This window comes from Uranotaenia lowii, chromosome 3 (assembly GCF_029784155.1).
Source record: "Uranotaenia lowii strain MFRU-FL chromosome 3, ASM2978415v1, whole genome shotgun sequence".
In the NCBI taxonomy this organism is placed as follows: Eukaryota; Metazoa; Arthropoda; class Insecta; order Diptera; family Culicidae; genus Uranotaenia; species Uranotaenia lowii.
Window position 1 is genome coordinate 142,818,914 of NC_073693.1, and position 122,595 is coordinate 142,941,508.

A 122,595-nucleotide genomic window follows, 5' to 3' on the forward strand; every position below is an offset into this window, starting at 1 on the left:
TCTTTTCTATGCTTCTTTTTTTATCTTAACGGTTTTATTTTCTGTCAACCCTTAAATTTGATCAACCTGTTGTCAGCTCAATATAGATAATGCTGACATGAGGGGTTTTAATATGTTATTGAAGTTTTTAACTGTGCCATTTTTCCGTTGAATAATCGCATGCTTTAGATTTGAGACTATCATCACCTATCATCCGTAATGATTTTTCAACTCGACCGCACCATATAAATTAGATATCAACAATTTTGAAAACATTATCTATCGAGCGGTTTTTTCATATTTTAGAACAGTTTATTTTTATATTATTGTTTTATGCTACTAGGTACTTGATTGCAATACCTACTGTTCAGGTTGGAAGCGGCTCAAATGACAGTGCGACTGTATGCGCCGATGCCAATTCTACTTACACGGAAAATAAAAAAAAAGGTAAAATTTACCTTAGGGTAAAATTTACCTCATTTACCTAGCAAAAAGGTAAATTTTACCTTTTTCGCATTCACTTAGCAAAATAGTAAATAATACCGTTTTCCCATTTACTGATTTAAAAGGTAAATGCTGGTTGGTTTGATTGTTTTCTTCAATAAGAATTAAAAAAAAAATACAAAATTCTTTCAAAAATGATATTTATTGGAGATAAATAGGGACTGGTAATTCGGCTTCGCGTTCTTCTGAGCCGCTATGGTCGGCTGAATCCACCTGCGTTGCGTACATTCATGGCCTCCTCCGTTCGACTAATAGTGTTTTCGTTTATTGCCAGTGGCAACCTAGTTATCCACGAGTTTTGCCCTAACTGCTGTTATTGTGTTCGTTTATTAATTCAGATGTCCACTAGTTTTGCCCGAGGTTTGAACCTCAAGCAGGCGGTTGCAACCCGTAAAAGTTGTCAGTGTTGGGGGTCAGCATAAGGTGGACTATAGCAACCATATATTTGCATCGTCTCGGGTGACGATTCTGTTTGTTTATTCTGAGACAGTTTTGCCCTACGCCAGTGGAGAAAAACGAAAACGGCATAATCCGGTCAGGTTCGGCTTTTTCGGCTGGAGGATGACGTGGAATACACCTCAAAGCTCTATGGGCCGATCTGAAACAAAATCAATAGTATTATGACGAGAACCAGCACAACTAAATGATATTTAAGAACACTTACCATTCTATTCCGATTTTCACATATTAGGCACAAAGCAAAACTTGTTCCTAGAATGACAAAACAGCTTAACCTCAATGTACGTGTTCGGCGAATAGTTACTTTTTTTTTAGAAGAATTGTACCGTTTTGTTTAGCTCAATCCAGGTCAATAACACCTCGCTACGAAGTAAGTTTTACCTTATTTGGATTTACCTTTTTTTCTAGGTGAATTATACTTTTTTATCGAGCTCAATTCCGGTGAACTTCACCTCGCTACGAGGTAAGATTTACCTTTTTTGGATTCAAATTTTTTCTCGGTGAATTGTACCTTTTTTCCAACCTCGATTCAGGTAAATTTTACCTCACTGTGAGGTGAGTTTCACCTCGAAAAGGTAGAAGTTACCTTTTTGGCTTTCACGAGCGTTCACCTTTGCTAACTCGGTAAATTTTACCTTTTTATTATTTTCCGTGTAGGTGACTCCAACCAACGCTGAGATCGAAGCCAAAACATCGAACGCGTCTTGGGACGCCACAATTTAAAAAGGGTATCGCCATCGAAAAAAAAACTCGTACAAATGATAGGACAAAAGAACCAAACCTTATTTCTTTCAAGCCTAATTCTAAGCTTCAGAACACCAAATGATTCGTACATTTTGCGTCGTCCAAGTCTCGCAAGTACTTTTTTTTATTATTAAAAATAGTTTTATTAAGGTATTCAACTCACAAAGTTTTTTTGTGCCCTGTATTCATTCTATGGTCAATGTCGGAAAGACCAAGTCGATGGAGATCAACACAGAAAATCCCTCCAGTTTCACACGAAAAATAAAAAAAAGGTAGAAATTTAACTTTTAGCGAGGTGATTTTTTTCCACCCAGCGTTCTCGGTAAATTTTACTTTTTTTTACTCACCTAGCAAAAAGGTAAATTTTACCTTTTTTCAATTCACCTAGCAAAAAGGTAAATTTAAAAATAAGACAAAATCAAAACACGTTCAAAATGTTTTATTTGTTCAAGATAAATAGAGACTTTTAACTTATAATTATTGTTGGAATGCATCATCGTGTTTAAAAAAAATCCAAGTCCAGGCTAACTTTCTTTGCTAGGCTCGTGACAATTCGCCTCAGTGATCTTAGTTTTACCTGAAATTTATTGTTTTTTGAAAGTTCACACTTATGATTCCGAATTTTTTTTGATTATCACTTTAAAATATAATTTTTGAATGAATTTATGAAAAAACAACAATTCCTAAGCTTCCGGATGAACCCTTCAGATCTGCAATACTATGTTAGATGAAGAAGATATGAATGAAATAAATTTGCATGTTTTTAAAATAATGATCCCAAACTTTTGGCCGATACACTATACTAAGGAATGATCCCAAACTTTTTGACGATATCTTAAGTGTCTATTTTATTAATTAAAAGTACATTCTTAAATTTTTGCACACAATTTTTTATTGTGTTTTGAGAAGTAAGGAAGTAGGATTCTAATGCTACTCAAATTTTGAAATTTGGTCCAACCTATTCCGAGATGATCGGCTTTGAATATTGAGTGCGATTTTTTGAAAATGTTCCAACTTTAGGTTAAGTTAGGGTTGCCATCCGTCCCGCAAAAGCGGGACATGTCCCGCTTTTTTGGTAAATGTCCCGCCGTCCCGCTTTTTACTCGAAATGTCCCGCTTTTTTTAAACTAAGTTTTCAATTAAAAATAAGATTTCCCTACGTTTGATTTATTTTGCTTTATCAAAACTGCACATCACACAAATAAGATGTGATCCCTTATTTCTTTGGGAAATATCTTCAAATTTATCTATGCAATTCGTAGAAATTTCAAGCTCTATTGAGTAGGTATACGCCTTATGAGTCATATTTTTTGTCTATTTTTAAAACTGGTGGAAATCATATGTCAATCAATGTTAAAAAGCATTTTCTTTATTCAAAGTACCGTTTATGTAATTCAGTGTTGAAAACTGAACATTTGGACACTGAAAACAGTATCGAAAAGTTCTACATTACAGCACTGAATTCAGTTTCGAAATCTAAAATCCACGGCCTACTTGATCATAAATTTGTAGTTGTTGGCATGGTCAGCCATATATTGTTATTTGTTGAGATACCCTTCTTGTTGGTTAATAAATGAATTTTACGAACTTGCATAAATATGTGTATGAAAATCGTTGCAAAACTCGATTTTTTTTAACAATCGAAGTAATTATTCGACTCGTCAAATCTCGTTGGATAAATTGATTGAAAAATATCAAAAGAAATCTCATTTTGGTTCATGCTAGTGATAGGTTACTAAAAATGACACTCTGATTTCGCACTAAAATGGATTCTGGAGGATGGTTCATTTGATTTTTATAATTCTGAAATCTTCCCAATCTTGAAACAAAGCTTATTTGAATTTTACAGTGAAAAAAATTATGCTGTAAATATAATGAAACTCTTTTCACAAACCAGAAATTCCAAGCTTAGGAATATTCCATAAAAAAATCAGTGAATATCTACATTGTACATATGAATTAAATATGTATAAAAACCAATTTGGTTTCCTTGTTTCAAATGTAAGCTGAGTTGCCTAATGAGAGCCTTATCCAAGCATTTATTTCATCATGACATTCAAGTATTGTAAGAAATCAATAAAAATCTTGACATTTTAAAAACAAAAAAAACCGCTTGTAAGCTGATATTTTTTTAAAATTGATTGAAACAACAATGAAGATTTATCGTTTTTGTGTCATTCGCATTTTTCCCAACGGAAGAAAATTTAAAAGCTTCAAATTTGTTCGATGTTTACGCCTGGATTTGAAAGCATATACGATGACTCGGAAAGCAGATGTTATATCAACTGAACTTTGCCTCCATTATCGATTAATAGAACTTTATACTCAAGTAAAAAAGTGCCGCACTTTGAGAGTAGAAAAAAAAATATATTTACGTATGTGTACATACATTTCATGACTTTCTCGAATAAATTTTTAAAATGTCCCGCTTTTTTGGCTGTGTCCCGCAAAATGTCCCGTTTTTTTTGAAAAACATCTGGCAAGCCTAGGTTAAGTTTAAGTTACAAAACCAAAACATTATTTCTGAACAAAATACCTCCGAAATAGCTATTGCTCATTATCTTTCAAATGAGGTCAGAAGATTTGCAATATGTCCTAAGACGGCTGAGATATGAATGATCAAAATTTGCATGTTTTTTAGCGGATGATCCCAAACCTTTGGCCGGCAGTGTATGTATATAGTTACCTTTTTTCGAGATAAATTGTACCGTTTTGGTTAGCTCAATCCAGGTCAACTCTACCTCGCTACGAGGTAAGTTTTACCTTTTTTGGAGTTACATTTTTTCTATTTGAATTGTACCTTTTCATTCAGCACAATACAGGTGAACTTTACCTCGCTACGAGATAAGATTTACCTCTTTTGAATTAACCTCGGTGAATTAATTCTCGGTGAATTGTACCTTTTTTCCAGCTCGATTTTGGTAAACGGTACCTCGCTGTGAGGTGAGTTTCACCTCGAAGAGGTAGAAGTTACCTTTTTGGCTTACACCTTTGCTATCTCGGTAAATTTTACCTTTTTATTATTTTCCGTGCATGGTAGCTGGGCAACAAGTTGAGAAAGTGGAGTTTCCAGCATGTTGGTAGCCAGATAACGCCTGATGGTGGTATCAAGAAAGATAACGAAACCCGGATCAGAAAATCCCGATTTGCATTTGCGAGTCTCCGTAATATCTGGCGCTCACGCCTGATCTCTCTACGAACTAAAATTCGAATCTTCAACTCAAACGTCAAATCCGTATTGCTGTACGAAAAAACTGGAGTGCCTATAAGAAGAGTGACGCCAACTGTCAAAGTTGGAATAGCGATGAACTGTCAGTGTCATTTCAAACGAACAAAAGACCTGTCAAATTCGGTCGAATTCAGCCTGAGAAGGCTGAATTTGACAGGTCATTTGTTCGTTTGGAATGACACTGACAGTTCATCGCTATTCCAATTTGGCAGTTGGCGTCACTCTTCTTATAGGCACTCTAGAAAAAACTACAATACAAGCAGCCTTGCCAGATCTACGGATTTCTCCGTAGTTCTACAGATTTTCAGCATTTCTACGGATCTACGGATCGATGCTCGGAATCTACGGATTTTTAGCATTTCCTACGGATTTTCTACGGATTATCGAAAAAAATCAATGGATTCTGCGGATAACTGAAAATTCTACCTGACGACCAAAAAAAAAGGTCATCAAGTTTTATTTTGCCGAAATCAGTACATTTTTCAATTCTCCTAAAATCTACGGACTTGAGCGGTTTTCAATCTGGCAACGCTGACTACAAGTAGTATTTTTGAATCGCTGCCTGCAATTGAGTCTCAAACGTGGAACTAACTACACCGCCGCGCCGGTGTCATCACGCCAGAAATCGAGATTCGGGAACGTAAGTGAGGATGAATTGGGCACACGCTGCGAAGAGATGACAACGAGATTTGCAGAGAGGCGCTTGAATGGAGTCCAGCTGGAAATCGAAGGAGAGACAGACCCAGAAGCTCGTGGCGGCGAAGCCTAGATGAGAGGTTGTTCTAATAAAAATACACAACGAGCATTAGATAGAGTAGAAACAGGAGGAAAGAGGACTAAACGACCAAGTCTCGCGCGAAGTTGAAGAGTGCACTAAGGCTATGATCATTTAGTATCCGGGCACTTTATTTTTATGATAGCTGCGTCAATAGAGCTCGGATATGCAAAAATTTAGTAACGTTGTGTTGGTTATGAAAAGGACTATCTTGCCTATTTTTGATAGATTTTTAAGTTTACGTGTGTATGAGATATTTACTATGCAAATAAAACATGATAAAAAAAATTTTGCACAAATTTGCTCCTTTTGCGCATTTTGTGCCTCGAAAATTCTTCATTGTTGACTCGAAAGCTCATGAACTGTTGATTTTTTCTGATTTTTTTCGTACCAAATGGTTATTAAGTATAAGGAGCCACTCTAGGATCCACACGAAGTTCAAATCAACTATCGGAGTGCAACTCTTGATCTTAAATATGGTGAAAAGTTTATGGTTATTTGGGATAACTGATTGAAGACTCCCTACATAATGCAAAAAATCCATTTCCGGCAGAGGCAAAAAGTTTTGCCTGACTAGTAGACACCAAGTAAATAACTAATAATGATCAGATCCAAAGATCGCAATCTGTGCATCCGGTTTTTACGCAATATGACAGATGTGTTCTGATGGACAAAAAAATTTATGTTAAAAACGGATTTAAGAGATCAATTTCTTCGAGATACCAACTCATGAAAAGGTTCCAACCAGATTCCAATTGCTTTTTCCAGGTGAGTTTGTGTAAAATATCATGATTTTGCAAAGGTTTTGGTTCTGTGGTAAAAAAATAAATCAAAACATGACTGAAAAAAGTGTGCAAAGATAAAAAAGAGATTTTATGAAAAAGTTGGAGTATTTCTTGAAATCATTGAAAAATATTTTTTTTTTATATTTTTAGTTCAAATGTCATATTAACACCTTCATTTCCTCCATAGAATGTTTATCGATCAAATGAATAGTTTTTAAAATACACACGTTTGTAACTGCCCGGATACTAAATGATCATAGCCTTATTCAGCGCTTCCTTAAAGCTACGTAAGTTACTTGACTCTTTCAAGAAAATAGGCACACTGTTTCGGTAGGAGGCACCGTACAGAAGAATACTTTTTTTACATCTGGTTGCATGGTGTGGCAGGATAATACATTTAGTTCTGCTGTTTCTAGTAAGCTGAAGATGTTCAGTGAAATAGTCGGGAAGTTGGTTGCAGAATCCTTGTCGCATAAAGCATTCAATGCGCAGCATCCAATTTTTTCTTTTTTTCGTCACCTTTTTTTTGGCATTACCAAACGTATAAATTTGCGTGGCTTTTGAATTCAGGTGTCATACTAGGCCCAAGACCTGGCTACAGCTGGTCAAGTTATGTTGACAATCTCTTCCTCTCCGTTCATCTTCTCTCCTAATCCGTATAAGATCACACATGATCTGCGAAATTTAGGCTACTAAATATAGCGAGCGACGAATAGATGTCTCCACACATCTCATTTACAACATTTTCAACGTTCAAAGTTAGAAGTTGTTGACGCCTTGAGACGGAACCATCTTTGGCGGCGTGCAGGAAAACAGAGGGCAAAGGATGAACCACGAGCTCGCGCTACTCTACGGCGAACCCAGTATCCAAAAGGTGGCGAAGGCTGGACGGATATACTGGGCAGGACATGTTGCAAGAATGCCGAACGACTGCCCTGCAAAACAGGTGATCGTTGCAAATCCGGTAGGCACTCGACGAGCAGAGGCGCTACGAGCGAGGTGGTTAGACCAAGTGGAGCGTGATGGGAGCGCGTGGGATGCCCCAGAATTGAAGAACGGTTACCATGGACCGAGTGAATTGGAGAAATGTTGTTCATTAAGTTATGTCGTAGGACGGTATACTATGAAAATTAAAAACAAATCCCAATGACTGCGTCAGGTAGAAGTTGACCTCTCCGTACTGGCGGAGCTCCAGGTCGCTTCTCCGTATTGTAGTTTCAAAAGTGGTACGCTCGCAAGGCGACGTCTCTTGCTACTCTTGGGACTATGACAGTTCGGCATAATCCAGGCCAATGAATCGATGACTCGCGATGCACTTTCACAACAGTATTTGACTATAGCACCAAAACTTATGCGGTTGTCAACCATTACTCCGAGGTCATTCAGCTGCTCTTTCGAAGATGTCGTGTGTCCTCCCTCCGATAGTAATCTGCATGTGCGGCTCAACTCTTTTGTTAGTCACGAGGAGCAGAACTTCGAGTGTGTGGTGGGCTATCTGTAGCTTATCTCCTTCCATCAAGATGCCAACACTTTCTACAGACATCGTTGCAAGGTCTTCTACACGATATTACATGCAAACCGACTATCTACGCGCCTGCTGGAACTTTCAGCGTTAACACATCATTAAAGTCTGTTTCACATAGAATCTGTCGCATCGCGAATCTATTGACAGTGTTTCGATCCGGATGGTTTGTTTACTTAGTGGTGAAAATTTCATCAAGATTGAAGCAGTCAGTCAAAAGTTATCGACGATGGAACGCGAAAGGCGAGAGAAAATTCTGCACACTCACGTAGAGAAACCGACGTGGTCAGGGGTAAAGATCGCGAAATTCCTGAAATATCCAAAATTGACTGTAAATTCGGTGCTACAACGTTACCGGGAGACCCTTACGGTGGATCAAGCAAAACAAACCAGGCGTAAAAGTGGAACATATGACCGGAAGCTGCGAGCAAAGGTAATTCGATCAGTTCACAATAATCCTGGAATCTCCTAGCGTGATTTGGCGAAAAAGTTCAAGACGAACCACAGTACAGCTAGACGAATTTGTTTACGAGAAGGTTTGCGGTCGTTTCATGTAAGAAAACACCCCAACAGGACGCTGAAACAAAACCTGGTTGCCAAAACCAGGGCAAGGAAGTTGTACGAGAAAGTGTTGACCAAATACAACGGATGTATTTTGATGGACGACGAAACTTACGTCAAAATGGATTTTGGACAAATACCCGGTAACAAATTTTACCTTGCGAAACGTAAAGGAAATGTTGCGGGTAGATTCAAGTTTGTTTTCGCAGATAAATTTGCTCGTAAGTTAATGATTTGGCAAGGGATCTGTAGTTGTGGGAAGAAGACTAAGATTTTCATCACTGGGGACACAATGAATGGAAATGATTTCAAAAAAGAATGTCTCCAGAAGAGGGTTTTGCCATTCATTGGGTCCCACAAAGGTCCGGTGAAGTTCTGGCCGGACCTGGCAAGCTACAACTACAGCCGGGATGTCGTAAAGTGGTATAAGGTGAACAAGATCGGTTTTGTTGAAAAAAGTATCAATCCACCAAACTGTCCGGATTTTCGTCCCATCGAGAAATATTGAGCAAAAGTTAAGGGCAAACTGAAGAAATGTGACAGAACCATGAAAAATCCGTTCAAATGGAAAAGTGGTGGAACAAGATGGCGAATGAGGTTACCAGCAGTACTTTGCAGAAAATGATGGGTGGTATCACAAAAAAAAGTTCGAAAATTCATCCGAAAAGCTGACGAATGATTTTTATGTATTTTTTTCCTTAAAGTGCAAGAAAAACCCTACAAAATGACATTTGTTGTACGTTATTTCTTTGCGGAGAAATGATCTATTTTATCCGACCAGATTCTATGTGAAACAGACTTTATACATGGCATTCCAAAGCACAGGTCCGAGTATAGAATCCTGTGGAACACCCGCTGTTAGGGCAGTAGGTCGTAACCCGGTTTCGGTTTCGTAAGTCGAGACTCGATTTTCGAAGAAGCTTCCTATTATCATGCACAGAGTATTGGGAACACGTAAGGGGCCGTTCACATACCACGTGGACGACTTAGGGGGGCAGGGGGTATGGAAATGTCCACGTGGACATACTTACTTTCAAAATATTTTCTAAAGGTGAATAAATATTAAGATGTTTAAATCAAAATCTAAAAATAGCATTCCTTTCCAGTTTAAGTTTAAACAATAAGTAGCGACTTGAAAGCAAGTGATAAATATGATAATCAAGAAATTTACAGGGTTGCTAGCGAACCGGGAAAACCGGGAAAAACTTTGGAATTTCATCTCATCACCGGGAAACCCGAAAAAAATCGGGAATTTCAGCACATCACCGGGAAAATTGTCATGTTAGGAATTTTTTCACAGAGTTTCAAAATTATTTTTAAATTGATTTCTAAATTTAAGAGCAGTTTTCGGCAATCTCAATATATATTTACATGAGGTTACACTTATTTTCGTTCATTAGTAACAAACATAGTTTAAATAGTTTTCCTAACTCATTGCGGACCAAATTCGAGATATCTTTTTTTCTCTCAGCAAGTGTGCTACACTAACAAGCATATTTCAAATGTTCTAAATTTAATAACTAAACACTTAACAAAACTATACACAAAACTTTTGTAACTTAATGATACTTAATGATTGGTCCAGTGGTTTCTGCTAGATATATGAGTGTCGAATTCCGGTGTTTCTTGGCGTAGATTTTTTCGCGGTCCTTAATATGTTACCCAAAATTTTTAACGTTTTCTAGTTTACGACAACCAGTTTTCGTTTTGGCGTCAAATGGTTCAGTATTCGATGAACACGTTTCATTTTATTATTATTCATGCAGAAACCAAATATTTTAGTAGCGTTAGATTTTTAAGCAGAGTTACATTTTTCTGACGAAAGAAATATCTTTTATGTCAGAAAAAGACTTTTTTTTCAATGTTGTGGTTTTTTATGCTCTACTTTTCGTTTAAATTGGCCTGATGAGCGAAGCCTATGAATGTTGCAAATAATTTGATTTTTTTATTCTTCCAACGTTAAAATTTTGCTTAAAGTTTCCCGAGCTGGAATATATATTTTAATGTAAATATCCTCTCGAAATCTGAGGTCTCTATATTCAGCCCTGTCTTTTTCATAATTTTAAATATTTTCACGAATCTTAAGTTCAAATGACTAGGGCACTTCTGAATTTATTTATTGTTTTGAATGAAGAAAATTATTTTTTTCTATAACCTGTCTTTGGATTTTTATAAAAAAAATATAACTGCAGAAGAAAATAACTAAACATTTCCCTGCAATCTGATAATTTTAAGTTTTGTAAGACAAATTCCCATTCAAGTTGACAAGATGATTTAATATTATATTTGGATGTATTTTCCACATATTTTAATGTACTAATTCTACATTTAATTGTTCAAATTGTAGAGCAAAACGATAAGTATTCCAATTTCGTTGGATTCGTCTGAACATTTATAAAAACCAGTCAATTTGATACGAAAAGACAATGTGTTGAAAGACGTTGAAGTATTTGTCATGAATTCATACCGGTTAACAAGTTTTAATAAACATTGTTAGAAATTTTAGGGCTTTATATTGATTTTATATTATACAAAAACAAATATAATAAATACCGAGAAAATCATCATTTTTAACCGGGAAAAAACCGGGGGAAAACCGGGAAAAACTTTGGAATTTCGAAACGAAAAATCGTTAGCAACCCTGAATTTAAAAATTTTAATTTTTTTTTATATCAGGAAATTCTTGTTCTGTTCTACAAAATCAGCCATTTCTTTAACAAAAAGGCAAAAAGTGGTGTTTTCTAACTGTCAAATTGGACCCGAATGCCGAAAAAGGTCCTAAATAAACGCAAAAAAAAACTGTCAAATTATAGGTATTTAAAATAAAAACTTTTTCAAATCTGTCCACGGGTGTTATATTTGGCTTTTTACGCAACGCACGCGTTTTTTCATCCGTCCGCTAAATTTCTGAATTTTATCAATAAATAAAAGTAAAACCGGTGAAAAAATGTTATTACCGAATAACCGGGATCCAGTGATAATGTGGCCACCAGTTTTCAGACAAAATCAGAAGTTTCGTGTTCTAAAAAAAGGATGAAATTTGAGGAAAATAGAAAAAATTGGTTGTTGGAAAAAACACGTGCAGGGGTTGAGACTTTCGTTAATTTAAATCTCGTCGTAAACTTCCAATTGGTAAACCAGTAAAGATTCTGTCTATTTATGTGTAATTTGTGTTGAAGGATGCTGTTAAAGAGAGAGGGTTGGAAAGGGATCATTGCGAAATGGGGGAATTGAGGATGATGAGAATATAACTATTTGACAGCCATTGGGAAATTGATAAATTTTGATTGGCATAGATGCGCGATGTTTTAAAAAAACTAGCACTAGGCAATCTAAGGTGGTGTAGAAGTGAGAGGGGAAGGAAAATGGTTTTTGGTGAGTAGGGAGTGAAACGTAACAGGTTTGTTTCAACTGGAGACGGAACAAGTGGAAATGGAAATAGAAAAAGGAAGAAAATATTGTCTAGAAAAGTTTAAAAGTGCGGTAACTGAGAGGGAGTGAAAAAGAAAAGTGTTCCTTTGCTGTCTCGGCTGTGCTGATTGCTGGCCGAAAACCCTGGCTGTTGGTTTCGCTCGGATTGCTTCGATTGAATTTCCTGAGATTTCGTGAGCTAAGTATATTCTTTCTGTTTCTAATTCAATTCAATTCATGTTTGAAGTATGACCCTTACCATGGAGGGGCCAGGGCAGTGGTTTTTTTTCTCATTCTGTACCATAGAGACAGATTGGTGTCCTAGCTAAACACATTGAGGCACATTTTTCTTCTGTGGCACGTTCTAAAATGCTTCGTTTTGTTGCATCTTTGTCCCGCGATATGGTGCTGCATATGAATGCTCGCTTTTTCACTATTTCGAAGTAATAACGACTTTTATGCCTAAATTTTCACAGAATCTTCTGAAAGAGTGAGGAAGGGGCAATTATAGTTCAAAGAGTTGTACTATTTGTACTTTGCAGATAGCGAAGTTCAATGCAGGATCACCTAGTGGAATTTCTGCACGTTGTAAGGAAAATTAACACGTTGTAAGGAAAATTTTTAACAAGATCAAACTATGAATAATCAACGTCAACATCTTAACCTTGCACTCATATAAATGAAGTGCTCATATAAAAATTTATCCTCTGAATATACTTATACTATAGAAATTTTCTCAACAGAATTCCCCTAAATATTATATTCGTAGTTTGAACCGCATTTGACGTTGTATAATGTGCTATTTGTTTTTATCATTAAATTATTGTGAAAGAAGTTTTTCTGGGAGAAGGGGGTTGGGAACACTAATCATGATTTTTTTGTTCTTCTAATGTTTCTTTTCAAGAGCGAGCAAAGGCGCTATATCCTAGGTCAATGACCAGAAATGACAGTGCATCGAAATCTTAAACTCCGAATTTTTACTATTATATGCTATTCACGATAATATTTAAATTGCAGTTTAAAAATAATTATAGTTAAACGAAAAAAATAAGGAAATTGAAAGAAAATGTTACCTTTACAACGGAGTTTTCGATTTCTGTGCAGAAAAACATCATTTCCATCCATAGAAGGACGAATCCACACGGGCCATCATCAAGGAGCACATAAAATTTAGCATATGTGCTTCCAACGTTATAATCTTAGTTGTTGCCATGGAAACGTATGGTACTGTTGTCCACGTTTCTTCCTCCCTGTGTTCCAGTTGTCTCTGCGTTCAATACTGCACAGTGGGCCCGGCCATGTTAAGATGAGTAGTAAATGTACTTTTACTACTCACCGGGATGCTGACAAGATCTGGCTGTGTATGTATCATAAGCATAAGCATAAGCATAAGCATAAAAACTTTTTCAAATCTGTCCACGTGGACATCCGGGGAGGGGGGTAGGGGTTTGCCAAATGTCCACGCTTGTCCACGGAGGGGGAGGAGGGAGTCAAAAATCTCATTTTTCTGTCCACGTGGTATCTGAACGGCCCCTAATCCTGTGAAGCGCTTTGTTGATAGCTTCCCAGATGGTATTGTTGAAGGCATTCTAAACGTTGATCGTCACAATAGTGCAATAACGAGCACCTGTCCGCTTCTTTTGAAGTGCGCGATTCGCGTAATCTGTCACCACTCGGATGGCGCCTACTGTAGATCTCCCTTTCCGAAAACGGAGCTGTCTTTTCGACTTTCTGTGTAGATAGCTTTTCAAGCACCTGGCGTTTCTAGGGTTGCAGAACATTTTGCGCTTATTCTATTTATATTTTTTAGCATGTTTTCGTTAGGATGGACATATGAATTATTTTACAAAAAAAACTGTAAAATATCGATACAATTTTGACAAGCACGTTGAAAAGCTTGTTGGTCCAACGTGATAAACCTGTCAGAATTCTAATAAGAAGCACCCAGCAGTCGAAATATGTTCCTGCATACATGCATACAAATGTATATCCTACACAACATAAAGAAGGTGTGCTACGTTTCGTTTATGCAACATAAAAATAGCTTCTCTCCCTTGTCGGGAGAAGGAGCGAGACAAACAAAACGCAGACAACTCTATGGCGTCAGTACCCGATCAGTGGTGGATAACATGATGATGTTGACTTAGTTACAATGATTAATTGAAATTAATTTCCTTTTTTTAGGTTAATCCTCGATTAAAACGAATAGAAAATAAGAAAATAATCTTATTTATTTTTTTCATTTCTCTTCTACAACTAAGCAATAAATCAGAAACTATTGACCTTTTTTTTCAAACGTGAACATAGCTAAACATAGAACATATCGCTCCACGCTTTCTGCGAGACTGCGAGTCTTGAAACATCAACCAACACATTTAAACTCGAATCGAAGCTGAGCGAGCGGTCAGAAACGAAAACAAGAATAGGTAGGTACATGCTTACCAAACCAATCCCATCCAAATGTATGCTCCGCTCCGTGTGCAGAAGCAGCAGACAGAACACGGCGACGGACGAACGAAACGACGGACGGCACGGCGTGGTTGCTTGCTGGCTCAGTCCTCATTCAAATCGCTCACGGTGTGGTGGAAGATTTTGCGTGTGGGGTGCTTACGTCGTGCGAGTTCAACGCGAGAACCACCGATGCATGCGTTTCGATTGTTGGTCGAACGGATCGAAAGCCTTGGGGTGAAGATTTCACCCAGTTAAAGTGTGACCAGAAAAATTCTCGTTCGATCGTTCGGATACCAACTTCTCGATGCACCGTCGTGTTGTATATCAATCCTTGGGAAAGTTTTTGGGGTTTAAGTGATCAAGTAGCCTTTCTGGCAGCGAATTGAAAAGTCTTGAACGAGTGTTTGCGTATGGTGTAACAATATCCTATCCTGTGTTGCTATGTGCTGCAGAGTTGTTATGTTTTCCTCTAGAGGAGAGTTGCTGATGTTGATCCGCCATCTTGAATCCGCAACACTAAATTCAATGGTTGCAACCATCAACTGAGCGTAAAGGTAGTAATTTTGGGTATGGAATGCGTGCAATCGAAAATAAGGATTAAAAGTATAGAATAAATTTAATCTTTTTCGGAGCTTTTCGTTTCGATTGCAACTAAGCGAATAATAGTTAAAAGGAATCATAGTGGGACACCGTTCAAATGTTATCGATTTTTCTGTATGCTTTTGGATGGAGGTGCATTACTGTTGGCTGATGGTCAACAACGACGTAGGGAAAGAAAGTGGTTGATGTTTTCGTGTTGTGGTGTCGGTCTCTGCAAAAGAGAACAAATTCAAGAGTTTCTTACCCAAGAAAAGAATAATTCCCATCGCGTATCGATTAGTTCCTATACGGTAGGATGTGCTAAACAGGAGTTATATAAAAAGAAAATGCCATACGAGGCAATAAAAAGTGTTTTTTCTCTGACCCTCATCTAAGAAAAGAAAGGGGAGAAAAAAGTTCCATGTTTTGCAAAACATCTGCACATATAGAAATAATATCGCCAACAAAATAACAAGTGCGAGTAGTGCGGGTAAAAATAAACGAACAAAGGGAATTAAAGCCAGGAGCAAAAGTGTTCTACACGGCGAAGGAAGGAAGAAGGTGTGTTCTACCTGCAGTATTGCTGTTCTGTTGCTGGCATGCCTTTCCGGATCGCGTGCAATCCCAACTTCAAGCTGCAGATACTTGGAGAAGGACGAGGAATTTAAGGTAAATATTTTACTCCGGATCCAATTACAGAAAAATAACACTTTTGTGAATTTTTGTGGCAATTTAACCTAATAAATTTAAAAAATATTATGGGAAAACTACTCTTACGATTTTTTTTCTTTTTTATTAGGAACCTTTTCCACATTTGGGTCCAATTACGATTTTAGTTCCATAAGAAAAATCGAAGATGATTGCAAAAAAACCGAGGACGTAAAATCCTCCGAACTTCTCTATAAAACACTCACAAGTGTAGAGATAGGGATGAAACCGTTGATGTTTTCCTTACCGAATACCGGTTTTACGTTTGATAAAATAAATATACATATGTCTTCTAAATACATTCGAAACATTATTTCAAAGAAAAACACTTGTTCAAAATAATTAAACTAGCTATCTATTTAAATGATCAATTATGATGATGTTTAAAATTGTTGATTTAATGAATTAATTTTCCTTCAAAAGGCATGTTTGAAAAGGTTTAGGCTTTTCCAGAATCTATTTTTCATGAGTTGTTAAATTTTATTCAAATTCTTATTGTAATTCAAGAATTTATTTTTCAAAAAAAATAATAACTAATTATGGATAATTAACTTAACAAGGCTTAAAATATTAAAAATAAAACAAATAAAAAAAGGGACGTTTAACAGTTGATTGGGTAGGATACAGTTTATGAAGAAAAAACTCAAGGGTATGCTAAACCATCACCAATATACACGTTCAATTCGGAAGCCAATGAAATTTGGACCACCTTAGGCCGGAACAAATTTCAAATCCTTCTTTTGTCACTCGGAGTTGGAACATCGCGAGGGGAGTCAATGAAAAAAAATACGAAAAACAAATAAATTGGAATAAATTGCACGAAAACTGGTATGCAATAATATTACATACTATATCATTGCACAAAACCTACAAATCGAGTATTTTTTTATCGAAACATTCAATAAAATCAAGAATACAAAAGGTTAAATAACTCATATCTTCCAAAAAATTTTTTTTTGGTCTTGTAATCTTTCGGATACTTAATTTTTTTTCGAAATTTACAAAAAATACATCAAACATTATTTATTTCCCCCTTCGGGTTTTTGAAAATTTCGAAGGGGGGGGGGGGTTGGGGGTAGGGTTACAAAAGAAGAAATTGACATTTGTTTCAGCCATATTGTGTATAGTTAAATTAGTATTCTTTTTTTCAATGGCCAGGGATTTTTTACATGTGTGTTACCATTTATTTTTATCACTTAAAAAAAAAGATTTTTTTTGGTCAAGGGATTTTCAACAGCAATGGCTTATTCATCCCGAAAAAAATCTTTCCTCAAATAAATTTCTAGTATTTTGATTGTACATAACCCAGAAATAAATGTCAAAGTATCGAAATAATTCAAAATCTAAATTTGTTCCTTTTTTATACATGCATATGTAAATGACGATAATTCAATCACTTACCCTCAGTTGACTTAAAAATTGCATCCAATCCACCCCAAATATAACTGCTTTTTGAGGAAATAAAATAAATGCTGTTAAACATGCAACGCGTGGAAGCTAAGGACCCGTTCAGAAGAGAATAACAAAACTATATCAAGATGCGAACTTTTGATATTCAATTTTTCCTATCAAAATGAGGTATAATTTTGCTCTTGTAGGATGTGTTAAAATAAATCAAATTATATCGAAAAATCCATGCAAGAATAACTGAATTATCTCACCCCTTGATAGCATTAGGGGGAATTCGTCTATGGCCGGACAACATAGATTTTTCGAAAACACAATATCCTAATAATGTTTTAACACCATGAAAAAAAGGAAATAGTAGCCTGATATGGTGTTAGAAATATGGTAATACAATCTGAAAAGGTAAACCAATGATAGGCATCTAAAGCTTTTCACGGTGTGTTTATGGGAGATGTTTAAAAGAAAAAAATAAAGTAACTCTATTTTTTCAGAAATGTAAAATTCAGCCTTTTCTGAATCGTTTTCAGGCAAAATTAAAATATTTGGTCGGTGAGTCCCCATACGTTTTGTTTTTTTGAAGATTTGTAGTCCATATTTAGAAATTATTATCGTAAAAATTATTCTAGTGCAATGGAATAGTAACTTTGCTCGTGGAAAATTTATTTTTATATTTTTATTCAAATTTTTGTCATTCTGGAACAATAAAAAATGTCAACGCCTGGAAAGATAAGTGATTTGGACTATCTGAAAAACTTATTTTGATATGAGCATTTTATTTTTTATTATTTGGAATACCCTTATTTTTATTGGTGTTATCCAAATGTAACATGAATTTATGGCATTTTTTTCTTAATTTAAAGATTAAGATTACATTTGAACATATCTAAGTAGAAAAGTTTTCAATTAAATTTAGTTAAAAGTTAAAGTACTTGCACTGGAATCCGCTTATCTTCCGCAACATAACATCAATTTTAAATTTCTTTTTCTTATATTTGTTCGGGCTCGGCCGATGGGGGGTTCGGAATTCGAGGGTTTTCTTCCCGTCTCTAAGTCGACGGCATCCACCAGCAGCAGGAATTTAAGGTGAGTCTTCGGCACTTCAGCTGTTCACCCGCTGGGGGAAGAATTTCGTTTGCACTTGGGGGTAGGTTTGCAAGCAAGCACCACACAGTAGGCACGTTATAGTTGCGATTTGTTTGCCACAATTGCTTAGGCCCGATTTCGGATAAACTTGTAAAAGTCGCTTGATTGGACTTAACTATATTATTGGTTTATTGGGAACGAAGTGAAATTCCGTGCGTTTAGTTCAACTGTACTTTCTATTCTAACTTTCTAAAATGGCTAACCTAAACTATTATGTGAACTCTCTCCGCGGTGTTCGCTATGTTGCAAGAGAGAGTTGATCTTATGCTAAGGTACGATCACAAATAATGGTGTTTACGAGCAAATGGATTAAAGTGTCAAGTGAACATAGATTAAGACACATATTTAAACAACAAGAACATTATTCATGACCGGTGTAGTACCGATCATTCCGGCCACCTTGAAACTACAGTTTCAACACTCCCTGCTCCCGAGGAATTTCTGCATGCTTCTTCGACTGGATTCAAGGACACAGCTGGTTTGTCGCATATCGAGGAACCTTCTTCGTCTCAGCGTCGGAACTGGTTCAGAATCTGTGGAACGCTAATCACCTATTAGCGCCCCTTTGGCGCGTTGAGCAACGTTCGGCGTGCTCTACCGATCTTTGGAGACTCTGCTGTCGCTGTAGATGGATTTGGTCGTTATAGGAGGTGGACGATGAGATTCTGCTACGATGTACGACAACGGGAGATCTGGAATCGAAAAAGACCCGGTAGACCGAACGATATGGAGAAAGTAATAGGAACGCTAATCACCTGTTAGCGCTCCATTAGCGCGTTGAGCAACGTTCGGCGTGCTCTACCGGTCTTAGAAGATTCTGCGTTGTGGCTTGGTAAATGCCGATGAATACGTAGTGACGATGTAGTGATAGTGTAGGATAGGATCTGCAATCGACAAAGAACCGGTAGATCTAACAAGAAAATGTGACAACTTGGAACGCTAATCACCTATTAGCGCTCGACATGCGCAGTGAGTCACATTCGGCGTGCTCTGCCGGTCTTTGTAGAAGAATCTCGATGATGGTGAGGAATAACAAGGCGTCTAAGGATCTGGAAGCAACAAAGACCCGGTAGATCGAACGATATGGATGAAATGATAGGAACGCTAATCACCTGTTAGCGCTCCATTAGCGCGTTGAGCACGTTCGGCGTGCTCTACCGGTCTTTGTAGCCTTTTCTGGTCGTCGGTGGTTTTGACAACCATCTCGCTGGGCTGTCTCTAGTCCTAAAAAAGGAACGACTCTATCTCGACCTGGATGAAGCTGTGCAAGGCGACTTAGTGGCCGCAAGGTGGCGGAGCAGGGCTTGTTTTCCATGGACGAGAATTGACGTGTAGGGTCGTAGCAGCACTGACGCTTATCGAGGAAATGGAACATGCTGGGCAGGTTGCTGGCCACATTATGCCCACCTATACCAATCTGGACAACCGATGCGCGTTTGGCAGTGACAGTTCGCCAACGATGCGGTGGCGGCTTTGACCGTTGGGTTTTCTGGAACGATTCCGTTGGTAGGAGAGGTGCACCTAACTCCAAACAGGTACCGTCGTTGCCTTTGGCGGCACTTAGAAGAGTGGCGGACAGCGGATTATGTTGAACGACGCAACCGACAAGCAGCGTATCCTTGAGCGCGTACCCTGAATTGGGCTCACAGGATGCGTTGAATACCACGCATTCATTGGTGGTTTTGCTGGCATCCTTGAGCACCGGGTGATGTGGCAGATAGCAGTGTGGTTTGTAGTGTTGAACAGAATCGCTGTGGTGTGTATATTTGGTGGAGTTTCGATGTGTGGCATTCGTTTCGTTATCTCCAAGGGTGGTTTGTGGATCATTAGACCGGGAATGGCAGGCGACGTATCCTTCATCGTGGATTTGAGTGGTGGAGGGTTCAACGTCCATCCTTTGGCTCCCATCGGTGGTGTCCATTGGCCGGAACTCCCCAGGGATCGTTTCTCGGGTTTGATCAACGGTGGAGAGGAAGCACGCTCGCGGTGCGGTGGTGGAGCTGGAATCCACTTTGCCAGAAACTGCCCAGCCAAAGAGGGTGTCCACCAAAAACGGGAAACCGTTACCAAGGGAGTGGCGTACGCCTGTGTGAAACTCATGGTAACATTCTCCACCGATGATCATGTCGATTGTTGCTGGAACGTTGAACTGAGGATCCGCCAATGGAACCTTCGGCATTCTCCAGGCAGTTGAATCGATCGGGGATGTGGGGAGATATGATGTTGGTTTCTTCATGACGAGGAAATCGAGTGTGGTGGAGAAGTCGCTGTTCTTGGATATTATCTTGGCAGCTAACTTGTGCTTGATACGCTTGACTGACTCTCCAATTCCAGCAACTGCGATGTCCACGGGGCTTTGACGGGTGGCGAGCTCGTTCGCCAGCTTCCTGGTTATGAAATTTGACATTGCTGCAGAATCTAGTAGAGCTCGTGCTTGAATCTTTCTGCCGTATCGGTCGACTACTAACAGCGAGACTGTCTCCAAAAGAACGGTTGAATTAGAATTCACGGAAAGATTTACTGTTGGTGAGCTTAGCGATCTATTGGGGCCTGAATTCGCTTGTGTGGCTTGTGATCTCTCGGATGAGGACTCGTTCGGTGGTGCTGCTTGGTCGTGCAACATAGTATGGTGCTTCGCTTGGCAAATCCTACACAGGAACTTTGATTTACAGGATCTTGCCTGGTGGTCCGCGCGGAAGCAATTCCAGCAAAGGCTGTGCTGTGTCACAAGCTCTCGCCGTTGGGAGCTTGACAGGTGCTGAAATGCTGGACATTGGTGCAATGGATGTTGTCTCAGGCAACAGTGGCATGGCGAAGTGATGGATTGAGTTTCGGAAGTAGCTGTGTTCACGACAGATCGGATGGGAACTGGTTTCTTCGGGATTTGTCCGGCCACCTTGGAAACGGAGGGCACTGAGGAACGATGTTGGAGATCGCTGTCCACGGATTTCAACATCCGGACCTGGTGGATGAGAAACTCGATGAGCTCTTCGTATTTCACTTCGTCCTTCTGTCGAGTATCTTGCTCCCATGCACGAATCGTCGCCGAATCCAATTTATTCGTCAGGATGAAGATGAGCGGAGTGTCCCAATGATCTATCGGTTCACCTAACTTCCCCAGTGCCTTGACGTGTCGCTGGAAATCATCAACCAGTGTGTTGAGGTCCTGTGCTGACTCATGCTGGATCGGTGGAAGGTTGTACAGGCCTCGGAACAGCTCCTTTCTGAGGAATCGCTTGTTGTCGTAGCGCTTTTTCAATGCTTCCCACGTCGACGCATAGTTATCGGCTTGGATATCCACAGACTCGAACGGGTTTCTTGCCTCTCCTTCCAGCGACTGCAAAAGATACTGCAGCTTGTTGACGATTGGTATATCCTCGTTGCAGTGAATCATCGAGAGAAAGTTGTCACGGAACGAGATCCAGCGTGATTCATCTCCACTAAACTTCGGCAAATCGATTTTTGGCAGACGATGATGAAAGCTGGAAGACATGCTGTGAGAAGCCGATGCGTGGATGATCGTCGAACTCAACGGATGCTCCCTACTCTCCAGTTTGGACAGCAAAAAACCCTTCGCCCTGCAGAATCGATCCTCAAAATCAGCACGGAATTCCAGGTGTGTTTCAAACCGTTCTTCGCTGTCACCCATCTCGATGTCGCTCTGCACGTTCAAGAAGAGTTCGTTGCACTTGTTGAGCGCCTCTAAACGTACCGCAACCTGGCAACAATCCCGTTCATAGGTGAAATCCGCTACAAACTTCTCCACCACATCTCGTTCGGCACACGCTCGTCGTCTCGTCAGAAGGTCCGCTGCTAGTTTTTTCTCCGCCTTGCTAGCCATCACTCAACACCACTCAAATCACACTTTTGACACCAAAACCGATCGGAAACACCACCAACGATTGACTTTTCGGATGTGTTTTATAAATAAAAATCGCCAAAATATTTTTATTTAGTGTATGTTGCTATCCTTTTGAGCGGTACTGTAGTCAGCAACTTGTATGAACGCCACCCAGCAATGTTAAAATCGCCACAAAATAAACTCCGAAAGTGATTTGAAATTTTTCCAAAAATCAAATTTATGAAATATCGCTATACTTTTGAACGATACTGTAGTCTAGCAACTTGTCTCAATGCGTCTCAGCAATTCTTCAGTGTCTCAGTGACCACTGGAAGTAAATTCCAATTTGTTCAAAAACTTTCAATTTTTCAAGTGTCGATGTATTCTTGATCGACACTGTAGAGTGCACCACCCTAAAAGCACTTGCACTTCCACCTTGAACCGACTTTTGGCCACAAAATGCAATTAAGTTAAAAAAAGTTATTTAATTTTTCCTTGTTGCAAAACTTTTGTGCTGCACTGTGTTTCAAAACATTTGAACGGCACTGTAGATGTTTTCCGTTTGTTTTGATTCTACGAATTCATTAATCGACTGCGTTTGGTTTTTATTGCGGTGTCGGTTAATTTTACCAATTTACAAAGTTATCCGTTGGCCAAGTGAAAGATAGGCCAAAATGATCTGATCCGCGGTGAGTAAATCACAAAAAAGCCTACCTTGGTGTGGATTATCTACAAACCACAACTGCTATGGCGCTCAGAAGATGGCGATTGATGACTCCTCTGCTGGTCCAGATGAGCTTCCTGTCCTCGAATCCGGCTTCGAAGGACCAAATCCGTCTCTAAGTCGACGGCATCCACCAGCAGCAGGAATTTAAGGTGAGTCTTCGGCACTTCAGCTGTTCACCCGCTGAACATTATTCATGACCGGTGTAGTACCGATCAATATTGATGTTGAATAAATTTTCTATTAATCATTTGAACTTAATTTTTGCTCAAGAATTGAAGTACTAATGCTGATTTTTTTCGAATTCATGATCAACAAAACGACGGAAAAAGTTTTTTTTCCAGAGAAATTTCAATTTTATCGACGGTTTTAGACCAGATTTATGCGTTTTTTTTTGTTTTTATGGGTTTCTATAGTTTATTCAAACCAATGCAATGATTTGTAAAGTTCTACCATAATTGGTATAAAATTGTAGAAGTTATGATTGTTTTACTGTAACATTAATGCTTCATTATGGTTCTATTTAATAATAAAGAAGAACTTCAGAGTACAGTAGAATAACTAAAATAAGTAAAGGATGAACAAAATAGGATGAATCTTACGCGCTGCAGGCTAGCTTGCTATCAATCATTTGCAATTCACTTTTGCTAACAATACTGTTCACTTTTGTACATTTAAGATCGACAAAAAGATTGAAATGCTTTTTTTTGGAAAAATTTTAAATTTATCACACTTTTCGGCTAGATTCATCCTTTAAATAAATTTATTTCCAAATAACTGAATTTTTTTTATTTAAAACAAAGAATTAAAGAGATTATTTAAATAATATAGTGAGTTGGAAACCATAGAAGCTAAGGTTATGTAACCTTAACAGTAATTGAATAAAATGGAAGAATCACAGAGTGCAGCAGGGTTACAAAATTTGAGCTAGAAAATAATAAAAATAAAAAGGTTAAAGGAAACTCCATGCTTTGAATGATCATTGTATCAAAAAAAGAAAACAAGCTAAATTTAAGCTAGATTGAACTGCTGCAGCGATTTGCATTGAGTCTGAAGTGCGAATGGAATTTTGAGAGGACCCAGGAGAAATATAAAAACTGATTTCTCATCAAAAATTGTTTTTAACGTATCGTTAACTTTCCAATATTCATTATCGTATTATTTTTTTCAAAGTTTAAATTAAGGCAAACGTTTCTACTCCAGATCGCATCACAATAAGCGTTATCATAAAAAAGTTATAGCGGTTCCTAGTGTTTACTTTTTTTTTAATCATTGAGCTTTTTTTCAATAAAATTCCCTCCAGTGTTCCTATTATTTTAGATAATTCCAATAATTTCAGATAATTTGACCCCCTGAGACTGCTGACAGGATTTGCCAGCCAATTTTCAAATTTTAGGATTAGAAGATACTTTTTGAGAATTTTTTCTGTTAAAACAGAGCTAACTTGTTAAAAAAAATTTGAAAATTTTTCAAAGATTTTGATGACATTGTTGAGTTTAATTTAAAGGCATTAAAAGTTAAAATTAAGAGAATAAGCTGCTCTGAAATTATAAAATAAAAAAATATATTTATTTTTTGAAGAATTCAAATAGAAAATTTTCAAAAAAATATTTTGTATGGGGGTCACCGACAAAATATTTTATAACTGCACATGAACGACATATTTGATTGGTTATCTTTCGACTACAGTAGATATAAGATAACAAAACGGAAGTTCAAACGGAAATGAGAACAATTTAAAAAAGTGCGATTTGTCTATGACCAGACACAAAATTGTTGTCTATGACCGGACAAGAAAATATTCAAAATTATAGAGCTTGACTTGAAACTTTCATTTTTTCATCTCTATACTGCCGTTCTAAGCAAGAATGTCCTATAAGACTTTTGGGTCATCTTCACTTTTTGCTGGAAACGGTCTCTTTTAGTGTTAACTTTCGAAAAAAAAACACAAACAAGTATACTTTGTTCTGAACTTATACGAAATTTTCATCAAGGTGGTTGTCTCTATGTTGATAGTTCTACGCAAGAATGTCACACTAGAGAAATTCTATGAAATGCAATTTTATCAAAAAATTGTCTTAAGATGAGTTCAAACTGTTCAATTTGATGTTATTCACTGAAAAGAACACTAAAATAGAGGGCGTAGGAGGAGCGAGAAGCCTTGAGTGTTTTATTCACAGAAATTTTCACTAAACACTTTTCGGCAGGCACTACTTACAGGATACTCAACTATACATTTTTATAAACAACTAGCTGACCCGTTGTGCTTTGCTACACCTTCCGAAAATAAATTTAATTTGTAAAAATCTATTCAAATTTAGATTTAAGAGAGCATTTTTTTTAAATCAAACCTCATCATACTTCAGAACCAACAACTTTGAAATGACAGCTGCAGCTGCAGTTCTGAATTGCAATTCAAAGATGGTATATATTAATTACTGAAACTTGATCTCTAAACTCGTTTTTCAAGATCTGAAATTTGTACTCTGCACCCAAAAAACCCTTTTTAAATATGGTCCCTTCTTTCAAAAGCTCTTTATCTCAAATTTACATGGGAGCTCTCCCATCTTTTCCAATTTTGTCACACACTGCTTGAAGAAGGTAGGCAAATTTAACAGGCTCGAGTTTACATAATACTAATGGAAAGAAAAAGATTTGCATATTGGAAATTAATGCAAGTTGTACTTTATGGAGAGAGAATTTTTTAAATCGATGAATAGCGTGAATCGTGACAGTTTTTTGAGGATATTCCTAATAGTCTGTATTATGAGCACTTCCAGCTCCTGTTAAGCTTTAGACGGGGTATTTTTTGGGTTTGAAAGAATAAGCTAAGGAAATTTGAAAAAAAAACGATGAAAAGGATTTTTAATAACCATTTTCAAACAGCTTTTTTCACCATCCTCGCCTACGAAGCAGTTTGAATATCTATCCTTTTTGCGCCAAAATTATGTTAAAAAAATGTTTTGCCATATTCCAAACTCGTGGACATGAGACATTATAGCTTGGAGTTTTCCCAAACAGCACTTATTATGGTAATGAAAAATATATTAAGTAAGTTATGTATTAAATACAGTGCAAATTTCTTTATTTTTAATAAATTTACTACGGCAAAAAATATAAATATTCAAAAAAATATCAGTTGTAGAAAGTCAAATATTCAAAAATGTTGGCAAAAACAAACTTTTAAGTTTACATTTGTCCCGTATATTGGGGCAAGTGTCAATGCAAAGCTTATTTACAGATGCGTCAGAGTAATGGCTTTAAAATGAATATAATACGTATTCCTGTTTTTTGTTCTATCAAATTTCAACGATATATCTTCAGTATTCCTGCAGTATAAATTTATGTTTTTACTCCACTTTTAACGAATGCCGTTTAAAGGGAATGACCTTCATTTACAAAGACATTTAAGAATTTTCGATATCCGCTTCAGTTTCAACATTCGGAATACCCCTTCTGGTCTTTCCAACATATTGAATCATTTTGAAGATGAATTTCTTAAAAGTTCGACGTTTGCCCTTGCCCTACCGTGTAAGTTGACAGGAGGGAATATTGTTTTTAACACTTTAAGGGTAGTGAACCTGTATATAAGAGAAGTGACATCTGAAACACAAAATTCCAATCGAGCAAAAGAACTGTCAAAATCGATTCCAATCGATCCGAGCATTTTGTCGCAGAGCTTTTACCTTTCTTATTGAAAACTCAACCAAGGAAGGTATTGCGATTGTTGTTATAGTTCAAACAGATAATTTTTTAGCTGGTCATATGAATTTATGATTAGGTGCAATTTGTTTTAATGCTTTGGTGAATCATGTTTCTAGTTAGAAAGCTAACTGATTATTAACGAAATTCAAGTCATTCATACCGTTTATCGCGATCCTTCGGGCATCGAGTTCAATGTTATTTTGTTGGATTAAGGAGTGTTCACTTTAGAGCTTGAACATTGAGCCAGAATTCAGAATTTTTTTTAAATAAAAAGCACCCAGTCTCATTTCTAAATTCGTTTCAGTTGTGTTTATGGGCCGAAGTAACAATTTCTAGAAGAAAACATAATTTTTAATTTTTTTTAACATAAAAAGTTGAACGTTTGAACATGTTCTAATGTTCCTTGAATGAAAAGTCGAATGCTACCTACATTAACACGAATTAAACATGGAAGTATGTATTTTTGAAAAGATTTCAATTGGTTTTGATTCGATTGATAAAATACCAATCCGCAACACATCTAGGTTACAGATCGCTCCCACGTGCATAAGAAACATAGGTTCTTGGTTGAGAAACAGGCGCCTGATTGTTAAATTTTTCCAGCGATCAATGAACAGTATGCTTTAGTTTCTATCCACTTGCGACGACGTTTGCTTGACCATAGAGACGAAAAACAAACCCCTCAAATAAAAGAAATATCAATCTGCGTCTCATCTAGGCGTCATTCATAACCATGTGCTGTACAAATGAGCTAGGAATCATGTAGAAAAAAAATCACATCAAGGCTTCATATCGCCACCCCTTGCATTTAAAATATTCTTGGTTGAGAAATACGCGCCAAAATATTCCCACTGATCAGTATGCTATGACACGGTTACTATCCTTTTGCGACGTTGGTCGAGGTCGAGGCGTCGCGAGACCTTGGAAACGAAAAACAAACCGCCCGAAGGAAGAAAAAATCTCGAGAATATGGATGTCATGACTTTAATTTGTTCCTAAAAACTACAAATTTTGTATGGAAGCCCTCCCTCCCTTAAGTCGGATGGAGTTTTGACTATTACAGAAACCATCCCCGGCCTCAAAAACCCTCAGATGCCAATTTTGACGATGATCGGTTCAGTAGTTTCCGAGTCTATAGGGAACAGACAGACAGACAAACATTCATTTTTATATATATAGAAGAGGACAAATTTCTCAAATTACGGTTTAGCATGAGTTTTTGGGAAAAAATAAACTATACAAGCTTTTAAATGATAGAAAAATTGTAGCCGTGTGACAGTTTTTCGTAGAACATGATCTGATTCTACGCAAAAGTGTCACTCGGAGCATTTTTGGCTCTAATTTGTTGTTTTTTTTGTAGGAAATGTATTTTTTTGGCAGAAAACATTGTACGACGATTAACTTGAACTGTTCACTTCGAAAAAACTGTCGGTGAATTTTTAAGTTTGAGAGAAAATTTGGAAATATAGCTGATATTTCAATCGCGTTTTTCTCGTTTGCCCGTTTTTCTACATGGGACAATCTTGCTTAGAACGGCAGTATAGCACCCTCAAATGGTTAGGTCCTCTGAAAAACTTTAAATTTTGCTGTCCGGTCATAGACATTTTTTCTCTAGTTTTTTTGAAACAAATGTTTCATTCTGGTTTGTCAAAAAAAAATTTATGACTGGATCCATAGAACGTTCAGTATTGGAAAACACGTAACACAAGACCTGTGCAAGTGATTTCAGTCATTTTGCTACGTCTTTAAGCCATTGGTGACAACTTTGATGAAGTAATTCGTCCGGCCATAGACAACACTTTTGGAAATGAGTGAAAACTAACATAAAATGATTTCTCTAACCACATAAATATGTTGTAGGTAATTTTTTTATTTCTAATATAGTCAAATGATCACTCTTCTTTCTTTTCAAATCAGCAGAGGAACCAATATTTACGAAAATCTATTTTTGAAGATATTGCTTAAAAACCTTAAGTGTCCGGTAGTAGACAACTTCCTGATATATCAAGGTTATACTAATTCAGATAAGATATTGACCACGAAAATGTAAAAATCTAAGTCTTGAAAACAAGCTCTCATGCAATGTCTGTCTTGTACTAATTTACTTGTACGCAATGTTGAACTGCCTCCTGACTTGTACTGAAATTTTCAAAGATTGCTTCAAACTTGCAAAATCATTGAAAAGCTTGGGTACAGCCATGAGATTCGAACATCGACCTTCTTGTTGAGAGGCGCACATGATACCACTTAAGCATGCCTGATGCATTGAAATGAGAGATTCAAAATTCCTATATGTATAAGCTATCGAAGCAAGCAAATTGAAGCAGAAAGGAGATATAACTTTTTTATTCGAAACGAAAAAAATTAAATTTTGATATCAAAGCTATATCTGAATAAAATAATAACATCTCGTTGAGATGGTTTTGTGTATTAATTTTGATATGTTTTTCTGATCGGGAAGGAAAAACTAAACACGTGAGTGGAGCAAAAACAGTTTGTTTTTTTTTACTTTTGTCAGAATGAATCAATATGTAAATTAAAAAAAGCATTTTTAAATAAGTAAACCAAGAAAAAAAACATTTATCAAAAAACGAGGGATTTCATTCATTTCAACGAATTACAAATTAATCAACAATCAATCCCTGTATGCTAATGTGCAATCAAATACAACTTTATTACCTCTGCCCTTAGTTCTTTGTTCAAATCTAGTAGAAATTTTCCAGGGCATTGTGCGAAACTTCGGCCTGATGAATAAACATTAACAACACAACAGACACACCACACAACACAGCTGACTTTCCTACCATCCAGGTTGGTTGTTTGGTTGGTTGTTTGCCAGCCAGATTAAGTCTACCGGCTGTGGGACTGCGCTTATTTATAGGGGTTGACGACATAACTGCGTTTATCAGTTGCGTGCATTCTAATTATAATTAAAAAATCATCCCTTTTGTTTTTCCGTTCCGTGCTGATTTGAAAGGGCTTGAAGTTGGGCCTTCGAATTTGGGATTTCTTTTTTTTTTTTTTGTTGATAATTTAGCGTTGTTCATTTGCTTATTTTTGTGAGTAGATAATTGACATTATAATCTAATCTAAAATAATTATAATTCAGTAGCCATTTTTATAGTTATTTGTGGGGAAGCAGAACTTTATTCTGGAGTTAAAGTTTAGTTACATGTTTTGTCCTTTTTATAGACAAAAGAGAACCAGGAAAGTTTATTCATCTCGATTAATTTAACTTTTATTCACTTCAACTTATTTCGCAAAACTTTAGCAATTTAAAAATATCGTGATTCTGAGTTTTACTCAAATTATTTTAAACCAATTGCAATGTGCGATAACTTGTGAGTTGATAATCCCTCCTCTATCTTACTGCTTATGATAGATACTCAGCAAGATCTTGTCAGCATCCTGGTGAGTAGGTAGTAAGTAAAAGTATATTTACTAATCACGTAAACCGGCCGGGCCCACTTTGCAGTTTTGGACGTAGAAACAACTGGAACCAAGGGAGGAAGAAACGTGGACAACAGTACCATACGTTTCCATGGTTATAAAATGTTTTAAATATTCACGTTGGAAGCATATTTGTTAAAATTTACTGTGCTCCTTGACAGTGACCCTTGAAAGTTCGTCCTTCTGTGGATGGAAATGGGGTTTTTCTGCACAGAAACATTGCGGTATTAATTGAATCAATTGATAAATTGTAAATGTATCATATCTGTATTGAACGTTTGATCAAACCACATGTTTCAGATTTTTGGACACCATCATCTCTGGCCTTGGATATAGCTCCTTTGCTCTTTAAAATAAATATTGGAAGAACAGAAAAAATAGTATCACCACATTATTTTATTTATTTATTATCTACCACCACATAATCTTTCGAAATTAGCTCTTCCAAAAGATGATCAGTAATTTCAACACATCATTATACACGTAAATTGCAAATGTTTCCGAAATTGTACTTATTTAGTTGAAGTGGTAAGTTGCAATAGAAATAATAATCCACTGCGCTTTCAGCAAAACGCGAGAATCACCTGACGTCTTTTCATAAATCAATTGACGGTATTTCAGAATTTTCCAATTTTGATAATTCTCAGGTAGAAACGCCCGGATTAGAACATCAATTCAGAATAAATGAACAAAAAGGATCATGGAACGGAATCACCAATTGTTGAAGTAGAAAATGTGTTTTCTGTTGCAGTGGGTCATTCAAAAATGTCAACTACTAGAGGTGGATCGGGCACATACACAATGAAACATGCAATTATTGATCACTAGGCTTGATCCATGATTCCCAAGATAACCCACAATTTCACAATTTTTAAACAACTTAAACTTAAAAAAAATTAATTTCACCGCGACGCACAGTGTTCCAAAATGCGAAAAACGTGATCGTTGCTTATAACTTTTTTAGGTCACATTTTAGCATATCGGTGTCTTCGGAGAAGTTTGTCAGTAAAATTAGTTCTATAATAAAAAACTATTATTTTTCTGATTAATCCCCCTACAAGTGAGATAAAATTTCTAACTTCTCTGTTATAGGTTTTAGCTCTTTGATGTCTTCGAAAAACTTGTTTAAAATAAAATTTTCTACAACTTTGTCTCAGATGCCAAGTATCTAAAATAATTATTATACGAGATATCGGCCAAATAAGAAACTTAACCTCCAAAAATCAGTTTTTTAATAATAACTTTTTTCAGTAAATTTTAAGTTAATACAAATGCGCTTCCAAACCTTTGCTTCTGACTGACATCGCGCAAGGAAAAGCTAGAAGAAAACACACGAAATCGTTGTTTTTAATGCAAACATGGAAAAGTAAAATTGATACATCTCGCTTGGATACAAGTGGATACTAACGATTGTACCTGCATCTTGTAGACGAAATCTTCGACTTTATTATGCATCTAAAGCGGGCTGCCCGATGTTGCCCGGTGTTTGTAAAATAAGGCGTGAAAAAGCCCTATTTTCGGTAATCTTTTTAACATAGCTCTGCAGTATCACATTTTACAAACTTGAAATGTTCAACAAAGTGGTGTATTTTAGTAAGACAAACAAATTTGTGGAACATTTTATTAAACTTAAAATTTACTGAAAAAAGTTATTATTAAAAAACTGATTTTTAGAGGTTAAGTTTCTTATTTGGCCGATATCTCGTATAATAATTATTTTAGAAACTTGGCATCTGAGACAAAGTTGTAGAAAATTTTATTTTAAACAAGTTTTTCGAAGACATCAAAGAGCTAAAACCTATAACAGAGAAGTTAGAAATTTTATCTCACTTGTAGGGGGATTAATCAGAAAAATAATAGTTTTTTATTATAGAGCTGATTTTACTGACAAACCTCTCCGAAGATACCGATATGCGAAAATGTGACCTAAAAAAGTTATAAGCAACGATCACGTTTTTCGCATTTTGGACCACTGTGCGACGGAGCGAAAAAAGGAACACGTGCGATACTAACAAGCCTTCGCCTACTTCTCCCCCTATCACCACTTCTCTATCGGACATAAATTCAGATTGAGATTCCAAATCTTGATCTCGATTGGTAGCTATATCCAGATCACTATCCTGATTCAGATCCTGATCCTGATTGTGCTCCTGATCCAAATCCCGATTTTGATTCTTATCTTGATCCTCATCCTGCTTCTGGTTCAGATTCTAACACCATGATCCATATCTTGAACTTTATTCTGATTCTCATCGTGATCTTAATTCAGATTCAAATACAGATAACTATTCTGAACTTTAATCCGATTCTGATCCTTACATTGAAAATGGTCCTGAACCTAATCATACTTCGATCTAGATCCTGACCTCGATTCTTATCTTGATATCAATGTTGATTGTGATTTTTATTCTGTTCGTGATTTTGATCCTAATCGTGATTTTGGTCCAGAATATCCAGATCTAGAATAAATTAATGATGCAGATTCAGATACTGATTGTGCTCAGATCAAGTTAAATACTGCCGTAGAACGTTGTTCTACGTCAAAAATATAAAAATTATTTAAATCAATTAGAATTGATTTGATTAATTTTTAACCCTAGGTAAACCTAGGGTTAGTTGCCCTACTTTGGACCCTTTAACCCTCATCTCACCAAAACATCATTCTAGTTTCTCAACCGTTTTTTACAAAATGTATAGTTTTGGAAAGCTCATAATGTAACTCAAATTTTCTCAGACATTTATCAGCTACAACACTTCAATTTACCGTTATTGAAAGTTAAAAAAAACGGAAAACCATGCTTAGGAAAACAGACTGTAGATTAGCTACGGAATGCTAAAAAAAATTCACTTAGTATCCAAAAAAGCTGAAGTTAGAAGCTACCTGTGGTTGTACGTTGCACATAAGGATATATTTATTTGAATTTTTTTAAGATTATGACCACAAAAAAAGTAAAAAAGTTGTGTTTAAACCGTAAAAATTGTTTAAGTCACGCCAGATAAATTTTTAAACGAATTTTGAAAAGTTGACGTAATTTGGCATTTGATATGAGTATGATAAATATAAAATAAAAAGTAAAAGTAAGTAATTATTTCGGAAATCTTGAGTTAATATACTCAAAATCCAGTGCAAAGTTGTATTTTAGTACAAGAAAGTCTAAAAAAATGCAAATCGACAAAACAGCTACTTTTGAAAATTCTGTGTTCCGTAAAATTTACACTCAAGGTCCGATTAGGGAGATTTTTTCCAGGGCTTTCAGAGTGCGTCCATAACAAAAAGTAATGATGCATAATTAAATATTTCAAGAATTCATTGAGGGTCCTCGAAGAAATTGTTTGGATTGCACTCGAATAAAGTTACAAGCCGCCAAACTTTCAATAGTGTCATATTGACTCTCAAGAGCGGATTAGGATTAAGTAATGGTTTTTAAATAATCATGTTTTTCTCATAAATACACGTAAGGTTTATAGCTTTCAGGAAATTTATTTATAATTCATGATCTTATCTGCAAGTTTCAATGAGAATTTTCAACATTGTTTTCGCCGTTATTGAAAGGTTTAAAAGATATGTATCTATCTAAAACTACTGTTCCAATTTTGGTACTGAACTGGTATCTTTCGTTGGACCTAGAACTAAAATTCTAAAATATGATTTTTCGAAAATAAATAGACAAATTCATTAAAAATGTAATCTTCTATCGAATATTATCATAAAAATATATTACAGCTTTTTAACGTTTAAAAATACTAAAATTTCTTTTATGGATGTCTATCCCCGTTAGCTCTAAAGCATGGATCATCCAAAATCTGGACGCACTGTTTATTATACCATAGCGCTCCTAGTTTTCAGATCTGGAATGTTTTGACAATACTTTGTTCGGAAATATTTCCTCTATCAGTGCTGAAAATTTCATAACGATTCGTTTTGTTCCAATAAAGTTACACGTAATGGAAGCCGCGAGGAGAAATTTAATTTTGGACACCCATGTCAAAAACCCGACGTGGTCTGGTTCAAAATTCGTGAAATCTGATTTTGGGCGGCTTCCTGGCCAAAAACTTTACAAAGCCACTGGTCGGGGTGATGTCTTTTTTTTTTGTAAATATTTATTTGAAACGGAGGGTGATGTCTTCGCCAAGTTTAAATTCGTTTTTGCCTATAAGTTGGCCAGAAAGTATTTGATCTGGTAAGGTATTTGAAGCTGCGGACGAAAAACCCCGGTGTTTGTGAAAAACAAGACCATGGACTCCGAAATGTACAAGAAGGAGTGCCTTAAAAAGCGTTTTTTTCGTACATTAGATCTCACAAAGGACCAGTAAAGTTTTCGCCAGATTTGGCAAGCTGCCACTACAGCTAAGAGGTACGTAGAGGCCAACGGATGGATTTTGTCGAAAAGACATCAACCCACCCAACTGCCCTCAATTCCGCTCTATCGAAAAATTTTGGGCAATTGTCAAGCAGAAGATGAAGAAGAATGGTAGGACGACTCGGGATGCATCAGAAATGAAGAGATTGTGGAACAAAATGGCCGCTGAGGGCAGTGAATGGCCGCTGAGGGTGTCCAAACTATGATGAGTGGTTCTCGACGAAAAGCTCGAAATTTCATCAAAACAACATCGGAATATTTTTTTTTCTTATTTTTCCTTTGAAGTGTAATAAAAACCCTACATTTTGATTACAAAACCTTTTTTTTTCGTTTACATAGTCCCGAGATAGACCCTTTTTAATGCGTCCAGATTTTGCGTGATCTATGCTTTATCAGCATAACAATATCTAAAACTTTTTTGTGTTTATTTACTTGTAGTTTATTTGCGTAATGCTGACAAAAATTGTGTGAAACGTTCAATATTGGTTCTGAATTGTGCCCCAATTAAAAATTCGCACCTTTGTTGGATTCTCGCGTGAGTTTTCATTACGTCGTATGAAACATCTTAAGAATTCACAGAAAACTGCTGCAAAAGTTATCAAAACAACTTTAAAATTTGTATCTCACATATAGAATATGTTGTCCAGACTACAAATATTCAGTCAGTTTTTGAATTTTTTGTAATAAAACTGTTTGTTTACATTTTGTTTCATACGACTTAATGAAAGCTCACGCGAGAATTGTTGCAATCGGATTTTATGCAATGTGACAGACGTGTTCTGATGGACAAAGAAATTGATGTTAAAACCGAATTTAAGGGGGGGGGGGGGGGGGGGGGGGGGGGGGGGGGGGGGGGGGGGGGGGGGGGGGGGGGTGGGGTTAGGATCTAACACTTTCAAAAAATCGATTTTTTATTTTTTTTTATTTTCTTATTGTAAAACATTTCAAGAATGTTTTGTCAAATTTTCAAGTCAATCGAAGCAAAACTGTAGAAATTATAGGCCTTTATCTCCTCTTATCTAATACTGCAAAAGAGAGAGAACAGAAACTTCAAACGCGTTTTTCTCGAAAGCACATTTTTAAAGTTCGTGGACATCGTCATTTGAAAACTACTTATCCGATTCTTTTCAAATTTGGAACATATTTTCTACATATAAAATACCAGACCCCAACGTTTTTTTTTTTGTTTTTTCACTTTGTAGAGATTTTACAGGTGAAAAATGGCGGATTTTTTCGTGAAAAATTGTAGTTTTTACTTCAAACAGCCACAACAATTTCATAAAAAAATTTTTAAGTTAAATGAAAACGTTGGGGTCCAGAGAAACATCTATTAAAAATATTTTGCTCTGATTTTTTGACTTCAGATGATTCTGTGCTGAGATACAGTGTCCACCGCAAATCCTGTTTTCTAAACGGCATCCTCGAAAGTGCTCCGTCACCGGCTCATTTTTCAATATTTTTCTACGAAAAAATTACTAAATTTTCTTTCAACAATGCTTTGTATAATGCAAAAAATTTGAATACATTTGTTTGACCGATAGCTCTAGAAAAAAATCGTGAAAATGGTGTTTTTTTTACCCGTTAGACCCTACCTACCCCCCCCTTAAGGGATTGAATTCTTCGAGGTTTCTACTCATAAACTGGTTCAAACCATATTCCAATCGGTTTTTGCAGGTGAATTTGTGTAAAATATCATGATTTTGCAAAGGTTTTGCTTCTGTGATAAAAATATTAGATCAACACATGACTGAAAAAAGTGTGCAAAGATAAAAAAAAGGATTTTATAATAAAGTAAGAATATTTATAAGTATAATGTAAGTATAATTTTATTTATATTTTTATATTTAATGTCATATTATCACCTTCATTTCCTTCATAGAAAGTTTTCGATCAAATGATTACTTTTCAAAATACACACGTTTGTAACTGCCCGGATTCTAAATGATCATAGCCTTATAATGGGTATGAAAAACGCGAAAACGCTTTTGAAATTTTTGAACAACTAAACTCAATTCTTTCGTGTTAGTTCAACAAACTTCAACATTGCGGCAGCGAAATTCGACACTTGATTGAACAAATCTGCCGCAAATCGACGTTCTGTTGGCGGCGAGGGTTTTCCCCATTTTTTGCGCGTAGGTTTCATGCATCGTACCGATAGCCCAAAGGAATCTACATAAACCTAACGATAGCAGACCCAATGCGCATGTGCTTCACATAATGGAGCGGCATTTTCTGTATGACGACACGTTTTACGACGCCGTTCTTATGTATGTCGATTTCGATACATATCCGACAGCTTATGCATTATTTCTTGGAATACTTTCCGTATTCCATCAGTGGTATTTGTCCTTCTCCTTCAGGATTTAAAGCGGAAGCTTCTTCATCAAAGTTAGGAGAGGTTATGCGAAAGTGTGTTTAATTTTTTAAATAAATCCAAAAATAACATATAATCACCAATCAAATAACGATTCCTTTATCTTCTCTTTCCAGAATCTCAAAATCGGTCGAATTAATTTTGTAATATCCACCAATTCACAACAAAAAGTATTAGCAACTTGCGAAGGCTAGTGTTTTCTGAGGACATTGTGAAAAAATAAGTGTACGGTTAGTCAAACTACCCACATTTTTCCTGTAAAAGTTATATTTTGCGATTGTTAGTGTGATAAGCGATCTCGAGCAGCAAGTGAAAAATCGTTCCGAATCTCTCGTTGGTGCCTTCGGGTGAAAATGTCTGCGGAAGCTACTTTTGGCGAGTGTACTTTCAATCATGGAAGAAAATTCAATAATCGACAACCTTCTCAAATTCCGGCAAGCAGATCCATAGTTTGGCTGAGAAGGCCCAGCACCGCTAAGGTCGACTACAACTATTAAGTGTCCAATTAAACGTGAAAGAAAATTTAAATGATTACCGTATCAGTGATGTGAAAATAATACACCAGTGAAAAGTTTTAATCAAAAATTACGCCCGCAAATAGAAAAAAAAAGCATCTTACACAATGGATTTCGGAGGAGACACACGAGCTACCACTAGTCATCAACAGATGGCGCGGATCGAGGGCTACGGTCCCATCAGCACCTCTATGCAGAATCTCGCCACAGATGAACCGGATAATCTCAGGAAAAGGTAAGCTACTTACTTCACAAACTTTCTTAATTATTTTAAGTTTTGAAGCTTGGACAAAAATTTTACAACGCTGTTGTCAAAATAGAGACAAAACATTGTTCTAACAGCTCTCAGTATCTTTTTTGTTTGTGAAATCGCTGAGCGTTGAAAATAGTAGGTATGATTTAGTAGTTGCGATATTAAGGTTCAACAAACACACCTGTGCTACATTCACTCTAGATAACAATGTATGTAGGTACCTGTGCCGACTCCAAACATCCGAGCCGCACGTAAGGTACGAAATTTGAGCAGAGATCAGCATTTGCTTCAGATCTCGCGATGTAAGTACTTTGTGGTGGTACGATACACTGAGGGTGGTCCTAAATTTGGAATTCATTCAATCGAATGAGATTTTATTAATCCAAATTCATTTGGTTACTAATTCTATGGGGTTTCGGTACTGATTTTATATAGTTTGATGTAGTGATACGGTCAAAATTTGGTCAAGGGAAAACGCGTGTAAATCGGTGAAATCGTTTATTTAAAAAATCAAATTAAATGTGTTTTTTCAAGTTTAATTAGGTAGTATAAAATTCAGGAAAAATATTCAGTTATGCTTCCGCTTTTGCAAATTCGAATTGCCGGGCCTTACGCTTAACTCCTGCCATCAGATTTTGTACAGCCACCTTGTCCACCTTCTTCGCCACAGAAAGCCAGTGTGCCTTAAACTGCTGCTCGTCCTTAGCAGTTTTTTTGGTCTTCTTTAGGTTCCGCTTGACAATAACTGACAATAACAGTATTTCTCAATTGGGCGGAGCTCTGGCGTGTTGGGAGGGTTCTTGTCCTTGGGAACCACCTGCACGTTGATGGCGGCGTACCACTCCATGGCCTTTTTACCGTAATGGCAAGATGCCAAATCCGGCCAAAACAGTACGGAACAACCGTGTTTCTTCAGGAAAGGCAGCAGACGTTTATTCAAACATTCTTTCACGCAAATTTCTTGGTTGACAGTCCCGGAAGCTATGAAAATGCTGTTTTTCAAGCCACAGGTACAGATGGCTTGCCAAACCAGATATTTCTTCGCGAACTTTGACAGTTCCATGTGCTTGAAAATATCTGCTACTTTTCCCCTTCCTTTTGCCGTATAAAAACTCCTGTCCCGGAAGCTGCTTGTAGTCGGCTTTGACGTAGGTTTCGTCGTCCATTACCACGCAATCAAACTTCGTCAGCATCGTCGTGTACAGCCTCCGGGATCGCGCTTTGGCCGTCGTATTTTGTTTATCATCGCGATTTGGACTCACTACCTTCTTGTAAGTCGATAGTCCGGCTCGTTTTTTGGCTCGATGCACGGTTGTAGACGATACACCCAGATTATTTGCGGCATCTCGGAGAAAGAGGTTAGGGTTTCGCTTGAAACTACCGGCAACTCTCTTTGTCGTCTCAGCGGTTTCCGGTTTTCGATTTCTCCACGATCCAGACTTCCTGGCTGTCGAAAAACGTTCCCAAAACACTATTATTACATTTGTAACGGTTGATTTGGCAACTTTTAGCGATTTTGCCAGCTTTGCGTGCGAGTAGCTCGGATTTTCGCGATGCGCGAGCAAAATTTTGATAAGCTGCTCTTCTTCCTTGGACGGGATTTTGACAACTGAAGAGTGAATTCCAAAATCGAAATAGGAGCAACATTCTACACACACACACACACACACACACACACACACACACACACACACACACATCTTCAAAATGAGGGGTGTTCAGGTTTTTTAAATGCTAAATTGAAAGAAATGCGTCAAGTTGATATTGACCAAATTTTGACCGTATCACCTTTTTATTCGAAGTTCTTAAACTTAAATCTTACATAAATTTAAAAAATTTAAAGCTCTGGAATGGCAATCCATATTTTAATTCCGATTCACAATACAGATTAAAAATAAATAATTCAAACAGTGAATTTAGATTACACCTGAACTACAGAATTTAAATAATAGATTCATGAATAAGGGCTCATAAAATCCTGATCTGGAATAAATTCGGAAAACTTTTTTTTGTACATTTCAGAAATCGTATGGAAATCCGGATACAGATTCAAAGCGCGATTTTTTAATTTTTGGTTCAGATTGAGATTCAAAATACAGATTCAAAATACAGAAATAGATTGTACTTGTAAATAAATTTTATAATCAATATAAATTGTTGAGGAATTCAAGTAATCATGAACTTAACACATTGCGGACCAAATACGAGACATCTCGTTTTTTTGCTGTCAAAAGTGTGCCTCACTTCGAATTATAACTCGAATGGACTGAATTTGAGTGCTAGTCTTTATTCGACAAAATTGAACACAACATTGGCCGTAACTTAAAAATGCTAAATTTGTAAAATTTAGTCCAGGGGTTTCTGAGATGTAGAATGCCGAATTTCGGTGTTCCTCGTCATAGATTTCTTCGCGGTCCTTGATGTGTTAAGATTGCTTGTCAATTCATTTTCAAGATTTCAATTTTTTAAACAAAATTAGTTTGTATACACAATTCAATTAAAATAACAGATAAAAGGTAGAATTTGAATTCTTTGTTTCATCCGAAAACCCCTTATTTTATTTTTTAAAAATCATCCACAGGATTTTTATTATGGAACGAATGAATTTATGAAAAATATTTGCTGCTAAAGAAACATCTTCACCTTAAAATCTGCACAAAATTCTATATTTTTCCAGTGTATTTTTAAACATTGTTAACACATTAAGGACACTAAAGTTTCGCATTTTATGTTTCAGATCAATAAATTGTCCAATTTTAAATTCTGTTAATTTAATATAGATATTTGAGTAACGGGAAAAATTGTGTTAAATTTTGTAGAATGAGGTTTCATTATCAAATTCAGATATCTTGTATTTGGTCTGCAATGTGTTAATATTGCAGCTTTTTAGAGCAAAATTACATACTGAAATCATTTATTTGGTTAGTTTGGAAGATTGGGTTTGTTTGATTTGAGTATTGAATAAGTTTTTTAAGCCCTTATTTTATGCCCAAATCAACTAAGTTTGATCTACCAGATTCTTAAACAAATTCAAAAATTTTAACCTTAGATGCATTTATAGCGAATTTAGTTCCCTTTTGACGTTTACTACCAATTTTCCAAACCAAACTTTTAATGTCAAAGTACTTAAAAAGGAATAATCATATAGTGACAAACATAATTTTTTTTTTTGTATTTGGAGATTTTGGACAAAAAATTTAAGGTAAAAATCAGTCACCAAACCCCCCCCCCCCCCCCATGTGTCGGTTCTTCCTACGGCCCTGCCCCAAATAATGTAAAAAAGGGGTGTTAAAACCGTATTTTATAGTCAATCAACCGCCGAAGCTTCTTCAGTAGATTATTTTTTAAGTTAGGTAAGTTGACTAATTTAACACATTTTGGAATCTTAAGATTTATATACAGTAGTTTCTCGATTTTATCACTATTCGATTTTATGAATACTCGCCAAATTCACGTTTCGATTTTATCACGATTTTTATGAAATCATTCAGAAACCATTACCAGAACTTAATTTTCATATTTTTTATGGTTTATGTCATAGTATATAGGTATCCAATAATATGAAAATGCCATTGAACTGCTTATTTTATCTGTACAGTGTTTAAAATCGTCATTTGGATTTTAAAAACGCTTGTAATAATCGACACAAGTATTTTAACGTCACGCTGATGCTAGTGTTGTTACTTGTGTTGGTTAGTAGCTTTAAAAAAATTAACTTTTTTGGTTATGCGAATCATATAAAAATGTGGGTGAATTTAAGCGTTTTTGAAAAGAGATAAGTGTCTCTGATTTCTTTGTTGAACTTGTTTATTTTGAAGGGTGGCGTGCGTAATCCTTATTGGATAGCCTTTAGTATGTCTGAATGGATAATTTTGGAAGAATAAAATGAAATTCTGCTAGCTTTGTCTGAAAATATGACTAAGATTTCTGTTTTTCTACATATAAAGACAAAAGATTATCTGCCCATAAAGCAAATTTCGAGAAACACACTGAAAAAGTCTAAGTTGAGCAAATGTTCAAATATTTTTCGAATAAATATACTTTTTAGTTCATCAAAGGTGTTAAGATTAAAATATTGAAATTTGAAATAAGCAGAAACAAATTTTTTGATGCTAATTTTTTGAACTTTTTTTCAAAATCGAAATAAGAGATAACGACTGTTAAATTTCCATCAAAAAAAAAATCACTTTGATTAGATGTAGACTATCAAATGGATATACAACATGGTTTTATTTCAGGAAAAAGCCTAAAAATTACGCCTTATGATCTAAATTTATTGATACAAAACGTTTCCACTAGTGAAAATATTATAAAGTATTGATTAAAACAACATATTTGACAAAACTTTTTATCAATCCGCATTTTCTGAGACTATTCTAACACTTTTTTTCGCTTATAGTCGTTTCGCGACAACTATTCTAAAACCTTAATTCAACTTTTCATTGGATTATGAGTTTGTAAACGCAAGGTTCTTTCGTTTTTTTTTTGTGGTTGTGGTTTCTACATGTGGCTAGATGTTTACAGTTGATAAGTTTAACTGCTTAAAAATGTGAAAAACAACGGTTATAAACGTCAATTCGAAATTTGGGATTGAAGGATGATGTTGTTCTAGTGCATGAGATAAATAAGTTTTTTTTATCCTGTGTGAAAAGATTATGACAGCTTAGCTAATATGGCACTAAGCTTCAACATAATTGCCAGAATTGCCATATGAAAACGAGATTTACAAGATGAATCTTTGATTCGCATTTTGATTAATTTTAGCCCCGATTGGTAACTGAATTATAAAATTTTTTTTTTAAACATTTGGTGATTGTTCGAAAAATATTTTACACCAACAGTGTTGGTATAGGATAATATTTTTTAAATTTTCTATGAGAATCAAAAACTTTAAAAAACTATAAGAAACGATATAAGAAACTAGGTCATCATTATTTTGTTCTCATTGAATGATAAATTTGTTACATTCTACTAAAATAAAAATTGAATAAGTGTTGAGGTATACAAATGTAGCATCTAACCTGCTGTTTCATGATGTCCCGTTCGACGGTATCGCAATAGAGGACAAAGCGTGTGTGTGCTGTTATTCACTTCTCAAGTAACCATAAGCACTAAAGCTTTGCATTTTTGTAGCTTTATACCAGCATTCAAGTGCTAAATTACAATATATCAGCACATCAAGTGCACTTTTGCATTACAACAGCCCTTCGAGTGCTTTATTGCATCATATTGGAATCATACCACTCTTTTAAAATGCAACTAGCATTTTATTAGCTTTGCACAATGCTTTTGAAATGTAACATATCTTGAAATCAGAATAACAAATGCTATATTTTCTTAGCATTAAATTGGCATCCCACAAGCGTGCTTGAATGTTTTTTTTCACTATGTAAGCACTACAGTGACATTAGGCAAAAGCACATTAGTATTGCTTGGTTAATGCTGGATTTTTTCTTGATTTTTAATGAGTAATTTCTGGGTTTTGACCAAATTTTTCCGGATCTTGCCCATATTTTGGATCTTAAATTTTGAAATCAAATGCCCGTGTTTTGCCAGGTTTTGATATAAAATTACCCGGTTTTGTCCAGCCCGGATAAGTGCTGAAAAAAATCTGGTAACATTAACCTAAAGAGCTATTTTACTGTTTCAGATTACATTGACTTGTCGCAGTGTGCATTATTATACCACACTCATCTTTAAAATCATCATCAAAGTCTTTCGAACCGTTTATTACACATCCGTGTACTCCAGAAAACCCAATGTTCTCCTTTGCGTTAATAAGAAAAAACAAGCAATTCCGATATCTAAATCTAATTTCTACGAATGTGCTTTGAAACAAACTCTTGCCGAAAGTTTCTCAAAATTAACTTTGTAGAGCCACCCTCATCCTAACTAACAACACGGTGATACACCCTATTCCAAGCAAGCGAAGAAGTCGAGTCTGGCCACAGTAGTATCCGTACACCATTTGATCCGTCGCGTCGCGAGAAGCCTACAGAGTACAGAGTACAGACGACCACAACAAGCAGCAGAGCGGTCAGAGAACGCCAGGCCTTCGCTTCGTTCAGCTCGGCAGCAGTTTCACCGTATCGCTCGAATAGTGATAAGTGCTAGTTTGGTATTTTGTTCGTCTCGTCTCCGTCAATCCGTCCGTCCGGTTCGTTTGGGGAGTTTGAACTAAGCCGATGTTATCTGTGTGTACGTGATGTTTCTGAATGGGCTGAGTCTTCATCAACGAAGCGCGGTGGCGTTGAGAGACTTTCCGTGCCCTCAGGTAGTTGTTTCCTCCCCTACGGTGCTTAATCCGAGGCTTATACGGTGTGGCTAAAGCGCTTAAACGCAAAAACGTTTGCGTATTGGTTTTACTTGAGGAAAACTATTGGCGGAAGCAAACCATAATTGCTCGGTGCCTTATTTTCGGAATATTGTGTGTGCTTACGAGTTCGTCGCTTGCGAATTGCATCAGTCGATAAAATCTTAACCATCGTGCGAATACCGCTAGTTGAAGCAATATTGGAATATGCAGATCTTACTAGATTATTATATCGCAATAAGTGAAAGCTCCAAGAATCAAAAGCAGCAGTGAAGCATTGAATCGAAGCGAAAATTGTATATTGTATGTACCTACGTAGGGTAACAGCAAAAAAAAAGTGTGGTGTGACCTCGAAATCGTGCGCCGTTTGTCTGTGTTTGCTATTTTGATATTGATGGTGTTGTTGCCTTGCTTGTTCCATCCATCGGGTGTATTGTTTTCAACGTTTTATTAAAATCTGGTAAACAGGCTTTACTTTATACACCATTGAAGAGCTGTGCAAAGGAGAAGTGGAAAATAATAAAAATAAAATACCAAAGACAAGGGGGCGCACGTGTCCGATGTGTGATGTGAGTTCGGAAATTTGGGTCGTAGGTAGGCGAATTTAAAACGGCACGTCAAAAAGTTAACAATCAACGTTCAGTGTTCAGTTCCGGCTGTATTATCGGAGAAAATGGTTTTCTTTATGAGCAAAACGATAGTGCCGGAGGACGTCAAGATCGGGGAACCGCCGGATAAATCCATCGTCGACGATATCATCGTTGGAAAAGGGTAAATTTATAGGATAAATTGAATGATAATAACCTATACATGGACCTACGTACACCTGCTGGAGAATAACGTCTTTTGTCAATATTGCTTCGGTCGTTCCAAAACAAATTCGAAGCTCAATTTCAACCTATGTTGAGAAAAATATATGAGGGCTGTATTAAAATGTTCAATAAATCAAGAAAGATTGTAATGTAAAGATGCATTTTTAAAATTTGCAAGTTTAATTCTAAATCTATTAAGTATGAAAATTAAACCGCTGCAAAAAATGATTTTTTGATACCTATTGGTTACCAATCATCAGTCATATGAGATGATTTCTTTCATTTCTGAATTAGCGCTTCGAGTGTTTATTTTGTATTGAAATTGGTATGAAAAATAAAATATGTTTACGAATTTTTGAGACCAAAGACCAGAACTTGTTTGTCCCTCAACCCTCATCCGTCCCTGAAATCTTTATCCGTTACAGTTCCTGGAGTGTCAATTTGACACTCATGACTAAAACCAATATATCTCTCTTCTTTCCGAACCGATTTTTACAAAATTCATAGTATTCGAAACCTCAGAACTCCAATATGTTTCTCAAACATTATACACCTACAACACTTCAGTTTTCCGTTATTCAAAGTCTAAGAAAAAAAAAATTCCGAAAATACATCCTTCGGAAAAAAAACTATAGATCAGCTATGGAATGCTCGAAAAATTTTTCACTTAGTGTCCAAAAAAGCTGTAGTTAGTTACGTTGCACATAAGGATATCGGTATCGATTTTTGAAAAGGGTGTATGCCCCAATTGTAAACAAATCCAGTTACTAGCATAAACGTTTAAAACTTTCTATTTTCCATCTAAAAAAATGAACCTTTTTTATTTTTCTAAATTCCAGTGTATTTAATGTATATTTTTGAAAAAAGGCGAATATATTTTTTTTTATGAGTGTGCAACCACGAAAAGTATTTTTTTTATTTATTTTCATCTGGGTTTTTTGGGCCAGAGATGGTTTGTATAATAGTTTCGAGAATCTCACTTTTTATGGAAGGGGGGCTCCCATACAAAATCAACTTTAAATGGGACACACAACTTTAAGACGATTTTCATGAAAACTTATTCACGAGCACGAAAAAGTTAAAGATATGTAGATGAAGTTTAACATTTTCTATTAATTTATTAAGTAAAAGGTAAAACGAAGTTTACCGGGTCAGCTAGTTGATTATATTTGATGAAACTTCAAATGCGTTTTTCTCCAGAGGTCTTGTCGTATTGGCCCTTTTCAAAAATCGTTACAAATATATATTTTTTTGAAATTTTTCAAGATCATGAAAAAAAAGGTAAAAAAAGTGGTGTAAAACCGTACTTTTCAATCTCGAGGGTTCAAAATTGCTTAAGTCATACCAGATAATTTTTGAAAAGAGAATTGGAAAGTTACCTAATTTGGCACATTTTTGCATTCTTAGATGTTAAAATACGAAACACAAATTTTTTGACAAATTTTCAAATTTAGCTGTTTTTCGATTTTTTGTCCATTTCACAGATTTTCTTGCACTAAAATACCACTTTGCACTGGGTTTTGAATATATTGACACTAGATTATTTAATACTAGCTGACCCGGTGTGCTTTGCAACACCTTTCAAATTCGAAAGATAATTTCAGAATTTATTCAAATTTTTAATGTTTTATTAGCATTATTTTAAATCAAAATATAACATAATTCATAAGCAACCACTATAAAATGAGAGCTGCAGGTGGAGTTTCGAATGCTACACAGAAACAACTTAAACTAATATTCTCAATCTTGATTTGTGTTAAAGATCTGTTAATTTTAATCTGTTGCTTTAAGCTCCGCCCTAAAAAAGGAGGGTTCCAAATAAATCGTACGCAAACAATCCAACTAATAGAATATGGTTGTTTTTGCTTAATATGTTCTGAATTTATGCTAAAAAACTGATAAGAGAGACCACCCTCCCCCCCCCTGTCCTTCCCTTCCCCCTGCTGAATGGAGATCGTGATTTTTAATAATCATACCCATTTTTTTCGTTCCCAAAAACCTTCTTGTATCAAATATTGTTCCATTGGTTGATAATTTTTTAAGCTTTGCAACAAAATTTATATGGAACCTCCTCCTTTCTTCTCCTCTTACCTTTTTATGCCATATTTGTTTCCATTTGTTGGCTTCGTTAGCATAAACTGAGAACTTATGCTTAAAAAAATTGTATTGGGTTCAACCCCCTCCTCCTATTTTCCCCTCCCTTTACATGTTAAGTTTTGTCCGTTTCTCGGATTTTGTGAAAAATCCGCAGCAAGAAAGGAATTGTTTGACATTAAAAAAATTCTCGTATGGAAATACCATCCCTTGCTAAATTTGGTTTTATTTGCGATTTAAATTCTTGAGTTATGCATTAACATGAAAGGAAGTACCAACCCCCTTCCATTCGCCCCATTGAATGGAGGTGTGAGAATTTAGTATTCATAAAAGTATTTTTTGTACTCACAAAATTTTTGATACCAAGTTTAATTTCATTTGCTCTATTAATTCTCAAGTTATGCAAAAAAAGGTATGGTAGCCCCCCCTTTCCCCTTTATAATAGAAACATTTCTCCATTCCAAATACCCTCACATACCAAATATGGTTCAAATTTACTCGATCGGATCTCCTGTTAAACTGAAAATTGTAAGGGAGACCTCTTCTCCCCCTTTTCATCCACCTTTTTGAAGGATTGAGGGATACCAAATATTCAAAGAAGCATTTCTCGTACAAAATATCGTTCCATGCCAAATTTGGTTCCATTTGCTGTTGTAGTTCTTGAGCTATGCAATAGAAATTGTATGAAACTTCCCTCCCTCTTTCCTTTCTCCCCGCTGGAAGAAGGAAGGGGTCTCAAACAATTAGAACATGTTCCCAAATATCCGCCCATGCCAAATTTGGTCCCATTTGCTTGATTTCTATTTGAGTTATGTAAAAATTAAAAAGAGGGGCCCTCCCCCTTTATATCTCCCTACTGGAAAGAGGGTGGGGTTTCAAATAATCATAGAAATATTTTTCGTATCCAAATACCTTCCCATGACAAATTTGGTTCCATTTGCTTTATAAGTTTTTTGAGTTATGTAAAAAAATATGAAAGAGGCCCCTCCCTCTTTCATCTGCAGAAAGGGAGGGGTCTCAAATAATTATTGAAATATTTTTCGTATCAAAATACCTTCCCATGCCAAATTTGGTTCCAATATCTTGAATAGTTTTCGAGTTATATGAAAAATTGGAATGTAGCCCCCCTCCCCCCTTTCTATCACCCCACTGCGAGGAGGGAGGGGTACTTAACATTCATAGAAATATTCTCCGTTCCCAAATACCACCCCATGCCAAATTTGATACCACTTGCTTGATGGGTTTTCGAGTTATGCGAAAAATTGTCTTTTGTTTGGGAGGCCCCTCCCTCCCTTCATGAGAGAGGGAGGGGTCTCAAACCATCATAGGAACCTTCCTCGGCCTCCAATACCCCCACCTACCAAGTTTCACGCAAATCGGTTCAGTAGTTTCCGAGTCTATAGGGAACAGACAGACAGACAGACAGACAGACAGACAGACAGACAGACAGACAGACAGAAATTCATTTTTATATATATAGATATATCCATGATTTTTTTAGCATTCCCTAGCTGATTTACAGTCTTATTCCGAAACATGATTTTTCGGATTTTTTTTCTTAGACCCAGAATAACGGAAAACCGAAGTGTTGTAGGTGAATAATGTTTTACAAACATATTTGAGTTACTTCACGAGGTTTTCAAAACTATAAGTCTTATATATAAAAATGGAGGCGTTTTCTTTGTAACACCATCTCGTATAAACGGACGGTCGGCATGAAGTGAAACTTGTAAATCTGTTAACACAGAAGTGAAACTTTGTATCCGAGGGTTTTCCGGGTCAGAGATGGTTTGTATAATAGTATCGAGAATCTCACTTTTTATGGAAGGGGCTCCAATACAAAATCCATTTAAAATGGAACACAACTCGAACAACTTTAATACGATTTATTAATTTAAAGGTAACACTAAGTCTATCGGGTCAGCTAGTTTTGTATAAATCGGTTGAGAAACAAGAGAGATATAGCAGTTTTATGCGAGGAGTGTTAAACTGACACTCAAGGTCTGATTAGGAGGTTAGTAATGATAAAAAAAGTAATGATTAGGGTGGCCCAAAATTGCACTATGTCTGGGATTTTGAGGGCTCAACCTTGCTTAGGGTGAAAGAAACAAACTCTTGTAAGGCGGCGACTCAGAAAAATTATGTTTAGAGGGTCGCACTGGTTCGATTTTTGAAAAAAGGCCATTTTTACGCCATTTTTTCCTAACCAAATTCTCAGATCTTAAACAAGTATCAAACATATGTCTCTTATTTTTTTTTTTAATTTTCTTCATCATGTAAGTTTTAAACCAAAAATTTTTGGGACTGTTTTGGACTCTCAATTTGTTTGTATGTTTTTTTTTAAATTACGCAATACCATGACTTTTTGTAAAAAAATATTAACATGTAGGAAACAACCCACAGGAAAAGGGTACTTTGGATTAAGATTTTCAATCGATATTGAATTTAAAAGATGCGCAATGTTATAGAGTGCAACTTTGCAGAAGAAAGTGTATAGCTATAACTTGTCGTTAAAAAGTTATTCAAGAATTTCTGAGTGAAAAAGTCATAATTTTCAAGTTTTTCGCTAATAATTGAGTTTCGAGCAATCTAAACCTCTGATATCAAACTTTTTCATCCTTTAATCGATCCCTGAATTAGCAGAAAGAACCATGACAAGTTTCTATATTTCTATTTTTAATTTATTTAGTGGTTGTAGCCATAACACGTTCGACAAACCGTCACCCAAGTATGTGTGACACGACCTTCCATAATTTAAAAAATCTAGAAACTTGAGATGGTTCTTTCTTGTGATTTAAGGATCGAAAAACGGATGAAAAAAATTTGATATCAGGAATTTATTTGGTTCTTAGATTGCTCAAAATTCATCCACATCATAATTCGAAGCAATTCTTAGCAAAAATTTGAAAATTATAACTTTTTCCCACAGTGAAACTTGAATTACTTTGAAACGACAAGTCATAGCTGTACACTTTCTTTTGCAAAGTTGCACATCATAACGTCGCGCATCCTTTGAGTTTAATTGATTGAAAATCTAACAAAAAGTACACTTTTTTGTGAATTGTAAATATTTTTTCACAAAAATTCATAATATTGTGTAATTTAAAAAATCATACATACAAATTGAAAGTCCAAGTCCCAATAAATTTTTAGTTTAAAACTTACATTATGAAAAAAAAATTAAAAAATATAAGAGGCACATGTCGGAAAAAATGTCGAAAAAATGGCCTTTTTTCCAAAAATCCAACCAGTGCGTCCTCTTAACAAAATTTTTATAAGTCGCCGCCCCATTTAAAATATTTAAAAGACATACACCGTCTTAGCCGATTTAGGCTTTGACTGAATAAATGACGTGGACAATTTAAGATTAACATTTAACACCCAGTACCGGGATGGGAATCGAACCCATGCCATCAGTGGACCAGCGATTACCGTCTTACCACGCTAACCACTCGACCACCGAGACGTTTCTTACACCCTAAGCTATCATTTGAGGGTTGAGCTCTCAAAATCTCAGACATAGTGCAATTTTGGGCCACTCTTATCATTACTTGATGCAAAATCAAGATTTCAAGAAAACACTGAGGGTCCCTGATGAAATTTCATGATTTGGATGCACCCGAATAAAGTTGGAAGCCGCCAAACTCCCAACAGTGTCATATTGACACAGCGGATTAGGGTTAACTTAAAAAGGTGTGAGTCGTTCACTTAGTGTTCTATTTATTTACTTATGTTTGTAGGTATTCATCAGACCGCTGCAAAAAATGACTTTCTGCTCCCATATGATTTTTCAATGCCTTTTTGGTTCACCAAGCATCAATTTAAAATTTGAGATGATTTGGTTGATTCCTGAGTTAGCGCAACGTGTTTCAATTTTGTATGGAAATTTGAATGGAAGAAGACATTTTTGCACATTAAATCATCCAGAAAATCCAAGTGAACCTTAAATGAAGTTTGTATTTAATTTTTGGTTTTGATTATTCTTAAGTTTCATTTTTTGCTTACATGACAAGCAGCTAAACATTTCAAGAAAAAAGTTATAACCATTTAAAAAAAAATCAGAATCCAAAGAAAAATATTTAAAAATGGCATACTTTGCTTGCTAGAGCTGTTAATAATTTCATGAAATGTTTTTACAAACCTTATATGAATCAATAAGTTCAATGCAATTTTGTAAGATTTTTTATTCTCATCTTACGGTTTCGCAGGTTTCAAACAAGTAGTCAAAAACGCTAAAATTAAAAAAAAATAATTTTGAAATTAAAAATTTTATATAACATCGAATATCCTCACTGGGGTGCAAGTTAGGTTTGAGCTTTGTTCACATGAAATGTACTGCAAGAATCAAGGATATTTTTCATCCAAAGTTGTATTTTTGGAACTTTCAGAATATCTCTGACGATGTTTGAATGAATTTTTCCCATGCAAATTTCCTTACAAAATTAAAACTCGTTGCGCTAATTCAGGACTGGATCAATCGCTTCCAAAATTTTTATTCCTATTCCTGACAGCAAAAACGAACAAAAAAAGTTATGGGAGGTGTAAAAATTTAAGAATTTGAAATTTCCATACAAAGCCTGCAGCGGTCTAACCTACATACACAATATTTTGAAAAGGCAATTCCATCCAAGTAGGCGATAATATAGTCATAAAAATAGCCTGTTTTGCGACTTCAACAAATCACAAAGACACAATAGCCGATCAGTAAGCCGAGGTAAACTAATGCATGGGTGGGAGGCGTCTTTTCATATAATCTCAGATTCGCAATTCTCTAAAACTTACAACGTTATGTTTAATGCTTGTTTTTCAAGTTTGAATGGTTATCGTGATTTTAACTGTAAAAAGTTAAATTTATTCGTCAACCGATGCTCAGAACATACATGTTCATAATTACCTCGTATCTTGAAAAATATAGGGTAAATATGTGCACTTCTTTGTGCGTGAATAGAATTTTTTTTCAACAGAAAAACATATCACACCTCACGAAGCATCAATTACTTAACGTAAAACTTTCAAAAACAACATTTTATCTCCATTCACATTGACGAGGGAGTCAGTTGATAAGACACGTCTCAAAACGATTTTCGTTTCTCAGAGTCATGAATTTTATTAGTAACCGTAACTACTAAATTTGTAAAGCTAGTTTTGCAAGTTATAACTGTAACTTATCAATAGAATGATAGACTATCACATTTGGTCAGTTTTGAGACCCTAGTGTGACCCTTACGGAACTTACGGCGTTTAGTCTGAACAACCCCTTGTTCATAATTACCCCCCTTAGCGCTACACTATCCAAATTAGAATATTTTATAAATCTTTAATAAAACACTACCATTTGCCGTTTTTTTTGTGGTAACTATTAGGAATATCTTCCTTTATTTGAACTAAAACATCTCTAACGTTTTGAATTTTCTATTTTTTAAAGTATAAAACATGATTTATTTTACAATGGCCTTAAGAAAACATTCAAATCGCGCAAAACAAATGTGCGCAGGAAAAAAAAATCACATTGGATCAAGTAGAGTGTGCTCAATAATAACGGCACGCAATAGCGCAAAAACGGCCAACCAGCAGCGTAGAGATAACGCTTGATGGGCACATTTACGTGAGATTGTCGCTTTAACTGTTTGCTGACAAGCGCTTATCTTATCAGTGGAGTGGTAACCTGAGTGCGAAAAAGGAATAAAATGCATGCGAGAAAAATAAATAGGCATCTGGTTTAGGAATTCAATGGGTCACCTGCGACAGAGAAACAAACACTTTCAATTTTTATTTCACCATCCCTTCGGGGAATCCCAACTTTCATACGGCGAGGTACCAGAAAAAGCTTTCATGAAGTACATTCAAGAAGTAAACAACTTTTCACCACGAGGGGGAAATTTAGGAACCCGCACAAATATTAGTTTAAAAATAAATCCCATTCGCCAAAACAGATAATTTATTTGGAGATCAACAACAAGGTTTCGAAGGTGCCGTTCACTTTGGTCTCGCTTCAGCTATATATTATTGCTTGTCTGGTTTGAAGACGAGCTTTTTGTCTGGTTTCTACTTTGAGATCTGAACACTCTATTTTTTAAAAATAAAGTTTATAAAAAAAAGAACACAAAAATACATAAAAGGTTTGTTTTAAACATTTTGCACACTCAGATTTATATTTTTATCCGATGCAATGATTTGTATCTGTGTGTTACTTTTTTACCCGATTCTGCAATTGTTTTTGTCAAAGATAAAATAAAATAAAAAGATAATATAAAATAAATAAAAATAATAAAATAAAAAGATAAATTAAATAAAAAAAATGTAAAAAATTTACCTTTATCATTTCCTAAGTTGTTCTGCCTTTGACAGTTTAGAACAGGATAGGTTTATCATATTTATAGATTTTCACCCCAAGAAATCGATGATGTTCTTCGATTTTTCAGATCACATTAACGACCAAAAGTGCCAAATTCAACAAGACAAAATAAGTAAAAATCGGCTCAGTGATTGCCAAGTCATTTTTCGTTTTTTTTAAAATTTGGGCCTTCATCGTTAAGAAGGGGAAACAGATTTTTCTTATGCACTGCCAAAGCGAGATCATTTATAAAGTGACGGAAATTGTGTACAATTAAATGTTCTTCTTCTTATGTACCGTAAATATCTCAGAAACAAGTGGGTTACAAAAAAGGACACTATTTGATTCTGTTAAGAATATAAATACAACGCTTTACAGCTGTTGTTCTGTAAATGCCGCACTTCAAGCCATTAAAGATGTTTTCCTATCCAAAATGTTTCCAAGATGTTTTCAATCTGAAAGTTTGCTATATAGATGAAACAGCGAGAGGATTGTTTACTTAGTAAAGTTTCAAATCAAAATCATTCAAGCAACTGTTTTAGAGCTCGGAACTCCCTTCGGCAGTGAAATGCAATATAATTGCAGCGGGACTATCTCAGCTTAAAACAGAATATTAGTTCATCACTTCGGCGGCATGCATACTTACGGTATAACATTTACATTGTTCTTCCCGATATTCTCTCACGCCATTCATTTTCAGGTAATACCTATGTTGAATAAAGTTCTCTAAAATCGAAATCGCAGATCAAGCCCGATAAGAAACGGAAACCTTGTTTGATGCTATTGTTTAAATAATGAAAAAAGAGACCTGATTAGGTGAGTGGGAATAACCGCGCGGTTTGCTTCAGTTTTGCGTCAGCAAGTGCCCCATGTGGGATTTTAAAGTGCCTATTTGTAGCGTACCTCGTCGTATTCGTCGTCGTATGTACCGACATTGATTATACGATACATGCCTCAATGATCATCCGTAACCGGGTACGTCTGTTGCTACCGGTCACCCTGTGACAGTTGTTGTTGTTATTGTTGTTTAAAAAAAACCACCTCCGTTTCTAGCGTAGCGATTTTGTAGCAGTTCTATCTATCTGGGTACGAGGCTCGTACAATATATCGCGCGTATGCTGAGCTACGTGATTATTTTTTCCTCCGGCACCTTTTAAAGTCGAAGTTATTGGCATTGAATTATCATTGCTGCTGGCTTGACTGCCATTCGAAAGGAAATCAATATTTTTTACGCTCAGCAACTTTAGATTATGCTATGTGGTCTTTTCAGTATATGTTATGTGTGCTTTTTGTATTACAGTGGCAGGCAGAAAACAGTTCACCCCTCTGTTAAATGCCGGTATTTTCAGTTTCTCTAAATCCTTTCGAATTTTAAAAGCCGAAAGCTGATAATTTGAAGATATTTTTACCATTAAAATTTTGTTCTATAATTTTTTTCACCTCAGTAGCAGTCAGTCCCGTATGCCTGTTAGTTGTTGTTAACACATTGCGGAACGAATAAGAGATATCTCGTTGTTTCGGTTGACGCGAGTGCGCTTCACCGAGAAGCATAACTCAAATGTGATACATTTTTAAAATAAACTTTTTTCTACATAATAGTGTACACCACTTTTGTTAACTCAAGGATATTACATTAGTAGAATTTGGTCCAGTATTTTCTGAGATAGAGAATGCCAAATTTTTGCGTTCTCGAGCTTAGATTTATTCGTGGTCCTTAATGTGTTAAACAGAGTTGTTTTCAGATGTTATGCAAAAAAAGTTCCTCTTAATGAAAACGGAAGAGCGTACCACGAAATCTGAAATTGCAGGATAGCCAGCGAAACTTGAAAATTGGGAAAACCGGAAAAAAACAGGGCATTGAAAATGGAACCGTAAAATCCGGGAAAAAACCTGGAAATTCGATTCGAAACCGATAAAATTCATTATGATTCTTTTTTTCCCATATATAAACTTGTTGAATCCTAATGTTCATGACAAAATTTTTATTCAAGGATAGCATACCCTTCGGGGAATTGCATGAAAATGTCAGAGTCGCATTGTATTTTTACATATTTCCGTATTTCTGATGCTGTATCAAGTTTAGGATTCTTGATTTTTAGTTCGAATTCCTGGTTTTAGTTCCAGGTTCAAATTCGGTTTTGCATTCCAAATCAAATTTGAATCATGTTTTTAGAAAATCGTATGCATTTTCAACGTTTTGATAATAGTTTTCCGAATATGAAAAAATGAAGGATTTTTGTTTTAATTCAAATTCAAGGTTTTTAACTTTATTCTAACACATTTAAAGCTCTTAAGTGGCGATTCAAAATTGAAAACTTAGATTTAGATTCATCATTTTAAATTCACATAATAATTCAGATTTACAAAACAGATTAAAATAAATAGTTGAAATAATGAATTAAGATTAAACAAGCACTACAGAATTTAAATAAAAAATCATAAATGAGGGTTCTAAAACTTGGCTCATAAAATTCTTATCTGGAATTTAGATTCGGAAAACGTATTTTTTGTGCATTTCAGAAAACGTATAGAAATTCGGAAACAAATTCAAAGTTCAATTCAAAGGATAAACATAATTCTGAACGATGACTGTCGGTTCTGCGGGTTCGAAAAAGAGACTGCAGAGCATCTTCTATGCAACTGCTGCGCCCTCCTAAATAGGAGAGAGCGTGTACTTGGGGCAAAGTTAATAAGCGCACAAGACATATGGTTGCATATCAGCCCTAAAAAGGTTATATCATACATCTTTAATTCATATACCCGATTGGGATAAAATGCTTAGTCAGCAATCAACTGTCACTCCAATCAACAGCACCTGACAGCATATAGTAACGCGGGGTAAACACCACAATAGATCAACTACTGGTCGCAGTGGGCTCTCCCCTACAGGAAAAAAAAGTTCAATTTTTGAAATCAGGTTCAGAATTCAGGTTTAAAATTCAGAAAATGATTAACCTTGTGATCATCATAAAATCACAAATATAAAGTTTTTTTTTTATTTTGATCCCCGCACTTCCTAATGGTCCTTTTGCTTCCTTTTCCTTTTTTTTACTAATGATCACCGAGAAATATCAATCGAAAAAGATCAAATATAAAGTAGAATTTGAGTTAATTTCCCAAATTAACTCAAATTCTACTTTTTATTGATATATCCCAAATTATATTTAAAAAAATCAAAATGTATTGTTTAACATTATTAATATTGCAGTTTTTTTAAAGCCTAATTTAAAAATAAAATCATAATTTTTGTTTACATCGAGCCAATTTGATCCGAATTTTTTTTATCTCTTACTGTCTCTTGGAAAATTTTATTTATTTTCATCAATGGTCAAAAACTTGGAACTTGCAATTGAGTTTGGGCTTGTTTTCAAATTCAAAAATTTTACCATCGTTGAAAGCAAATTCCATATTTTGTTTCTAAGGGTTTCATTATGAAAATTTAGCTCACCTTTCGGGCTAAGGACCACTTTTCTGAAGTGACGATTTAATACGAAAACTATTAATGAGTACTTAAAAATAAATAATCATATAGATACAAGTTTTAATTTTTTTTGTATTCGTGGTTAGGTAAAAATCAGTCACCAAAACCCCTCCCCATGAGTCGGTTCTTTCTGTGGCCCTGATCGAGCATAAACTACTTTTTAGCTCACGGATATTGTGTACTGCAGTGAATTGCAAAGAAAATGTCTTTAAAATGAATAAATTTTAATAATTGTTGAAGCCTGATTACATTGAGATTTTGATAATTAACTTTTATAGCGTTATTTGATAGAAGAATGGAAAAAATAGACGTAAACATCTGGATGAAGAAAGAAGTTGAAAAATTAAAAAAAAAATGTTGTGACTTTTTAGTTGTGATGTAAATTTATACATAGAAATTATTAAGTTTTTGACTGAATCCACACTTTCAAAACTAAAATCCCTGCTTAATATCTATCTTATAACTTAAATTATTTTACCCTAGTCCAGAATTAATGATGTTCAAAACTTAATCACTAGCTCATATTATTTTTTAGAGTTACACGTTATGCTGAATTTAAAACTTGCAAAAATAGGCAGAAATACATATTTAAGAACATATTTAAACGGGGGACGATTTTGAAAAGTTCACCCAAAATATCCAATGGATTTTGTGAAAAGATTAGATGTAGTGTTATAAGAACGTAAAAAGGGTGATATAAATTAAGTAATTCCTAACTCATCTGTAGTAGGTTAATTAATTGTCATGAAAAGCAAAGTTTCATTTCACAAAGGTGTTATGGTCGAAGATTGTTCTTAAATAAGTTGAATAATGAGTTTTTTATGTGACTTTACTCAGCTGTTTATAATTGAGTTTGCGGCTGCTGACAAACAGAAAAACATCAAGGAACTTATCTTCTTCAGTTTCTAAAATATTTTGTTTAAATTGAGCTCAATTTTAACTTTTGAAAATCGTGAATTCTTTATATCACGCGGGGAAATATGCGGGAAACAAAAAACTGAAATTAAGTGATCAACATGTTATTTGGTTAATTGATAAATGCACAAGAGGTGAAACAAAAACCAAGTTTTTTGTGTGATTCTAATATGGTTTTTTGTGCTTTTATTAGTAATCTTATTCTTCTTTAAGATTAAAAATGTTGAAATTTTCAGACAGTAAGTGATTGAGTTACAGAAGTTTCGGAATCATATATGTACATTCATCACACAAATCAAAATTTTAAAAGTAAATTTCTAATTGGGATAAAGATTTCTAATTGAAAGTTCAAATAAAGATATGCATTTTTGCGGTCGGACTGAAAATTCAGACTACAAAATTAGATAAATATGCCGGAATTCATATTCAGAATCCGTCATCTTAAGCTTAGTTCTTTAAGACATGGGTCAATTATGAATTGGTGTATCTTAAAAACCGTTCATTTAAAAAAAAATTATCTGAGAAGTAAATGAAGATTATCTTATGAAAAAAAAAAAAAATAAACGAAATATTCCTATTTTATTCTTGGCATCTCCCTTCAGTTGAAGTACACTTTTTCATTCATTTTATCGGTGAGTTTTTTTTCACTAATACGTCGTCTTATCAATATTTTAGGTGACAGCAAGCTTTTTTCTCAAATTTCCACTTATTTATAACTTAATATTTCTGAACAGGGGACGACAATTTGGTTGGTGGATTTAGCTGCTTCGAAATCAACTGGATTTTGTTATTTTTGTTATTCTGAAATTCGTTTCCACGGAGATGTTAGCCGGGCTGACGAAATCTGACCAAAACATTACAGGATCATCATAAAAATCAAATTTATGTAAAATCGGTTAGTTGAGACCTTAGAATACGAAGTAAACAAACGAAAATACTATTTTCTGGCTTTCGAAGTCGGCGAAAACCAGAGTTTTTGTCACCTAAACTCTGGTACTCTATCAATAGAAGAAGATCCTTATCAATCATTATACTTTTTACAAATCTACCGGAAATAAAAATTTTAAACGACTTTCCCGGCAGTATTTTAACCATATTTCATCACTATAGCCAGCAATAGATTTTTTGTAAAAACAATTGTCTTGTTACATTCTAAATTTATTACCGAATGATTTTGAAGTAAATTGTGCACTATTTTTTAAAGCTTTTTTTTGTGTATCGTGAATACTTCGGAAATGCGCAAATTTTCAATTTAAAAAAAATAGGAACGTAAGCATAGTGAATATGGTGAAGAGGTGTCTCACTAAAGCGGGGGTACAAAATTGTAGATGTTAAAATCGACCTCTGAGACCTTTCCAAAATATTAATTATTCAAAGCATGTGTGCTCGCAATTTAAGTAAATTAAACGAACTTGGAATGTATCTTATCGACAGCAAGATTGATATTTTGTGCTTGAGTGAAACGTGGTTGACAAAGGATACCTCAGATAATATACTTGAAATTGCAGGATACAAATTAATTAGAAATGATCGAGAATACATGAGAGGAGGTGGAGTGTGTATGTACTTGAAAGCTGATCTTAAATTTAAAGTATTAAGCCAATCAAATTTTACTGCTGGATCTGCAGATGTCACAGAGTATCTTTTCGCTGAAATTCGTCACAATAATTCTAAACTTTTGATAGGCACTTTTTAAAATCCACCAAAAAACGACTGCTCTGATACAATATTCCAACAATTGACTAGTTTATCTCTGCAATATGAAAACTCAATCTTGATTGGCGATTTTAATATAGACTACAGGAAACCTGATACCAGAAGTAGGAATTTAAAAAGTGTCATGAGTAATTTTGGATTTTGCTGTATTAATACTGAACCAACTCATTTTCATGCAAACGGTGCTTCAATGATAGATCTCATATTTTCAAATGATCCTGATTTAGTATTAAACTTTAATCAAGTCTCTGCTCCTAACTTTTCAAAACACGATATTATATTTAGTTCACTGAACCTGTCTAGGTGAACATGCGATCATATTACTACAAGGATTTGAACCATTTGAACACGAAATCTGCGATTAGTACCCTCGAAAGTGTCGATTGGAATCTCTTATATGATATGAACGATAGCGATTTAGCACTCGATTTCTTAAACTTAAAACTTATTGATGTTTTAAATAATCATGTTCCTCTTGTTAAAAAGAAGCTTGATAATCAAAAACCTTGGTTCAACAGAAATATTCAAAATGAAATGGTGAAAAGAGATACAGCATATGGCATCTGGAAATCGAGCCGTTTGGATTCGGATAGAGTAGTTTTCAAAAGGCTACGTAACAAAGTCACTTCCTTGATCAACCGAGCTAAATCAGATTTTGTTTCAACCAATATTTCTTCATCAAACAGTAGCAAGGATCTCTGGAACAAGTTAAAGAAAATCAAAGTAACTGGCAAATCTTCAGTTTCACTTGAAACTAATAATACTTGTTCAGAAATCAATTCCCATTTTTGCAACAATTTTACAACCGATTCGCGAACAGTCCTTTGTGACCCTTAAATGATTTTGGATTTAAATTTTCGATAGGGTGTCCCATGTTGAACTTTTGAAAAAATTGTCTTACAGGTTTAATTTTTCAAGAAATGCTGTAAACCTCATTGCATCTTATTTGAGCAACCGTCAACAAACCGTGTTAACAATGTTTTTTCAAGTTTTTTACCTGTCCTTTCCGGTGTGCCACAAGGTTCAGTCTTAGGGCCTCTATTCTTTACAATGTTTATAAATGATCTGCCAGAAACAATAAAATCTTGTATGATCCACATGTTTGCCGACGATGTCCAGATCTACCTTTGTTCAGCAACACTTACAAACGGAGAAATGGGAGATTTGATAAATACCGATCTTTCGCGAATTAATCGGTGGTCCAAAGACAATTTATTACCAATTAACGGAGCAAAAACTAATGCAATGTTCATCAGGAGACAACGTGATAATCGCGAAATTCCTAATTTGTTCATAGATTCGGTTCCAATAAACTTTGTAAGTACTATCAAAAGCTTAGGAGTGACAATTCAGAATAATCTTGAGTGGGATGCACAAATTAATTCTCAATGTGGTAACATCTATGCTTGCCTTCGTACCCTCCGCGTTTCGGCCAATATGCTATCAAGTAGTATCAAACTTCGTCTGTTCAAAACCCTAATTTATCCACATTTCATTTATGCTTGCGAATTACTTCTGAATGCATCTGCAGCATCCATTTATAGACTTAAAATGGCACTGAACTGTTGTATTCGCTGGATCTATGATCTAGGTAGATTTTCAAGAGTAACTCATCTTCAGAGTAATTTGATAGGATGTAAATTTAATTGTTTTTTAAAAGTACGGTCATGTATAGCCTTGTTTAGAATTATACGTTTCGCCCAACCACAGTACCTTTTTGAAAAATTAGTTCCGTTACGAAGTAGACGTATGCTTAACTTTCTCATTCCCAGCCATAATACATCACATTACGGCAATAGTTCCTTCGTACGTAGTATTGATATTCGGAATACTCTTCCTAACGATTTAAAATCTCTTAATTCGCTTGCGACGTTTCGTGAAAAGTGTATGTTATGGTTCAACAGAGAAAATAATTAATGTATAGGTTATAGCTTTACTTTATTTTATTGTAATTAGATTAGTTAGCTTTTTGAAAACCGATTGCAATAATTTATAAGGATTTTTTCTTACTTTGCAAGTATCAATAAATAAATTAAATTAAATTCAAAAGTATGCAAATTGTCATCAGTATCCAGTCTAACAAAAGTCATTTTGACTGATAGTTATTTGTTTGTATTATGTTATTGAAATGAACTTTGGAGAAACTGATCGATTGGTGTATTCACGTTTATGAGCCACCACATACCTGTTCATAACCATCTGATGAAATCGAACGATTCAAAGTTAGCTAAACGGAAGCACCAAACAAGCCATCTCATAGCCAAGGAATCGAGAGCGAGGTTGAGATGGTGTCGGAGGCTCAGACGAGGGTTACTACTCATCTGAAAAAAATCCATGGTTTAGTTCGATCCCTACAAGCTCTACGATTGGGATACAAAAACTAAATTCAAAATGTGATTTGTGCAATGCACTGTAAGTTCATATTTCTTCCCAATTCAAATGTGAATAAGAAGACAGTTCAAAGTGGTTTATGTTAAAGTCTTTAACTAAAGATTTGCAAAACCATGGCATCTGATGATTTGCTAGAATCTTTTCACGAAAAAAAAGAATGCTCTGTTTGGAATTTCTTTGGCATCGCCTGAGAACAAAATAAAAAAAAAATAAAATAACAACTTTTCAATGAACTCATTGAAATTTGAAAGGAAGAGAAACTGGAAAAATCGGCATTGTTAGCTTTGGAAGAGAGGTGCCACTGTAGATGTTCTTGGCCATGAAAGAACACTTTATTCAAAGCCTAACTAAGGTTGCGGGAATAAATTCGTTGTTTTGACGAAAAACAAACAACGAAATTCCCCAAAAATTCTGCAAAAATCTTCGGTTTTTTTTTCATTAATTTCATTAAAAAGTGAAGTAAAAATACATGTTTTTCACATTTTACTTGGAAAAATCTCTGACTCTAACTCTGACTTTAAACACATTATAGGGATTTGACTAACAAATGTTTAATAAGATTTTTTTCTGGGTGCCTAGCGAGGTACTGCAGTGCATTTCGTGCAATATACTTCGCGATATTCGTGCAATATACTAGGAAATTGAATATTTTTCAATTAGTTATGAATATTTATGTTAAAAGTAAGTATGGGCTCCTAAATTCCTGTATATTAGTTGGATGAGTATTAAAACTGATGTTTTAAGGTGAATTTGCATATGTATTGAAGCAAACAATACTTGGTTTACTTTGTATAAATATTTTAAAATTTGCATTTTTAAACCAAACAGCGTTCCATTCCATGACTTCATATTCAAAATATAGCAAAAACTAACAGCTGATTTTAAGATATGTTTTTGATGAGGCTTTCACCTATCCAACGGTGTATAATTTACCACGGCGATCAACAGCGCAAGCTTTATTTTTGCTTCCGAAAAATTAATAGAGTAAATAGAAATTTTTTTATCATCTAATTTTGAGTTTTCAATCAAGCGAAACTTTATTAGTTCATGATATTAAGGACGTTTTTTATCTTCAAACTTTGAGTAAGGTTATAATACATCACTTCGATATAAACATTTATAAATTTTTAAAGATTTATATGCTTTTTTAAGTTGTTTTGGCCTGAGAATAAAAAATCCAATTTTTAATTCTTGTGTTAAAGTTGTCGTTATGTTTGTTTCATAGAAGGTGTATAAAAGGTCCTAGAAAATATCTAAATACATCATAACGTTCCTAGAATATTGAAGATTCGATTTCAACATAAAAAATTTGGTTGTCGTTGATTTGAAAAATTGACTTTTTCCGGCTTTTTGAGGATTTGAACCACTGTGCGGCAGTGAAGTCAATTGAATTTATTGTTTTTTAATGCCAAAGAGACTTACCCCTTTTAAACAGCTGATAACTTTTTTGCCTAATAAGATACGAAGTTACGGTCTTCGACAAATTGTACAGCGGAAAATTTCCTTAAGAGAATTTATAAATTGGCACAAAAACCATTAGCAGGCGGTTCCACAGAAGAAACAAAAATGATGTTGATTTTTCAGTACAAAATATTCAATTTTTTGCATACAAACCTAAAAGTTCAAATTTACTCATGTAAACGCTACTTAAAAATTTTGCGAAAAATCATGGATGAATTTTGAACCAAAACGAGGTTTTTAAGACGAGAAATAATGTAAATATTTAAAGAAAAATAATAACCTTTTCAATCTAGTATAGTATTCATCTGTTCTAAGCCCAACATCAACACTTGTTATTTATAGCATACTCTTTGAAGAATCGGATTGTTGTCGGAAAGTTCGTTGACATAACGCAAAAAAAAACCTAGAGTCAATGTTATTCGTCGCATCTTATCAGCGAACGTAAAACATACAACGAACACTTACAGAGAAAGTTCTTATCTGTCTCGAATTAATCAATACATTATTGCAAAGGCCGGTTTATACCTTCATACCATGGCGAGATGGGGGCAAACTAAATAGAAATCAATCGATTGACGGCACAAGTAAGTGTGCTAGATTACTTTTTTGCACAAGGGTTTTCATTTCCAAAACATAAATAAACAAATTCAGAGGGTATTCCTATAATAGATTTTTTTCAAAGTCAATAACTTTGATGTAACAGTTTTAAAAAATTCCAGAGATGTGCCAGTTTGCACAAGTAAACTGTATTATCTAAAGATTTATTGGTTGTAATTTTTACAAATTAAAACGGATTCTCCAAAGATAAAGTAATTAATTTTTCTACGGTTATAGTTCTTTTACAGCATTTAAGGAATTTTGCTGGAAAGTATATGTTTTTTTTATAGAATTTTATTAATTTCACGAAAAATCAAACCAATCATCCGCAAAAAAGTAGTGAAAGTTTCCTCCAAGCACCGAGACGTCACCCAACAGAAGAGTGGAAAATTTGGAAAACTGCCGCTTTGTTCGTCATTTTCGTGGTGAGATAATAGATGTTAGAATTTTAGATGGGTTCAACGAAACACCGCACTGCCGCTTTCTTTTTCTCATAGCGGGGGTGGCGCTGTGCTTTGTTTTGAGTTATTATTTCTGGGCATTGATAAACCACCGACGACCATTGGAATTTTGAATACTAATTCCAATCTGCTGAGACATCACCCCGGGTGCTCTCTAATTTATTGCTTGTGTGGGTTTAATTGACGATTACATTGTTATGTAAATATGAAGAGACAAATCATATTTCAGGAACCCAGTTTTCAAATTCTAATCGAATTCACGATTGTTAAATTGTAATAAAATTCAAGATTGCTTTATGTTGTATTGTTGAACCTTACTTCATGAAATCTATTGATTATAGCTTTTCAAAAGATTAGCAGTGGATGCATGGAAAAAAAATCATCATCGAATTTCGAAAAACCACCATATTGGAACAAAAAAAATTAAAATAAACTGAGGGCAATTCAGTAGATACAGCTTTTTCGAAATTAACAGATTATTCTTGAGCCGCTTAAAAGCGTTTTTAATGGAATTTCTGCTGGTTAGTAATCTTTACAGGCAACAAAATGCTGTCAAAATTGTGTATGTCCGATTACTAGTGAATGAGCTATCAGCAAAAGAAAGTGTATCTTATTTCTAAAAGAACTAAGCTTTATATTGCACACTTTGAACTGCCGATTTTCTAAATCAAGGCTATATTTGTGGACGTTCTTCATTTCCTGGAGTTTGACCTTCAAAATAACTCAATTTTTATCGAAGCTATTACAAGTTTAGCAGATTGTCCACCTTCTGCAAAAAACATTATGATCTTTTTATCACTCCATCACAGTTTTCGCGTAAAGGCGGGAATCCAGATCCAACCAAAACAGCGTTTTAATTATAAGAAACCTTTGAAAGTGCCATGGAAGGAAAACGGTCGCTTTATCGCTTTAGTAGGTGTTTTTTTATATTTTTTGCCTGTAATTTTGCCTATTGTTAAAGGGTGATACGGTCAAAATTTGATCAAGGGAAAACGCGTGTAAATCGGTGAAATCGTTTATTTAAAAAATCAAATTCAAATTCTTTTTTAAGTTTAATTAGTATAAAATTCAGGAAAAATATTCAGTCAGGCTTCCGCTTTTCCAAATCCGAATTTCCGGGCCTTACGCTTAACCCCTGCCATCAGATTTTGTACAGCCACCTTCCACCTTCTTCGCCGCAGAAAGCCAATTTGCCTTGAACTGCAACTCGTCCTTAGTAGTTTTTGTGGTCTTCTTTAGGTTCCGCTTGACAATAGCCCAGTATTTCCCAATTGGGCGGAGCTCTGGCGTGTTGGGAGGGTTCTTGTCCTTGGGAACCACCTGCACGTTGTTGGAGGCGTACCACTCCATGGCCTTTTTACCGTAATGGCAAGATGCCAAATCCGGCCAAAACAGTACGAAACAACCGTGTTTCTTCAGGAAAGGCAGCAGACGTTTATTCAAACACTCTTTCACTTAAAATTTTTGGTTGACAGTCCCGGAAGCTATGAAAATGCTGCTTTTCAAGCCACAGGTACAGATGGCTTGCCAAACCAGATATTTCTTAGCGAACTTTGACAGTTTCGTGTGCTTGAAAATATCTGCTATCTTTCCTCTTCCTTTTGCCGTATAAAACTCCTGTCTCGGAAGCTGCTTGTAATCGGCTTTGACGTAGGTTTCGTCGTCCATTACTACGCAGTCAAACTTCGTCAGCATCGTCGTGTACAGCCTCCGGGATCGCGCTTTGGCCGTCGTATTTTATTTATCATCGCGATTTGGAGTCACTACCTTCTTGTAAGTCGATAGTCCGGCTCGTTTTTTGGCTCGATGCACGGTTGTAGACGATACACCCAGCTTATTTGCGGCATCTCGGAGAGAGAGGTTAGGGTTTCGCTTGAAACTACCGGCAACTCTCTTTGTCGTCTCAGCGGCTTCCGGTTTTCGATTTCCCCCCGATCCAGACTTCCTGGCTGTCGACAAACGTTCCCCAAACACTTTAATTACATTTGTAACGGTTGATTTGGCAACTTTTAGCGATTTTGCCAGCATTGCGTGCGAGTAGCTCGGATTTTCGTGATGCGCAAGCAAAATTTTGATACGCTGCTCTTCTTCCTTGGACGGAATTTTGACAACTGAAGAGTGAATTTCAAAATCGAAATAGGAGCAACATTCTACACACACACACACCTTAAAAATGAGGGGTGTTCAGGTTTTTTAAAATGCAAAATTGAAAGAAATACGTCAAGTTGATATTGACCAAATTTTGACCGTATCACCCTTTAGGTACAACTTTGCATCTTCCACAGATCGTCAGCCACAGTTAGAACTATAATATAATATAATTGTTTCTTTAATTTTTTCTCTCGTTCTTCTCCAGAACATTCAGGCGAGGCTTTTCAATGAAACAAAATAGACAGGAGATCCGCCAGGTGTTCGCTAAAAAGTTCGTACCGATTTCCTTCACGAAATTTTTCAAAATTTCACCCCGCTAACAGGTCTTCCATTTTGCGCACGATTTAACCACAGTATTTTGTTTATTTTATCGGTGGACAGCTCTTTTTTATCATTAAGAAACGATGTTTGGCCTGTTTTTTTTTTTGCTTGTTGGGCGAATCAGACAGAAATATTGACCTGCTTTACCACTCCTCCGTTTGAAAGGTTCAGATGGCGCTTTGTTAAACCCCTCACTTCCCATACCTTCATGGAATTAATCATTCTTAATCGCATCATTTTATTTAATCGCATAATTGATTTCCAGCTGTTTTGGGGTCTCTCAATGGGACTTTCCTAGATTTTGCATGATCCTGCCCAAAAATTTTGTCATTGAATTTATTAATTAGACGCTATCTCAAAACTACTCGACAGATCGCCTCAAAATTTTGCACATGTCAACATTATACTACTAGGTTCAGGTTGCCAGTTTGCCCTGTTTTATCCGGATTTGCCCGGATATTTAATACCAAATTTGGGAACCGTCCGGCCCGGCCCGGATGCCTGAATTTCATTGAAAAAAGCCCGGGTTTTGCCCAGATTTGTTCACTTTATTTGGCAAATCAAACAAAAAAAACAAATTGTGTTGTCAAAAATTTCTGTTTATGCATCCAAAACATTTTTTAAGCTAGTTTTACAAAAATAACCATTAAAGGTTTTTTGAAGCGTTAAATACGATTTAAATCTGTCGATAAATTTTGATGAACAAATTTATTTTTCAATTTTTTATTTTAGCAATTTTTGGGTTTTGTCAAAATTTATGGTTGTCAATTTTGAAAACAAATGCCCGAATTTTGCCAGGTTTCTATATAAAATTGCCGGGATTTGCACGATTTGACTACGTTCTGAGAAAATTCTGGCAACCGTTTACTAGGTAGTATCATTCAAAATTTCATTAATTTTTACCCATCCAGTTTAAAGTTATTTATTTACAAATGAAAGTGTTGCATTTTTTTTTGGAATACAATCCTTAGTATATGTCAATTTAAGTAAGATTCCGGCGAAAAATTAACATCTATAATCCTGTGTACCCTTTTTTCTCAAAATGTCCCGTTTTATTCAAACTATCTGGCAAGCCTAACTTACACCTCTTTAGATTCTAAGCGCCTCAAATTTTCGTCGGTTTTTTTTAAATTCTTTCGCTGCCACTCTATTGCTCAAGTAGTATGAGTCTTAAACACACGGTATGTAATAAGGTGAATACATTCAACATTCAAAATGTAGCCAGCGGCTTCGGCGTAGTGGTTAGAGTGCAAGTCATCTACGCAAAGGTTCATGAGATCGAATCCCGGGCATGGCATACATAGTACACTTTCTGTGGTCTGCTGGTTTTAGCATTAGTAAGATGCCAGCCATCATAATTTCGAAAGATGTACTCTTCGCTTAGAGTTCAGGAAATTCGTAATTGTTTGGTGTCAGTGGTCTCTTCAAAGAAACAGGAAGTTTCACTGAGATCCTATGTGTGTGTTTTCGTTAAAAAACATCTTAAAATCACTTAAATTGAGCAGCATCTAATCTAATTTTTCTTTCTTTATCTTTATCAACAGCATGTTGTCGATACAGGAAGAGCTCAACCAACTGGGTATCAAAGATGATCAACCGCAGCCCTATGCGCAGACTATCGGCGGAGACGATGCCCAGAACGTCACCGACAGCAGCGTCGATGACAATGTGTGTCAAAACGGGTGGCCACATCTTCCGGGCGGTGTTCCGGGCCTAGCGAGCAAACAGGTCGGCTGGATGGATGGGCTGTTTGGATGCATGAGGCCGGTCCTGTCGCTGATCGGCAAAAGTCACATCATGGAGATGAAACACAAACAGACTGATGATTGGGAAATTCCCTTCGAAGACATTACCGATCTGGTGTGGCTGGGAAGTGGAGCCCAAGGTGCGGTTTTTCAGGGGGAGCTGCGCAATGAACGGGTGGCCGTCAAGAAGGTCCGGGACGTTAAGGAAACCGAAATCAGGCATCTCCGGAAGCTGAACCATGAAAATATCGTGAAGTTCAAGTGAGTTTTGCTTTTTATTTGCTGACAAAAATCATCGACCTTTTGCTACTTATTGGCAGGAAAAGATCAAGGGATTGCAGTGGAGAGAGAATTCTTTGCATTTGGAATGGTAATGATCAAAATTCAACAACTGCTTAACAAATTGCAACAATTAGCACATTTTTACTCTCTCTGAGCACCGGTTTCTCTCATTTTAACCTTCTAATTCTCTCTAACAAATTGCAACAAATTACCACAAATTCAATCATTGGCTGCAAAATTTGTTTGATCATTGACGATGATTCTCCGTTTATCTCAGTCCCCTGGGAACGATCATATCGATGATTTATATATGTAGGTATGAAGGTGTTTACGGTGTCTTTGGGAGAAAACTTAATTTTTCGAAAATTAGCATCGATAATTTTTGCACCATTTGAAAGCTGGGACTTTCCCCTTTCATTTGAGCCCAAATTTTAAATAATCTATTGGGAGGTCTAGAACAATTTATTTTTTTTGAAGATTTTTTAACCTTTTTAATGGTTTTTTCAAAGACAAAATCATACTACTCACTGTGAAAACGCTTGTCTTACCTTTAGCGTTAACCCAACTCCATATGTCAATAACATGATTTAATAGGAAATTTTTCTAGCTACAACTTTGTAGAAGACATCAAAGTGATAAAATGTTCAGGATGGTTTATTAATCTTATAATTAATTGAAAATTAATCTTTCACATAATATTGTTCAGAATTATCTGAGGTAATAAGCATTTGTGTGGTTTTATTATGAAAAAAAATTATTATGAAAAAAAGTTTTATCATGAGAAAAAGTCAGCTTTTCTTGAAAATTTAGTTATTTTGAGCTAAGTATGAGATCTTAATGAACAGATATTTGGGACTAGGAAACAAATTGGACTTTTTTCTTACATTAAAGCCAATTTTTCAATAATCCACCTGGATATCAAAATTAAATATAGGGGAGAGTGGGGTATCGTGGGCCATGGGGAAACGTGGGCCACTTTTAATATCTCAGATGTGTGCTAAACAAAGTTAGAAAAATTTACTTTCATAATTAAAAATACACCCGCTTATTGCATTGATGGGGAACCTAAAGTTCATATAAAAAATATGCTCATGCGCTTATGATCTTAGTTTTGTCATGATTTTTCATGTGGAAAATGAATTTTCGATGAAACATCAATTTTTTTTTTTTTGTTTCGATTATAGTCGTTTTACCATCTTTATGGCATTCGCGACTTTATCAACGTTACAGTTGGCGGATCGTTATTGAAAAACTATCCGGTACAACTGTGTTCGATGTTTGCTCTTGGGCTCGAACTCGCGGACATCGGCTCAGGCTAAACATCAATAAGTCACACAAACGCAACCAATTTGCAAATCATAGCTTGTGGGGAATCGTGGGCCACACATCTTAAACCACCTATATTTTTATGTTTTTATACACATTCAAAACTTAAAATACGTTTTCCCTATCTGTAAAGTTTTCTTATGCCAAATGAAGAGTTATGAAAAATATTTTGTTCATCCTATATAAGAAATTTTGCCAAAACGTTCGCTTGCCAGGTTTTGGAATCTATTCGAACATACACAGCTCTCCTTTTTATTTCATCATCTGAAATTGCTTTAAAATAACGAAATGAAGTTTTGGGTCAACTCATAAACTTTGCATGTTATTTGGTCAATTTGGATTTAGTGGCCAACTGGCTTTTTAAACAGCCAGAATTTGGGGAAAATAATTTATTAAAAAAAATTAAAAAATACCTTATAATACCTTGAAAATGTAGGAAACCATACCATTTTAAATTTTAATTTTATCTTCAATAATAAAGAAGTTATGGAACAACGAAAAAAAGTGGCCCATGATTCCCCACTCTCCCATAAATATCTGTGTTGAAAATCTTTCATCCTTTTAGATGGTTTCTGAAGGTTTTAATAGTTTTCACTGTTAATCGATTGTAAAACCTTAGACACGGGTACCACAAAGATGGTAAAGTGTCATATATAAAACCAAAAATAAATTTCAACCTTTCGTTTATGAACCTAATGTTTTTCATTGATTCTTTTTTGTCATTCTGATTTTTTCAAAAATCCCGAAGGGAGAAAGAATTAAAGTTTGAGGTGTTTTTAACAAACATTTGATAAATTCTTCAATTGATGTTAAAATTGGGTTAACACTTAAGGTAAGCGTTTTCACAGTAAGAAGGATGATTTTGTCTTTGATAAAAACCATTAAAAAGGCTGAAAAATCTTCTAAAAAATAAATTTTTCTAGACCTCCCGATGGATTATTTAGAATTTTGGGCTTAAATGAAAGGGCAAAGTCCCAGTTTTGTAATGGTGCAGAAATAAGCAATGCTAATTTTCGAAAAATAAAATTATTCCATCAGAGACACCGTGCTGATATCTGGTTCTGAATATAATAAGCTGATTTGAAGTTTTGAATTCTTAAACTCTTATATCTGTGTATCTCAATGGAATTTAAATTTATTTATTTTGTTTATTTTTTAAAAAAAATTATTCTATGTTTCAAATCTTCATGATGCTTCCCAATTATCATTAGGTAAATATTTCTCGATGAAGCACAAACCAGACGACCATCGGAAACAGACGGGAGAAATGCGGCAAATGAAAAATTGAAATTGAGTGGCCACTCAATGAATAGTAATAATAACTCTAACTTGATTAAGAGTTTATTTAAGTATTAGTTACGGAAAGAATTCCGTAAATTTGTCGTTATAAATAATTAATCTGAAACATTTTTTTAACTGAAACATCTGTACAAATTTGTACTTAATTCCAAAAATCTGTCTATTGTATGGACAAATCTTGTACCAAAAAGTAGTCGTAACATTTTTAGTTTTTAGATTAATTTTATTTTGGACCAATCATGCCCTTTAGTGAAATCGTGAGACAGTTATACACGAAGTTACGTAATTTGTTGTAGAACAACTTTGCCGGAAAAAACATATTTATGGATATTTAAGTCCATTAAAATTTATTCGGGTATGACTCTGGGAGAATAATTTTGAACGAAATTTTCATTTATTGAGTAAGGAGTGTAATTCGAAAAAGAATCAGCACTTTGTTTTGAGAATAATTTTTGAATGCATAGATGGATATTTATGAAATTTTCAGTGAAGCTGCCTTGTGATGTAATGACCTACAAAATTTGGTGACAATCTTTCAAGGGGTTTATGAGATATCAATACAATAGCTCATTGACAAATTTTTCTGCGCAGAATCAAGAATAAATCCCTGTGAAAGATCCAGAAAAAGCTGGAAATCAACTATTCGACTATTAGACTGAGTTGAGTTGGGATCATTTTTTAATTTCTCAAACCCTGGGGTCTAAAAAGCTTCGTTTTGGTTTGCTACTCATTCATGATTTTTTGCAGAAATTTTAAGTAACGTTTACATGAGTAAATTTTAACTTTTAGGTTTGTATGGGAAAATTAAATATTTTGTACTGAAAAAATCAACATCATTTTTGTTTTTCTGTGGAGCCAAGTCTGTTAATAGTTTTTGTGCCCATTGGTAAATTCTCTAAAGGAAATTTTCCGCTAACAACTTTGTCGAAGACTGTAACTTCGTATCTTATCAGACAAAAAAGTTAGTTGTTTAACATGGGTATGAATCTTGGCGTTGATAAACAATAAATTCAATTGACACCACTTCTGGGTGCCTTACGAGTTAATGTATGACCACTTCTCATGCAATACTTCGCGAGGCACACCCATAGAAGAGGTTGCAAAAATCCAATGCCTATTTAGCAAATCTCTGTGCCGATAATGCGCTGAAATGTGCACTGTGCCGAAGACGGTATGTTTGAAAAACCGTAACTGGCATAAGGACTCGGCTCCCAACCAAAATGATGACCACTACATTCAAGCGAAACAAGAAAAACATTTTATGGGATTTCCTTCCTATTGGATAATTCATCCCAGAAACAAGAAAATAAAAATTAAAACCACGGCGCTGTAGTGAGAATCGAACTCACATCACCAATTGTATCATCTTGCCAGTCCGACATTCTAACGAGTGTACTATTCGAGCTTCATGCAGGACGAGGTATATTTGTCATAGGCTTTCTGTTACCGATCAATCACAAAAAACGTACAACGGCGGCTTCCCGGCGTTTGGCCTCCTTTCAATGCATTCCTTGGGCTTAAGATGGAAACGGGAAAGGGAACGGGAGTGAAGGAACGGGAAACCCATTGAATGAGAACTGTGCTTTGCTTACTGCCTGCTATTACATACACACGCTACATATACACAGCTGCTAAAGCCGGGCAGCTTGGCCGGCAGCCTTGCCAGATCTACGGATTTCTCCGTAGTTCTACGGATTTTCAGCATTTCTACGGAGCTACGGATCGATGCTCGAAATCTACGGATTTTCAGCATTTCCTACGGATTTTCTACGGATTATCGAAGAAATTGAAGGGATTCTGCGGATAAATCAAAATTCTACCTGACGACCAAAAAAAAAAAAAAAAAGGTCATCAAGTTTTATTCTATCGAAATCAGTACATTTTAAGATTTCTGTCAAATCTACGGACTAGACCGGTTTTCAATCTGGCAACGCTGTTGGCCGGTGTTGTTTGCCGGTAAATTGAAGGAATGTTTTTGTTGTTGCTTTTGCTACATACACACGCACAGCTTAGCCGTGTTTGCCGGTTGATTGAATTAGAAGGATGTTTTTGTTGTTGCTTTTGCTACATTCACACGCGCAGTGCTCGGTTCGCTGGCTGCCTGGTCTTGGCCGGTATTTATTTCCATCCTTCTTCGGCTTGTGATGCGATGGGGAGGGACGCGAAAACGTTTTTATTTTGTTTCATTCAGACATACGCAATTCGGTTGCGCTGGGAGTTTAATGCCGGTGGGCGCAAATCGAATCAGTGCCGGTCGCGTTATCTTCTTGTACCAATGATGCTATGAAATTGACTACACGCCATTGGCACAGAGGCTGCATTTTGGGTGCACAAGCAGTGGTGTCGATTGAATTTATTGTTTTTCAATGCCAAAAGACATACCCCAGCCTTGGACAAAGTTATTCAGCGGAAAATTTCCTTTGAATAATTTATAAATTTGCACAAAAACTATCAGCAGGCTTGGTTCCACAGAAGAAACAAAAATGATGTTGATTTTGTTTCTTCTGTGGAACTTACTCATGTAAACGTACCTCAAAATTCTGCAAAAAATCTTGGACGAGTTTTGAACCAAAACGAAGCTTTTTAGACCCCAGGGTTTGAGAAAAACAAAAATGACCCCAACTCGACTCAGTCTATTCGTCTATAGTTCTTATGGCAATTAATTTAAAGAATCCTATAGGATCTAACAATGATCTAAACATTGTATGTAAGTGAGGATGATTTGATGAAGTTAACGAATGGGAGAGGTTTTATCAAGCGCAATCTGAGAATTTCAATAGGGAAAGTGATAAACAGGCCTGACTTTTTTTTCTACAAGGTTGAAAAGCTTCCCGCCGGTAAAATAAACAAAATACGGTGGTCAAATCGTGAGCAAAACATTTGGGCCGTTGTGGGATGATATTTTGATACATTTCACAATGGAGAGCAAAATGTATTCTTTAGTGAGCATCTGGCAGGTTTATTTTTAAAAAACGTGCAATATTGGCAGTTGCAGAAATACATATAAAATTAGAAGCGATTCTGTGTATCACAACGACAGGATTAGCACTAATTGGACAATCCGCAGTTCTCCGGAGCACAGTCTAATTTAGTGTGTTGCGTGTTATAAAAAGGTCATCGTAGTGCAGCTTTAGCATCCGGAATGAAAATTTAGATACAGATTTCAATACAGATTATTGATTGTCTACAGATTTAAAAGATTTGTGCCTCGAAAATAAAAATTTTAATGTGGCAACTCTGGTGGTGATAGAGAAACAACAGAGAGATCAATAGTAGCCCACTATTAGCGGGCAAAGAGCACATGCGTGATATACATATGGTGTGTCGATAAAAAGATCCAGCAGCTGACCGATAAAACTGGACATGTACGCATACTGGAGCCTATTTCATCACGTTCCCCGAGGTGTAATTGGCTAACGCGCCGTTGTACTGAAGCGAAAATTGCGGGTTCAAGTCTTGCCGGTGGACCGTTGTATCTTTTTCGAGAAATTTATGATATTTACGGATTATGTTCTTTCTTTATTTGGTATCTTATGTTTCTCTAATACTTTCCATCACTTTGAAAATGTGATCATTCTCAGGTACGAAGATGTACCAAGACGATTTCAATTTAAAAAAAAAAACATTAGATTTCAAGTCAAATATGTTGTTTATTTGCCGAAGAAGGACAATCGGCTAAATTTGTCATAACTTCGACCAAAAAAAAATTTTGAACAATTTTGAATTTCTAGCTTCAGGAAACATAGCATGAACGAAATAACCTTGATTTGGAAAAAGGGTTGTTTATAGTAGTTTATACATAATAATGGGTGGACATTGTGCCGGAGGAGTAAGCCATGACTTGTTGGCAACTGACGTGTTTTTATTTCGCTCCTCCGTGTTTTCAAGTGAAAATTAAATAAAATACCATCGTATGGCCCAAGTGATGCGCAGCAGATGAATTTGGAAAAAAAACCAGACAGGGCGAAGACTTGCGTGAAAATTGTGTCTCAAATAGGTCAATGGAAAACTTAATTAAAAAAATTGAAAAGTTAGTTTTTTGGTGGTGTTTTTTGAAGCTGGTCCGATACTAAACGATTAATTTAGTGAAAATGGAATAAAAATAAAAATTGGAGCTTTGACATGCAGCGTACTTTGAATGTTCTTTGAGAAAACGTGTTGTTGTTATTACCCGTCCACGCACGTACATGGATCGGTTTGAAATACTAGACTGCTTCGATTAGTTTTGAAGATTTTCTTAACAGAAGTTCAGTTTTCTGTGTGGATCGCCGAAAAATTGCTGAAGCCATTAGATAGCTTGAAGATAAGTATTCTTTTTTCATTACTTTTTCATGAAAATGTATTTATACAATAGCTTAACTCTATTATTGGGGATTAGTGGGGGGTAGGACAGGACATTAAACGAGCGGAAAACTGACATACAATGGATTGTGGGTTCAAGCCAGCCGGAGTATCTCGGCAAATTTGGAATCATGAATAGGTTACTTAGGTACCTTTCCAGGATTCTTCTTTTGTTTCGAACAGTTTGAAGGGAGTGAGATGAGTCAAACCTGTCCCAAACCAGTGGTAACGGACCCCTTGGTTGTACTGCAATTATTGTTGATGAGTTAAGCATGAACAATATTTGAATGTGCGATGGAGACTTCCCGTACCGACTCGGGTCGAAAGACCTATCAGCCACTGGTGGGTTCTCATACATACATACATACATACAATAATGGGTGGACATTGTGCCCAAAAATTGATGTCGAAAAACTTCTTTATTGGACTCTATTTCAAAACGACTTGACAGAATGTCACCGAAATTTGCACAAGTAAACATTACATCACTAAGTAGCTTCGCTGAAAGCTTCACCAATTTCCATCCATATATGTACATTTACAAGTTATTACCAAAACAAAGTGTTGCATTTTTTTCGAATACACTCTTTAAAATGATAAAAAAGCGGGGGACTGAGATGGAGAGAGAAGATATGCCAATGATCATGCAAGTTGTGCAGTCAATAATTGAAATTGTGTCTCATTGTGCCGGAAAATGAGTAAATTTGAGTAAAAATGAAAGAAACAAGTGCTCAGAGAGAAAAAAATGTGCGAATTATGGTAAATTGTTGCAACTTGTGCAGTAATTGTGGAGTTTTGATCATTATCATTTAAAATACAAAGTATTTTCTCTCTTTTGCTTTCCTCTGTAAAAAAGAAGGCGTTCAAGATGTAGAACTTTCAACTTTTTTTTGGCATAGTGTCTTAGAAGAGAGAATGAACTTTTCCTAATTTTATCGTTCGATATTTATAGGAAAAAGAATTCACCCTAATAATGTAAACTTCTCGCATATATTTGCGTATGTCCTACTGGGAAAATATAATTCGCAGCATATAGATCTCTCAGGCACATGTACCCATTTCCATACCTGTGCAGCAATTGAAAAGAAACTAACAATAAATCTAACGAATTGGTTCTTTTTTTTTCTTTTTCTCTGTATGTTCTGTGTGCCATTTTTTGCTCGATGCCATTCCGACGCCTCACCATAACTATCGTCTGGCGCCCCAACTCGCTGCTCGTAACCTCCTGGCTGGCTGGATTGTTTGCGATGGCTCCACACGCCAACTCTGCGACAACGTTGACGACGACGACGACGATTGGCTCCATATTTTCTTGCGTACGATTCGATCCGTGCAGAGGCGTTTGCACCCAGGCGCCGGTGTTTTGCATAATTATGGAATTCTGTCCGTTCGGACCGCTACATCAGATTCTGGCCCAGGGAAGCGACATCATATCGCCGCAGCGGCTGATGTCCTGGTCCCAGCAAATCGCGCTCGGCATGCAGTACCTTCACTCGCATAAAATAATCCACCGAGATCTCAAGAGCCCAAAGTAAGTATGTTTTTAGATTGAAGAAACACGATAACCAATTTATTTTTATTTTTTTAAAAACTTGCAATGCATGTACAGAACAAGGATTAAGATTTCAAATCCCAAAACTTCGAATACACGTAAACATTTTGGGAACATAATAAGATCCAAGTAAAAGTACGATTGTCGATAAGTTTCATGAAGATTATGAAAGAAACATGGAAAATAAGATTATTAGAATCAGAAACATGAAAAAAATGTTATTGAGTGTCGAAATTGAGAATCTAATAAAAAGCTTCGGAATTTGACACCATTATAAAGAATGATAACTCAGATCCAGAATTTGGAATCCAAATTTCAGGGTTGTCAAATACCGGAAAAACCGGCAATTGAGATTTTCAACGAAAAGCTTTTTTTAACTTGAATTGTCTACATAACTAGGAAATATTCAAAATAAGTGAAGAACCTATCTAATTCTTTTCCGAGCTTAAAAAACAGCAGGTATTCAGATTTAGCAACACAAAATCAAAGCCAGAATTGAATAAAACATTTTGCGATGTAGTCTGATATTAATCTTTAAATACCAACATACAATATGCTTATATAAAATACAAGTTAAAGCATGGATTTTTTTAAATTCCATTTTTTTTAAATACAGGAATAAGTAACACAATTCAGTAAGTACTATATCTTACACCTCATTTGGAAAGTCACGATAAAATTTAAATTCAGCTGCAAATTTAGACTCACAATTCGCAATTTCAGATTCGAATTAACATTCACTTATTTAGTATTCAGATATCAGATTACCTTTCAAAAATCAGCATCAGATTGAAAGTAATATTATATTTTAGATTCAGAATTCGAAATTCAGATTCAGAATTGAAAGATCAGATCTCGAAATTCTTAATTTAGAATATTGGTGTCTAAATCTGATTCCTGAATTTTGGATTCTGAATTTGGATCTCAAGTTTAGTTCTGTATCTTAATTACGAATTGAATTGCTGAATATTAACGAGGATCAGACATCAGGTTTAAATATTCAAAATCCTGATTCAGAATCTAGGCCCCTTATTTTGATGAAAGTATTTGATCTTTTGAATGCTCCTAATTAAGTTGTAACTTTAGTTGATTGAGTACTCCAAATTTCAATGACAACACCAAGTACGAAAATTTGTGTGAATTTTCCCGATTATCACCTTAAAACCTGCTTTGCCAAATTTTCACGCGATATAAAATGTTTTTGGCTAAGAATTCTTTGTTCCGAATTTTAATCCACAGCACAAATATGACAGTAGGAGAGAAGGGGGATACTTGATCCCCTTCTCTTATTTTTATCATATATTTTTGGAAAAAAATAGCAACGGTAGATGAACAGAAGCATTTTCGTGGAAGTAAAAAAATTGCGATATTTTTTAAGTTAAGGGAGACTTGATCCTTTATTGAAGGAAACTTGATCGTTGATTCCGGGGGCCCTAGTCCTTTGAAAAATTAAACAAAATTTCAAAAAAGAATGTAAATTGACTATTTTGGGCCATGTTTTTTCTCATTTCACAATTTATAAATGTCTACGGGAAGATTTTCGGCTTTTTTAGTCAGTTCACGGATCCAAAACACCTTCTTTTCTTATTCCGACGTTTCGTTCTTTATTTGAACTTTTTCACAGGAATAGGAACAAGAAAAAGTTCAAATAAAGAACGAAACGTCGGAATAAGAAAAGAAGGTGTTTTGGATCCGTGAACTGACTGAAAAAGCCGAAAATCTTCCCGTATACATTTTCACCAGTCGTAAACAATTATCTTTTTATAAATGTCAGAAGAAGAAAATTCCAAAACTATGTCTCAACCCTAGTGTCATTGCATGCTTTGGGCGCTATTTTCTGAATTTAAGAGAAAATCAACTTTCTTAGCCCTTTTTGTCAGACAATTATTGTATGAATATGAGTTATTGGATAAATTATCGTAGTTTGGTATTATAAAGTTCATATTACACTCTAACGATTTATGAATTGGAGAATATATTTTTGTTTTATTTTTTTCATGTAAGAAACATTTTAAAGTGATGAAAAACGATCTTCAAGTCGCATTTTCTGAAATTTTTCAAACACAGCTAAATAATTCAAAAAAAATTTTTGTTAAAATTTTTCGAGCTCATAGGACAGTTGTTTTGCTCCATTTAGCACATTTTTTAAAAACATTTCATCATATCTGGGGCGGCGTGCGGAGTGCAACAGCGTCCTGGTGGTGTTCGGGACCCAAAACAGCAACATCACGACGGTCCTCCTGCGAGATAGTGGGGTTAGCTGCGGGCCTTGCGAGCCTGTGACTACAAAAAACATAAGCAACGAACAACGAACAACAAATTTCGGATGGAAATCGGCAAAGACCCACGCGACGAAAAGGGACTAGCGATTGGAAACTTGGAACATGGAACTGCCGATCTCTAAATTTTGTAGGCAGTACCCACGTGCTCTCCAACGAATTGAAGAGCCGCAAATTCGACATCGTAGCGCTGCAGGAGGTATGCTGGAAGGGCTCCACGGTACGAACGTACCCAGATGGTCGTGCCATCTACCAGAGCTGCGGCAACACACACGAGCTTGGGACAGCTTTTATAGTGATGGGAAAGATGCAAAAGCGCGTGATCGGGTGGTGGCCGATCAACTCACGAATGTGCCGGTTGAGGATCAAGGGCCGGTTTTTCAACATCAGCATCATCAACGTGCACAGCCCTCACCTCGGAAGTACCGGTGACGACAAAGACGAATTCTACGCGCAGCTGGAGCGTGAATACGACCGTTGCCCAAAACATGATATCAAGATCGTCATCGGGGATTTCAATGCTCAGGTCGGCCAGGAGGAGGAATTCAAACCGACAATTGGAAGGTTCAGTGCACACCAGCTGACCAACGAAAACGGCCTCAGACTTATTGATTCCGCCGCCTCCAAACGAATGGCCGTACGTAGTACCTTTTTTCAGCACCGCCTCCCACACAAGTACACCTGGAGATCACCGTACCAAACGCAATCACAGATCGACCACGTTTTGATTGACAGCCGGCACTTCTCGGACATCATCGACGTCAGATCCTGTCGGGGCGCCAACATCGAGTCGGAACATTATCTGGTGATGGTGAAGATGCGCCCAAAACTCTCCGTAGTGAACAACACGCGAAACCGGCGCCCGCCTCGGTTAAATATCGCGCGACTGAAGCAACCTGATGCCGCGGCAGACTACGCGCAATCGGTCGAAGCAGCGCTGCCGGCAGAGGGCGAGCTTGACGAAGCCCCTCTCGAGGACTGTTGGGATACCATCAAAACAGCCATCAACAGTGCTGCGGAGAACGTCATCGGTTATGTGGAGCGATCTCGACGGAACGACTGGTTCGACGAGGAGTGTAGGAGGGTGATGGACGAAGAGAATGCCGCGCGGGCGGCAGTAGTGCAGAGAGGCACCCGTCGAAATGTGGAAAATCACCGACAGCGGAAGAGGCAGCGAGTCCGACTTTTCCAGGAGAAAAAGCGCCGCCTGGAGGAGGAGGAGCTCGAGGAGCTGGAGCAGCTGCATCGTTCCCAAGAAACACGAAAGTTCTATCAGAAACTCAACGCATCCCGCAAAGGCTTCGTGCCGCAAGCCGAAATGTGCCGGGATAAGGACGGGGGTATCCTGACGGACAATCGTGAGGTGATGAAAAGGTGGAAGCAGCACTTCGATGAACACCTGAACGGCGCACATGCAGGAGATCAAGACGGTGGGGGAAGGTACATCGCCGGCGTAGCCAACGACGAAGACGAGCCACTCCCAACGATGAGTGAAGTTAAGGAAGCCATTCGCCAGCTGAATAGAAACAAGTCAGCTGGGAAGGATGGCATCGCAGCCGAACTCATCAAAATGGGCCCGGACAGGTTGGCCGATTGCCTACACCGGTTGATAATCCGGATCTGGGACATAGAACAGCTACCGGAGGAGTGGAAGGAGGGGGTAATATGCCCCATCTACAAGAAGGGCGACAAATTGGACTGTGAGAACTACCGAGCGATCACTGTCCTCAATGCCGCCTACAAAGTGTTGCCCCGAATCCTACTCCGCCGCCTTACGCCACAAGCAAACAGATTCGTGGGAAGTCATCAGGCCGGCTTTATGGAGGGACGGTCTACGACGGACCAGATATTCACATTACGGCAAATCCTCCAAAAATGCCGCGAACACCAAGTCCCTACGCACCATCTATTAATCGACTTCAAAGCCGCATACGACACGATCGACCGTAACGAGCTATGGAAAATCATGGACGAGAACGGCTTTTCCGGGAAGCTGATCAGACTGATCAAGGCGACGATGGATGGAACGCAGTGCTGTGTGCGGATTTCGGGTGAATTGTCGAGTTCATTCGAATCTCGCAGGGGGCTTCGACAAGGTGATGGTCTATCCTGCATGATGTTCAACGTGGCGCTAGAAGGTGTTATTCGACGAGCGGTGGGCGAAATGCGGGGCACGATTTTCAACAGATCCAGTCAACTTATCTGCTTTGCCGATGACATTGATATAGTCGGCAGATCATCTGCGGCGGTGGAGGAGATCTACCGCAAACTGAAACGCGAAGCAGGAAGGATTGGGTTGATGATTAATACGTCCAAGACGAAGTACATGCTGGCCTGCGGATCCGAGACCGACCGAACCCGCTTGTCCAGTAATAACAAGGTCACGATCGACGGCGACGAGCTGGAGATAGTCGAAGACTTTGTCTATCTCGGCTCACTGGTGACCGCAGACAATGACACCAGCCGTGAGATCCGGAGGCGAATTATCAGCGGAAGTCGTGCCTACTATGGACTCCACAAGCAACTGCGGTCGAGAAGACTTAGCCCTCGCACGAAGTGTAACCTGTATACGACGCTTATTAGACCGGTTGTTCTCTACGGGCACGAGACTGGATATTGCTCGAGGAGGACCTGCGTACACTCGGAGTATTCGAGCGACGAGTGTTAAGAACCATCTTTGGCGGCGTACAGGAGAACGGAATGTGGAGGCGAAGGATGAACCACGAGCTCGCGCGACTCTACGGCGAACCCAGTATCCAAAAGGTGGTGAAGGCTGGTCGGATACGCTGGGCGGGACATGTTGCGAGAATGCCGGATGACTGTCCTGCAAAACAGGTGTTCGCCACGAATCCGGTAGGAACAAGACGAGCGGGGGCGCAACGAGCGAGGTGGTTAGACCAAGTGGAGCGTGATCTGGCGAACGTGGGGTGCCCGAGAAATTGGAGAACGGTTGCCATGGACCGAGTGAATTATAGGAATTATGTTCGTCAAGTTATGTCGTAAGACGGAATACTATGTAAATAAATAATAATCATCATATCTAAGGAATCAAGTATCCCCAGGGATCAAGTAACCTCATTCTCTCCTACTATCTAGATAGAAATTCAGATTAAAATAGATCAAGAATCGAAACGTAGTTTCAGAATCAAAGAAAATAGAAAGGTTATGTAATCTGTGCTTTTTTGAAACGTTGTATTGTTGTGCTGACATTTGTGAACTCTGAAAGCGGAAATCAGACTTACATATAAGCTTGAATTAAATTTTATTTTTTTGCTAAAATTGTGATACTGAGATAAAAAAAAATACAAATGAGTCCTGATTATTAATCTGGGGGTTAACCCCCCTCCCCCCCCTCCCCCCATGAGGGTCCAGGAAAAGCAAGCGAGGTATTCTACTTTGCACTCAAAATTTCAAAATCTTAATCAAATTTTTATGATTGAGTATGGTTATACAAGAGCATGCTTGGCATCGCTCCTCAGATTAGCCCGTTCAGAGTAAGAGCGTGTATTTTTTTTCGCTGTGCTCTTCCCAAATGGAGAATCTTTAAAAAAAATGCTCAGTTACCTCCAGAGCGACCAAGCGTCCACCGAAGTGTGGGCAAGAGAAGCAAGCAAACTGATGAAGTGCGTTCTCAGTGCAGATAAATTCGTTCGCAATCGGGCGAAAGAGAAGCTTTACAGAAAACTCGGTTTGTCTTCATCGGTTGCGTCTGGATCGATGTTTCGAAGTGCGTCGGAATTTACAATGCAGAACATAAATCTAACGGAACTAAATTAATAACGCCAAAGGTAGTTAAGATAGAATGATGGTGTCTTCGACAACATTGCTCTTTATAATATAGCGCATATTTTGATATGAAAAATAAAGTTTAGAGGTCCACGAATAGCGTGATATAAATCATAACTTTCTTGTTAAGCATTTTAGAGCTTAAGTTTTTTCTACAAAGTTATTTATCTCAATAAAATACACAACTTTGTCCAACATGTCAAAGTTCTACAATCTTTACCCAAGGAGATGCGGTTAAATTAAAAGAAAAACTTGAAAAATGCTTTACAAAAAGTTATTGTTAAAAATATGCGAATTAACAACTTTGCCCAATACACCTATCTGGTCATTCCTGAGCGAGTTCCTCTAGATTGATGTTCTGCACCAGGACCAATGATCAGCTACGAAAGCTTTCTTCGGTCGAAAAATATCAAAAGCGTAGCGGTAAAGGAAGATAAATCCTAAATTTTACGATTTGTGAAAGTTTTAAAGTTTTATTACTTAAATTTGTCCCAGATCCCTGCATAATTTTCACGGTTTGTATAATAGACAAAGATTTTTGGATAATTATGGTAAATGTTACTTTGCGAATTGCTGCTTTTGTAAATTAATGCTACCCACGTACGATGCTTAAAGTACATAATCCTAAGTATACAGCAATTTGCGGATGCCCGGATATTGTGAAAAAACTACTTGGATTTTGCCCAGTTTTATCCACATTATTTGGAAAATGAAACAAGAAAATCGAATTCAGTTTAAAATTGTTTGTTGAAAATTGGATTTGTGAAAGTTTGTTTCATAAAAAATCAAACCAAAACTTTCCTTCGTATGCTTTAAACATAAATTTAACACTGCTGATGTGTTGCGACAAAAAAAGGTAATTCGTTTTTCTTCACTAGATATATGTCTGGAATTTCCTTAGATTTGGACGGATATTGCTCGGTTTTTGGAATGGAAAATTTCAGATTATTTACCCGTTTTTTTTAAATAACTTGCCAGGAAGTGCCCTACTCGGCTACCTACAAAAATAGTTCATACATAAAACTACATTGGACCTCTTCGACTGATGCTCTGTTCCCCTCTGCATAACGGCTTTTCTGAAGAAAACATTCCTGCATTGAAATCTTTCTGGCTTGATACACTGAGCTACTCAGCAGCGTCGCTAGAGCACAATTTTCTAGCCAGCTCCTTCTCTTTTCTTTAGAGCGAGCGACGTCCACCCGACCGTCAGAGCAATCGCAATCGGGCGCACTCGGCAAAAAGATTTGTGAACGTTGATCGGCTGAGCAGTGCACTCGGAAACCGAAATGATAAAAGTGTAATTCGTTCTCTGCTCTGTTCTGTTTGCGAGGTGTTGGACAAGCATGTACAAGAGTAACATTTTGAACTAAGAACTTATGCCAAAACCTCGAAAACTAATCCCAAGTTCAGTATTCTGTAACAGTTTTTCAAAAAATTTTCCCTTTTTGATGATGATTGATTGATGAGATTGATATCATTTCGGAAGTTCTGGTTCCGTATTATAAAAATCCATATTGTCTTTCTGATTTCATATTTCGCATTCTGTATTAAGTTTAGGATTCTTTATTTTCAGTAACAAATCATGGTCCCAATCCGGGTTTTCATTAAATTCCTAATTTGATTCATGCTTTTCGAACCTATCATATGAGCCCTTGAGAAAAAGGGGTATAAGTACATAGAAGCCTATTTCGTGAAAAAACACATCATTTTTCATATTTTTTTAAAAAATTCATTTTTCATTGAAATGAAAAAGTTAAAAAAAAATCTGAAAAAAACATCAAATATAGTTTGAAATACGAAGAATCATATGGCATTATTCACTCAAAATCGACAATGTTTGCACTCATACTCGGCTCTGAGGGCCTCATCTGCATTTTCAATATTAAGGTTAAATTTTCCTTAATATTCATATTCAGATTCAAAATTCTTAAGCTGAATTCTTACGCAGATTTAACATAGCACATAAAAAAGGTTTAAAATGGCGATTCAGAATTGAAAACTCAGAATAAGATTTATTATTTGAAATTCATAAAAGGTTTTTTCCCGAATGATGAATCTGATTCAGATTCACATGACAGATTGGATGAATTAAGTCAAACTGAAATCCAAAACATCAGAATTTTAATTGATTCATGGTGAAAGGCTCTGAATCCAGTTTCACGTTTTTGCTCATATTTTAAATCATATTGATCTTGAATTTAAATTCAGAAATCGTATTGAAATTCGGAAATAGATTCAAAATTCAAGCATTAAATTCAATTTCAGAATTCTTATTCAGAATTAATGTTCAAAATTCAGATTCAGATGACTATTTCGTTGAGGATAACGCACATTACGCATCAACTACGAGATATCTCGTTTTTTTTTCGCATGACGCGAGTGCGTTTTGCTGAGGAGCATAACTCAAATGTTATACATTTTATAAAGAAACCTTATTCCATAAAATTGTACACAACACTTTTTATAACTCAAAGACACTAAATTTGCAGAATTTGGTCCAGTGATTTCTGAGATAGATAAAGTCAAATTTTGGTGTTTTCGGGCTAAGATTTCTTTGCTATCCTTAATGTGTTAAAATTACACAGACTTCAGACTTATAATTTTGTATAAATTTAAAATTTTCAATCATAATAAAATTTTTAAACACAATTCAGCTGAAAATCACAAATAAAAAGAATAATTTATGTTTTTGCATGTTTTGTTTGATGAAAAGATCTGATCTTTTTTTTAAAATTTTTCATAGGAAAATAATTGATTTTTAATGAAAAATATGTGTTGATAAAGAAAAATGTATCTTATATTCACGAAAAAAAAAATCAGGAAATACCATATTTTCTTGGTGTATTGTAGAACATTAAGTTTATTGCAAATTTCTAGAGCCAACGTACAAGCAAAATCTTATCTTGGGATTGAGTTTGCAAGATAAGGATTTGAATCGAAAAAAGTCTATTACTTTTACTTTTGAAAATTTGATTTAATTTAACGATGTTTTAAATCTTTCAATTTGTTCAAAAGTTTGGTAGATTTCACTTACTTCAAAAAACAACTTATCCTATGCTCAAATCAATAAACAAATTCTTCCAGACTCTTGAACAAATTCCAAGCCTGTAACCACTGTTAAAAGTAAGTTCCTTTTATTTGATACTAAAGGCTTCATTTACAAATTTTGCTTGGATTTTGGGATGTGCCTTCAAAAATTACTACTACAATTCAACAAAAAACTTTTATCTAAAAAAACTTAAAAATGAATAATCAAATGATAGGTACTGAACTGTTTTATTTTTTTTTTTTCATTCATACATTTTTGAAGCAAAAATAACGTAGAAAAAAACCAGTCACCAAAACCCCCCCTCCCTCTCCCATGAGACGGTTCTTCCTACGGCCCTGATCTGATTACATAATGATGGCTCTAAGTATGAAATTTGGAATTTCAGTGGTGATTTTTTGAGAATGCCTCCACTGTTAAGTTGAATTATTTTATTTGTGAGTTTTGTTTTGAGGTTTGAATAAACATAAATCACGCGAGAAATGTTGACTTGCTTGCATTTGAGCCGCCGGCCGTGGCCTAGAGGATAGCATTCCAGTCTTCTAAGCCAGAGTCCATGAGATCGAATCCCGATCACGGCACACATATTACACTTTCTGTGGTCTGGTGGTTTTAGCATTTGTAAGATGCTAGCCATAATACCCTTGAAAGATGTACGCCTTAGAGTTAAGTAAATTAGATCTCTTCAAAGAAACATGAAGTTTCACTGAGATCCTATATGTGTGTGATGTACTCCTTCATAATTCACTTTATTAACTCTTCGTTTCATACTAACAAATTTGCAACAAATAATGTATGAATAAAGTGCGATTTTGTGTTGTTAATGTAAATTATCATTTCCGAAAAATAATTTTGAAGAGGGAAATTAAAATTCATGAAATGATGGGTTGAAATAAAAGTCAAAAATGTATTCGATGTAAAGATATTTTAAATGGAGATTCAAAAACTTCAAATGTCGAAAACATATTCCTAAGAAATGTGTATTACACTTGACATTGGTTTTCAAATTGATCGACTAAGTTTCAAATATTAAATCTGAATTCTGAATTTGAATTTGGCATCTGAATTTGGATCATAATATTATACTTTGTATTTTTAATCTTACAACAACTGAAGATCTGAATGATATAGCTGAGTAAGTGGTACTTGATGGAATTGAAAATTGACGTGTTTTTCTGTCGTAATTTAAGTGAACGACCTTGTTCCATATGGTACCATTATCGAACTTCTATGCACTTTGGATTGGGTTTTATTTATTTTTCCTGCATCCATGAACTTAAATCAAACTTCAATAGTGTTTGAATAAAAAAAAATGAAAAACCACAGCTATTTTAAGGCATTCGAAAGTTATTCGAATCAAAATGTTTAATTTGATTTTTTTTTTTTCAAATCAATTGATGTCCTATTTTAGTTGAGAAACAGATATGCTTCCGACGGCTTTTACACCGAAAACTACTGCCATGCGCACTGTGGGTTGCATGTCTAGAGATTTATTTTTCACTATGACGTCATGTCGTTGCAGCTGTTTTTAGTTTTGTTTTTTTTTTGCAATTATTTGCATGTATCGCGTACTTTCAATGTTACGTCACTACATTGTGAATTAGATAATGCATTGATTTTACTTTCACTTTTCAGGTAGCCTGAATATGCTTTTCTATTATGACCATTTCACTTTACGCTTTTTTCCAGCATCCTGATCGGTAAAGGAGAGATCATAAAAATAAGTGATTTCGGAACGTCCCGAGAATGGAACGAAATAAGTACAAAAATGAGTTTTGCCGGTACGGTAGCCTGGATGGCCCCGGAGGTGATTCGAAACGAGCCCTGTAATGAGAAGGTCGATATCTGGTCCTACGGCGTGGTGCTGTGGGAGCTACTAACTGGTGAAGTGCCATACAAGAATGTGGACTCTTCTCAGATCATCTTCGGTGTGGGAAGTAATTCACTATATCTGCCCATTCCTAGCAGCTGTCCCGAGGGTTTTAAACTGCTCATCAAACAGTGCTGGAGTCCCAAGCCTCGCAATAGGCCGTCGTTCAAAATTATTCTCACCCACTTGGAAATTGCTGGCCAGGAGCTGCTCAACTGCATAATGGAAAAAGATCGATATTACGAAACGCAAAAGTCCTGGCGAGAAGAAATTCGTTGCCACATGGAGAAGCTCACCACCAACGGGAAAAACATTCAGCGGTACGAGCAGGAGCTGATTAAAAAGCGCAAGGATGAGTGGAAGCATGCCCAGGACATTCGAATGGTTTACGAACGGAAGCTGGAACGCACCAATACGATGTACCTGCAACTCAGCGAATACTTCGTGCAGCTCCAACAGAAAGAGCGAGAAATTGCAGAGTGAGTCGTTTGTTTACATGTTTGAAAATAAATATTTCTCCTTTTTTTTATTTTCTAAACAATAAACTTATACACGAAACTTGTATTTTTTTCTTTTCATTGCAGACGCGAAAAACAGCTAACGGGTCACAAACCAAACCGCAAGTGCAGTAATCTACTACAATATAAACGAAATGCAGATAAAAATCGCAAACGAACTCCTTTCAACCTGTCACCGGCCAACGGGATAGCTACCTTCGGTATTCAGAATCTTCCCGGTGATTCCACTAGTCCTAGTCCTACTTCGGCACCGGTGAGCCCACTCAAAGCTACCCTCTACGCCAAGCTAGATGGTACGACTTATAACGCAAAGTCGGTGGCTATAGTTCCTCCCACTGGTCGCAAGAAACCTCGAACCCATCGGCGTAACAACTCGGGAACCTTCAATTCGCCGAAATCGAGTCCCGCTCGGGATCGCCGTGTTCAGAGTGAACCGGAAACCCGACACGTGAAGCTGGTGGATACGGAAACACAAACTGATGCCATGGATATTAGTGAGACTGATGCCAGTCCCAGCCCCAACTCGGCGACCAAACGAATGTCGGCAAGTTTGCGTGAAGAGGAAAACGTCGATGAGTTCATGGAATCCGAGGAAAAATTGGATGAAATTCCTGACCTATTGTGTCCGTCGCAAAAGTACCGGTGCGGAAGACCTCAATCGGAAGACGACGGTGAAGTGCCTGAAGACGAGGAAAATGGGAACTCGATCTCCATCATGACTAATAGTCGAAGTAGCGATATGCTAACAAATAGTAATCACCTGCAGCAAGATCCAAAATTTTTGAACGATCTCGACGATGACGATGATGATAAAATCGTCGATGAGAATGATGAAAACGAAGATGATGAAGAACGTGTTTGTTCTAGTCCCGATGTGCTCGAGGATATTATGAATAGTAACGAACGGCTGGATCGCGAGTATAGTGACGACGACAAAATCGACACACTTGATCGCAAAGTCAGCATAATTTCCGAAAAACTACAGCAACAGCAAAATGTAGCTCAACAGTATACAGACTTTAAAAACATACTGAACGATAATAATGTGGTCGTTTACCGGTGTAATAAGAAACTGAATGGCGGATCCGGAGGAAAGGGAGGCAAAAGACTGGAGAGTGCAATTTTACTTAAGCATCCGACGGCTGGAAGTAACCTGAATGCTGGAGGCGGTGCTGTTGGAGCCTATTTCTACAGTGGCAACAACTTGATTGCTACAGAGGAAGGATCTCCGCGACGGCAACATACCGATGAGGAACTAGCCAACGACAGCTGGACTGATGAGGAAGGCGAGGAACCGATTGTGGAGCCCAACTACGTGCTAAGAAGAAAAAGGTAGGGTGAATCACAACCATCATCTTATCAGTGGCGGTCAGATACGTAGGAGAATGTCTCGCGATCTGATAAGCAATTGCAATTAGATTTCGTTTTTTTTTGCAGTACCGCTATTAGAGCTTCCAAATCATTAAGGAACTCAATGGCAAAAAAGCATGGCTGTTTTGTTTCTTTACATTGCGAACATTGTTTTAGCCTTATCGCACAATTATTAGGTACCTACGAAGTTTTGTACAAGTGTATGTAGCTTATTGAGTTTGAAAAGGGTAACAATATGATATAAGAAAATAGGATTATGACTCATGGTTTTGGTTTTTCTTGTAGTGGAGTGTAAATATATAAGTATTTTAACTTATCACATGCATATCTAATCATATAAAACAATGATTTGCCTTTGTTAATCGAAACCAACGAAACAAATCAAAAAACCTGAATCCTACATTAAACAAATCATTTTGATAACATACAAAATTCATTTTTTTTAAATTCTTGGAGACTATCCAATGACATTCAATAAAATTGCCAGTAATGTTTATGAAATTTCACGCAAACAATTAGGACGTTTCTTTAAATATTCCATTTTTTAATCTATTTTCAGCATTGGCCGTCTCCCAATCAAACGCACTCGCCGTGGCAAAGTTCCACCAAGCCCAACGGCTGGTGCTTCTGGAAGCGCGCAACTAGAGGGTGTTGGTTCGATTCATCAAAAATCGGAATTCCACCATGCAAGCCCAAAAGGTTTACGCCACTTGACGACATCCGGTTCGTCAGCTGCTTGTTCGCCAGACAACGATGCCAACACCCCTCATCATCATCAATCTCACCGCAACGTTCGTCTGCCGATAATTGCGGCGGTACATCGGAAGCACGCTTCCAATGTGACCATTTCAGATGAGGAAAATACATCAGAGTATAGCAGAGCCCCATCTAGCCAGCGATCAACACTCGAAAGTAACCCGGAGTTGACCAAGGCTGCCCTGCATCACCATCATCAGGAGCGTATCCGTAAGCAGCAACAGGCTATGCATAAAAGTACAACCTCCGCCAAGGACACGGACGATGACGATGATGATGACGATGTTGACGATGATGAAAACTTTAACGATCCCGAATCGGCAAACTATTCCAGCGAATGCAGCAGTTCCTCGGATGAAGACAACGCTGCTGTTGGATCAGAAAAACTCGGCCAGCAGAAAAAGAAAAGACATCAGAGACGGCCACTAGCGTGCCCTGTCGAAGTGACGAAAGATGTGCAAAACGGAAACAGCTATTAAAAATAGTTTGAGTTTCTTTATTTAGTTTAGGCTATGTGTAAGTGTAAAACGTGATTCACGGAAGATCGTATTCTAGCAATTCAGTTGAGATTAAAACAACTATTTCCGTCTTCATTTTTTCTACTTGTCAAGCAATACTATGTTTAGGATGAAAAATCTGAGTTAATTTAAAATTGTTCCAATGTTTCAAGGTACTGTTTATGTTTCCCGTATTTTTGTTTTCTGAACTGCCTCATAGCAGAAAGGTGATCCCAAACGATTCATTCCATTTCAGCATTGTGAAAGAAGACTAAGGAATAGGAGATATTACACCAACAAGTAATTAGGCAAGTAATTATCTATGTACACATAGGTATAGCTACGAGCAAAAGCGTAGATTAGATTTAGTAAAACAAAAAAAAACCTGAGCAGGAATTATATTTAACGTAAAAGCATTGAAATTATTTGGCCATATGGCAATACGAAAGGATAGCATTTAAGACAGTTCCACTGTGTAAAGATACCTCTATGAGAAGTCCTAAATTCTTCCCCCGGTCCCCAATTGAGCACTGCATAAATTATTATATTTTGTTTTATAACTCTGAGTTTACAAAAGTGATAATTGGAATATAGAACGTGATTTATTCGTGTATGAGTAAGATAAGTGTAGTTGGAATCGATGTGAGAAATAGAAATAAAAACTAATCATAATGGAACCTCTTAAAATAACATCTATATGTGACTATTTCGTCCAGTAACGTAATTTATTTGGATAACGTTTCTGCTCATCCATCAAACTGAATGTGTACGTCGGGATCATGTTCGAAAAAATAACTTTGCGCCTGTATGACCTTCTTATTTGTTTACTGTTCAAAATTTAAAACATTATGTTTCATTTTTATTCTGTTTTTTGGACTTCCCGAAATGTATGCAAAAATTGTAAAAAAAAATCGCCGCCTTAATAAACCGAGAAATTAATACAAAAATCAATAAAGATAATGAATACATTTCTTTTTAGCTATAAAGATTTTTGGAATTGTACCTGCTTGGATGTCGATTAAAATATATTGCAATTCATAGGTACTGTGTCCCGATTTTTTTCCAACACTTCCTACCCCTTTGAACTAGAAAAAGTATAGAACCCTTAAAAAATTAGAAATTAGCTTTTCAAGCTTGCATACCTGGTTGAACAACTGACAGAGAAGAAAATGAAACGAGAAATCGCACAGTGAATTAGGACACCTATTTTTAGAGCAGTATTTTTTCTACATTGGTTGCAATTTTTGCAAATATTAGCGATTATCAGCGTTGGTAACAAAAAGTATAAATTAGGCATCTAAAACCGCTAACGTGTATTTCAGACGATAGTGAACAGTTGCCTCTGGATGAGCGCTCACAAATAAGAACAAACCGTACTCTAAAACCTTTTGAGATTTGAACTGCAAAAGTACCTCCTAAGTATCCACTATTTTCGCGAATTAAAACCAACTAGAACAAATGCCTATTCTATTAGACAATAACCAATCAACATTCCAATACCTGATCAGCAAGAACCACCTTTCTCCCATAACTTTACTTTGTTCAAACAACTACTCAGTGTAAGACGAAAGCAACATAGCTGAAATTTTTGGTCTGTTGAAATATTTTTAAGCGACACCATTGGAAGTCCCTACAGCCACATCCCTGTGTATGATTTTGGATACTAATGCTAATAATAAATTTCAAAGTCAAAACCAATCTCAACTGGCTTCATAAAACTACTTAACCCCAAGAAGAGCGAACACAATACGTGAATGAGAAGACAAAAACCAAACCTACACTCAGAAATTTAAAAAATATTAAAAATATTATGTTTTAATTACTCTGACATTTAACTGACATTAATATCCAGAAATATTAAAAAATAACTATTTCAATTATTAAAATTTATGCACCCGAATAATTTCTTGGCGTGTAATGATCCAATGCATAAAATTTAATAACCGAGATATTATTTTGTTCAAACAAACGCTTTGTGATTTGTGCTTTTGAGTCCCAACTAAACGGGTATGAGCACGTGCTAAATTTTCAGTTGCAAAATGCCGCTCAACTTGACTGCATGCAGGTTCCATTCTTTTCGAATATGTTAATCATCTTTAAAAAGAATGGAATCAGTAGCAGCAAAGTATTGTTAAAGGGAAAGTGCATTTGTTTTGTATGCTATGGTCAATAATGCACATTGATCATAGAACTTTTGTACGAAAATCAAACGATTTTCGTTTGTTTTTTTCTGATTATTTCTGCTTTAAGCGTTTGCCTTTACGTCCCAGCTCAAACTTTTTCTTCTGACCACCAGATGTCGCTTCCATAACAATCATCCCATTTCTCAATGCATAAATTTTAATCGCAGAAATATTTCTCAGTGAGAAATATCCAAGTAATTACACCATGAGAAATATCCTTGTGCGTTAAGAGGGAGAAACGTGAAAATACCTAGAAATTAATTGTTTGATATTTTATTTATTTCTGAGTGTAATGGGAAACGACGAAACGATATTGGTATTAAAAATAAAATAATAAGCATGTTTATAAACAATGAACGATTGCATCACTCAATCATCCGAAATCTGTAATTTTAACTCAGTTTGAAAGATGGTAACCTTGATGGTATCCTATTTTTATTAATAGCGAAAAGATGTCGTATAGCGGGGTTAAACAGATTATTGGGTATATATACAATGAGTTTTAAATAATCGAAATCGATCAATATTTGCGGTGGTCACCGGAAGTTGCCTTGTTCTGTAGATTGTGTATTTTGTCATTCCCCGGTTTTTAAAATCAAGTTTTGCAATTTGATGGATTCGATTGCGCGCTTCAGATCATAAATTTTTGAAACGTCGCTGGTGAACTTGCAACAAAACAGACTTCCGACAATCTAGTACTTCACATTTCTTTGTCGGAAGTCCAGACTTCCGAACTAAAATTTAGTGCTGACACTATATTGATCCGAACAGCTTTGAAAAGTTCAATAAAAATCAAATCTTGAATTAATTTGTGTCTTTGTTTCTTTTACTTTTTATTTGGTGACGTGACAAGCAGGACAAAACCTTTTAAGTCAGTGAATGAGAAACTAATATAGAATGTACATTTTTGGCCAGTGAATCACAAAAAGGTAAAATTTACCCTTTTGGTATGAATGAATGAAATAATGGTCCACATATTCATCTTTTTGCTAGGTGAATAAAAAAAAGAGTAAAATTAACCAAGAGAGATGTGTGGAAAAAATTACCTCTGCTTCTCTTTAAATTTTGCCTTTTTTTATTTAATAGTTTTTGAAGTAACTATTTAAAAATTGGATTTGATCAACAGGGACTGATAATCACCAAGTGGCGAGAATTTGAACTACATTTTTCAACAAACGCATGGATTTGAAACCGTTTAGTCCATTAAATTTGTATAATTTGTTGTAACATGGTAGAATTACTCACCAAAGATGTAAGGTTTTCAGGAAAACATCTTTCATCGACGATTGTAAAAGCCAAAGAATATGTTCAATTAGGGGACAATACACAATTTTCGGACAATTAAACTTTAAACACTCGTATTTTTGGTTATTTAACAACTTCATCACCCATGCACGAAAAACACGAAATGCGTTTCTGAACAGAGTTGCCAACATTTTTTTTTTATAATTTGGGGACATGAGAAATAAAAAGCCGGATAACGGAAACTTCAGTCAAAGCACTCAAAGTGCGAACCTTTTTTGGTCGTCAATCCACATTCTGACCTCCACCAATGTCTTTAATGCACATCCGTACTACTCATTTTCCACCATATTCACAAAAATCAAAGGAAATAAGTGAAAAACCCAGAGGACTGAAACAGTTGTCAAATCGCTAACAAACGCACCGTACTAAATTTTTGGTACTAGAACGTCAGTGGGGTTCCAGAAATTAAACACTTCACCTCAAAACAGACTCAAAATAGTGTAACATTTTGATTCCCAAACTGGGTTGCCAGGTGCCCAGATTTGTTTGTAAAACCAAGACTTTTGACCCTTCGTCCAGATATTGGTCAGACACAGATTTTGCCCAGATTTTTGCTTAGAGTGCCCAGATTTTACAGACTTTCAAAATTTAGTGATGAAATCGATATTCATGTATCGAATTTGATCCGTAAGTGCCAGATTAGACTGTAAATCTCGCTTGTATTCATGGGTATTCGACCAATCATTCATTAAATTTTTTTTTTAAATAAGACTGGCATGGTACGTGGGAGGAAACAGTGTTAGTTATATAGTTCTCAACTCAAAAATAACCCGAATACAAGCACCACCCCCCCTCCCCCGCTCACACGCATCGGCAAAACTCTTGTTGAGTACCAAATTTGTGATATCTTCCTTGTGCACAGACACGCACAGACTTTTTTTCAAAATTGCCCAGATTTTTTATCCTCAACACCTGGCATCCCTGTTCCCAAACGCATCTGTTGTTGTCATATTGCAGGCTTAGAGTAAGGTGGAGTAAAAGTACGAGTCGGGTAAAAGTAGTTTTGGGATTATCACAAACCGAGAACAGTAAAATTCAAAACTCTGGCGTGGATTGATAGTGATTTGGACTGCCAACAACCAGCTATAATTTTTTTTTCGTAGAAATTAAAAATACTTCGAAAAATGAGGTAAAGTAGCTTTTTTGCTTAAATGATGTAATATTTCAAATAACGGCAAACATGTTTGTGTAATCAAAAGTCTGGCTTTCAATGAAAGTTTTAATGTGTCTTTTTAGTTGGTTTTAATCACTATCGAATGCCGAAGAAAGAATTTAACTACTATGTCTCTGTTCTGCACAATAAACTGGGAATTATGAGAAACCATGAAGGGGCAAAAGTACGAACTGAAAATGGGGCAAAAGTACGAAGGGTCTACTGAAGTAAATCTGAACGGAAAATTTAAACTTATTTTTTAAATGCTCTGGAAACATCAGCGCATATTTTTGTTTCTACTAGACTTGCTCGCGCGAAAAATTGCTCAAATTCGATGATAACTGGATTCTGTGAACCTGTTGAATATAGACAATTGGTGAAGAGCTGAAAATTTGCGCAGGTTTTTCACCCATGTATAGAATTTATATAAAAAGCGAACACAGGAGCTGCTTTTGTAAGCAAACATTGATATAAAATAATTTTCCTCTTGACTGAATGCCGAAATGTAGAATTTTGAATGGTCGTACTTTTACCCCACATCATTCGAACTTTTGCCCCAGAGGTGGGGTAAGAGTACGTTTGGATAGCATTTAGGCATTTTCACTACTGCTATCAAATGCGTCAATCGGTTATCTTCGTAATTTTGTAGAAGAGAGATAAAAGTCTAAAGAATCAAATGCTGTTCTTGGTTTTTTGGAAAACAACCGGCCAAATTTTTTAAAAATAGGATAGCACTAAGGTCGTACTTTTACCCCACCATACTCTATAAGGTTATCAGATTTAACCTCCAAAAATCAGGCACATTGGCAATCCTGTTTGTGAACCTTCGAATCAGAGGTGCCTGGTGTCCTGATGTATCAGAATTTGTCCTGATTTCTGGTGGACCGTCCTGATTTTTTAAATACTCTCTGCGTGACTGTGTCATCACCGTTGCCAATAATCTGTGAATTTATATAGAAAATTTCTTTTTTTTGGTAATTCAAAAAATGGGCAACAATATGTCAACTTTGAAGAAAAGAATTCTAGAAATATTCTTGTTTTCAAGACTGATACAAAAAAGTTGGATGTAGGAGTCGTTTTTTTAATTAAGTAGATCAAAGTTTTTATTCAAATTAAACCAAATTTTTTCATTGGCACTTAGTACCAAGGTAAAAATGGTTTTATTTGAGTTAATCGTTCTTAATTAGAAATGTATGGTATACGTACACCATGACTGATTCAAATCATGACAAAGAGGTGAACTGCCGCTTACTATCAATAAGACCTTTTAAAACGGGAAAACTATTATTTTTGGTCGTTTTACATAAAGCAACTTCCACACATCGAAACCTTCGCTGCAATATCTACATCATCGCTTAATCGTCATGTATCCAGCTTTACACGAACTATGTAAACTCATCCGAATAACATTGTAACATAACAACGTTACATTCCTTTAAAAGAGCAATTACCTACTTGCTCGCTAGGAATGCTACATCATGAATTAACTACTGATGCCTCAAATAAATCTAAATCTAAAAGCATGACAGTGCATTCAATAACAAAATCATGATTGGATTTGATTTGAAATTCGTTTATTTGGAAGGGTGCCGTGCGTAGCCGCTAACACAATAACGCGTGCGTTAACGCTAATAACAAAATCATGAAAAATACTTATTGCAGTCTATGACACACCAAAAAACCCTCATAGAATAATAAAATAGTGGCCTTACAATACAATAAAAAAATGGAATTCAATTTAATTTTTAAATGTGTTTATCTTTGAAATTTTAGTTATAATACCAATGTTAATTTTCAACAGCTCTGTACAACCTTAACGTTCAATATTTCTAGATCACGGATACAAAAGCTTTCTTTTTGCTTTGGTAGAACGGTAAAAGTTTGATTCCGTTGTTTCTTAACCGCTGCCATCGAGTTCAAATTAAGAACGGAGTTTCGTAGAGAAAAAATACGCATGTTTTGCACGACTAATATACTTTATTTTTCAAACTACCATTCGATTAACTTTTCATTCGCACAATTATTGGTTTCAGACATTCTCATATGGTTTAAAGATTTTTTTGCAGGTATCTTGTCTATGTGCAATATCAATTTCAACTACAGTTTGCTGGAATACATTATATGATCGTAAACTTATCTCAGATAAATACTCTTCTGTGTGTAATAAATGTGATTCTTTGAGAAATATAAGGAAAAGTATACAGCGACACATAAAATTTATAATATAGATCTTGGTGAACTCTTGCAACCTTTTTTTTTTTCTTTAGACATATTAAAATAGGGAACAAAAAATATCATCGGTAGATTGCTACTTTGCCCACCATAAAGAATGACCGAGATAAGGGTTTCAATTATGCTACTTCGTTCATGTTATAAACTTTTAGGCGGGTCTGGCCATTTCGTAAAATCCAATAAGTAATCTAGTTGTTCAACATGTTCCACAGATCGTCTTCGGCGTTGTTATTCTTTTTACTAGTGGTGCTACTACCGGCCGCTTTACTTTTAATGTCCAATCCAGAGAAATCACTCTCTAAATTCGACGCGCCGGCTTTCGCCTTCATGCTGCTGCGATTGGTCGCAATTCGGCTTTGCTGGTTGGTATTTTGATTTCGCAGATCACTTGCCGTACTGTTATCCTGGTAGGAAGAACTTTGATAGCCACCATCTGTTGAAGGCAGCTTAGCGCTAGATGATGTGCCAGATTCAAATCCGCTCCATTGTTCGCCTTCGTTATCCGGATTTTGACTGTGAAAATAACCACGAGAAAGGTGAAATAGTGTAACTTGATGTTTTTAAATCAATCTTGCTAGAAAAGAAAAAAACTCACTATGATTTTACGGCATTCGAGTTGCTATCGTTGTTCCAGGAATTCCAGTCAGCACCATTAGAGCCATTTCCTCCGTAGCTACTTAGCTTCCCATTTGACGAAGACCGTTGATAGCCACCGTTACCAGAATCAGCGGAAAAATTGTTTTGTTGATCATTTCCTCCAGGAGTGCTGTAGCTATTACCACCGAAGCCGGACCATCCTTTTCGGCTCACTTCACCGACCTATCATGATACAATAAATTATGGTGTTAAATGGTTTTCTTTCAATTTAGGCAATCTATTCCAATGGTTCGACAAAGTATAGGAAACGTTAAATTATATAAACATCTAAATTCTGTAACAAACCTTGTTAGCTAGACTTGATACTTGAGAACCGACGCCTTCTAGCAGAGTACCTTCTTTAACCTATTTTGAAAATAATATAAAAAATCAGGCGAAAATCAAGGAAACGAAAAATAAATCAACTAAAATGGATAGATGAAATTTAACAGAAAAGTTATACCTTATCTGTAACAGTGCTAGAAACCTCAACTACCTTTTGCGAAGCCAGGCTACCGTACTTGAAGGCATTCTCCTTGGCTACATTAGCGACCTTTGAGAATACGTTCCAGCCCTATGGATAGAACACTTCAATTAGTAACGTTTTTCAATTTTCAAAGTTCATGTGTTCACCGTAGACAGCGAAGACTGCACAGAATCGAACAACTCATGTGACTGACTTCGTGGAGGAGGATCCATCGAATAGCCGAATCCTGCATACCGCCCACCCTGATTTGGGGGCAAATTATCCGGCCGGGTAGCATTCTCCAGCTGTTTGCGGCTGAAGAAGTCCTCCTTTTGCGATTTAAATTCCGCGGAATTGAACTGCTGATAGCTCATGTCTTGATAGCCTCCCCCATTCTGGTATCCTCCAACTGCACCGCCACCAGAAGACGATGAATAACCAGCAGTGCTTCCGGAGCCCAACGAACCACTGCTTCGAGAGTGACTGACACCGCTAGCGTGCGATGAAGCACTCGAAGAAAATCCACTGTCTTTCACCCGATTCATTGCTTCAGATTGATCCCAGGCCTTACCCTGAGCCATAGTGGAAATTCGGTCACGATATAAAGCCGCTGCCCGAGTGTTGTATTTTTTAGTGATTGGCAACGTGTCGTCCCAATCGTCCTGGGAGTCGAAAAACTGACGTGCTTTACGGTTTCCACCGACTTTCATTTTTTCCAGCTCAATGTCCTTCCATTTGTCCATCGACACGGATCGTACAAACGAAAGGTGGACACCCAAGCCACGGTGCTTTCCTGAGCATTCCAGACAGATCCAAATACCGTAGGTTACCGAAACCCATTGCGGATTATGGGTGCCGCATTCAAAGCATTTCTGTGAAACAAAAAAAAATAGAATGACCACATGCTTTATATTCATCTATTATACATATTATTTGATTTGATTTGAATTTAATGTTTAATGCAAATATCATAGGATAAGAAATCAGTACGTTCCTGTACTTAGAATTTATAGGGCTCTGAGCATATGGAGAAAAAAACATAACTTCAAATTACTTACTGTGTTATCGTCGTTGGGCTTTAAATCGCTCAATACACGCCGGGTTCGGGGACTTGCCATCTTCTTTAGCTATCCGTGATTATACCAGAATCAACTTGATGTGCAACTGCCTTGAAAGATTTTTCTCCTTATTTAGAAACACGAATTTTGCAGTTTTCTTCTTGTAGATGTGTCACTTTCTTTTGGAGACCTACACACGCAAGCATGAGTCTTTCTAGTTTTGAACTTTTTCACCGTTTCCGAAGCTCGAAAGCATAAATTTCCATGCTGCGCGGTTCACTGAATATGTTATAAACGCCACGGACATAAATTTAGCCTGTTCAACCTTTCCGGATACGGGAAGATTGTGCAAAACCAGACGAACGTTGAATTAACTTTACACTTTTTACGAGTTTTTATCCAATAAGAACAGCAGCAGCAGGAAAAAACAAATTTCGAACGTCAAATTACGTGTCAAAGATCCCGTTGCTGAAAACGTAAAATTTGAAAGTGTACTCGGGGCTTATTCTACACTGTAAAAACACTTTGCATGAAGTAAATATAATATATACACTTTCAAGTTAAAATATAAGCGGTGCATTTAAAATTCATCGCCTTTTACCAGATGAACCAGCTGTCAAATCGCATACACTCAGAAATAAATAAAATATCAAACAATTAATTTCTAGGTATTTTCACGTTTCTCCCTCTTAACGCACAAGGATATTTCTCATGGTGTAATTACTTGGATATTTCTCACTGAGAAATATTTCTGCGATTAAATAGCGTGTTCAACAGCCAATTGAAATCGGTTTCAATCGATTTCGATTGGTAAATTGTTGTTCACTCAGCCAATGTTGTGATCGAAACTAATCCAATTGACGTTCAATGAAGCCAATCGAAGTCGATCGAAACCAATCGAAATCGATCAAGCTCGAGAGCAGGATTCGTTTCTATCGGTTTCAATTACACTAACACACATGTAGTTGCTTGCTGTCAAAAACAGCTGGTTTGGTTTGTTGTGACTAATTTTTGATTGTTTCTTTGGGAGCGGTGTTCATTGTGGGGTGCTGGGGTCGGTGCTGTGCGAGTTAGCTAAGTCGGTGGTGCTGTGCTAGCCATGCTGAGGTGGTACTGTGCTGAGTCGGTGGTGCTGTGCTGAGTCGGTGGTGCTGTGCTGAGTCGGTGGTGCTGTGCTAGCCATGCTGATTCGTTGGTGCTGATGACTTGGGGCAGGTCCGTCGGGCTGGTGTCATGTTTATTAAGAATCGATAAATCATTAAAAAAAAAGGTTTTTTTTTTCATTTAATCAAGTTAAAACATCAGTACAGTAACAGACGATTGCTATTATAATTTTCATTATTAAATAAAGCCCGAAATCTCCAAGTACACAGTTGTATAAGAAAATGACAGCAAAAGCAGCGCGTTAGTATTAGTGTCTGGCTGTTCATTCAGCAGCCTGATAGAAATCGATCGAAGTCAATTGGAAAAACAGCTGATCAACTGTCAATCCATTTCAATTGATTTCGATTGAGTTTTGTTGAACACACCTAAAATTTATGCATTGAGAAATGGGATGATTGTTATGGAAGCGACATCTGGTGGTCAGAATAAAAAGTTTGAGCTGGGACGTAAAGGCAAACGCTTAAAGCAGAAATAATCAGAAAAAAACAAACGAAAATCGTTTGATTTTCGTACAAAAGTTCTATGATCAATGTGCATTATTGACCATAGCATACAAAACAAATGCACTTTCCCTTTAACAATACTTTGCTGCTACTGATTCCATTCTTTTTAAAGATGATTAACATATTCGAAAAGAATGGAACCTGCATGCAGTCAAGTTGAGCGGCATTTTGCAACTGAAAATTTAGCACGTGCTCATACCCGTTTAGTTGGGACTCAAAAGCACAAATCACAAAGCGTTTGTTTGAACAAAATAATATCTCGGTTATTAAATTTTATGCATTGGATCATTACACGCCAAGAAATTATTCGGGTGCATAAATTTTAATAATTGAAATAGTTATTTTTTAATATTTCTGGATATTAATGTCAGTTAAATGTCAGAGTAATTAAAACATAATATTTTTAATATTTTTTAAATTTCTGAGTGTACAAACGCACCGTACACGCTCATTTTTTTTTAACCATTTATGGATAAAAAGTAACCATTTTATGGTTTTTGCTGTCGAACTGCCAATATGGTTATTTTTTAACAATTTTTGGCAGTGCAATTTTAACCAATATTGAAGTTCTCATGATCGAACCAAAAATGGTTAAAATTTTAACCATATAATTGGTACAAAACGCTTGAAAATGATCAAGCATATTTTCTTCGCCATTTTGGTTTTTGGTGATTAAGAAGCTGGCTGTCGCTATTTTTTCCCGGAAGTTTGAGTCCTTTTCTCCTTGAAGGTAAGCATTAATAAATTTATTTAACATCAAATCAACCCACTAGGGCAATCCTATAATTCGAAAATCGCGGATTTTTGTTACATATCCAAAACTTGAGCTTCAATGGGCTTTTTCTATATGTGATGAAAATTACGCGAATCAATTTCGGCATCGCCTTCGGATTCGTCGGCAATCATGCATTTCCAGTGATTCAGAATTCCTGCTTCCGAAGGATAGGTAAGAGAGACTTATTTTATATTTTCTAAATTAAAAAGCATCAATAAATACTAAAGGTTTTTTCCTATCCTCAGCAAATTTGGTATCGGCTCTCACATATTCCATCACGACCAACTGAGCTAGTAGGCCAGAGAAAGTCATAATGACAGGAATCCTATAGCCCGGTATTTGCCATGAAAAGCCGGACGTGTGGCTGGACATCCTCCAGGATCCGAAAAGCAACCATCAGCACACTAACCGAGTCGGCCGAGATTGCCAACACTTTCGTTGGAACACGTTTTGGACCAGATCATATTCAAAAGCTCATTCGGGAACACAGTTCAGGTGTATGCAGAAAAATTTTGATAGTCTGCCAATGAAGATACCTGCACCTGGACAAGCAAGGCATCAGGAACCCGCTTCATCTGTTTCGTGATGTCAGATTGTTCGGGTATCACGACAACTAATCTAATCAAACAATTTCCCTAAACACAGACTTTTTTTGAAAAAATATTAAAAATAAATGAAAAACTTATTTCCATTCATTTTCTTTGCCTTTTAAATCTTTATTTCTTTTCACAAATAAAAAAAAAACAATAATCAGTGATCCGGTTCTCCTTCGCTTTGCTTTGCGGTTAAAAATTAACCAAATTCCTCTTCACCGCATAAATTTCTTGTGGTTCAAAAATAACCACAATCTCACTTCTCAAGAGAAGTCAAAAAATGACTTCTATGGAAAAAACCAAAAAATCACTTAACGCGGAAAGGTGTGAAAATGGTTATTTTTTAACGATAATTGGTTAAAAAATTTCGAGCGTGTACCAAATTTTCGGTACCAGAACGTCACACGCTAACTTTTGGCTACCCCTGTTAGAATCGTTTAGACCCTACTTCCCTGCGCTAGCTCAACAGGGGAACTTTGGATGATCACCGGAGAAATTGGACACTAATAACAATTAAATTTGTGATTCTTGGGCGGACTTTTAAAACCAATTTGAACTTTACAGAAACAAACAACAAGAAAGAATAATTTTGAATTTTAGGGAATGCACTTTTAATTAAGACGCAACAATTTGGATGAAGAAAGACCATACATAACTTTTATTTTAAAAACTTTTCAATTCACTTTTCTTTGTGAGTGTTCTTCAATTTTAGGGGTTAATGAACCAAGAGAAAATGTGGTAAGATTTTGGGGTTTAATTTTGTACTTGCGCATTTATTTTTCAAACTCGACGAACTCGTTGCGGCCGTTTCTCGGTGGTCGACTCGTTGGGGGACTACTGCAGGAACGACGTAACGGGATCCGGATGAAAACAGGAACAGGGCAGTTTCAGGAACAGGTCGGATTGCACTTCGGGCAATCCGAGCAACTACTCGGCCTGTTGGGCGTAGGCCTGTCGTTCACTACACGGTCCGGGGAGCTATAGAGTTCGTGCACGATAAAACCACGCGAGTGTCTCACGACTATCGAGGGGCTTGTAACGGTTGGTCGGCACTGGAACTCCCAGAGGGAATTCCCACCAGGTCTCACCACAGCCTAAAGTGCCCCTTGGGGGTTGTAACGTAGTCGGGGCACTGTCACTTGCACGACCTAAAGCACTCACGGGTCACCGGTGTTCTTTAACAAAGGGCTGATGGTGATTAGCGACACTGGGGGAAAACTAATGTACTGGGGCTCCCTTCACTAAGCCACCTCGACCGACCAGTTGGGGAAAAACGGCGTGAAGTCTTCCAACTGGCCGTTGAAAAAACTATCCAGATCACAACTGGATCTAATGTAACGTGGGAAGGGGGTCAGAGCCACCCAATTGCGGATACGAACGATTGTCACGTTTTGGTGTGTGACCGCGCAGTTGCTGCTCCACCTCGGACCGGAACTTGCATAAAAAGCCTCGCGTCTTGCGAGCTCCTTCTATTTATACCTTTTCTGCCTCTGATTTTAGCCCTGTTCCCATTTCCCGTCGGTGATGTTCTCGTCCCCTTCGATGACAGCAAGATGACAGGAACAATACAGGAACTGACATATAGAGGGCTGGTGTCTTTTCGAACCAAACATTTTATGGCGTGCATTCCATAACAAAATATATTAATCTAACAAAACTAAACCTAACAAATAACTAACTAAATGAATAATAAATAAATAACGCGAAAATAAATAAATAAATAAATAACGAAGAATTTAATAAATTAATAAATAAATAAATAAACAAAACTAAATCCCTAAATGACACCAGCCGATTGCTATTAAAATTAGAACAAGACACCACACAAACATGAGATATCTTATCCTAATTTTAGACATTTACGAACAATAATTTTTATTTACAATATTTACAAAGTTTTCATCCAAACTGGCCCAAAAATCACAATTTTTATTGTAACCATTAAATGAATGGTTACAATCTTCCCGGAGTCGGGGGTGAAAAAACCCGAGGACCAATGCATCCTTGTGGCTCCCTTAGCCTTAAAATCGCAACATATTCTAGAGTAATTTAGTCATAGCCAACCAGAGGAATCTTCCCATGTCGTCGATTCTAATGCCGGGTCACAACACACCATGTGTAATCGCGTAACCTACCGCTGCTCCCTTAGCATTAGAATCGCAACATATTCTAGGGTAATTGGGTCATCATTGCAGAGGAATCTTCTCACGTAGACGATTTTAAGGCTGGGTCACTAAACACGGTTGCAAAGGTCCTGTCTCGAACGAGGGTTTTTTCCTTGGGTTCTCCGCTGATTAACTTCACAGAAATGTAACGGAATATCCTCATAGCCATTGTGAAGTAAGAGTGCAAGCACTTCACATACCGTGGCTCCCTTGGTCTTCAATTCGCAACATATTCTAGAGTAATTGAGTCATATCCAAGCAGAGGAATCTCCTCATGTCGTCGATTCTAATGCCGGGTCACTATGCACGGAAGGAATTTGCGCCTTACCTACCGCGGCTCCCTTAGCATTAGGATCGCTACATTAATTTGTTCATGCTTGCAGAGGAATCTTCTCACGTAGCCGATTTGAAGACGGGGTTACAAAGCACGGTAACAATGACCCAAGATTTTTCCCGAAAGACGCCCATTTCTGTTCGTTCCTCAACGGAGTCATCCCGAACTAGTCGCCAAAACAAAGTCTTCCCTCCACCAAATCACGAGTCCATAATAGGAATTACTGATCACTGACTACCATTTTGCGTCATCTCAAAAAAAGTTTCCCTCTTTCTCTCCTCTGATCCAAATCGTTTCTCAAAACCAAAAGTGTCCCCCCAATCATTCAGTGTGCGATCTCGTCCAGCAGGCTCTCAGAAAATTAAGAGATCATAAATTGCCAAGACACCTCTTATCAAATGTTTTTCAATACCAGATTTGCAGTGACGACGGATTTATTTCAGTATTTACCCAAAATTAGCCTAAAATAAATAACTAAACTACCTATTGCTACCTGAAACCACGCATTCTTTCTTCATTCATCCGACTAGTATTTTCTTTCGTTCCTTTAATCATTCATACTACCGTTCATGCTGCCATTCAACCTTCAATCCCTATAACTAACATCCAACACTTAATTACATTATTACTAACAGAAAACTTAAACTTATTCATCAGTTTCAGTTCGTACGCAACTGAAACGATTGATTTTATTAGAAGAATTACCAACTCGAAACGTAATTTCATTTATCGCTCAATTTTAAGTGCAAAATAGCGAAATAACGCAGAATTGGGTTTAATTCTTTCATCGTGTGTAAACATCGCATTAACTGGCTGCGTACTGCGCCAAACTAAACGAAACTCGCACGCTCTTTTTTTTTAACTCAAAATTAAGTATGACCGAGGTTCAAAACATAGTTCGATTCTATGAACTTAAAGTTAAGTACCCTTTTTTCCTCCTTGCGATGGATCAAAACGGAGTTCGAACTGCGAACTTAAAATTGATCCCTTTTTTTTTCCTTCGGCGAGGGATCAAAGCTGAGTTCGACCTTATGAACTAAAAATTGAACTCTCTTTGTTGGACTGAAAACACTTAGCGAGTTCAGTCCGAACCGGAACAGCAACCAACGAACACGTCGCAAAATTATGTCGTTCCGGAACAATTACCGGACGACTATGAAGGAACTTCATAATGAATGCATGTTCACCATGTCAGCGTAAAATTCTGTCCGTCATTGTCATCATATGGTGAGCGGCTTGGAATGTCCGGAAACTTCCGGATGTTGTTTACTTCCCGTGGGAAGTAACATCCGGAAGTTTTCTTTGACCGGGAATGTCAAAACTTTCCACCGCTCTGTAATTGCAATGCAATGTACCGGAACAGCAGCATCCGGGTACAACAAATTTTAATCATCCTTTAATTCCCTGAAAAAAAGCTACCCTCGAAAAAAAAGGATACATTCGAGTTTGGCTGCCGAACTTAGTATTGAGTATGCCTATCAGAACTTAGTTTTGCTATTGCCCAGTCAAACTCAAAGTTGAGGGAAGCCACCGAAGTGCTGTTTTGAACCAAAACTACTTAATTTTGAGTTGAAAAAAAAAGAGCGTGCGCTTTTCGTTGGTGATGACTGTTGGCGATTGATGATGACGGATGATGACGTGGCATATAAACGTCATCCTCGATTGCGGGGGTTTGTTTGGTGGTTTTGGTTTGAGCAGCATGCGGCGGACAACGAATGGAAGGAGTAAGTTGAGAAATTTCGGAAAATCGTAGCGTTGTTTCCTAATAAATTTTATTTTCAGGTGATGTGAAAGCAGTGACCGATTTGCTCCGTCCGTTTATGGTGTTTCTGTTCCTAGACGAGAACGACCGTCCTTCTGGTCCTATGAAGAACCCATCGATTAGGAGTTGGTGCGTAGTTCCCAATCCATGAAAGACCAAACTGCGACTTGTGTAAGGAAATTAAAGCGTTATTTTGGAAGCTGATGCGTATCGAACATTTATGTTCAATTCATGGTAGAGGAGATGATCAAACTTTCGACAGTGGTTCGATCAAGGATGCCATTCGATCCGATCCGGTTCTCCCGGATACAGTTTAGTTTTGATGATTGTGTCGCCAAATCCCGTAATCCATCCGTGAATCTAGAGGTACAGATATCTCCACGAGCTAAAACCACTTCCTCTCGGCTTCGAATCGGATGGCAAAAGCAACAATTTGAAGGACAGGCGTTAAGGTGTAATGCCATAAGTTTTAAGTTCCCGGCGGATTTCTTTACACAGGCTGTAGTTTGACCAAGAGCCTTGTACCTTTTGCATTATTTGCTGGTACCGGAAAGCATCCGTGTCGAATAGGCCACGTCACGGCGGTAAATTTGGTTGCCTGTAAAATGCTGGAATCGAAGGTTTACATGTTGGGTTCCAAAATCGAAAACGGTAGCAGTTGACTCGATTAACACCACACCCAGTGCCTGTGCCGATGCTGATGAAAAGGTGCAGATAGTTAGCTAGTAGGACCGCTATCAACCGAAGCTGGAATCGCATGATCAGTGGAGATGGTACCAATGGATATCTACCGAAATTGGGCTGATTCTATCAAGCTGTACTTCGATTACTACGATGTGTTCTTTGCTGCAAATTCCATGGGTTTCTCAACGTTGAACCTGTTACCAGAAATTTTCCGGCTTGGTTTAAAAGACAATTGATGCACAGGTGAGAACCCCCCTTTTTTTTTGTTTGACAATTTATGTTATTGTCCAGCCACTATGCTGGTTTTATGTGGGTCGCAGGCCAAATTCCCAAATCCTTGCCATTTTCATCCTCGAGCTCGTAAGAGGATGTACCACGAACACTTTTTATCCTGCAAGGTAAAAATTGCGGTCCATATTTAGAATTATACCTTTCCCCGGCATTGGAAAGCTTCATATTCCGACGATAGACTAATTGCCCTTTTAAAAATGGTTTTGCTGGACGAATATGCAAATTATAGGTGTGTTTTGACCTGGCATACGCTTTTTCGAGATTCTTTTTGACTAGGTTGTAGATGTTCACAAATAGTTCTTTGCGTCTCTCCTCAAACTGTTCGGGAGTGAGATTTTCTCCGTGGCGGGCTAGGCGATGATCGCTTCCTAGTTCTGTGTATTCATGGCCGTGTATAATGAAGTATGGCGTGAATCCAGTGGGCAAGTGTATGCTGGTGTTTAATACCATTTCTATTTCAGCAATTCTAGTATCCCAGAGGCGCTGATCCTCTTTAACGTAGGTTCTAATAGCAGCGTTGATGGTTCGGTTTACTCTCTCTACGGGATTCGCCTGTGAATGATACCGTGAGTTCAACCAGTGTGTAATTTTGAATTGATCAAGCAATGACTTGAACTCTTTCGAGAGAAAACTAGAACCGTTATCGGTTATAATTATCTCAGGAACAGAATTCTTCATGAACCATTGATCTTTCAAAATTGCACACAGGGTTGAACTAGCGATTTTCTTCACAGGCTGAACTAAAACCCATTTCGAAAAGTAGTCCGAAACCACTAACAGATGCTGGTTGCCTTTACGACTTCTGGGAAGTGGGCCAATGAAATCGATCGAAATAACTTGCCAGGGGCGGTCGGCTAACCGCATTTTCCCCATTTCGGGTACCATAGCTACATGGGACGGCTTAACCTCTTTACACGTAGTGCATTGGCGGACATAATTTCGGATTTGCACCGCCATTCGCGGCCAGTAGAACCTTTGTCTTACCCTTGACAACGTTCGTTCGTATCCGGGATGGAATGCAGAGTCATGGGAATCCTGTATAATTTTTGGAATATCCTCCGTTCGTGGAATCATCTTCCATTCAAAATTTGAATCGTGCGGAAAGTCAGGTACCGAGATATACTTGAAAAGGTTACCATTTTCAACCCTAAAATCGACGTATTCATCCGGTGTACTCACAACTTTATGCATCATGGAATCGTACCACGTTGTAGGTGAGCCGTCAATTGCTGCAATGCTACGAGACAGTGCATCAGGAACGACGTTTTCTTTGCCTTTCCTGTGCACTATTCTCATATCATATTGCTGCAGAATGAGCGCCCACCGACTACAACGAGATCCGACTTTCCACTTTGCATTAAGTATGTGAGTAAGAGCGGATGAATCGGTGATCAGAGTAAAATGGTAACCCTCAATATACCCTCTAAAAGCATCTATGGTTAACATAGCTGCCAATGCTTCCTTTTCGGCAGCATGGTAGTTTTTTTGTGGAGTGGTTAGTTTGTGGGAGTAGTACGCGATAACGCACTCTCCGTTCTCCTGCTGCTGCGTTAACACTCCGGCTACTGCTACATCGCTGGCGTCTGTCTGGATGGTAAAAGGGCGGCTGAAATCCGGGCTGGCCAATATGGGTGAGGAAATTAAAAGCTCCTTAATGCGGACAAATGCAATTTCGGCGTCTTCATTCCAGCGAATCAGCTTAGATTTTGTTTGCAGCAGATCAGTCAGAGCTGCCGTGGTTCCACTAAAGTCTGGAATGAATCGCCGATAGTAATTGGCCATTCCAAGAAACCTTCTGAGCTTTGTTACAGTTGAGGGCCGCTCGTATTCTAAAATCGGCCGCACCTTTTCCGGATTCGCCCGTAAACCTTCCGTTCCTAAGAGGTAACCGAGGAAAGGTACTTCGGATACCCCGAATTGTGATTTTTCCCGATTGATGCTTAGGTTGGCTTCACGTAGACGACGGGAGATCTCCGTAAGAAGCTGTACATGATGCTCGAATGTTTCTGTAACCACGACGATGTCGTCGAGGTATACAAAAACATTCGGTTCCAGTATACCATGACCCAGTACGGAATCCATGATTTTGGCCAATGACGCAGGACTGTTGACCAACCCGAAACACATCCGGGTATACTGGAACAACCCTTTACCCTGCACGCTGAAAGCTGTGTACCTCCGGGACTCTTTTTCTAAGGGAACCTGTAAGAACGCTTCGGACAGGTCTATTGTAGACAAATATTTTGCCTTTGGTAACTGACCTAATATTCTTCCAGGGTGGGGTAGAGGGTAAGCATCACGGACAGTTCTTTCGTTGATCTTCCGTGCGTCTAAACAAAGCCGAACCTTGTTGGGTTTAATGACCGGCACGCAATTCAACGACCAGTCGGACTCGCTACGCTCAATGATGCCGGCCTCGAGCAACCGTTCCAGCTCAACAGCTACCAACGCCTGGGTTTTCGGAGACATCACGTACGGAAATTGACGAACTGGTGGCTTGCCTCTGAATTCCTCCTTCAAGACGATCCGATGAGTGGCCATAGGTGTAATGGTGAGTTTACCGTGACCTGCTGCTAAAAAGCTCGATTTAATCTCCTCTAATTTTCCTTCTTCTTCTAGCGACAAGCAGTTAGAGGGCGAAGAAACATTTTCCAGGACCACTGCATTCACGGAATCTCCAGACAACATAGTGGGAACGATTTGAAATTTGGTCCAAAAGTCCATCCCACAAATGCAGTCGATAGACAAATTAGCCACCACCAGAGTGGTGATGACTTTGGTTCGTCCATCAAACTGGATAGGCAGAAAGGCCTGGCCTAAAATTTCCATCGAGTCACCACTAGCTGAACGGAGATCCAGCGATTTGTTCAGTGGACTCAATTTTTCGTGCTTTGTCTTGCGGAAAATTCTCTGGTTAAGCAAGGTGTAATTGCTGCCACTGTCTAGTAGGGCACAAACGGGAATATCGTGAATCTGGATATCTACAAACGGACGGTGATCATTTGGGAATGGATATGAAATGTTACAGATTTCAGTATCTGCTGAATAATAATGATTCGGGACCGTTTCCCAGAACCACGGAGGAGCTGACGAATCGTCAGAAGAAGAAATTACGCCTGGCGTTCCTGCGAACCGCGGTTTTGGCTCGCAGTACCGTGGTTTTTTAAACAGTACGGACACATAGCAGTCGGAAAACCACGAAGCCCGCACTTGAAGCAGACAATGATTGGTGGTTGACGGCAAATTGCTGCATGATGTCCCTCCCGATTGCAGTTGTAGCACCGATTTGATGGTGGAGGCTTGTGGTTGCTTACCACCATCTCCAATGTGAGTTGAGGCTGCGACTGGCTGCCAGATGGTTCCCCAACTGCAGTAGATTTACTGGATATTTGCCGTGACGGACCAGGTAAATTTTGCGGGATCGGATTTTGGTTCTTCGGAGCAATATTCGCTTTAGGACCTGCTGAATTACCCCTCGGATATTGCTGAACTGGTACTATGAAATCAGAGTTTGATGCCTGCTTCTTGGTTTTGGTCGACCTCGGCTGCTCCAGATCTTCGCCTTCTACCACGTGAACCACCTTATCGGAGCCGAACACCTTGCTGTACGCGGAAAAATTAAGCGCGTCAAGCTTCTGACCCGCCGAGAGTAATGATTCCAAATTCAAAATAGGAATGAAAGCCATTAGCTTCTTGTAATCCATTCGCATATTTTGCTGAATGATTTGGATTTTCTCGAATTCTGGAATCTGTACACTCATCGTTCGGATCAACTTCTCTACTTCGCTGTAAAACTCATAGAATGACTCCTGCTGTCGTTGACGCCTTTGGTACACTTTCATTTTGATGAGAGCGTCCAAATCTGGGTGCATATATGTCCTGCGGAGTTCAAAAACAAGATGCTGCCAGCTGACGAGACGACCCATTGATCGCTGTGTCATATACCATTTGAGGGCAGATCCGGTAAACAAATGAACGGCCGATTCAAAAAGCTCCTGCTCGGAAACCTTTTCGGCCAACGACAGAGTGTGGACCAACTCTAGGAATTCATTCAGTTTCAGACCTTGATCATCTCCGCTGTACTTAGCCAAATTCCATTTGGAAACTGGCAAGGTATGTCGGGGATGAAAAGGGGGCTGAAACTGATGAGAAAACCCTGGATTCCCGTACGGCGATCCCCAATGTCCTGGAGGTAGACCGGATGGTCCCTGGTACTGGCCTGGAAACGCGTTATATGGGAGCTGAGGCTGAGAAGGATTCAGATTTGGACAATTGTTTGACCAGGAATTTGGCTGTCCGACATTATGTGATAAATTCACATTGGGAAGGGATTGATTCGGGTTGCTAGGATTTACAGGGATTTGATTGGTAAGAGTGGGATATGGGTTTTGAGGATTGATAGTGTGGTTCAGATGAAAATTGGAAATGGTGGGCTGGTTGGACGGAATATTTGGAAGTTTATTCTCACTGTGGGACTGAGAACTATTTGCTGTAAGGTATGGATAAGGATTGGTAGTTTGATGGTAAGATAAATGTGGATGAGGATAAGTAGGATTAAGGGAAATTTGAGGGAAAGAATTGTTCTGAAAACTGGAGATAGCAGAAAAATTTTCAGAGTGATTTCTGGAATCCCTTTCCAGTGGGTTCGAAACATTGAACACTTCTTGTTCCGTTTGAGTCTCAACTTCTCTTCCTTCTTTTCGTTTTGCCAATTCTTCTTCTAGGCCAACTATCCTCGCCTGCAAGCTGTGGATCCAATCCAGGTCGTCCTGGCCCAGAACAGAGGGTGATGGAAGCTCGACCTCCGTGTTGGTGTTAGCCTCGGTGATAGCTTGCGATGGATTTTGGACCACGATTTCCTGAGTTTCGATACCCGTCGGATCGTATCCAGATTGCATGAGCTGGACTAATTCCACCAACACATTTTGCATCTGCGTTAAAAGATTCGGTGAACCACGCGACGAACACAGAAGGGTAGCCACTCGTGTACCCACATGGGCTAGGCGGGCTAAGCAAATCCTTTTCTGTGATTCATCCGTACTGTTAGATTTCAAAAGTGTTTTTAATTGATTAAATTTAATTAGGCAAAGTTCCCGCTCATTCTCGGGATCCGTTCTTAGGCTTAAGGAACTTAACTTTAAACCGGATTCTTTTTCCCTTTTTAAGGCATCTCGCAAACATTTTCTTTTCCGAGATAAATCCAACCCAGATAGTATCACGTCGCGACATTTGAGCTCTTGCTCAAGTTCATCTTCCTCCAATAATTCCACCCGCATGACAACCACTTCACCAAGCGATCTATCGCTTGATTGAAATTCAAGTCCTCCATCATTGACTAACTCTAGCTTAGTAAGTAATAAATTAACTAATCTGATAATTTTGGATATGTGAGCTGAAAAAGAAATATGCTACTTATGTGGGTGGCTTTGGGGTTTTTTTAAACGCCAAGAGGTAAGCAATATCTGGTATGAACACAACTAAATGCAAGATTAGTCTTGGCAAATATGAACTTATAATTTTGCTGTTGGATAAGAAGGTACTTTAGAATGGTTAGTAACAATTTCAGATTGATCAACAATTCGGGAGAAGAGTATGGTTTGTATAATAGTTATTATCATTCGCTGCAATCAGTGAATTTTCATCCCCAAAACTTCCTCGTGAAATGACTTTAGAAAAACTTGCTTCACCAACTACGCGATTTTAATGAGGTTAAATTTAACTGAATTTCTCCGGGAGACCAATTAGAAAAAGGGATTTACTTCTGGTCTAGGAAGTAGACCACTTTTTCTTTCTATTTTAATAATGAAAATTTAAATTTGATCAAAAAAATTTTTTTCGTTGGGCGCCAATTGTTAGAATCGTTTAGACCCTACTTCCCTGCGCTAGCTCAACAGGGGAACTTTGGATGATCACCGGAGAAATTGGACACTAATAACAATTAAATTTGTGATTCTTGGGCGGACTTTTAAAACCAATTTGAACTTTACAGAAACAAACAACAAGAAAGAATAATTTTGAATTTTAGGGAATGCACTTTTAATTAAGACGCAACAATTTGGATGAAGAAAGACCATACATAACTTTTATTTTAAAAACTTTTCAATTCACTTTTCTTTGTGAGTGTTCTTCAATTTTAGGGGTTAATGAACCAAGAGAAAATGTGGTAAGATTTTGGGGTTTAATTTTGTACTTGCGCATTTATTTTTCAAACTCGACGAACTCGTTGCGGCCGTTTCTCGGTGGTCGACTCGTTGGGGGACTACTGCAGGAACGACGTAACGGGATCCGGATGAAAACAGGAACAGGGCAGTTTCAGGAACAGGTCGGATTGCACTTCGGGCAATCCGAGCAACTACTCGGCCTGTTGGGCGTAGGCCTGTCGTTCACTACACGGTCCGGGGAGCTATAGAGTTCGTGCACGATAAAACCACGCGAGTGTCTCACGACTATCGAGGGGCTTGTAACGGTTGGTCGGCACTGGAACTCCCAGAGGGAATTCCCACCAGGTCTCACCACAGCCTAAAGTGCCCCTTGGGGGTTGTAACGTAGTCGGGGCACTGTCACTTGCACGACCTAAAGCACTCACGGGTCACCGGTGTTCTTTAACAAAGGGCTGATGGTGATTAGCGACACTGGGGGAAAACTAATGTACTGGGGCTCCCTTCACTAAGCCACCTCGACCGACCAGTTGGGGAAAAACGGCGTGAAGTCTTCCAACTGGCCGTTGAAAAAACTATCCAGATCACAACTGGATCTAATGTAACGTGGGAAGGGGGTCAGAGCCACCCAATTGCGGATACGAACGATTGTCACGTTTTGGTGTGTGACCGCGCAGTTGCTGCTCCACCTCGGACCGGAACTTGCATAAAAAGCCTCGCGTCTTGCGAGCTCCTTCTATTTATACCTTTTCTGCCTCTGATTTTAGCCCTGTTCCCATTTCCCGTCGGTGATGTTCTCGTCCCCTTCGATGACAGCAAGATGACAGGAACAATACAGGAACTGACATATAGAGGGCTGGTGTCTTTTCGAACCAAACATTTTATGGCGTGCATTCCATAACAAAATATATTAATCTAACAAAACTAAACCTAACAAATAACTAACTAAATGAATAATAAATAAATAACGCGAAAATAAATAAATAAATAAATAACGAAGAATTTAATAAATTAATAAATAAATAAATAAACAAAACTAAATCCCTAAATGACACCAGCCGATTGCTATTAAAATTAGAACAAGACACCACACAAACATGAGATATCTTATCCTAATTTTAGACATTTACGAACAATAATTTTTATTTACAATATTTACAAAGTTTTCATCCAAACTGGCCCAAAAATCACAATTTTTATTGTAACCATTAAATGAATGGTTACACCCCTTAAAGGCGTAAATTTGACCCGTTATTTAGAACCTCCACTATCTGTCAAATAAAGGGTCATTTTAACGGATCAATATTACCCCTTATTTCGAAATGCTTGATTCCCTTCAAAAAGGGTTGTTTAGAATCTTGTCATAATTTTAAACGTTTCATTTGCGGTCGTGAATCGTGGTAAGTGTTTTATTATTATTTAATGTATACATTATTCATGAAAATTAAAATATTAATTTAAATAATTCCTGCTACAGATGATCTTGGGAACTAGGAAATGAATATTTCATAACCTACTTTGCAGCACAAAGACGGATTTTTATCGGCACTTCAATCCAGCAGATGTTGTCGAATTCTAACGTAAGATTTTTCCTACAAATTTATTAAGCAATTTTCATATTACAAAAGGTTTATTTTGCTTTCAGTTTTCGTCATCTCGATACCGCTACCACTAGGAAAAGGTCAAGGGCAAACGATGCGAATTCCGGAAAACTTCACAACGGAGGAACAGGCATTTAAAAACATCCTAAAATTATTAATTAACTATCTAATTTCAAACAATACATGCGTTTTTTTAAATAGTAATTCAGATTTATTTTGGCTAGACATTTCATTGAATATTTTTTTCCATTCCACAAGCCACTGCTCACATCTCTATCCATCGCGAGCGTTTCAAATAAGGGGTAATTTTGACCCGCTAAGGCGTTATCATGCAGAGTACCCCTTAAAGGGTAAAGGGGCTTTATCCTAAAAAAGGAGTTCTCCCAGTCTTATCCAATAACGGGCCAAAAGTATTCGTTAAGGGGTAGCCAAAAGTTAGCGTGCAGTGTGGTTCCCGAAATTAAACACTTCACCCCATAACAGACTCGAAATAGGGTAACATTTTGGTTGCCAAACGCATCTGTTGTTGTCATACTGCAGATTTAGAATCGATTTTATTAAGGAATATGCTGAAAACTCTGCATTTTGTGCCCAACCATAATTTATTAATGTAACCAAAGATCCCTTTGATTGACATTCCCGAGCCGCAGATATCATTTTAAGGATTATTAAAAATTTGCCTCTGGTTGAAATTGTTGCAATGAAGACGGCCATGTTGCCCATATACGTGTTTAACTCGTTTCAATTTTCTTCTTCCTGCTGGTTTCTTGACTGAAAACTTGATACAGAAATGTTTGCTTTCTTCAGCCCCTTGCCTTTTACGGGCCTTAGAGCAAGTTCACTGGTGTTGGGAAAAAGTGGTAGAAATTTTGACATTTTGAAAAGTTTACCATGCAAAAATGTTTTCAAGACCTTTGGGTGTTGTATTTTTTTACAGATTTCAGCCGTATGTGATAGAAATATTGCTATTTTTGCATCACAGCATGCGAAACTACAACACGTGTTGTTAAAAAACTTGAAAGGATTTTGAAATGTTTTTGCATGGCAAAATTTTCAAAATGTGCAAAAGTCAAAACATCTACCACTTTTTTCCAACACCAGTGAACTTGCTCTTACACTGAGGCTGAGTTAAACTTAAGCCTGTTCAACAGCCAATTGCAATTGGTTTCAATCGATTTCGATTGGTAAATGGATGTTCACTCAGCCAATGTTTTGGTCGAAACTAATCCAATTGACGTTCAATGAAGCCAATCGAAATCGATCGAAACCAGTCAAAACCGATCAAGCTAGGAAGCAGGATTCGTTTCGATCGATTTCCATCGCACTAACACATATGTATTTGTTTGCTGTCAAAAACAGCAGATTTGGTTTGTTGTGAAAAAATTATTAGAAGAAATGAAAGCGGTGTCATTCGGTGCGGTGTTTCCTGTCGTGTGCTGAGTCGGTGGTGCAGTGCTAGTCGTGCGGAGTCAGTGGTGCTGATCGGTGGTGCTATGTCAGCCATGCTGGATCGGTGGTGTTGTGCCAGTCATTCTGAGTCGGTATGGCTGTGCCAGGTATTCTGGATTGGTGGTGCTGTGCTAGACGCGCTGGTCTGGTGGTGTCAGACATGCTGGGTCTGTGGGGCTGTGCCAGGTATCCTGAGTCGGTGGTGCTGTGCTAGTCGTGCTGGTCCGTGGTGCTCAAAGAGATGTCGGTCGATGTGGCGTCGCTGTTCTGTGCTGTTCTGTTAGGACTCCATTTTCACAATACATCTGTCTGTCGCGGTCTTAGATTATTATAATAATCAAATAGGAAGTGACCAACTATGTGACTACCCGCATAATCAATTACAATATATAGAGAATATTCTATATTGTCTCTAAACGTTATCGTTTATTGTAAAGTGAACAGTATATGTACAATAACACAGACCATATTAACAATCTGTATTATGATTATCTGTTAAAGTACCATATGGGGAAAGGGCTGTTAAGCATGTTTACCATTCAAAAAGAGCGATTTTTTCGAACAAATATTTCATGCTACATTATTGGATACGGTTAAAATATCATCCACTTTTGGCGAGCAAAACAATCTACCTGAATGTTCTAGCTACGTTGGAATACAAAATCATAGATTTCATCAACTTCAATGGATATAGTTTGCTTATAGTAGTTTGTAGTAAAAATAACGCTCAATCATACGTTCCGCATATTGTAAAATATTTTTAAAAAGAGCTTCCCTGTACCATAACCAATATAGTTCCAATTCTTTCCCACAAAAAATAAAATAAAATTAAAAAATTTAAATGTTGAGATTTTTATTTTTTATTTCTGATATTATACATGGATTATACAATCTTACCTATTTGTGCAGATCTGCATTGTTCAGCCTTTCAGTAGATTTTTTTTCCGCTCTCCGCTCAGCAGAGATCTTTGTTTCTGTAATTTCATTAGTTTTATTTAATCTCACTAGTTTTTATCGATAATTATTATGGAGGCTTTACTACTGGGGACGATGCCACCAGATAAAGCTGATAAAAATTCGCAAACATAAACAAAGCAACATCAATAGTGGTTGCATAATTTTGGATGACCCATTTTGTTATTTTCCCCCCATAAAAACAATAATTTAAAGCGACTTACGTGCTGTGTTGCTTCGTTGATCTCGTTGGCTTCGATGCATGCAGGTTGGCAGTGGCGAGTTGAATTTCATGTCCCTGTTTTCTCCGCCTCGAACCGTCGAACTGATTCCCGTGTGTTCCACTCCGACCTGATCGGAAATTCTCTTGGAACGGATGCTTGGAAGATGCATGAATGCACCTTGCCCCGGTGCACGCTTGAGGCGCACAGCAGGATCCGCACCACCCGCTATTCACTTGCTGCAATCGGTCGACCAATGTGTTGCACTTTTCTGCGTGCTTCCGTTGAACTGTTGTTGAAATCGTTCCAATTTTCTGCTGGCGATGAGAACAGCGCGAAACGCTCTGTAAGTGCACTTCCGGCAGTCGATGAGGACAGAGCAGGTCGCCCTGTGGGTGCACTTTCGGCTGTCGATGAGGACAGAGCACTCTTTGCCTTCCGTTCCTGTTCCTTCTTCTCGCAGGATCCTCGCACAACTCCGACACACGACAAATAACCCAGCAATCAATGCCGAGCTTCGATTTCCGTAGCAGAACCACGTTTGTTCCTCGTGCACTAATGGTCATCAAGGCCAAAGGAACGCCGAGCCGATGGGGCCACACAGGCGCACTTCCGGGAAACCTTCCGGGAAACCAACAGTGCACTTTCCTTTTCCGCTGACCGCCGAGGGGGCGGTGAAATCGGTACTTTCCGAACCAAGCTCTGATGTGGCAAGGTCCAAATAATATTCAGGAGCTGGCCAGTGTGTCGCTGCGAAAACGTTCCGAAGAAATGACAAACTTCCACAAAACGTGGCCTTTAGCACTCAAAGCCGTAACAAGAGGCTCAAACCGGACTTTCCGGAACGGGCTTCAAACCTGCCTCAAATGGCGGTAAACTATTGGCCGATAAACGTAAGCCCGGAACAATATCTTCCGTAACAAAAAAAAGGTCGCTTTGACCCCTTTTCTTCGTGTTTGCTAATGGCTTGGCAAACAGGTCACACCGTAACCGGGTGCTGGCTCGGTGTTCCGGTGAGCGTTATCTGTGAAGGTTGACCTTGGGTAAGCAATCAGTGGATAGCGGTTTTTAATTCAATTTACCTTGCTTCCGGCTTCTTCTCACGCTCGAAGAGATCGCCTGCCCACGAGTTGCCTCCTAGCAGCTTTGTTCCTTTTCGGCGGCCGAATTGAGCACTTTCGAGTGCCAGTATTGCCGGGATCGTGCCGCTTGCTGATGGAGCAAAATCTGTTCAGTGGGGGCGGTGATTAATTTCAATCACGGGGGGTTTTGTTTTTATAAATTTGGCTTACCTTCGGCGTAGCCGATCAGCGCGGAAGTTGCAGCCGTTTTTTCCACCACCACTTTTTTTTTTACTCTTCTTCTCACGGAAGCAAGAACTTGACAGCACAAATGTTGCCAACTTTCAAGCGTCTATTTTTCTGTCCACGGATGCCAATTTTTCACGTTCCGAATCCTTTTCTGATTTGTTTGTTTATCTTTGGCCAGGGGTGTGTGAATTCGTTCAAATCTTGATTGCACGCTTCTTATTGTTTATGGGGAAATGGGTAAATTCTAAATAGTTTGCGACTTCGCTCGAATATCGTATCTGAATAATGACGAAAAATATTAAATGTAACACAACATTGCTGCTTTGGTAGAAATTTTCATGGATCATGACAGGGATCCATGAAAATTTCTTACCTCTCTATGAATTCGATGGAGTTAAACGACTTCTTTCCGATTCAATCTCGGAAACAATACACCTTCTAGATAGGTGTCTACAGCTCAATAAACAAACTCAATACAAACGGTACTCAAAACCAACTAATCTTGGCAAATATCCAAATACAAAACAACTCTAAGCCATCGAATCATGGCAGATTGTGTCGGTAGGCACCAGCAGATCTGGCAAATTTTCCATCGAATCCTGCGAAAAATCAACAATATTACTCTCACTTCAGCAGCTTACAAATATCCTAGATCTAATAGTCATTGTAATGAAGAATGACTGAGATCTTACGAGTAGGACTTAACAAAACAAAACTAGGCGGTACTGGTATACTGGTGAAAACGAAGCAACAGAAGTCTAGGGAAAAGAGGGATTTAGTCCTCTAAGTTACGAAGAGCCCAAGATAGAGGTTTTGCCGCGCCTCCAGATCGCGTTCCTTTTGAATTTTCTTGGCAACCCCCTTTGACAACTGTGCATGATCCTTAACATACGATTTTAATACGATTTCGCATTTATAGAAGACAGTTTTACTGTCGGCACTTATTCTAAACGATGCTCTATTGTGTATTAATGGCTTTGACCGTAGTAGGTCTTTTGGCTTTTATAGGGGATGTTGGGAGATTGTTTTTTGTTTCAACGACCAATTTCTTGATCGGGAGTCTTAATCGGGAAGTCTTGATCGGGTGTTTGTTGGCAGAAGGTATAGTCTTGATCGGGTAAGTCTTAATCGGGTCGTCTTAATCGGGTGGTTTTGATCGGGTAGTCTTGATCCGGTGGACTTGATTGGGTGGTCTTAATCGGGTAGTCTTAATCGGGAGTTCATGATTGGTTGAAGGTTGTCTCTATCGGGTTGTCGTAATCGGGATTGTTTATAGATGTCACTATTCGGTTTCTCTTTCATCCAGGATGCTTGGTCGAATTATGGTCCTCCGGACTAGGAGAAAGTCAAAAGGAATCTTGCAACCTCTTTCAAGTAACACTGGGCGTTGTCCTGTTGATACTGTGCTCGTTAAGCAGTGTCGTGTTTGTGGGACAAAATCGGATGTTGATGCTGCTGCGAATGATCTCCTTCAGACGGCGCCTTCTTCCGGAGTCGTCGAGCATGGCAGATAGTTGTGGATTTGACGATGGACGTATTTTTACATCGGCGATGGTCTTGTTGGTTACCTTGAGTAGCGGACATAGCTGGACTTGTTACTGTACTCTCGAGGAGGTAGATGAGAGATATTGCTCGCTGCGTTTTCCAGATGCACGATTTTTCCCGATCGGCCTAACGGTATTTCCTGCGCTGTTGCGCTTGGTTGACAGGCGTTGGCTGTGGTCATAGCTAGAGGTCTTGTATTGATTTGGAGATTGATAGGGTTGGTGGATGATCTCCTAGTTGTAGTAGTAACGACTGGCGTGTTTTCACCTCGGGAGGCTCTTGTTGACTACCTTGGGTAGCGGTCATAGCTAGATTAGATAGGCGTGTGGGTTTCGATAGTTAGCGAGAGAAAGTCGATATGGTAGTAGCGGCCGTCATGATGTCTACTCCTCACAACTTCTTCGCATAACTGTATTCTATGGTGCTGAATCCTCTTCTTGATGTCCTGACAATCCTTTCAATTGCAGCGACGTGGTGTTTGGAGCTGCTGTACTTGACTTTCCGAACATTCCAATATCCCGAACCTGGATGGGTTCTCTGCGATGGTGTGTAGCGCCTGGCTACGGTGGCTCACCAGTGCTACTATCCCCAGCGCTGCTACGCTGCTTCAGATGACAGGATTGCATTCTGGACAATGAGTGGCGGCAATCCCACGCAAGGTTGCCAGCCCTCTCCAAATTCTGACGAACTTCCTGGCAGAGTTCTCAGAGTCCATTCAGCCGACGCTGGTCCCGCGCAAGGCCGTTGTCTCCTTCATAAACGCCTACTTCGTGGTGTTCGTCGGTGTCCTAGCGACGAATTAGCACCAGCTGTGCTTCATTGAGTTGTTCGAATGGAAGAGTTCTGCATAATTTACTC

General features: G+C 37.3%; 3 protein-coding genes across 7 annotated transcripts; 1 reads left to right on the top strand and 2 right to left on the bottom strand.

Annotated features, from left to right (window-relative positions):
* Positions 1–14,511: 14,511 nt before the first annotated feature.
* Positions 14,512–94,186, top strand: LOC129751183 (mitogen-activated protein kinase kinase kinase 13). Of its 3 annotated transcripts, none has more exons than XM_055746536.1 (7): positions 14,512–15,668; positions 36,829–37,462; positions 68,072–68,533; positions 76,857–77,051; positions 87,873–88,532; positions 88,638–89,903; positions 90,502–94,186. In XM_055746536.1, exons 2-7 carry the CDS (start codon positions 37,335–37,337, stop codon positions 91,175–91,177), a joined length of 3,387 nt encoding a protein of 1,128 aa, XP_055602511.1. In that variant the 5' UTR covers positions 14,512–15,668; positions 36,829–37,334; the 3' UTR covers positions 91,178–94,186. The 3 variants fall into 3 exon arrangements, with proteins under 3 accessions (XP_055602511.1, XP_055602512.1, XP_055602513.1); XM_055746537.1 differs by lacking the exon at positions 14,512–15,668 and adding an exon at positions 36,691–36,747; XM_055746538.1 differs by lacking the exons at positions 14,512–15,668; positions 36,829–37,462 and adding an exon at positions 43,515–44,564.
* LOC129752694 (uncharacterized) lies at positions 18,852–22,098 on the bottom strand. Its single transcript, XM_055748466.1, has 2 exons — positions 19,416–22,098; positions 18,852–18,949 (listed from the first exon to the last, which is right to left on the bottom strand). Exons 1-2 carry the CDS (start codon positions 22,096–22,098, stop codon positions 18,852–18,854), a joined length of 2,781 nt encoding a protein of 926 aa, XP_055604441.1.
* A 3,613-nt stretch (positions 94,187–97,799) lies between the features above and the next one.
* On the bottom strand, positions 97,800–100,621 carry LOC129754337 (ADP-ribosylation factor GTPase-activating protein 1). 3 transcript variants are annotated; one of them, XM_055750319.1, is made up of 6 exons: positions 100,229–100,621; positions 99,338–100,042; positions 99,201–99,278; positions 99,011–99,070; positions 98,664–98,887; positions 97,800–98,581 (listed from the first exon to the last, which is right to left on the bottom strand). In XM_055750319.1, exons 1-6 carry the CDS (start codon positions 100,286–100,288, stop codon positions 98,257–98,259), a joined length of 1,452 nt encoding a protein of 483 aa, XP_055606294.1. In that variant the 5' UTR covers positions 100,289–100,621; the 3' UTR covers positions 97,800–98,256. The 3 variants fall into 3 exon arrangements, with proteins under 3 accessions (XP_055606294.1, XP_055606293.1, XP_055606295.1); XM_055750318.1 differs by having other exon boundaries at positions 99,168–99,278; positions 100,229–100,620; XM_055750320.1 differs by lacking the exon at positions 99,011–99,070.
* Positions 100,622–122,595: the final 21,974 nt, after the last annotated feature.

What these genes read in the sequence shown, in the direction of transcription:
- LOC129754337 (XM_055750318.1), bottom strand. Translation starts at nt 100,288, where the DNA reads ATGGCAAGTCCCCGAACCCGGCGTGTATTGAGCGATTTAAAGCCCAAC. An exon ending in CTAGCACTGTTACAGATAAG is followed by an intron (nt 99,071 to 99,167) that starts GTATAACTTTTC and finishes TTTTCAAAATAG; the next exon opens with GTTAAAGAAGGTACTCTGCT. An exon ending in TATCAAGTCTAGCTAACAAG is followed by an intron (nt 98,888 to 99,010) that starts GTTTGTTACAGA and finishes GTATCATGATAG; the next exon opens with GTCGGTGAAGTGAGCCGAAA.
- LOC129751183 (XM_055746536.1), top strand. Translation starts at nt 37,335, where the DNA reads ATGGATTTCGGAGGAGACACACGAGCTACCACTAGTCATCAACAGATG. An exon ending in GAAAATATCGTGAAGTTCAA is followed by an intron (nt 68,534 to 76,856) that starts GTGAGTTTTGCT and finishes CGATCCGTGCAG; the next exon opens with AGGCGTTTGCACCCAGGCGC. An exon ending in CGAGATCTCAAGAGCCCAAA is followed by an intron (nt 77,052 to 87,872) that starts GTAAGTATGTTT and finishes GCTTTTTTCCAG; the next exon opens with CATCCTGATCGGTAAAGGAG.
- LOC129752694 (XM_055748466.1), bottom strand. Translation starts at nt 22,098, where the DNA reads ATGGCTAGCAAGGCGGAGAAAAAACTAGCAGCGGACCTTCTGACGAGA. An exon ending in AGAAAAGGCTACAAAGACCG is followed by an intron (nt 18,950 to 19,415) that starts GTAGAGCACGCC and finishes TTTCGATTCCAG; the next exon opens with ATCTCCCGTTGTCGTACATC.